Source organism: Camellia sinensis, chromosome 4 (genome assembly GCF_055761805.1).
Source record: "Camellia sinensis isolate YWXY chromosome 4, ASM5576180v1, whole genome shotgun sequence".
Lineage (NCBI taxonomy): Eukaryota > Viridiplantae > Streptophyta > Magnoliopsida > Ericales > Theaceae > Camellia > Camellia sinensis.
Window position 1 is genome coordinate 225,063,580 of NC_138964.1, and position 144,179 is coordinate 225,207,758.

General features: G+C 39.4%; 2 protein-coding genes across 27 annotated transcripts; one reads left to right on the forward strand and one right to left on the reverse strand.

Moving 5' to 3' along the window:
* Positions 1-19,261: 19,261 nt before the first annotated feature.
* LOC114315996 (ARM repeat superfamily protein) lies at positions 19,262-92,460 on the reverse strand. Of its 26 annotated transcripts, none has more exons than XR_014328522.1 (26): positions 92,031-92,460; positions 87,299-87,397; positions 86,824-87,045; positions 86,548-86,667; positions 86,192-86,275; positions 86,048-86,107; positions 77,923-78,051; positions 75,543-75,604; positions 75,062-75,118; positions 74,397-74,520; positions 70,974-71,030; positions 68,328-68,427; positions 64,214-64,365; positions 45,424-45,504; positions 43,492-43,605; positions 43,241-43,320; positions 42,850-42,985; positions 41,355-41,504; positions 38,711-38,796; positions 38,127-38,314; positions 37,922-38,014; positions 34,189-34,376; positions 33,886-33,997; positions 31,484-31,582; positions 21,303-21,419; positions 19,262-19,810 (listed from the first exon to the last, which is right to left on the reverse strand). XR_014328522.1 is itself a non-coding variant. In XM_082867750.1 (26 exons), exons 1-26 carry the CDS (start codon positions 92,280-92,282, stop codon positions 19,586-19,588), a joined length of 3,240 nt encoding a protein of 1,079 aa, XP_082723876.1. In that variant the 5' UTR covers positions 92,283-92,460; the 3' UTR covers positions 19,262-19,585. The 26 variants fall into 26 exon arrangements, 21 of the variants coding, with proteins under 21 accessions (XP_082723876.1, XP_082723875.1, XP_082723877.1 ...); XM_082867750.1 differs by having other exon boundaries at positions 19,262-19,804; positions 31,425-31,582; XM_082867749.1 differs by having other exon boundaries at positions 31,425-31,582.
* A 12,290-nt stretch (positions 92,461-104,750) lies between these two features.
* Positions 104,751-106,366, forward strand: LOC145823572 (manganese-dependent ADP-ribose/CDP-alcohol diphosphatase-like). Its single transcript, XM_082923052.1, has one exon. The coding sequence runs from the start codon at positions 105,241-105,243 to the stop codon at positions 106,099-106,101; it is 861 nt and encodes a 286-aa protein (XP_082779178.1). The 5' UTR covers positions 104,751-105,240; the 3' UTR covers positions 106,102-106,366.
* Positions 106,367-144,179: the final 37,813 nt, after the last annotated feature.

Below are 144,179 nucleotides of genomic sequence, written 5' to 3' on the forward strand. Positions count from 1 at the left end.
GGTAAAGTAACCTTGGGTTGATTGTCGTCTAAATGGAAGTTTTCTTCTTCTGTATGGAAAAAGGAAATAAATAAATAAATCATATTCTAAGAAGCTTCTTGAAATGCTTATTGTAGACCGCCCGAACTCGTTCAGCGCGCGAAGGCGCGAATTGTAGTTCTAGCTACTACAGTTCGGACTCCTGTCACGGCTCTGTATCTAGTCTCATAAAGAGCAATGTAAGACTGATAAATCACAAAAAAGTCCAAATCTGGCAAATTGTTTTTGAAAAATCGATTTTAATCAAGAAGTGCCAAACATAGGCTGCTTTGCCAGATTACAGAGTCGCTACTTGAATATTTTCTTTCTGAAAAATTTAGGAAACCCTGACTCGTGCCTAAGGCCACGTGTCCGCCATCACCAAAGTTGCCTCGGCTCGGGAACTTGGGTACGAGAGGGGAAGGTCCTGAAATGAGTACCCTTACTCGCCCGATCAAAGGATCGGCCTATACTAACATAATATGTTGTTTTTGAAAACACATGTGTTCTTATTCCGATTATTAATCTAATTTACTATGTGATGCGTGCAGCATACAAGTATGGACTCAATCGCTCAAGTTGGAACAAAACATCTCATGTTTGTTTGTTTGAAATGGTTTGAAAATGCTACTCGCAAGTAGGCTAAAACACGGATTTACCACCCTCAAGTGGGCTTAAAACAACATGATTTTGCCACCTCAAGTGGGCTTAAAACTCACAATCATCGAGTTATTCCAATTCAGGCAATCAAGCCTCCACCCACAGGCATTCATGCAGTTAATCACTTAAGCAGTTAGTCTCATGGCAAGTATGCTAAAGCATAAATACTCACAGTGTACTCCAAGCCAAAACAAAAGCTAGTTAGTAATCAATGCATGATCCTAGCTATGTCAACAATGCCTAATGCAACACATGCAAAATGCAACTAAGTAGGCTCGGCTATTCTAAGATGGCATATGAATGCTATAATTTGATACATGTATTCAAATAGGAATTGAAATACAATGCAGCTTGTATGATGCGCCGAGCCCGGTGCATGTAATACGAATGAATGATGCACGCATGCAAGCATAAAGATGCTAATTGAAATATGTCCTTGTAGGCACCCCATTTTTGACCGACTTTAAGACTCAGACGTCATCGATTGAGCACTCAATGATCGCGCATGTTTGTGCTCGTTTTGAGTTTTCGGAGTTTTCGGTTGAGTGCCTTGCCTCTGGGCTTCTGAACTCTTTGTGTTTTGGCTTGGTTTGTGGACCATGCCTTGTTGACCTTGCCTGGAGGGAGAGAGAGGCCTGTAGGCCGCTTTTCGTAGTCGTAGACTACTTTTCCCTCTTGTAGGCTAGTTTTCGGTTCCCGGAGCCTTCGGCCAAGTGTCTTGTCTCGGGACCTCTTAATGTTCTCCTCTTGTCCTGATTTTTGGACCATGCCTTATTGCCTTTGCCTAGAGGGAAACAGAGGTATGTAGACCACTTTTTGTAGTTGTAGACTACCTTTCCCTCTCGTGGGCTACTTTTTGCGCTCGTAGACTAGTTTTTGAGGCTTTCGGCTGAGTGTCTCGCCTTGCGGACTCTTGTCTTGCTTCCTTTTTGGTTTGGTTTTGAACCAAACCCTCTTATCCCTTGCATGGAGAGTGGAACAGGGGTGTAGACCAGTTTCTCTCCCCATAGACCACTTTTCTTCCCTGCCAGCCAGTTTTCTAGTCGGCCAGCTGGTCTTGGTGGTCGGTGGACCACCTAAAGTGGTCGGCAGCCATGCCACCACCTTCTTCTCTTTGTGCAGGCCATCTTTCCCCCCTTGCCGACCAGCTGTTCACCCTGCAGACCACATTTTCTGGTCGGTCGACTAGTGGGAGTGGTCAGCCGACCACCTCAACTGGTCGGCACATTTTCTGTATTTTTTTGCAGATATTTTGGTGCCAGCTGTGACAGCCGGTGAGCACAGAGAGCATCCTCCATACACGTGTATGAAGGGATTGCTTCAAGCCTCTAACTTGCTCAACAAGCTTGAGGCTTGGTTTTCTATAAGAGGGAGGCTCTTTCTCCCTTTCCTTGGTTGAGAAAATTGGCTGAGGCTATACATATATCTCTATCTCTATATTTCTCCCCCTCTCTATATGTTTGTTCCATTTTGTGCTTGAAAGTGTAGTTTCTTCACACTTTTGCACTAAAGCACCTACTCAAACACCACAATCTTGTTGTTGAGGTACCTGAGGGTCTTGCTTGGACTCAAGAGCTGGTTTTAGCTCAGAAAAGTTGCTGGAGTTGTTGCTTTGAAGTTGTTCTTCAAGGGTGAGTCTCTAGCCCTTTTTAAGCTTTGTTTTGCTTAAGCCTTTAGCCACCTTTGCATGCTTCTTTTGGCTTAACTTTAAACTATAAAAAGCTTCATTTTCAAGTGCTTTAAATGTTTGTTCAAGACCTTTTTGGTGTTGGGGGTGGTCTACCCCCTTTTGTGCCTTATTTGGCCTTGTTTTGAGCCATCTCTTTTAGGCATTTCGATCACTTTCTCTTGGCCTTTTAGCCACTTGTAGACACCTCATTTTTGACTGTCCTCAAGACTTTGTTGTGCTTGCAGGTACATCCAGCCACAAGTTCAATTGCTCGTCAAGTGCTCAACTTTCGCGGCGGAACGTCACAGGTTTGAGCTTTTCAAACCCTGTATCCTTTCTGCCCCATTTTTGGATCAGGTGTTGGTCCTTTTTGCTTTCTTCTCATAGGGCACTGCCGGCTATGCACTTTCCCCTGCCTGCTACTGATGATGCCTGTCGGCCATCAGTGAGGCACTGCCGGCCACCACTGATGGCCAGCAGAACACTTGTCTCAGCAGGTTTCACGCTAGATCTTTTGAGCCAGCTGGTTTTCACTAATCTCTCTTCCATACACGTGTATAGAGGGATGAAGCTCTTGCCAAGCTTCTTGAACAAGCTTTGCATTGCCCTCTTCTATATAAGGAGAGGCTCTTCCTCTCTACAAGAGGTTCAACACATTTTGAAGAGATATATCTCTCTCTCTCTATATTTTTTTACTCCCTCTCTATATTGTTGTTGGTTTTGTGCTCTAAAGTCCATTTTACTCTCACTTTTGCACTATAACACATAGTGATACACCACCACCTTTGAGCTAAGGTTCTTGGTAGTGTTATTTGAGCTCTGAAAGTTGGTTTTTGACCCCTGAGGTTACTGGTTTCGAAGTTGAACGTCAAGGGTGAGTATATTCCCCTTTTAAGCCTTTATTTGTATCTTATTTTGGCCATCCTTGCATATTGTTTTAAGCCTTGCTTTCAACTGAAAAAAGTTCTGTATTTAAGTGCTTTTGATGATTGTTTAAGGCCTCTTTGGTGTTTTGTATGCTTTGTTTGGCCTTGTTTTGTGCCTTGCTTTAAGGCTTTTGAGTTATTCTTTGTTTGGCCCTTTAGCCACTGAAATCCAGTGAATTTTTAGTGATAGGCATGTGGTTTTGAGGCCTAAAACCAGAGGGGGGCGACCCCCTATCTTTTTGTTTTGTTTGCTTGAGTTATTGGCCTATCAAAGGAGCATGTATCCCTTTACTTTTGAGGCATAGTTCAGGCACTTTTTTGTGACTTTTAGGGCATGTCATAACTCTGTCTAAAGCTGGTTTGGTTTTCTCTTGAGTGGCTCATGTACTTGTAGTGCAAATCTTCCTTACTAGCCTTGTATGCATGTTGTTTTGGCTCATCATTCTAGCATATTTTGGCTATGCTCCAGCATGATTTTATTCACATTTTGGGCTGTTCTAGGACTGTTTTGGGTTGCCATGGTCATACAACTCATGTTTAGTATAGCTATAGAGCAACTGTTTTGACTAGCCTTGAGTTTTAAGGGAGCTTGCATGCTTAACCTATGATGTTTGCATGCTTTGGCATTATTTGAAGTGTTATATCAGTGCATATTTCATGGTCATACACTTGCCTTTGTCATGCTTTCAATGTCTTAAAGAGTCGATGTTTTATGCCTCATGAATGGATCATTGTGCATGCCTTTATGCTTAGGTCTTTGGGATGCCATCTCAGTAGGTTTTTGGGCTTATTTTGACATAATGCAATTCTATTTTAGGTTGTCCAAGTCATGCCATGTTTGGTTTTAATAGGTGTAGTGTAATACCTCTTTTGTAGCCTTCCATCCTCCATGTTTTTAGCCTTTTGTTCTAGCTTGTAATGGCTAGGTTCAAGCATGTTTTTAGACTCACCTTGACCTGCCTTGGGACTGTTTTGATGCCCTTGCCCCTTTGAGGCTTGCTTTGCATGGCCATGGCTTAAGTCCTTTTACTAGTTTCGAGCTTTGAGCTCTCTTGTTTGCTATGTCTGTCTCGCTAGGGTGGTTTGGCACCATTTCATGCATGTTTTCAGAACTTATGGTGCTGTCACATATCCTTGCTTGTCACTCTTTAAGTGTGCTTAAGAGTCGCATCTTTGTGCTATGATCCTTGAGCCAATTGGCAAGCATGTTTGCCTTGCCTTTTCATGTTCTTCATACCATCTTTTTAGCACTAATGGCCACTGATTTGGGGCATGATTGAGGTCTACCCTTTTGGTTTAAGTCCATTGTGTATGCTATGTATATTGCATTGAGTATGCCATATTGTTCATTGCATGTAGTATGCCATCCTACATTGCGTTGTGCATGCCACGTAGTTATTTACATTGTGTATGCCAAGTTATTTTGCCTTGCATTGAGTATGTATGTCCCTAACATTGCTAATTTGTCCTTGTAGCATTGCATTGTGCATGCATGCATTAGCATTGTCCGCATATTGTTAGCTTTGTTAAGTTAACCATATCATATTGCATTGAGTATGCCATGTAGTTGCATGATTGTATGCTTAAGTCATATTGCATGTTTGCCATGCTTATGTTGCATTGTTGTTTGGATTAAGTATTAATCTAAGCACGAGAAAACGGGGGAGATTTCATACTTGAAGTGATGAAACGTGCTTCGATTCTCGGTCACTGACGCTCTTGATGATGCATGATAGAGTTCTAGGCATTTATGTGTTTTTTTGTGCATCCATTCTACATTGATTTGCACAAGTTGGATCTTTGGCCATTATGCATCAAGATGCGTGATTGTTGGTCTTGGATCCGATTATGCCTTTCCCTTGATGTTTTGAGGTGATATGGGGTGGCATAGTGCGTACATACCCTTGGGAGACCCTCCATTTCCTCTGTTTTGTGCTCTGTTGTAGCTTGGTGTCACAGCACACCAGTGGCCGGCAGTCTGTCATCCTTGGCCAGCGCCCCCCTCATCCTTGGCCGGCAGTGGGCATCCTTAGTCGGCAGTGGGGTCGGCAGTAGCTCCTCATGGCCGGTAGGCCACTGGTGCACTCTTCAGCATGTTTTTGGTAAGATCCAGCAGCTAGTTCTCAAGGACACCCTGCAGACAGAGCCTCTAAAGAGCATTTGGAGAGCTTTTCGGGATGGGAATCGAGAGCATGCATCCTTCCTTGTTCAAGGCAGAGCTGAGACAGCTTGATTTAGTGCTTTACTTGTTAATTAGCATTCGGTGTTGTAACTTAATTATTTTGTTAATTAGTTAAAGTGTTGTAATAATTAATTAGCTTAGAATAGTTAATTAATGGTTTTGTAATAATTAGCTTAGCTTAGAGTAGCTTAGCTTTCATTCGGCCCCTCCGTCGAGAGGGCAAATTTTGTAATAAGTGTGCGTGTGTGTGATGCATGTCTTCCAACCCCCATTTCTTTCTTCCTTTTACTTAACCGCTTTCGATGGTTAGTTTTAGGGCATTTTCAATTAGCATACCTTATGCTTTGCATGCGTGCATCCATTCATCTGTTTTGCAGGCACCGGGCTCGGCGTATCATACTAAGTGCATTGTATTTCAATATCGATTTGAATACGTGTTATCAAGTTGCATTTCATATGCCATCTCAGAATAGCCAAGCCTATTTCTAGTTGCATTTTGCATGCGTTACATTAGCCATCTTAACATAAACTAGGATCATGCATTGATTACTAACTAGTTGTTGTTTTGGCTCGAAGTACACTGTGAGTGTTTATGCTTTAGCATACTGCATGTGTGTTAATGTTGCCATGAAAGCATGCTTGCCATGAGGCTAATTGCTTATTTGATTAACTGCCTGAATGCCTGTGGGTGAAGGTTGGATTGCTTGAATTGGAATAATTCATTGAAATCCTCGATTTAGCCTACCTGCGAGTAGCAAACTTCAAATTATGTTCAAACAAACGGATATGCAATGTTTTGTTCCAACTTAGGCGATCTAGTCTATACTTGTTTGCTGTGCGCATCACATAGTAATTCTAGGCTTAATAACTGGAATAAGAGCACATGTGTTTTCAAAAACAAGATATCATGCTTAGAACAGGCCGATCCTTTGATCGGGCGAGCGGGGGTGCTCATTGCATGACCTTCCCCTCTCGTACCCAAGTTCTCGAGCCGAGGCAACTTTGGTGATGACGGACATGTGGCCTTGGGCACGAGTCAGGATTTTCTAAATTTCCCCCAAAATAAAATATTTAGGTAGTGACTCTGTATCTGGAAAAACAGTCCATGTTTGGCACTTCTTTATAAAAATCAGTTTTTCAAAACGATTTGCTGGATTTGGACTCTTTGGTGATTTATCAGTCTTGCATTGTACTTTGCAAGATTAGATTTAGAACCGTGACATTGAGTCTGAACTGTAGTAAGCCCAAATGAACAAAACGGGATTTTTCCGGAACGTTCGGGCGCGTCTATACCACTGAAATCTAGTGGATTTTCAGTGGTAGAAAGTGTGTTTTGAGGTTCAAAATGGGAGGGGGTCATCCCCTCTCCTTGTGTCTTGGTTGCTTGCCTTGTTGGCCTCATGTTTGAGCTTGTTATTTTAGCATGTGTTGGCTTAGTCTCAGCCCATTTTTGGCCCTATTTCAACATGGCATACCATTGTTTTGGGTTGGTTTGATCACTTGTTGCATGCTCCTTTCACTTGTAGTGCAATTCCACTAACTAGCCTTGTGTGCATCATGCTTTGGACCACCATTTTAGCATGATTTTGGTTCAATTCCAGCAAGCTTTTACTCATGTTTTGCCATGCTTAAGCTCTGTTTCATGTGTTTTTGGTCATGCATGTCTTGCTTTGTATAGCCATAGTTCAATCTTGCTCACTAGCTTTGTGTTTTGAGTCCACTAGCATGTATTGCTTGGGCTATTTGCATGATTTAGCATCATTTGATACATGATTTCAGAGCATGTTTCATTGCCATGCCCTCATATCTTTCACTCTTTCAATGCTTTTGGAAGGTTGTGCTCTATGTCTTAAATATGAGCCAATATGTATGCCATCTTGTCTAAGCATTTGGGCTACCATATCAGTGTAATTTTGGTGTTATTTTGCCATGATATAACTCTGTTTTTGGTTGGTTTGGCCACTTGTGTTTTGCATCTTGTACTTGTAGAGCAAATCTCACTTACTAGCCTTGCATGCTTGTTGTTTTAGCTCATTATCCTAACATGTGTTGGCTCTACTACAACATGTTTTTGGCCTTGATTTGACATGCTCTAGGACTGTTTTGGGTTGTCTTGGCCATATAGTTCATGTATCGCACAGCTGTAGTGCAATGGGCTTGACTGGCCTTGTGTTTTGATGCCTCATAGCATGCTTCATTTGTGACATGTGCATGATTTGACATCGTTTAACATGATATTTTAGAGCATATAGCATTGTCATGTTCTCATTTCTTTCACTCTTTGAGTGCTTTTAAGGGTTATGCCTTTGTGCCTCGTTTATGGCCTAACTTGTATGCATGCATGCCTAGGCTTTTGAGCTCCCATCTCAGTATGTTTTGGTCTTTGTTTTGACCTAATTGAGCTCTGTCCATGGCGGGTTCAATCATTTGTGCCATGTATTGCATGCTTCTTGTGTAATCCCCTTTAGTAGCCTTGTGCCTTGGGCTCTCTTGCATGCTATACTTGTGTTGTTTGAGTGGTTTGGCATCATTTCATACATGATTTCAGTGCATATAGTGTAGCTACACTCTCACATTGGTCACTTCTTCATCATTTTTGAGAGTTGTGCTCTTATGCCTAGTTGATGAGCCATCACATGAGCATGTGTTCCTGGCCCTTTTGTGCTTAAGTTTTGGTGTGTTGGCCACTGTTTCGACATGATTTAGGTCTGCCTATATTCGGTTTAAGTCCATTGAGCATTGTATTGCATGCCTCTTGTATGATGCTCTTTACTTGCTTTGGTACTTTAGCCTTCGAACATGGCATGCATGCATTGTTCATATGTTAGAATCTTGTGCATGCCATTCTAGCATTCATAGAAGAGCATGTTGTTTGCATGTTGTTACATTGCATTGTTGTTTGCATGTTGTTGCATTGCATTGTTGTTTGCATGTTGTTGCATTGCATTGTTGTTTGCACGTTGTTGCATTGCATTGTGTTTGGCATGCTTGAGTTGCATTGCATGTGTTTGGATTGGATGTCAATCCAAACACGAGAAACAAGGGGCGTTTCATACTTGAAGTGATGAAACGTGCCTCATTTCTCGGTCGCCGACCCTCTTGATCAAGCATGATAGAGGTGAAGCCTCTTATGTGTTATTTGTGCATTCATTGACATTAAATTGTGCAAACTTGGCTTCTCGGCCATCGTGTATTGCGATGCTCGGTTGGTGGCCCGAGAGTCGAGAACCGCACTCCCTTGAGCTTAAGAAATGATAGGGAGGGTGGTTGTGCACACATACCTTGCAAATACACTGCTGTGCCCCTTCTTGTTCTCTGTTGCAACAAATTGGAGCTTGGTAGGAATTTCTGGTCGGCAGACCAGAAAAAGTAGTTGGCTGACCACTTTTTCTGGTCTGCAGCATACTTAGGTGGTCTACAGGTGGTCTACACCACCCTTTTCTGGTCGGCAACCCTCCTGGAGGTTCCCATGTTGGAGTAGAAGCGATCTGGAGGTTTGTGCAGTGTTCTGAGATCAAATGCAAATAGAGGCAAGTTGGGGCATAGTAATGGATTTCCGAACGAGGCGACCGAGCATGCATGCACCCCTCGCCCTGAGGACCTCTTTTTACTGCTTTACTTAGCTGCTTTGCTTAGCTAGCTAATGCTTTGGTTTTGTACTTAATTAGTTAATGTGTTTAACTAATTAATTTGTGTTGTAATAACTAATTAGTAAACTAGGATTAGTTAATTAGTTTTGGTTTGTAATAATTAGTTTAATTAGCTTACATTAGCTAGTTAACTTATTATTCGGACCCTCCGTTGAGAGGGCGTATTATTGTAATAAGCGTGCGTGTGTGTGATGTATGTCTTCCAACCCCCACTTCTTTCTCCCTTTTACTTACCTGCTTTCCATGGTTAGTTTAGGGCATATTTCAATTAGCATCCTTATGCTTGCATGCGTGCATTCATTCATTTGTTTTGCATGCACCAGGCTCGGCGCATCATACAAACCGTATTATATTTCAATACTAATTTGAATACATGTTTTCAAGTTGCATTCACATGACATCTTAGAATAGCCGAGCCTATTTTAGTTTCATTTTTGCATGTGTTGCATTAGGCATCGTTGACATAGCTAGGATCATGCATTGATTACTAACTAGCTTCTGTTTTGGTTTGGAGTACACTGTGAGTGTTTACGCTTTAGCATCCTTGCATGCGTGTAAGTGACTGCCATGTTTAGCATGCTTGCCATGAGGCTATTTGCTTAACTGCTATTAACTGCATGAATGCCTGTGGATGAAGGCTTTATTGCTTGAATTGGAATAATTCATTGAAATGCGAGTTTTAAGCCCACTTGAAGTAGCAAATCATGTTTTCTAAGCCCACTTGAGGGTGGCAAATCCGCGCTTTAGCGTACTTGCGAGTAGCACTTTCAAACCACTTTAAAAAACAAACATGAGTTGTTTTGTTCCAAATCAGGCGATTTAGTCTATACTTATATGCTGTGCGCATCACATAGTAAGTTAGCTTATAAACCAGAATAAGAACGCATGTGTTTTCAAAAACAACATATCATGTTAGTAGATGCCGGTCTTTTGATCGGGCGAGTGGGGGTGCTCATTTCAGGACCTTCCCCTCTCGTACCCAAGTTTTCGAGCCGAGGCAACTTTGGTGATGAAGGACACGTAACTTTAAGCACGAGTCAGGGTTTTCTAAATTTTCCAAAACAAAATATTTAGGTGGCGATTCTGAAATCTGGCAAAACAGTTCATGTTTGGCACTTCTTGATTAAAATTAGTTTTCCAAAACGATTTGCCGGATTTGGACTCTTTGGTGATTTATCAGTCTTACATTGCACTTTGTGAGATTAGATTCAAAATCGTGACAGGAGTCTGAACTGTAGTAGCTAAGAACAACAATTCGCGCCCTCGCGCGCGAAGCGGAGTTTCGGGCGATCTACAGTCCTAATCTAACCACTAAAAGCGGATAAGTAAAAGGGAGAAAGACGTGGGGTTGGAAGACATTCGCACACACACGCACACTTATTACAATATTGTGCCCTCTCGACGAAGGGTCCGAATAATTAAGCCAAGCTACACTAAGCTACTTATTACAAACCAACTAATTTACTATGCTAAGCTAATTAATTACAAACCGAATTGAAACTAGCTATTCTAAGCTAATTATTTACAAACCGAATTAATTAATTAAACACTTAACTAATTAATTACAGAACAATTAAGCTACTGAACTAAGCAACTAAACAATTCAGATGAACGGCCTCGGGAAGCGAGGGGGGGATATGCATGCTCGGTTGGCTTCGCCTCGAAAATCCATTACCTTGCCTCTAAATGCCTCTGTTTGCACTCTTTTGACTTCTGAAAATTGTGCCAATTTCTAGATTGCTTCTGTTTAATCCCAAGAACATGATGATGAACTGATCGGCTAGAAGTGATGGCCATCGGCCAGTATTGGTGGCCAGTCGGCTGGCTTAGGTAGCCAGTCGGCTAGGGAATTTGGTCGGTCGGCCACTGATTCCTGAAATTTCTCCTTTTTGCTACAACAGAGCACAAACAGAGGCATGACAGTGTATTTGTAAGGAAATGTGTGTACTACTGCACTCCTTATCATGTCTCAAGCTCAAAGGAGTGTAGCACTTGGCTCTCAAGCCACCAACCAAGCACTTTCAATGCATGGTAGCCAAAGAACCAAGCTTGTATAAGCTTGATGAATGCACACATAAGACTTAAACAGCCTCCACCCTATCATGCATGATCAAGGGTGTCGGCGACTAAGAAATGAGGCACGTCTCATCACTTTGAGTATGAAACGTCCATCGTTTCTCGTGTTTGAATCAACATCCGATCCAAACACAATGCAATGCAACACACATGCAAATAACATGCTATCTACCAATGCTAGAGTGGCACTCATGAGGTTCCATCATATAAGCAATGCATGTATGGCATGTTTGGAGACTAAAGCATCAAAGCAAGTAAAGAGAATCATACAAGGGGCATGCAATACAATGCTCAATGGACTTAAACCAATCCCAAACAGACCTCATGCATGCCCAAACAATGGCCAAAATGATCTGAAATGATAGCATAAAAGGCAAGATAAAGATGCTCATGCATTGGCTCATCAACAAGGCATAAGGGCACAACTTTTAAACACGATTAAAGAGTGATAAACATGAGAGTATGACAGAAGTTTATACTCTGAAATCACATGAGAAATGATGCCATGCCATGCAAACATCACAAGTATAGCATGGTAGGAGGCCTAAAGCACAAGGCTAATAAAGGGCACTACACAAGAGGCATGCAATACATAGCACAAATGTCCAAACCAGCTCTGGACAGAGCTCAATTAAGCCAAAACAAAGACTAAAACATGCTGAAATGGTAGCCTAAAAGCCTAGACAAGCATGCATACGTATTGGCTCATAAACGAGGCATAAGGCACAACTTCTCAAAAGCATTGAAAGAGTGATAAATGTAAGAATATGACAGAGGTATATGGTCTGAAATAACATGCCAAATGATGCCATGCCATGCACAAAGCTCAAATATGACAGGGTAGAGGTCCCAAAGCTTAAGGCTAACAAGGCCAATTACACTAGAGCTATACAAAGCAAGGCACACATGACCAAACCACTCAAATCAGACCTAAAGCATGTTAAATCAAAGCCAAAAATGTACTGGAGTAGAGCATACACATGCTAGATCAATAGGTCAAAACACCAAACAAGCTAGGCTAGTGAACAAGTTTGCACTACAAGTGCATAAACCATGCAAGAGATGACTTTGTCGACCAAAATCAAAGCTAAGGCATGCCAAAATATGAGTAAAAGCCTACTGGAGTGAAGCCAAAAACATGCTAAAATGGTGGTCCAAAGCATAGAGCATGTTAGGCTAACTAAGAGAATTGCACTACAAGTATATGAAGCATGTAAGAAACAACCAAACCAACCCAAAATAGAGTTATATCATGGCAAATAATGGCTAAAAACATGCTTGAACTAAGCAAATTCAAGGCACAAAGACATGCTACTTTGCAAGGCTACAAGTAGGATTACACTACAGGTACTAGAAGCATGTAAGAGGTGACCAAGACAGCCAAAAACAGAGTCATGGCAGGTCTAAAAAGTCACAAAAAAGTGCTGAAACAAAGCCTTAAGAAGATAGAAATACATGTTCTTTTGATGGACTATCAACACAAGCAAACAAGAGAAGAGGAGGGGGGACAATCCCCTCCTATTTTGGACCTCAAAACCACATTTCTACTACTGAAAATCCACTGAATTTCAGTGGTTAAAAGGCCAAACAAAGATGGTTTCAAAAGCTTAGAGAGTTGGCTCAAAATGCTTTACAAGCCAAAGAGCAAAGGGAGAGACAACCCCCTAACACAAAAGGGGCTTAAACTACCTTTTTTCAGATTGAAAAACAGAGTTTTGTTCAGTTTAACACCACCCCAAAAATAGCCCCAAAGTAGTGTGAAAAGATGGCCAAACAAGCATGCAAAATAAGCTAAAAGGGAGAGAGTTCTTACCCTTGATGCACAGCTGCAAAACAGGCACAAATCTGAGCTCAAATCACCTTTTGGAGCTCAAACGAAGTCCCAAAGAATCTCAGCTCAATGGTGGTCAAGTTTGGTTAAGGGTGCTTAGGCAAAGGAGAGGTGTGTCTGAGCTTTCATGCACAAAAGAGCAAAAGGAAGTGAACTTCTAGAGAGAGGAGCAGAGATTTAGCTCTGAAAATTTTCTAGAGAGAGAGGCTCCCAAAATTGCTTCAATGTTCTTCTCTTTGAATATATGAGATATAGCTTCATATATAGCAAAAAAAGAGCATTTGGTCGAAAATATCTGAGCTAGGACAGGTGGCACAACCTGGAAACAGCTGGAGGACAAAATATCTTCAAAAATTCTGAGTTTGGATCACTCTTGGCCGGACGACCATCTTTGGGGCTGACTTGCTACTTGTGATGGCCGATCGGCCACTTTTGTGGCCGACTGCAAATTCTGCTCTGCAGGTCCAACTTCAAATGGGTATAACTCCTTCACATGAACTCCTTTTCAGGTCATTCTTATGTCTAAAATGAAGCCCCGAAAGTAATATTTCCAATGGTGGCAGCCTCACCTCAAAATTCCAAGTGTTCTAAGAGATATCCCTCTTTTAGTGAAGACTGCTCATTTCCGGCTCAATCGGATTGCTGCCTAACTTCAACCAACCATATCTCCCCCATTCGGACTCGGCTTTAGGAGATTCTTGAGTGTAAAATGAAGCCCCAGAAGTCTTCTTTCCAATGGTGGTGGACTCATGGCTTAAATCCAAGCATACAAAAGGATAGGCCTGATTTGGCGAGGGCTGCTCGACTCTCTCTTAACAGTTCATGCCCAACTTCTTCCTCAACTAGGTTTCTTCCCTCTCCTCTTCTTTTCTTCAACTCCAAACCCCTAAACAAGGTGTTTTGAAAGTTTTTTCAAAGATTTCATCTCTCTTTCATTCATTTTCATTTTGTCCTTACTCGGTTTATCGAAAAGCGCAACATTTAACAAAATGCGAGCGTCGGAACATCGTAGGACTTTTTCAAAAGTGTTTTGAAAGAGAGGATTTTAATATCTAAAATATTTTGGTCCAAAAAGGGGTGTGAGGTTGGGATTTGACTCTCTTTTTGCTGAAGAAATCGAACCTCTACATTGCACAACTTTCATCACCAAGTAAGCAATTAGTGACGCCCAAGTCTTAAGAGTGGTAAAAAATGGGGTGTCTACACTTATTTAGGAGTTAAACTTCTATTTGTCCATAATTCCAAAAAAAGTATCTCTTGTTTTTCATCCCCATTTCCATAAGAATGAATACTATGATTTGCATTTCGAACAGGCATGAATACAACATCTATGGGATAACTTTCGTCTTGAAAGTTATATGGACTTTTTATACGATATCTGTGATTCCTCTCAATTTGTAATCTTCTACACAAATCAATTGGTTCCATCATGCTAGCTATATGTTGTGTATTATCAACAATTTCCACATAAGGTGGTGAGTGTAGACACCCCATTTTTGATGGCCCTTAAGACTTGGGCGCCACTAATTGATCACTCAATGATGAATGTGTGCGCTTGTCAAATGCTCGATTACCTCAGCAGGAAACCTTAGTTTACAAACCTTGTGCCTTGTTTTGGACCAAAACAGTGGTTTTTCAGGCCTGGGCATCCAGGGACCTTCCGACCCACTAGTGTGGCCTGCCACCCACTATTAGTGGCCTGCCGGCCACTAATGCAAAACCCAGATATTTTTTGCTAGCTGTCTCCATAGGTGCATGCACCATTCCAGCTGTGTTTGTATAGATATTTCCGAGGGTCTCTCATATTTTTCTATATATAGATGACCCTCTCTTATGTTTTAGATGTTAGAAAAAATTTTGAGTTTAGAAAATTTTGGAGAGCAAAAGTTTGAAAAATTTCTCTCTCTACAATTCTCTTTCTCTCTTGCAACTTCCATAACCTTGGCCTAGACACTCTAAACCAAACCTAGAGAGTTCTTTGCTGAGGTGATTTGAACTTGCATTTTAACTCTTGAGGCTCTTGAGGCTCTTGTGGTTTGTGATTCAAAGGATCATTCCTCTTCAAGAGGTATACATTCTAGCTCTTTTGTACCACTTCTTTTCCATCTTTTCTTGCTATTTTTGAGTTGTTTTTTCACCTGTATTTTTGAGCTGAAACTTGTGGTTTAAGGCCATTAAAGGTAGAGGGGTTGACAACCCTTCTTTGAACCTTACTTCTAAGGCCTTTGTCCTTATGTTTCCCATCTTCTCATCAATTGTTTTTGAGATTTTTTACCCCTAAATTTCAGAGTTTTTCAGAGGCTAAAATCATGTTTTGAAGTCCCAAAAATGGAGGGGTTAGCCTCCCCTCCTTGTGCTTATGTACTAGTTTTAATCCCTCAATATTTTAGCTTGTTGTTGTCGTTGTTTTTGTCTTAGTTCCAGCACTCTTTTGGACTTCTTTAGGACTGTTTTTATGTATTAGTTTCATTTATGCTTTATATAGCATGCTTGTAGTGTAATGGTCCTTATAGGCTTGGTGGTTTAGGCCTTAGCCATCAACCTATTTGAGTTAATGGTATTTATTTCTTACTTTCCATACTTGTGTTCACCTCTTGCATCTCTGCAATCTCCCTACTTTCTTGGCTTTTTCTCTTTGTTTAGATAGTTGCTCCAAAAGGAGTGTTGTTTAAGCTTGAAGCGTGACGTTGTGCTTAATGGTTTAATCTCTTTGGGGGTTCATTACCAACGACACGATCTCGCTCTCATGCCTAAAACAACATTTGGTTTGGTACTTCCCTCTTTTAGTGGACTTAAAACTCATTATTGAACTTAATTGACTAATGAATGGAAGGTAATTTAAAAGGGGGTAATCAGTGGTTTAAAAATGGAACAAGAAAATAAGATGGTTTGGGTTCAATCAGACGTTAATTGAACCCATTGAGTCTTGAGTCGTTTCATGGTTAGTGATGAAAACGATTCAAGAATCAATGTCAACCATTTCCCTTGATCAATCCATGATAGGGAGGAGGTTTTGAGAGTCTTTTATTGTGCATTTATTGAAATTGTATCCCTTGGTTCATAAGTCATCACGTAATGAAATTGCACCAACTGATGGCTTGTGAATCGAGCCTACCTCTCATTTGAGTTGTTTGATGATAAGGAGAGGCATGGTGGACAAACATCCCTTGAGAATGCTCTATTTGTGCTCTGTTTGTTCTTTGTTGCAGTAGGAAAGAACCAACACTAGTGGCCAGCTGGCCACTACTTTTGGGTTGCCGGCCACTTTTTCTAGCCAAGCAATGTCCCTTTTCCAGCAGAGCAGAGCAGAGGTTGAAGTGGAAAAACAGTGCAATTTTCTAACTGTACAACAGAGGCATTCTGGTAGCAAAACGGAGAGCATTATCGGGTAGAAATCCACATCCATGCATGAGCCATCTCTCGATTCTCGGGATCTGTTAAAATATGTTGTAATAGTAGTATGTTGTACTTAGAGTAGCGGACTTGTAACTAATTAGTTACATTAGTTAGAATAATTAGTTAGTTGTGTTGTCCTTAATTAATTAGCTAAAGTAGTTAGTTAAATTTTGTGATGTAATAATTAGCTAGTATAAGTTAATTCATTTCATTTGGGTTGTAATAGTTAGTTAATTCGTAGTAATTAACTAGGATATTTATTCGGACCCTCTTGCGCGAGGGCAAATTGTAATAATGTGTATGTCTTCTAATCTCACGTCTTTCTCCCTTTTATTTACTTGCTTATAATGGGTAGTTTAGAACATCATGTTTCTTTTAGCATTTCCCATGTTTGCATCCACTTGTCTTGCATGCATCGAGGCTTGGTTCATCATTCTAACAAAGTATTGTCGTTTATTACTTCGTGGAATATGTGTTTAAAACGCATGCTTTCAAATTGATTCAGATGTCATAACTAGTAGCCGAGCCTATTAATTATATCTTGCATATGTTGCATTAGTCATCATATTGCATTAATTAGGGACATGCATGTTTTTTTAATTATTTTGTTTCTTTTGGCTTGCATTGGAGTATGAGGTGAGCATTTTTGTGCTTTAGTATATCGTATGCGTGTGATTATTACCATATCTAGCATGCTTGCCATGAGGTTAAGTGCTTAATTGATATACTTGCTTGAATGCCTGTGGATGAAGGCTAATTGCTTGAATTGTGATGATTTGATGAATGTATATATGAGCTCACTTTTTCAAGTGGTACATATTCAAAACAATTTTCAAACAAACATGAAATCAAAGTGTTCCAATTTTTACAAATTAGTCTATACTTGTGTGCAACACATAGTAATGCTAGCTTAATAATCAGAACAAGAGCATATAATGTAAATAAAAATCACATCATGGTTAGTAGAGGCTGATCTTTGATCGGGCGAGTGGGGTACTCAATTCATGACCTTTCTCTCTCGTACCTAAGTTCCCGAGTCAAGACAACTTTGGTGATGACGGATAAGTGGCTTTTGGCATAAGTCCCGGGTTTCCTAAATTTCCCAAAATAAAATATTTAGGTAGTGACTCTATATTTGGATTTTTTGCATTTTGATTCAAAATCGATTTTCCAAAAGAATTGCCGGATTTGGACTCATTTGTGTTTTTCTATTTCACATTGCACTTGTGGAATCAGATTTAGAACCATGGGAGTCCGAGCTGTAGGGCTAGTCGTATCCGAAAGGAGCACGAAAAGTCGAGTTACAGCGAGATAATATCTTGAGCAGTTACATATCTAGGACCCTTGACACAAATAGATGCGTCACAAGTTCCATATAGATTACTTCTCAATATAATTTTTTTCAAATTCATTAAAATTTCATGTACTGATTCTTGAATCCCCACTATAGTAGGATATTCGTGTGGCATTTTCTTAGATTTTGGGTGTGTAATACATGTTCCTTCTGTTTCTCCAAGCAAAGCTCTTTGCATTACAATGCCTATGGTGTCGGTCTGGCCTTTCAAAAGTGGAGACAAAATAAAACGTTTATAATAAAGACGCTTACTGTCTGTCCTTAAGTCAACACACTTTCATTGGAGTGTCCGAGTAGATACTGTTACTTTCTCTCGAACCATAGTAATATTATTTGATCCGATCATTGAATCGTTTATTTCTCTTGAAATTTCTTCAATGTTTAATTTTTACCTAATTTTTTTTTTCTTTCCTTTGCTTTACTTTACTTTTTTTTTTTTAATATAATTTTTTCTGTTTTTCTACTAAGATTTGTTTTTTATATAAGTAAGGGTTTGTGAAATGAGACTATTAACCACAGAGATGGAAATGTAATTTCTAGAACATCAAAGGGTGTGATGTAATTGGACCAAAATTTAGAGGGTGTCAGTATAATTTACCTATAAAAATATACATAATGTTTCATTTTGTCTGAGTTGGACTAAAATATAAAATTAACTTTATTAATAATTTTTACTAGAAGTTAATATTATTTATATTTTTTATTTATTTATTTATTTTTAACCATACCATCAAACCTCAAGAATTGAACTCTCCTTCCCTAGAGACCCAATTCTCCCTTGCCCCTCTTTCTTCATTTTCTTTTGTTTTGGCGGCCTCTATGTCCTGCGCCCACCACTCATTCTCGCTAAATCACCATCAGCCTACCTCACATTATCCAAATCGCTCTCTCTACATGGAACATCACCTGAAATTCCATTAAATTGCTCCTATGAATGTCCTGCGTCCACCACTCATTTTCACTGAACCTCACTAAACCCAAGTCTCTCTCTCTACATGAAAGAAACAATCACCTAAAGTTCTATTAAATTGCTCTCATGAGCTTAACACGAAGACACACCATGAATTTCTAACTCCTCCAAAAGACCCACCATGAATTTCAAACTTCACAAATATGATTGGAATTGTTATTGCGACTTTTAACATTCTCAAAAAAGAAATCATTCTCCTTTCTATTTTTATTTGCAGATAAATATATTTGTATATATGTGCGTGTGAAGATAAGAAAGGTATTTGCGTCATTGGCTCCTTCGAGATTATTGATTAAGAAAGTTGAGGGATGTGTATTCTTATGGTTTTAGTAGGGGTGGCATTTGGCTGTTGGAGGAAGTGAGGTTATGGCTTTAAAATAATCGACACGTAGAAGTCTATAAGACAAATGGATCAATCATCAAAGTGGCGCATGTGGTAAGTCCATGAGCTCCAACTGGATAATATGTATGTTGCATATATAAAGGACACGAACCCACACTATCAACTTAAAGAGACTGTACTAGAGAATGGAGAAATCATTGATTTATTTCATTTGTTATTATATTCTTGTCTCTAACTGCTCTTACACATGGCACAAAATATGAGCCCAAAAACAAAAACAAAAAAAAAAAAGACTCACAATTTTGGAGGTTTGACAAAATTGGGGATACTGTACAAAAGATCAAATACGTTACAGAAGAATGCTTATATATTTGAGTTGGGGGAGCTTTGAACTGGTCGACCCCAGCATTGGCCAGACTTGAAACGAGACATCAATTTACAACAATTTTTTTTCTTTTTTTCTTTTTATGGGGTGCTCTAAGTCATGCCTATAAGCAGTCATAATGACCATCAAGTCAGATTTGGAATAGTGCGGTGACTATCTGCAAATTCTCGAACTAAACGCTTCAAAATTCTTCCCCCTTTCCCCTGCATATGCCCATGATTGTTCTTTCCTCCATCACAACGTCTGCTCTCAAGATAATCTGTAGCTGCGCCAGCAAGGGCTTTCACCCAAACTGGTACTAAAGATTCAACCTCTCCCTGTTTTAGGTACTCAATTGGTAGAGTCTGTACCTGATTATGATTCAAGTAGTCAAGTCATGTGAAACTGAAAATGATGAAGGAACACAAAAAAAACAAAATGGACATGGTCTCAAATTATTGTCTAAATAGCAGTGAGCACGTAATGAGACAAATCAACTGAAAAGGTGGATCTGACCTAAAAATTATAATAATTACAATTATTAAAATAAAAAAAAATTTCTGAAAAAATAGCAAACGATCTGTATAAACCAATGATGGATGCATGAGACACAGGCGGCAAATGTGTTTGCTTCAACTTATGCCTCAAAATAGTCCCCAAAAAAGAACTTTCACCCTCAACTAGGACTGCAAATGAACCGAGCCAAGCCGAGCTTTGCTGAGCTCGAGCTCTGCTCGTTTACTTATCAAGCTCGTTTATTGAACTCGAACTCGGCTCGTTAACATTAATGAAACTCGAGCTCGGCTTGGCTCGCTAATTTTTTTTAATATTATTTATATTATTTAAATAAAAATATTATTTATATAATTTAATATATAAATAATATGTTATATATTATTTAATATATAAATAATATATTTATTATATAATTTAAATAAAGATAAATGAGCCGAGCTTGCCAAGCTTGCCGAGCCGAGCTTATGCGAGCTCGAGCTCGGCTCGTTTACTAAATGGACCGAGCCGAGCCTGTTCGTGAACAACTTAGTTCATTTGCAGCCCTAGCCTTAACAAACTGATGCCAGAAGAAAGAAACTCTTAAAAATAAAAATAAAAATAAAAGCTCCATGATTCTAACAGATTCCCACAATTTTGTTAGTAGTGTTAGTTCCATGAGGGTAACCAAGAAACTAAGCAAGCTTACCCTTTATCTTGCTATAGAGTCGATGCAGTCCACTAAAATGATAAGAGAGTTTAGAGACCTAGATTAAGTCAAATATTGACTTAAACACCCATGTCTCAATCCCAAAACAAAGTGAGGGAGAAAGCTGCTATAGCAGTTTATAATCTCATAACGATGGACCAAAAGTTGGATGCAAGCTAGAACAATCCCTTGAAAACTCTAGGGTTTGCCCTAACAAAAATAAGATCTCAACTCTTTATTTAAATATAATCTATCTGCTCCTAAGCCATCACATGACTCACTTTAAAATCACTTCGACCTTTTTAAACAAAAGTACAATGACCAAAATACCGCTAACAAGTACTTGAAAAACTGATTACAAAGCATAAACTAATTGTCTATAATAGTTGAACTCACTGTATTAAAAAATTCATCAAACATTGATGAGGTATTTTGATGAACAAATGAAGACTTGCTATCAACACTTAAACAATCACTCACAGGACTTTGTCATCAGGATACTCAGATGTAAATTGGTGGCCAGTCTAAACAGATTTGTGCATCTCGTTTAAAGGATCATCAATTTCTATTTCAACCTTACTATTTCAATGCATTTCTCTCTCTCTCTCTCTCACACACACACACACACATATATTTATATATATATAGAGAGAGAGACTGACCGCAGAGTGTAGCCATCCATGCAAAGACTCCCAACAAAGAATAGCCTTCCACGTTGTTCTCTCAGTTAAACTGCATATTGCAGCCAATTGTTGCAAAATCGTTGCAGACTTATGAACCTATAATATAAGGAAAATAACAACAATAGTTTCTTGGCTGTATTTTGGTAACAATGTAAAACTATGATGTGAGGGGAAAAAACACATAACTAATACAGTGTTAGGACTAGACATGGACATTGAATTGGTTCATTGTGTTTACAAACAATTTGTTTTTAACCCATTAAGCTTAAGACAGTACATCAATCAATCCAATTCTTTTTCTTTATATTGTTGCATGGAAAAAGATGGCATTACAAACATAGAACATTTTATTGGACAATAGAGGGAAAAAAAAATCAAATACGGCCTAAAGGACATGCAGGGGCATGACGAATTCATATCTTAAATTTTACAAAATAAAAGAAAAATTACGACCGAACTAGAATTAATTATCTCTCATGGGTCTAGCTCACATGAAACTCAATACTAATGATATGGTACAGAAAAAAAAAGAAGGGCCTATTAGCTATCTTCTTCCACAATGGTGCATTATGTATAAGAGGGATAAGGAGAGTATTGATTCTCTCTTTTTTGCATCGTCACGTGGCTTTTGCCTTAAGGTAAAGATTATTTCATTTGGCAGAGGCTGATTGGGTCGTCCCTCCTTGTGTTCATTTCTAAATCATTGATTTTTGGGATTTTGGTCTAATTAGCAAGGCTCATGTTCCCTGGAGATCTTTTTGGAGATGTAGTTTGCCGTGTTTCTTGTTCTTTGGTTAGAATGCGATAATTTTTTTTTTTGGGATAAATAATCAAATATTATTAAAAAGCATCAAGAAGATGTAACAAATACAAGATTGCCACCCCAATTAGGGACAAACAAGCAAGCACTAGCCAATTACATCATTTAAAAAATCTAAATAGACAAATAAGTCCGAATCAACTTTCCACTCCACCCAACTATACAAAACTACAAGACGACGATTCTCTAACCAAGAGACACCATGTGACACCTTGGAAAAGGTGCGCCTATTCCGCTCCAACCAAACAAGCCACATTAAACAAAATGGCACCAACAACCACACTTGCCGGCGTCGACGCCCAAGCCGAACACCCCGCCAAACCCAAAGCAACTCCAACACTCCCTTTGGTTGAACCCAAGCAGTCCCAAAAAATGAGCAAACAAAATACTACAATTATGATGCCACCGAACAATGAAGAAACAAATGGTTCACCGACTCCACATCCGTACAACACATACAACACCGATTTACCAAAACATGGGCCCGCCGCATCAAATTATCCAAAGTGAGATTTCTTCCTAAACCTGCTGTCCACATGAAGAACGCAACCTTAGATGGAACCCCCGGAACCCAAACACTCTTCCAAGGAAATACCCCTCCACAATCCCCCACCAATCCCCAATAGAATGACGCAACTGTAAAACACCCCTTAGCGCCCCCCCAACCAAAACTCCACACCAAACCATCTTGTCCCTCCCCAGTGATTCCTAAACCATATAAAAAACCCCACAACTCCACGAACTGAGCAACCTCCCAATCCTGCACCTTCCACCATAACTGAATATCCCAAACCACCGTACCTCTACCTCCCAAATAAGAAGCCACTGTAGCCTCCCGATCAAATGCAATATGAAAAACCAACGGGAAATGAGTCTCTAGCAAAACCCCACCACACCACCTATCCTTCCAGAGCCTAACCCTCACCTCAATTCCCACCGTGAACCCAACCCACTTCCAAAACTCCACCCTCCCCAGCCAAATCCTTTTCCATAACCCACAACCATGAGTACAAGCCACATCCCTCGAGATCTAATCCCCTCTGCCCACCCTATATTTAGACGCCACAACGTTCTACCAAAAATGATCATACTCCAACGCAAAGCGCCACAACCACTTCCCTAAAAGAGCTTTGTTAAAAGTCACCAACCGCCTCACCCCCAAACCCCCTGCTTGCTTAGGTAGACAGATCTGGCCCCAATCTACCAAATGATACCGAAACTCATCTCCACCACTACCCCATAAAAAATCCCTCTGTAGCTTCTCCAACCGTTGCGCCACTGACATTGGGATAACATGGACCGACATGAAATAGGTCGGAATACTGCTCAACACACTCTTAATCAATGTTAACTGCCCTCCTTTCGAAAGATACTGGTGCTTCCAGCCAGCCAAATGACGCTGAACAAGTTCTACTACGCCCTCCCACACCCCTTTGGCCTTGAAAGACGCCCCTAACGGCAAACCCAAATAAGTCACTGTCAACACCGAGACTTTACAGCCCAACACTGCCGGCAAAGTACGCAACCTCTCAACCTCCCTAACTGGAATAAGCTCCGACTTTTGCAAGTTGACCCGGAGGCCCGACACCGCCTTAAAGCAAAGCAAAACACATCTTAGATGTCCAACTTGCTCCACTTCCGCCCCACAAAAAATCAAAGCATCATCAGCATATAACAAATGCGATACACCAATAGGAACCCCAGCCAATCTTCCCATCGCAAAACCTTCCAAAAGCCCTTCTTGCATAGCTCTATCCAACAATCTACTCAACGCCTCCATAACTAGAATATATAACAATGGTGACAAAGGATCCCCCTGGCAAAGACCTGGGAAAGTCGGAAAGAAACCCGCTGGAGTCCCATTAATCAACACAGACATCTGCACAGTCGATATACAAAACTTAATCCACTGACACCAAGTCTCCCCAAAACCCATACGAGCTAACACATACAAGAGGAACTCCTAATTGATATTGTCATATGCCTTTTAGATATCCAATTTACAAATCAAACCACGGCGGGCCTACAAGACCCGAGAATTCACACACTCATTGGCAACCAACATTGCACCAAGGATCTGTCTCCCTCCCACAAACGCATTCTGAGACTCAGAAACCACAGTCGGCAAAACTCCTCTAAGTCGATTGTTCAGTACTTTAGCCAATAACTTATACACACTCCCTAACAAACTAATAAGTCTAAAATCCCGAACGTCTATAGCCCCCCCCCCCCTCTCTTAGGAATCAAAGCCAAAAAAGTCGTATTAAAACTTTTCTCAAACTGCCAAACACAAAAAAATCCTCCAGCGTAGCCATCACATCGCCCTTAACCACACTCCAACAATGCTAGAAGAAAGCCATGGTAAAACCATCCGGACCCAGAGCTTTATCACCACTCATAGCCCGTAAAGCCCCTAACACCTCCTTCTCCGAAAAAGCTTGCTCCAACTGGGCCCAATCCTCTCCTGAAATCACATCAAACGGCACACTTGCCAAACTTGGCCTCTATGTACGATCATGGTTACGAAATAAATACTGATAGAAGCCCACAACCCCGTTCCTAATCTCCCCATCCGTGTGAAGCTCACGACCATCCACTTGCATCCTACTAATCTGATTAACTCTCCGATGGACATTCGCTATCCGATGGAAGAATTTCGTATTCCGATCCCCATCCTTCAACCATAAACACCTAGATTTTTCTCGAAAACACATCTCCTCCATCCGAGAAATACGAACAAAGTCCTGGCTAGTTGTTTCCTTCCTCACCACATCCTCACTAGACAACCCCCCTTGTAACTCTAGCTCATCCAAGGACTGCAGTAAAGACACCACTCCGCCTTTTGGCCCTCTAAACGCCCAAACACTTCCTTATTCCACCGCTTCAAGTCTCCTTTAAGAATTTTTAGTTTATAAGCCAACACACAACTAGGAACCCCAGAAAACACATATCCATTCCACCAAGCTCGAACCATATCCAAAAAGCCGTCTGATTGCAACCATATATTCTCAAAGCGAAAAGGTGTAGGACCCCGCCGAATCCCCCCACTGCCAAGCACAATAGGCCAATGGTCGGACACTGGCCGAGGTAAGCGATGCTAAACAACCTCCAAGAAGTGCTCCTCCTAACCTCCAGTGACCAAAAACCGGTCAATACGAGACATCCTTTGCCTATTTAACCACATAAATTGTCCCCCCTGCATAAGTAAATCAAGTAATTGCAAAGTATCTATGAAAGAACAAAAGGCTCTCATTGCACCCGAACTTCGAGTATTTCCCGCCTTCTCCGATGGCCATCGAACAACATTAAAATCCCCCCCCCCCACACACACACCAAGGTTCATCCCATCGAAACGCAATAGTCTCCAACTTTGCCAGAAACACACCCTGTTTTGAATTCTGCACCGGCCCATACACCCCAGTAGAACCCCACTAAAACTGGTCCTCCACACAACGGAACAAACAAGAAACGGAAAAACTTCTAACCTCCTCCTCTGCCTTCACCACCACTCGCCTATCCCAACAAAGAAGAATCCCACCCGCCATACCTACCGACGGCAAATAAGTCCATTCCACGGCGGGCCTACAAGACCCGAGAATTCACACACTCATTGGCAACCAACATTGCATCAAGGATCTGTCTCCCTCCCACAAACGCATTCTGAGACTCAGAAACCACAGTCGGCAAAACTCCTCTAAGTCGATTGTTCAGTACTTTAGCCAATAACTTATACACACTCCCTAACAAACTAATAAGTCTAAAATCCCGAACGTCTACAGCCCCCCCCCTCTCTTAGGAATCAAAGCCAAAAAAGTCGTATTAAAACTTTTCTCAAACTGCCAAACACAAAAAAATCCTCCAGCGTAGCCATCACATCGCCCTTAACCACACTCCAACAATGCTAGAAGAAAGCCATGGTAAAACCATCCGGACCCAGAGCTTTATCACCACTCATAGCCCGTAAAGCCCCTAACACCTCCTTCTCCGAAAAAGCTTGCTCCAACTGGGCCCAATCCTCTCCTGAAATCACATCAAACGGCACACTTGCCAAACTTGGCCTCTATGTACGATCATGGTTACGAAATAAATACTGATAGAAGCCCACAACCCCGTTCCTAATCTCCCCATCCGTGTGAAGCTCACGACCATCCACTTGCATCCTACTAATCTGATTAACTCTCCGATGGACATTCGCTATCCGATGGAAGAATTTCGTATTCCGATCCCCATCCTTCAACCATAAACACCTAGATTTTTCTCGAAAACACATCTCCTCCATCCGAGAAATACGAACAAAGTCCTGGCTAGTTGTTTCCTTCCTCACCACATCCTCACTAGACAACCCCCCTTGTAACTCTAGCTCATCCAAGGACTGCAGTAAAGACACCACTCCGCCTTTTGGCCCTCTAAACGCCCAAACACTTCCTTATTCCACCGCTTCAAGTCTCCTTTAAGAATTTTTAGTTTATAAGCCAACACACAACTAGGAACCCCAGAAAACACATATCCATTCCACCAAGCTCGAACCATATCCAAAAAGCCGTCTGATTGCAACCATATATTCTCAAAGCGAAAAGGTGTAGGACCCCGCCGAATCCCCCCACTGCCAAGCACAATAGGCCAATGGTCGGACACTGGCCGAGGTAAGCGATGCTAAACAACCTCCAAGAAGTGCTCCTCCTAACCTCCAGTGACCAAAAACCGGTCAATACGAGACATCCTTTGCCTATTTAACCACATAAATTGTCCCCCCTGCATAAGTAAATCAAGTAATTGCAAAGTATCTATGAAAGAACAAAAGGCTCTCATTGCACCCGAACTTCGAGTATTTCCCGCCTTCTCCGATGGCCATCGAACAACATTAAAATCCCCCCCCCCCCCACACACACACCAAGGTTCATCCCATCGAAACGCAATAGTCTCCAACTTTGCCAGAAACACACCCTGTTTTGAATTCTGCACCGGCCCATACACCCCAGTAGAACCCCACTAAAACTGGTCCTCCACACAACGGAACAAACAAGAAACGGAAAAACTTCTAACCTCCTCCTCTGCCTTCACCACCACTCGCCTATCCCAACAAAGAAGAATCCCACCCGCCATACCTACCGACGGCAAATAAGTCCATTCCACGGCGGGCCTACAAGACCCGAGAATTCACACACTCATTGGCAACCAACATTGCATCAAGGATCTGTCTCCCTCCCACAAACGCATTCTGAGACTCAGAAACCACAGTCGGCAAAACTCCTCTAAGTCGATTGTTCAGTACTTTAGCCAATAACTTATACACACTCCCTAACAAACTAATAAGTCTAAAATCCCGAACGTCTACAGCCCCCCCCCTCTCTTAGGAATCAAAGCCAAAAAAGTCGTATTAAAACTTTTCTCAAACTGCCAAACACAAAAAAATCCTCCAGCGTAGCCATCACATCGCCCTTAACCACACTCCAACAATGCTAGAAGAAAGCCATGGTAAAACCATCCGGACCCAGAGCTTTATCACCACTCATAGCCCGTAAAGCCCCTAACACCTCCTCCGAAAAAGCTTGCTCCAACTGGGCCCAATCCTCTCCTGAAATCACATCAAACGGCACACTTGCCAAACTTGGCCTCTATGTACGATCATGGTTACGAAATAAATACTGATAGAAGCCCACAACCCCGTTCCTAATCTCCCCATCCGTGTGAAGCTCACGACCATCCACTTGCATCCTACTAATCTGATTAACTCTCCGATGGACATTCGCTATCCGATGGAAGAATTTCGTATTCCGATCCCCATCCTTCAACCATAAACACCTAGATTTTTCTCGAAAACACATCTCCTCCATCCGAGAAATACGAACAAAGTCCTGGCTAGTTGTTTCCTTCCTCACCACATCCTCACTAGACAACCCCCCTTGTAACTCTAGCTCATCCAAGGACTGCAGTAAAGACACCACTCCGCCTTTTGGCCCTCTAAACGCCCAAACACTTCCTTATTCCACCGCTTCAAGTCTCCTTTAAGAATTTTTAGTTTATAAGCCAACACACAACTAGGAACCCCAGAAAACACATATCCATTCCACCAAGCTCGAACCATATCCAAAAAGCCGTCTGATTGCAACCATATATTCTCAAAGCGAAAAGGTGTAGGACCCCGCCGAATCCCCCCACTGCCAAGCACAATAGGCCAATGGTCGGACACTGGCCGAGGTAAGCGATGCTAAACAACCTCCAAGAAGTGCTCCTCCTAACCTCCAGTGACCAAAAACCGGTCAATACGAGACATCCTTTGCCTATTTAACCACATAAATTGTCCCCCCTGCATAAGTAAATCAAGTAATTGCAAAGTATCTATGAAAGAACAAAAGGCTCTCATTGCACCCGAACTTCGAGTATTTCCCGCCTTCTCCGATGGCCATCGAACAACATTAAAATCCCCCCCCCCCACACACACACCAAGGTTCATCCCATCGAAACGCAATAGTCTCCAACTTTGCCAGAAACACACCCTGTTTTGAATTCTGCACCGGCCCATACACCCCAGTAGAACCCCACTAAAACTGGTCCTCCACACAACGGAACAAACAAGAAACGGAAAAACTTCTAACCTCCTCCTCTGCCTTCACCACCACTCGCCTATCCCAACAAAGAAGAATCCCACCCGCCATACCTACCGACGGCAAATAAGTCCATTCCACGGCGGGCCTACAAGACCCGAGAATTCACACACTCATTGGCAACCAACATTGCATCAAGGATCTGTCTCCCTCCCACAAACGCATTCTGAGACTCAGAAACCACAGTCGGCAAAACTCCTCTAAGTCGATTGTTCAGTACTTTAGCCAATAACTTATACACACTCCCTAACAAACTAATAAGTCTAAAATCCCGAACGTCTACAGCCCCCCCCCCTCTCTTAGGAATCAAAGCCAAAAAAGTCGTATTAAAACTTTTCTCAAACTGCCAAACACAAAAAAATCCTCCAGCGTAGCCATCACATCGCCCTTAACCACACTCCAACAATGCTAGAAGAAAGCCATGGTAAAACCATCCGGACCCAGAGCTTTATCACCACTCATAGCCCGTAAAGCCCCTAACACCTCCTTCTCCGAAAAAGCTTGCTCCAACTGGGCCCAATCCTCTCCTGAAATCACATCAAACGGCACACTTGCCAAACTTGGCCTCTATGTACGATCTTGGTTACGAAATAAATACTGATAGAAGCCCACAACCGCGTTCCTAATCTCCCCATCCGTGTGAAGCTCACGACCATCCACTTGCATCCTACTAATCTGATTAACTCTCCGATGGACATTCGCTATCCGATGGAAGAATTTCGTATTCCGATCCCCATCCTTTAACCATAAACACCTAGATTTTTCTCGAAAACACATCTCCTCCATTCGAGAAATACGAACAAAGTCCTGGCTAGTCGTTTCCTTCCTCACCACATCCTCACTAGACAACCCCCCTTGTAACTCTAGCTCATCCAAGGACTGCAGTAAAGACACCACTCCGCCTTTTGGCCCTCTAAACGCCCAAACACTTCCTTATTCCACCGCTTCAAGTCTCCTTTAAGAATTTTTAGTTTATAAGCCAACACACAACTAGGAACCCCAGAAAACACATATCCATTCCACCAAGCTCGAACCATATCCAAAAAGCCGTCTGATTGCAACCATATATTCTCAAAGCGAAAAGGTGTAGGACCCCGCCGAATCCCCCCACTGCCAAGCACAATAGGCCAATGGTCGGACACTGGCCGAGGTAAGCGATGCTAAACAACCTCCAAGAAGTGCTCCTCCTAACCTCCAGTGACCAAAAACCGGTCAATACGAGACATCCTTTGCCCATTTAACCACATAAATTGTCCCCCCTGCATAAGTAAATCAAGTAATTGCAAAGTATCTATGAAAGAACAAAAGGCTCTCATTGCACCCGAACTTCGAGTATTTCCCGCCTTCTCCGATGGCCATCGAACAACATTAAAATCCCCCCCCCCCCCCACACACACACCAAGGTTCATCCCATCGAAACGCAATAGTCTCCAACTTTGCCAGAAACACACCCTGTTTTGAATTCTGCACCGGCCCATACACCCCAGTAGAACCCCACTAAAACTGGTCCTCCACACAACGGAACAAACAAGAAACGGAAAAACTTCTAACCTCCTCCTCTGCCTTCACCACCACTCGCCTATCCCAACAAAGAAGAATCCCACCCGCCATACCTACCGACGGCAAATAAGTCCATTCCACAAATCCTCCCCCCCCCCCCCCCCCCACACACACACACACACTTACTTCACGAATCAACTCCACTCCCAACACCTCCACCTTAGTTTCTTGTAAGCACACAACATTAGCATGCACGCCACAGCACTGCTAATTTTTTAGAACAAACTTGAAGATGGGGGTTTTATGGGATAAAATTTGTTATATAACATCCTTTTGGGTTGCAGAGTCTAATCCTTTTAAGAGGATTCCATTGATTTTGATTCCTAGAGATTGGAGAGTTGTGTGTGATTGGCAATTTTCTTTTTGTTTATTTACTTGGTAGACCTCTTGTCTCTTTTGTCCTCTTTGTACTACTTTTTTATTTATCAAAAAAAAGAATCATCTGTCATAGGGATGAAAAATAGAACAACAAAGAGAACTCTTTAATAATATATAACCCTTGGCTTGACGTAGAGGAGTGGTGGGATGGATTAGAAGTATCAAAACTGTTAAAATGCCAAATACTGTCTTTATTAATTTTCAATCCTTTCATTCATGTTCTTATGTGTAACTCTTAATTTGTATTGTTCCTGATTGATGTAGGTTGATTACGGCCAATAAACTTGGAAAGTCGAAAACTCCAGATAATTATGCAGCCACTTAACTTCTGAAGTAGCTGTGCTAGACATGACATGGAAAACCTTCTATCTAAACATCATGTCTGGTCAGCCATGTTGCATCATAGAAACCCAACTTCATTCAGCCTTCAGGGTATAAAAGAAGAAATTAAATCAACTTCAATCATTTAGTTGTGTTCCTATTCTAATATTTAGAGGTTATACAGATCTAATGCACAAGAAATGCACCCATACTCGACACATGTCCATGTAAGGTAGCATCCCATGCTTGTACTCATGTCACAGGAGTTGGCTACTTCAGATGCAAACTGAGTACAACATCCACAAATCTCTAAATAAATTGTGAATATTTTTAAAGAAAAATATGGCCAGTTATTTTTATTGTTCTTATTCTTTTTATATTATTTGACAATTTAAATTTAAAGGATCTTGTATTTACCCTTGACATTGCTGAAACGCCAAGTAAAGCGTATACCACATTAGATACAAGTCCCTCACCACTATGAGATATGACCTGAATTGCCATGGCATCAAATAATCCCTCAGAGGCACAAGTCAAGGATTCCAACAGAGATGTGAGGCCAACCTCCAAGAAACCTAGCAGGTAAATTGACATGTGAAATCAAGCACAGAAATACCAAAACAAGAAAAAATATCAAAACAAATGCAAAAGAAGTAACAAACATCAAGACAAATGCAGAAGGTGAGGTAAGCAAGATGCCTACACAATCAGGTTAATTTCATAACATAATCTAATAGATAAGTAATGATATGTCAATGCCCACAGAAAGCAAGGTAACACCTTTGAGACCCATACAAAGTCAACATTGAGTAAATTTCTTGAGTAGAAACAATGTTGCTATAACATTTTAGGGATTGTTGTCAAATCCCAAATCGAATCATGAATCGTATCGAATCATGAATTGTAAGATTCATTTTGTTTAATATAATATACAAATCTATATATTTATACACATATAAAAATACATACAATATTTAAAATAAAGTAAATTATCAACATCACTAAATTATATATATGTATATACAAATAAAACACGTATATCTATTCTATTATATAAAGAGAAGGCCTGCGATGGTGTTGACACTTTTGTGTCACACATTTTGAGTTTTCCCAAAATACCCCTGTAGTTGATATTTATGTACAAAAGAAGAGGGCAAGACTTGAAATCCAGATCATGAGTTTGCAAAGCAAGCCTTTACCACTTGAGCAACAAATACTATATTTGCATTTTTGTATATTATTATTCTTATACTATTACAATTTTTTTTTGAATTGCACACACATTGCATGAGCGGTCGCTAGTCAATATAACTAATTAATCTCTTCTATATATCTTCATAGTTTAGCAAAAAATGACGTCGTTTCATGTATTATGTAAATAAAAATAAAAATAGTACTAAATCGTAGAGAATCGCAGTGAATCGTACATGGAATCGTACGATTCACTAAATTTCCGGTTCAATAGCACGATTAGAATCGTTTTTGTTGAAACTCATATGAATCGAATCATGAATAGTACGATTCTAACAACCATGATTTCAGGAATAACACGTGTAATTGGGCCATTTTTTGTACTTCCATATATTTTGGTGGTCTTATATTAATTTAAGTCAGCTCTTTTAAGACTGACCCGTACACTTTCCTACTCCTCTTTTCTCTTCACTTTTTAACAGCTATCGTGTCTTTGAAGGTGTATAGATAGTAGAAGCTGCCTCAAATTATGGAAATCGTAATGGTCACACTCATAAGAAGAGAATATTGCCCACCATCAACCCCTTTTTGTTTCCCCGTCATACATCATCAACCTAACAACCCTCACCGAACAATCATCTCCATCAACCACCATAACCTTACCAAAATTGCATCTAGAACAAGCATTGCAATTATCTTTGGCCACCTCACTACATCACAATCATAGACCATCATTACAAGCTATTGCTAGTACATTGCCAGTCAGCAGAATCCATCATCATCATCATTGGCCTTGAAATCACCATCCTCCTCAACCCTATTATCCACCAATACAACTGGTAAGTCTAAATTCCCTCTTCACCAGTTTATAATTCGCCAAATCTCCCGCAAATAATCTTGAATTCTTAATGACATGCCCAACTATAATCGGCTCAACATCAAAACTCCATGAAAATTTTTTAACCTCATTAATCCTTCACCCTACCCCCCCAAGGCAGAGAGTATTTCTCATCCTTTATTACTACCCAATTGGAGCTACTTGAGTTCTCCATCTGTGAGGCAGCTTGTTGTAACAAAATTTCAGATCAGCCCTTGAAATGTACATCAACTGAGACAGCCATGTTATTGCAGAGACCCACTATCATCCTCAACAGAAAAATAAATAAAATAAAATCTTGCATATTACTTGTTGAAGAGTGCCTTTGAAGGCACACAAACTCATATAAGTTTTAATTAACCATCAGTAAACGTGTCACACGTAATTTATATTACAAGAAAACATGACAAAGCTGAAGACAACCTCTATAGCAAGTGATGCGAAAATTATTTCACTTTTAGGCCTCGTTTGGCATGCAAGTGTTTTAGTCTAAAAGCCAAAAAGTTATTAAAAAAACCAAAAAACTTATAACCTATACCAAAAAGTCAAATATTCCCTTTTCTCTTTACTTTTTGCATATCTTTTCGTAAAAAATCAAAAATTCACTCCAAACGTACTAGTTTTTTTTACATCATATTTTAGCCAAAAAGTTATTAAAATAGCATGTTTCCAAACAAGGCCTTAGCTGAGGATTTGGTGCTAAATATGGTTGTCTGGACGATTAAGTTTTCTGGGCCAAAATGAAAGTTTGATAGACTATCTCTGATGTGACAATTAGCATGAAATCGAAAGTATTATCGATGTACGTACAGGACAAATATGACATTGCTGCCAGTGCTGCTCCACGATGCATTGCCGTACAGCATATAGCTGCCTTTTGAAAGGATACTTCAAGAAGGGAACCAGAGGCAGCTAGTGCTTCCTGAGACATCACAATGCGGGTTAAGGGACTCAACTTGTCTCTCAGTATCACATAATTCACAAGAAAAAAAGAAAGAGTGCTAGTATAAAAATTTGTTGCTCGAGTGTCTTATGCATGTGTGTGTGGGGGTGAGAAAGAGAGAGAGAGAGAGAGAGCTTAGCCACGAAAACTAAATGAAAGGTATATTGAACCTTAGGACAGCCACGAACAAAGGTAGATGCAAAATTAGTGTAAGCCTCCACTAGATCAGGTTCTTGGTCACATATATATGAAGAATTAAGAGCCATTATGGACGTTGCATACGTAAATCTTTCAAAAGTACTGATGAATAGAGGTCCATATTCCTCCTTACCACTGAATTCTTCAATGACAACAGAAGCTGAAAAGGATTGATGACATGGCCAAGAAAACAAATTGAAATTAGTAGAAATATGATTTATTGCATCAGCGAAAGAAGGTAAACACAAGACAATAACAGGAATGTTATTTGCACAAAATATAACCCAATAATTGGGCCAATCATACAGTATGCTTCAAACTGTATTCCTCCAAAGCCCAACCATCTATGTGACAACAGGGCGTAATATCACTTGAATGCAAACAAAAAAAAAATAGCATGAATGCTTGGACAAGATGTTTTAGATTGTGCCTTTAACATCAACAGCTCATTTTTAGATTGAAATATAACATTCTGAACCATGTTACGGTGCATGTCTTCAGGAATAAGACAATTCAAAGATCATGTACCCTTTAATCGGGAGGTGAGAAAAGAAATGAAAAAATAAAGAGGTAAAGAGAAAAGTAAAAAACCCAATAAAATGAGCTAGAAAAAAAAAATTACAAAGAAGAGTTACTCAACCATACAACCTTAATATTGGGTTCCAGCTGGGATGTTTGGAAAAAGTATTTGGGAGGCACAGGTACATGCCAAAGCATAGGTCTCTAGGTTTGGTATCTTAATAATGGTGTGGGCTACCGTCGGAACCCAAGCTTACGGAAGACTGAATTTTCATTTTTTTTAAAAATGGTCTCGGCCTTGGGCATCTTTTCTTTGGTTGAATGCACCAAATATATGTCATTAGGCATGGTTTATAATATGGCTAGATTTATTTTAGTAGAAGGGAAAGCGTGTGTCTCCTTGGCATAGACCTCTCAAGCATTAATCAACTGGAGCTAGTCTAGTTGGCCAAAACCTTTGCACCTCACTAAGAAGTCAAGGGCTCAAGCCTTACCATAAGCAAGACTCCCCCTTCCCCAGGCTAACCAAAAAAGAAAAAAACCTTCCAAGAATTGATTTTCTCGTTTTGATTAAATTTGTATTAGAAAATGTGCTGAGGGCACAACCCTTATACAATAAAATAAAATGAAAAAAGAAAATAAGAAATATTACAAAAGACAGACCCAACGCCTGTTCCCAACTATTGAAAACTTTAATATTGTGCTTTCTTGACAAACGGTGCTCACTCATCATCTAACATCAATTTCCATTTTTTCTTTGGCTTCACCTGCCTTCGAACACCTAGCATTAACACTGACCCTTAATACTAGTACCTCATCTTCAATACTTAACTCCTACGAACACCAATGCTACACCACCATTAACTCCAACCAGGGCTTTCCTTGAAGTCTCTTCTTCCCCTCTCATTTCTACCTCCTCAATTCCCCTATTGGTGCTCTTCTTAACCATTTCATCCATTTGCACCAACACATACCCAATATCCTCACCCTCCTTCAAAACTTCTACATCCCCTACCGTCTTCACCCAAATAGAAGAAGAAGAATGATTAGAAGAAAAAAGACAAGACTCACTGGAAATCATAGAAGCTCCTTGACTAGCCAGATCAATGCCCTCCAAAGTGTTCCCCACCCCTAGCCCATTGCCGTTGGGTCTTTGAGTCCTCATTGATGACCAGACAAAGTTAAATGAATTCCAGCTTTCGGACACCTCTACAAATTGGGCTTAAACCTTAATTGGGTTTGCACAAAACTCTCTTCTCTTCTTTTTTTTATCAGCAACAAAATAAACTTTTATTAATTAAAAAAAAAGAAAAAGAGGACAAGGTTTCCTTTTCAAGAAATGACAGCCATTACATAAAAAAAAAAAAAATCCATACATCTCAAACCGCTTTCCAATCCATACATATGAGGGAAGACGGAACCCCTTTAAAATGAGAGAAGATGCCCAATGATACACTTTGTCCCACAATACATTAACCCCCTCAAAACTCTTGACCAATGGGCTCCCCTCATGCCCTAGTCTGAATCAACTCTAGCTAGGCCTCTAAGTCCTAAATGACAGCCCAATAGAGTAAAGCAACATTCGACTATTGAACAGCTCCACAAATTGAGGTTTAACCTTAACTCGGCTTGCATAAAACTATGGACCGCTAGGCTCCTCTCTTGACGTAGGTTGAATCAGCTTTAAAGCTTTAACTAGTTTTTTCTTTGATTCTTTTTGTTCACCACGTCGGGCCACTTCCCTTTCTTAGCCAAATGACACTTCCTAAAACTTCAATCCATCTTGATTGTCTTTTAGCGTAGTAAATAACCAAAACCCAACCTCTTTAAGAGGCTGTAATGGCCCATTACTCTCACACACAAATAATGGGCCCACTCTAATTTGTGGCCGAACCCTTTCATCCGAAGCCAAAAATCCTTTACCAACCCTACTCCAACCTATCTAACCCATGTCTAAATCATTAACCCGAGAACAGGAAAAACCCGCCTTTAGGAATCTTTGGTTCTCGTGAGACAAAATCCATCACTTCCCCTTCTTGTAAATTCATTTGATTGCCCCTCATGCTTGACGAAGTCACGTGTCCATTCATTCTTTGACTAGCCCAAGCTACCCCCACACGCTGCCTCCTTCACCATCTCTAGCAACTGTAAATAACCATCTCTCATACCTCTTCCACTACAAAACACCCTCCAACCCAATTCTACACCAATAGTCACCACCATAGAACTCACAAAAAATCAAGTGAGGAACCACTAATTTCTAAAAACATTCTTCAATGTAAAGAAACCAATCATAGTCCCCTCCAATCTCCCAATGACGATAATGTTAATAAGGGTGGTGGGAGGGGTGGGTGGTTTAGGGTTAAGGTTTTCTTAGGTAGAAGATGAAGAAAGGGCAGAATTGTCTTTTCCCATTAAAACTGACTTTTTTTTCTTCCCAACTCTCAAAATAGGTGCGTGAGCCTCACATTCTATCAGTTTGGACAGAAAATGTAATGGTAGCATTTTAGTCCAAAACCACATGGGGTAATTGGCTACTTTTAAACGACAGCAAATAACGTGCTCAGAAACCATACCACATAGGAGTAAATTGGATTTTTCGTTATTTTCTTTTTTTATAAGCAATGAAATATCATATATATCAGCCGGCTGGAGCTTATCCGCCTTATATGTCAAATAGAATTTTCCTATTGCTGTCTGTTTGCATGCAAGAGGCTTCAAAGTTAATTAAGCTGTGTTATAAAGGAGCTTGAGTTTGAAAAAAAAAAAAAAAAAAAGTTCAAGGGGAACTTTTATATAGTATGAAGATAAAAATAAAAGCAACAATTTGGAAAAGTTTCAATTGGAATTCTATAATCATCCTTTAAGTATTAATGTTGTTCCAAATCAATGGATGCACCTAATAAAATGACCTCTGGGCATTTGTTAGATTCAGAAAGGTCCTATATTTATCATCTCATGTACTTAGATAAGTGTTATGTATTGAGCTTTGCGAAATGAACACATAAAGAACAGCAATGAACAGCTCAAACAGATTTATGCATAACCATAAAATCACTATGCCATCAGTTCATGCAATGAAAATTGCAGTTCCCATGAAAGAAACTACTTGAATAAAACTAAAGATACCACTACCACCGATTCCCATCACATGGTCCTCTGTTTGATTTGATGTAAACAGCTCACCTGTTCTAATGTAGCAATCATGACTTTGGAATGACACAAAATTTGTGGAGAGGCAATCTAATACTTTGGGCAATAGTGTTACAAAGTGTTGGCCTGCAAATAAGACATTCAAATTGCATGAAAAGGAAGTGCTCAACACGTTACAGGTTTAGCAAGAAATCAACCTTAATATTAAAAAGAAATTAGAAAATAGAAGCACCAATACCCGAGGAATGAATTGCTTGTGAAAGAGCCCTGCAAGCTGCCATTGATAAACTTCCATTCATCATGTGTTCTGACGTAAAAAGTTTTTCAAGCATTGGCCAGAAAACCCCCAGCAGTGCATAGATGGGATCATCTGCTGTAGGACCAGTTGACAAAGGTGTTGCAAGATGACTGAATATAGTTCCCATCCTGAAACCAGGTAACCAAAAAATGGAGTTCAATTTGTAAGTATATATTTTTTGCAAGGAGACAATTATTTACTTAAAGCGAAATAGGGCTCTTTTAAGTCGAGATGAAATCATAGAAAGGAAAAACAAATTACGTCAAAAGGCACAGTCTTATACATGCCTGGGTTGCAAAATCCAATACTTTGACTGGAAAGTAGAAGTGAAAGCAAATATCAAGAGTAGTAAAATTGACAGCAAGTTTTCCACACAGCAATAACTTGTCATGCTCTTAGGAAGCAGTCCAAGTTGGGGCTACGCATATTTTAATAAGGAAATACTGGCCTTTGGGCCAGACACATTCTTGGCCATATTTTAAATCACACATGAGCGATTCAACATAGTCAAGTTGAGAACAAACCTGTACCAACCTCTTGCTGCAGAGTTGACTACTTGTGTATAAGTAGCGGGATTCTGCCTCAAAGAATGCTCGTGATCATCTTCAATCTAAAAGAAAGGATACTCAAAATTTTAGCTGGGATGGATTTAAAAAATAATGAATAATTTGCAACTGTTTACTAATGGAATTACCACTTTGTCTAGAATTGTGAAAATTCAAATCAACAGATTGACTCTAAGTTTGATATTGTGCTAGTTTAAGCCAAAACTCAATGAGTTGTTGCTGTCAAAACCTCCACTCACTATTTCTTTTTCAAGATACAAACCACGTTAAAAATAGAAGAAGGGAAGCTCAAAGAGTTGGGGAAAACCTATATATTGATCATGACTTCAACTTGTAAGCATTGACAATTTATTACTTAATTTATAAAATATTTTGTCTGCAGAATTCAGAGTTTGTAAACATGGGAAATCTGCTCTGAAGTAGATGTTCCAAATGAAATTTTGATTAATGGAATATGTTTTTTTTTTTTTTTTTTTTTTTTTGGATAGTATAAACCAAAAGGCTTCTGACAAGTTGGGTGAAATCCAAGTTTTTTTTCTTCCTTCTCATTTCATTACTTTATACTGATCCCTGGTTAGATTTTGTAGAGACCTAGAACCAGGTGCAACTTCAGACAAAATTGTGGACCAAAATTACTTGCCCACATCCTAAAAGGCTTCTTTTTTCTTTTTCTTTTTTTTTAATAAGTTAAAAGGAAAACTATACATTTAAGGGATGTGAAAACAGCATACCACCTGATCTATTGCTAGTAGTGTACTCAGGTGTTGAGAAATGTCAGGGCAATAGGGGAGGGATAAGAAGCAAAATGACTTCACTAAGTTAGAGGTCCACTAACTTAGAAGGTCACATTTAAGACTAGACGAACATAAGAACAACACTTTCTTTTCAACAACAAATTCCAATCAGCATTGTTAGCAACCACTAACTACATAATCTAGCACCTACATATTAGAGTTTCAAAAACAAGACTGCATTGGAAGGTTTAGTACTGAAAACCATTAAACAAATACTAATTCCCAATCGATTCACTGGTTTTGAGATAAAATTGATTTATATAAAAATCCACCAATTAACTTTGACCGTCAAGATCCTCTTTGATCTCATTATTTGTTTTATTTGTTGACAATAAAATATTCCTAAACCAATTTTGAGAATCCATGCCAAGAATCTGAAGATGCTGAACTGGGGCCACACTGTCAAAACAATTTGGTGTTAAAAAAAAAAATACTGTGTACTGTCATCTTTAGTACAGCTTTTCCACCCACTATCTTCTTCTTCTTCACCTAAAAAGTAGCTTTTGATTCACTTCATCTGGTTAGTTCCTAAAAAACCATTAACTTGAATACCCACTAGAATACACTATTTAAAATACTTTTCTAGGCTTCTAGATAATAATTTAAAATGTTAGATAAAAGGTGTTTAGTGTATGGATTCCCCCCCCTCCCCCCCCCCCACCCAACCCCTCCTTTTCTTTTCCCGAAAAACACATTGAATGCAATTTTTTTTTCTTTTTTTCCTTTTCATCGAAAAGACAACGAAACTGGGCCCCCATTTGGCAAATGCTTTTTCTTTTTTTTTTTCCTCCCAATTTTTTTTTTTTTTAGTGAACTTTTCATCAATTTATTTATTTTACTAACCTTGAGGTTGTAGGTTCAAAATTGTGGGTAGCCACTTTGTGTAAATTATGCCAAAGGTTATGCATGTATCCAATCTACCCCTCCCAGACCACCATCAAATGGGAACTAATTTGGGTGCAATTTATTTATTTATTTTTATTTTTAGGCACTTTTTGAAGAAACTGTCCTAAAAAGTTTATTAAAATATTATATCTATTTTAGAGAGAAAAAAAAAATATAACTTTTTTACTTGAGTGAACCTTCGTCAAATTTGGTCCAATTTCTTTTAATTTTGAGGGCCATTTAGTTTAGAAGCACCTAAAGAGTAGAAACTTGTGACAAAATTAAAGACAAAAAATGTGTTTGAAAAAGACACACAAAAAAAAAACATTTGCCAAACGGTTTGTAACGCCCCACTACTTGCTGGCCGAAATAACTTGTGGGTCGACCAACAATACCCAAAAGCTTAACTCCAAGTTATTTAGTAGAGTAGTGGTGCATTATATGCCCAAGATCACCCATGCAAACTTTCGATGTGGGACAGGGTGTTACAAACTCCCCCACTTATAAATCCTTGCGTCCTCGCGAGGGTCTATAATCAATCAGAATACCACAACAAGCTCGTGACCAGTCCAGAATAAGTGGCCCACATGGTTGTATGCATGGGTCGGCTCTAATACCATTTGTAACGCCCCACTACTTGCTGGCCCAAATAACTTGTGAGTCGACCAACAATACCCAAAAGCTTAAGTCCAAGTTATTTAGTAGTAAGGTAGTGGTGCTTTATATGCCCAAGATCACCCATGCAAACTTCCGATGTAGGACAGGGTGTTACAAAGTACAAAACACTAATAGAATGACAAACCAAAATGAAACAAAAACAGAAACTTAATACACAATGCCATTCAATGGATGGCTGCAACCAAAAATAGGTATCATCACTATCTGGTAAATAAAGAAACTACGAAAGACCAAGGAAAGCTTACAAGTTTCCCTATAGCTTCATAACTAGGAGAGAGAGTTCTAGCCAACAAGTTGTTCCTTATCTCCTTGTTCTGAACAAAGCCAAGTACTAGAGTAATTGCACCAACAACTTCCTCCTCATCTTCCAAAGGTAAGTGCCTTTTCTCCAATCCCTAAGAAAATGTACTTTTTTTATAATAAAAAAAGAAAAAAAAGGACCACAACATATTATGCTTGAAAAAAAAGAGGAGAATTAAAATTTCCAAATGCACCAATATTCCAACGGCAAAAACAAGTTCTGAGACTGTCGAAGAATAAGAAGCAAATATACTAAGATTGTATGCTACAATAAAGTTAGTTGAATAACAAGGCAATAAGGTTGAATATGGAGAGATAATAGAGACAAAAAAACTGAAAAGAAAAGAAAGAACTCAAAGGTTTAACGTGGTTCGGCCAATATTGGCCTACATCCATACACACAAAGCCCTAGGGGGCTACATCTTTTATTCACTCAATTTCATACTCTTGTTTACATGATACACCATATGTATTGAATAAGAGATACAATCAAATCCCTTCAGTTAAGGAATTGAAATAAATCAAAGATACAAAAAATTCATAATATGTACAAATCATGGAATCTTCATATATTATGATGGGTGTGTTTGGTTTGTGTTTTGAGATAAATTTTCAAAAAAAAAAAATTTGGAGAGAGTTTAGAAATTTTTTTAGTTTGTTTGGTTGTATATTTTGAAAATAGTTTTGGAGTTTTAGAGTTTGGGATGATTTGATATTTTGTTGTAATTGAGTAGATGTGTGTGAGAGAAAAAGTGATTGAGAAGAAGAGAGGAGAGACAAAAAAATGATTGATTGATGTGTAATAAAGAGAGAAGTAATTTTAGAATTTTTTTGAGAAAATTTGTAACCAAACATGTTTTTGGAAATTTTCTTCCAAAAACATGTTTCAAAACACAAACCAAACACACCCGATATCTTTGACAATATAATCATATTTCCAACGAAGCCCTAGTTATGCATGGTCAACTAAAACAGTTTTCTTGAAGCTTTAAAAAAGAATATCTCAAGAACAACAAATTTCTCAAACAAAAATACATAAGATTCTGCTAAGCCAAAAAAAGACACCAAAAGGAAAACAATACTCCCACCAAACCATTTTGTGTCTTGTGCACCAGGTATGACTTTCTACTTCAAACAATCTCATTTTATGTCATACTTTAAAAAGTTAAAATAATCATTTCCCACATCATCCTTTTCTAGAATTTTATAAATAAAAAAAAAGGTTACTCAAATAGAAGAAAGGCTATTTTATCCTTTTAGTCAAAGATCCTTTTCTACAAAATGGTACATGGTCAACCATGCAACACAAAATGGGATGGAGGGAGTAATATTCTAATGTCAAGATAGGTTCACGTTCAACATATTATTCTAAACATAGAGATATTAAAAAGTATAAAATGAAGTATTAAGTGAATTCTTTTACCATGAAAAGCAACTTACCTCCCCAATCCAGATTAAAATTTCCAAATTTGAGGGTTCACACATTAATGCAGAAGCATCTTCACAAAATTTACGCAAAGCAGACGCACAAGCATTTGAAGACAGAGGTTCCGAAATCCCAGCAGCAAGAAATAATCTGAAAGTAGCAAATCAGTTGAATGCCAGACACAAAAAAGTGCAGGATTGGTGAAAAAAAGAAGAAGAAAATCTACTCAAAAAATAAAAGAACTAAAAAATGACATCAAATATTTAGGCATTGATACACGAATTAATTTAAAATGAAGTTCACGAAAGTGCATATGACAATATAACACACAAACACATGCACAAGTGCATATTATATGCGGGTCTATATTATGTTATTTACAATATAGAAGGAAGGTTTTCTTACAATAAGGATCTAGCATTAGTTTGGAAAGCAGATATCCACTTGGAATAGGAACCAATAACATCTGCAACTGATCTGTATACCTAGAATCGAAATAAGGTAGCAATAGTAAATTATATAAGAGAATGAATGGCCAGCTCATAACAGATCCTTCTGGGCTTAAATGCATAGGCAAGTCAAAATGTTGTGCATAGCAATGCAAAATAACACATGAGAAGAAATAATAGGAATTTAAAGGGGCGTGTATGACGTACAATGCACATGAAGCCTTTCAGTTCATCAGAAGACCTATTGGACAAGATTGTCACCAAGTGCATGACCATTGAAAAATCAAAGGTTTGGCCTTCCGGTAGTACTACTTCAGCAACCTGTAACATAAGACTTGTTAATATTGTAAGGAAGGGTCAAGCTGCTAATAGTATACATGAATCATTAGCTAAATATCCAATCTGTCATCTTAACAAAGTTCAAGTGTTGGAGTGGATTCAAAATGCTGCCAACGGTATCATAAGCAATTCAACAAGGACATAAATGCAGTTTGATAGAGAGATGTAGCATCCTAAACTTTATAATAGAAAACTATGGATAATCAAGTTCAAAAAAGACTAGAAAAGAAGAAAAAGAATACATGTCCAATATCATAAAAACAAGTTTCATAAACAGTTTGATTGATGTAGGACAAAAAGGTTTTGAGATTTGGCTTGATTTTGAAAAGGGCAGGTCACTAGATTTGCAGAGAGGATCATGTTGGAAGGTTTAGACAGCGGTTAATTTAGGAGTTCAGGGTTTTTTAATGGTTAAATTGAAGGATAATATGTATGGGAAGGTTTAAGGTTGGTTTAGGTTAGATATAGTTGGGGCTGAAATTGCTAACGTTTGGGGCTGTGAATAGTACATGACAATAGTGACTCTAGGAATTACCCCCATAATATAAGGCTACATAATGCATCGCACAAAGTTGCAAAAACTTCACACAAATACTCAAAATCCAACTCCATTGGAATTACACACATACAAATAGGCTACTAAGCTTCTCCTAATGCCACATAATTTATCAATGAAGTCTTTTGTTGTTGATCAACAAATAGGAGAATAAGAGACTTCAACCACTAGAACATTCTAGACCAAAACATAACCACATGCAATAATGACCCCCCAAAAAACATTACTTCACTCATAAGAAGATCCATGGGTAACCCTACAACTCATTTTCAACAAATTGCAATATCAACAAAATACCCCTAACTTATAAACCTACCAAAACATAGAATAAAATAATATAGTAGCCAAATACTTATAAAAACATAAAGTACGACTCAAATTAACCTTAACCATGACAAAGTTAAAAGTCCAGTTCTTTTGCCTGAAAGGATTGAAGTTTTTTGGTTTCACAGGGCCATGGCATGGAAAAGAAGGAGCAAATTCGTAAGTTAGCAGTTTCAGTCAAAACAACTTAATCTCTGCAGAGAAAAATCAAAAACCAAATGACCCAGAAGCAAAAAAGATACTAGGAAATCTCATACTTGCTGAGAAATAGCAGAACGGTAGACAAAAATAGTAAAAATGAAAATAAAGAGGCCGAAGAAAGAGAACTAGGAGACCTACAAGAGGACTGGTGTCAAACATTTGGGTTTGACTTAAGATTTAACCAAAGCTTTGAAGACTAGGGCCATCAGGTCCACCAATGTTATACAGGTCATAGCCTCATGAGAACAAGGGGCAAAAAGGAAAATTAGGAATTTCAAATCACAGTTGTATGATATTCTCAACCATTGACACTTCAACTGTCTGGCTTTGAAACCATAATCTAAGTAGAATTTGAGTTAGTCTACCAGGCCAATATATATCTAAGTGAACTTCCAACTTAAATTGAATTTTATGGATTTGACAGCAGTTTCTAAAACTTTTATATCTTCATTCATGTTTTCTTATGTTTTAAAAGTCAATGGGGGTTCTAGATCCTCTCTGACCTTTGTTTTTTCTTTTGCTAGTCCTTGACCTCCATTTAAAAACTGGCGGTATGTAGTTTAAGGATCTTAACGCCTCAAATCCTCAAACTACATGCTGCCAGTTTTCCTAGCAATGTATTTTGAGGATAGATATTTTGAGCGCACGTATTTTGAGTACAACTATTTCATTTGGCCTGAAAAAAAACTAGCATTATTAAACTTGGCAAATGCACTCACCACATTAAGAGCAAACATTTTAGTTTCCACCTCCTTCCAAGGAATTTGTACACTTGAAGACATCCAACTACCAAAGAATATCTGAAATAAAATTTTAAAAGCAAAAAGTGTAAGAAAATCTATAAGAACTGAAGCACAAAGGTAGGAAAGAGTGTGAATTGGCACAAATGCTATATAAAACTTTCTTTCAAATAATATATTGATGTTAGTTAGAATTATTATGGCTGTTATGTTTTAGTTCCATTAGAGTTAGTTGGGCTTTTACCCTATAACTAGGTGGTTAGGCCCCTCTAGTATTCAGTATATGATATTTTGATATTAAGGCTAAGTTTGGGAAGTCCCAAATAAGCCAAAAAGTCAAAAAGTTACTCAAAAAGTTAAAAAGTTAACACTATTCACCAAAAGTCAACAATTACGGCTGCACAACTCCCAATTCAAATTTTCCTCTGCAAACCAATTTTTACAATTTTTTATTACACATTTTTCCATAAAAAGTCAAAAAGTTAACCCAAACATCCATATTTTCAATCTCAATTTTTTAGTCCAAAAAGACAAAAAGTGCACTTATTTAGTCTTCCCAAACTTGGCCTAAATATTTCAGAGCTTGAGAGCTCATGTACCCATTTTGGGATTTTCTCTCTCTAATGAAATCCATTTCTTGATTTGGCTCCATCATTTTAGTATCAAAGCATAAGAATCTGACCAGGTTCTTGGCCCACTGATCATTGATTCCAACTGGTTGTAAAAGGATTGGTGTTTATCTCTGGTTCGCAGCACTTGGGTTCATATTGAGACCCTAGATCGACCTCTATTTGCAGTTTTGTTAGAGAGTTCTTAGCTTTGTTCGAAGTTGAACCCAGATCTGTGAAGTCGACTTCCATTTTCAGAAACAAAAATCACATCGTGATTTGAAATCTGCTGGAAATTTGTGTTAATGCATATAATATGATAGTGGTGTTAGTGGTAGATAGTGGCATGTATAGAATATGATAGTGGTGTTGGTGGTAGATAGTGGCATGTATATAATATGATAGTGGCATGTATATAATATGATAGTGGTAATATATAATATGTAAGTGGCATATAATGGGTTATAATGATGTTTGTAATATCTCCTATATAAGGAGTGTCATTTGGTCTTGTAAAATAAGAAGTTTTGAATATAACAGTGTTAAAATTTATCACCTACTTCACCCACTTAAACCTACTCCACTAAACCTAACCCACTACACCCACTTAAACCTACTCCACTAAACCTAACCCACTACACCACTACCACCTCACCTACTCCACTAAACCTAACCCACTACACCTCTATACATCCTCCACTTCACCTACTCCTTACCTACTACACACTCACCCTCTTCTATATATAGGAATCATGAATCATTGTAATAGATCAATATATCAATCAATAATAATACATACAATTTATTCTCTCTCTTTCTCTATACATTATTTCTTACATGGTATCAGAGCTGGTTTAAAACCTAGTATTTTCGCTTCCCCGGCGGGCGGCAACCTCACCTTAGCCGCCCGCCGGACCTCAACCTATTCCGCTGATAAAATCAACAAAGATTTGTGCAACTGTAGTCATGTGTGAGGCTGATGGAGAAGAATTCTTCACCTCATATGACGAGACAGTCTGGAACTGGAAACACTGCAACATTCTGCTCTGGAATTCTGCAGCAGCTAGATTATAGCTTGGTTGAGTGCCAAGCTTTGGTTCTTCCACCCACTCTTGAACTTGCCCAGCAAAGTGTGAAGGTTCATGCTTGTGTTGGAGGGACTAGTGTGCGCGAAGATCAGCGCATTCTCTCCAGTGGGGTTCATGTTGTTGTTGGTACTCCTGGTCGTGTGTTTGACATGTTGCGGAGATAATCACTTCGCCCTGTTTACATCAAAATGTTTGTTTTGGATGAAGCTGATGCAATGCTGTCACGAGGTTTTTTAAAAATCAGATCTATGATATTTTCCAGTTGCTGCCACCCAAAATCCAGGTTGGGGTGTTCTCAGTTGCTGCCACCCAAAATCCAGGTTGGGGTGTTCTCTGCCACAATGCCACCAGAGGCTCTTGAAATCACCAGGAAATTCATGAATAAGCCTGGAAAGAGAAAAAGCTCATGCTAGGATTTGCGAAGTGATTCGCTGCAGGAATTTTGGCTTTGGATGAAACCCTTACCATACTCCACTCATTCTCTCCAACTGTTCTAACTTTTTATTTTTATTATTATTATTATTATATCAAATAATCAATGCACTCATGTTCCCCACTAACAGTGTCCACTTTTGACCCAAACCATTTTCAATCCATCATTTCTCCTTCACCTTTTGCACCCCACTCACCGACTCTCTCTCCACTTTATCACATGGGTTTGTCCCTCTCTCTCCTCCATTTGATTTCAAAAATCACTTATTTTTATTTATTTTTTCCAAGTCACTTTTCCTCTTTTTTAAATACCCCACTTTATTTTGAAACAATCGCACTGATGTTTTTCATATAATCCATCTAAAAATATTTTTTATCTATTTTCTTTCTCCCTTGTTTTCTTTCATTTTATTTTTATTTTTTCAACAAAACACTCCCAAAACAAAAACAAAAACAAAAACAAAAACAAAAACAAAAAAAAAAAACAACATTTTACAAACTTGTCATTTCTTCATGCCGGGGATCAACCCCGATCAGCATTTTACACCATAAAAAAAAAAATAAAAATAAAAATAAAAATAAAAAAACACAAAACAAAACAAAACACAACCAACACAAATCGAAACAGTGGGATTTTTCTTCTCGCCTATTCCGCCGGTCTTTTCTTCTTGCCACCGTCTTGGGCGGCCCTTGCCGGTGTTGCCTCCGTGTTTCCCACTCCACTGGGCATGATCACTACTCCCTGCTCCTCCACTGCAGCATATGGCGGCCCTCCAAATCGGAACATAAAACTGGCCTTCCGTTTCAGCTCCTTGTTTTCCGCCTTTAGCACACTTATCTCTGCTCGCGCATCCTTATACATGCGTTGGAGCAGAGCCAGTTGGGCGTTTAACTGCTGCACCTCATTTGTCCTACTCTGCAGCCGGTTCGACAAATTTGTAACCGCAGTCATGGTTTCCACACATGACTTCAAGGTATACTGATTGGCCTCCACATCCGACTGCACCGCCATTTTTTGCTCCACCGACCGCATCGGAAAGTTCAACGGAGCAAAACCAGAGGTGTTTGGTTGAGGTTCACTGGCCACCGCACCAGTTATTTCTCTTGTGGACTCGTTCAGTTCTGGAAAGAGCGTGAGCAGACCACGGGAAGAGGAGGCCATGTTCTGGGTAGCTGGACGGGAAGAAGAGGCCATGTTGCTGAGTGTTTCAGAGACGGGTTGGTTACAGAGTATTACAGAGTTTCTTTCTCAGCAAAGGAAGAGTTGTTTTCAGAGGATTTTCAGAAGTTTTTTTGTCTGCCTCAGCCTCAGCATCAACCTTGGTTAAATAGCGAGGCAGCCACGCGTATCGCGCGCCACTTGACGCCAGACGACAAACGGGCGCGCCAGTCAAGGCACTCACGTGCCTCGCCATCATGTCCGGCACATCTTTTTATGACTTGGGCTCGCCTTTTGATGGCACGTCTTTTTATGGATTGGGCACGCCTTTTGATGGCACGCCTTTTTCTGGATTGGGCACGCCTTTTGATGGCACGCCTTTTGAAAGATTGGGCACACCTTTTGAGGGTGCGACTTTTTAGGGGTCCGACAAGACTCTGTAAACTGTCCCGACATTTGATTCCGGTTAGCTTTTCCAAGGGTCCGACAAGACTCTGTAAACTGTCCCGACATTGATTCCGGTTAGCTCCTTTATGGGTCCGACAAGACTCTGTAAACTGTCCCGACATTGATTCCGGTTAGCTCCTTCATGGGTCCGACAAGACTCTGTAAACTGTCCCGACATTGATTCCGGTTAGCTCCTTCAAGGGTCCGACAAGACTCTGTAAACTGTCCCGACATTGATTCCGGTTAGCTCCTTCATGGGTCCGACAAGACTCTGTAAACTGTCCCGACATTGATTTCGGTTAGTTTCTACAAGGGTCCAGCAAGACCCCGTAAACTGTCCTGCTACAACGGTCCGACATGACCCCATAAACTGTCTTCTACAAGCGGTCTGACACCGCCATCCAGTGTCCTCTACACCATTATGACACCACCATACAGTGTCACCTATCCTCTTTTATTTTTATGTATTTTCTTGTTTTGTAACTCTCTCCAAACTCAAGTTGGCTAGTTCCTATCCCCCTTGAGTTTGCGGGGGGCTGTTAAAATTTATCACCTACTTCACCCACTTAAACCTACTCCACTAAACCTAACCCACTACACCCACTTAAACCTACTCCACTAAACCTAACCCACTACACCACTACCACCTCACCTACTCCACTAAACCTAACCCACTACACCTCTATACATCCTCCACTTCACCTACTCCTTACCTACTACACACTCACCCTCTTCTATATATAGGAATCATGAATCATTGTAATAGATCAATATATCAATCAATAATAATACATACAATTTATTCTCTCTCTTTCTCTATACATTATTTCTTACAAACAGAAATATATTCCTTCTTCCTCATATTTTCGGAGTTCTTCTTCCTCATATTTTCTAAGTTGGTATCAGAGCAACAAAAAACGCAGCAGCCCTAAAACCGTCATAGCCATGTCGGAAGTCACGTCCGAAACCACTTCAACCCCTGCCGCTGCCATTCCGGTGAAAACGTCCAACTCTCACTCTGTCCAAATCACCACCATCCGCCTAAATGGTGATAATTTTCTCCGCTGGTCACAATCTGTCCGGATGTATATCCGTGGGCAAGGAAAGATCGGTTACATCACTGGTGACAAGAAGGCTCCTGCTGTTAATGATCCGCTGTTCGACAGTTGGGACGCTGAAAACTCCATGGTTATGACATGGTTGGTCAATTCTATGGAGGAGGATATAAGCTCTAATTACATGTGCTATCCTACTGCACAAGAATTGTGGGATAATGTTAGTCAGATGTATTCTGACCTAGGAAATCAATCTCAAGTTTTCGAATTAACTTTGAAGTTGGGAGAGATTCGTCAAGGAGATGATTCCGTCACCAAATATTTCAATTCGTTGAAAAGGTTGTGGCAGGATCTTGACATCTTCAACACATACGAATGGAAATCGGTTGACGACTGTAACCACCACAAGAAAACTGTGGAAGACAGCCGTATTTACAAGTTTCTTGCCGGCCTCAACATTGAGTTCGATGAAGTGCGAGGAAGAATTATTGGCAGACCTCCTCTCCCATCCATTGGCGAAGTATTTGCCGAAGTCAGAAGGGAAGAGAGCCGAAGGAGCGTCATGCTTAAGAAAAAAGGTACTGGTGAATCAATTGAAATTTCTGCTTTAATTAGCGATGCTGCGGCCAACAAGGCTGCAAATTACCAGCGCAGGTTTGATGATAAGCCACGGGTCTGGTGTGATTTTTGCAACAAGCCTCGCCATACACGCGAAACGTGTTGGAAGATCCATGGCAAACCTATCAACTGGAAAAGCAGCAAACAAGGAGAGAAGAATCGTGGCTTTCCTACCGCTAATGAAGCCGATTCAGGTCCCTTCAACAAAGAGCAGATTGATCAACTCTTAAAGCTGATAAAATCCAACTCCTCATCCGGTACTCCTAGTGTTTTGTTGGCACAAACAGGTAGAAATCCTAAAGCCTTCTCTTGCCTAAACTTCTCTCCGTGGATCATAGATTCCGGTGCCTCCGATCACATGACTAGTTTTTCCCATTTATTTAGTACCTATTTCCCTTGTTCTGGTCATGACAAAATCAGGATAGCCGATGGTAGTTTTTCACCTATTGCAGGAAAAGGATTTATTAAACTAACTGAGAAAATTAATCTCAATGCTGTTCTTCACGTCCCCAACTTAGCCTGTAACCTTTTGTCTGTCAGTAAACTATCTAAGGATTCTAATTGTCGTGTTACATTTTTTGAATCCCATTGTGAATTTCAGGACCAGAACTCGGGGATGATGATTGGGCGTGCTAGGATGCTTGAAGGTCTTTACTACTTTGATGAAGTACCTGTTAGTAATAAAAAAAGCTCAGAGTTTTAATAGTACTAGTTCAATCTCTGTTCGAGAAAAAATAATGCTATGGCACTATAGGCTAGGACATCCTAGTTTTCTTTATCTGAAACATTTATTTCCATAATTATTTAAAGGGATTGATTGTTCTTCTTTTCATTGTGAAAGTTGCATTTTTGCAAAATTTCATCGCTCTACTTATTTGCCAAAACCTTACCAGACTTCCAAACCTTTTTATTTGATTTATAGTGATGTTTGGGGCCCTTCTAAAATCACTACTCTTTCTGGTAAAAGATGGTTTGTTACATTTATTGATGACCATACCCGCTTATGTTGGATTTATTTGATGAATAAAAAATCTGACGTGAAAAATTTATTCACAAATTTTTACAATATGATTGAAAACCAATTTCAAACCAAAATTGGTATTTTACATTCTGATAATGGAACAGAATATTTCAATGAGCAGTTGGGTGAGTTTTTGAAAAAAAAAAGGGATTTTTCATCAATCTACATGTCGGGATACCCCTCAACAAAATGGCATTGTAGAACGAAAAAATAAACATCTACTTGAAGTAGCACGTGCTATAATGTTTTACATGCATGTTCCTAAATATTTATGGGGTGAAGCAATTTTAACAGCCTCTTATTTGATAAACAGGATGCCTACAAAGGTGTTAACATACAAAACACCTTTCGATTGTCTCAAAGCTTTTTTTCCTGACACGAGGTTGTTTTCTGATTTACCCGCCAAAGTTTTTGGATGTACTGCCTATGTTCATGTTCCTAGTCAATTTCGTTCAAAACTTGACCCCCGTGCTATAAAATGTGTTTTTTTGGGTTATTCCTCAAACAAAAAGGGGTATAAGTGTTTCGATCCTCAAACCAAGAAATTTCATGTGAGTATGGATGTGTCATTTGTGGAAACAAAATCCTATTTCCCCAACACTTCTCTTCAGGGGGAGACAAGTGGAGTAGAAGACCGTTTTTGGGATATTTCTATCCCGCTCCCCAATGTCATTTATCCTACACAAAAACCACATCTGTCTGATAATGATCACTTAGGAGAACCAAGTTCTATGGTGCCTAGTCAAGAAGATTCTTGTTTAGGGGGAGAAGTACTACAAAATGATCTAAATCCTGAGCTTCAGGTTTATACTAGGAAGCGATTTCATCTGAAGAATAATGACCTGAATGTCCATCCTAATGACCCGAATGTCCACCCGAGTTCTGGCATCGAAATTTTAGGTAATCCTATTCCTTTTATTTCCGACCTTGATGTTCCTATAGCAATTAGGAAAGGTGTCCGAAATTGTATTAAACATCCTATTGCAAATTACCTCTCCTATCAAAGACTGTCTAAAAACCATAGAGCTTTCACATCTAGGATTTCACACTTGTTTGTTCCAAGAAATATACAGGAAGCATTGGATGATCTGAATTGGAAATTAGCAGTCATGGAGGAGATGAATGCTTTAAGGAGAAGTGGTACTTGGGAGATAGTTGATCTACCCAAAGACAAGAAAACAGTTGGGTGTAAATGGGTGTTTACGATAAAATGTAACGCAGATGGAAGCGTTGAGAGATACAAGGCGAGACTGGTGGCTAAAGGCTTCACTCAAACTTATGGGATCGACTATCAGGAGACGTTTGCTCCTGTTGCTAAAATAAATTCCATCAGAGTACTGTTATCTCTTGCAGTAAATTCAGATTGGCCTCTACATCAACTTGACATTAAGAATGCATTTCTCAATGGTGATCTTGAAGAGGAGGTGTTCATGAGCCTACCGCCGGGATTTGAGCAGAGACTTGGAAGCGACAGAGTATGCAGATTGAACAAGTCATTATACGGACTCAAACAATCACCAAGAGCGTGGTTTGAACGCTTTGGGAAGGCAGTTATCAGTTGTGGCTTCTCGCAGAGTCAAGCAGATCACACAATATTTTATAAACATTCAAAAAACAGTAAAATTGCAATTTTGATTGTTTATGTTGATGACATCATTTTAACTGGTAATGATGAAGCAAAGTTAGCAGCCCTCAAAGAGAAACTCGCAAAAGAATTTCACATTAAGGATCTGGGAGCTCTCAAGTATTTCCTCGGAATGGAATTTGCAAGATCCAAGGAAGGTATATTCGTTAATCAGAGAAAATATGTTCTTGATCTCCTTGGAGAAACAGGTATGCTTGGTTGTAAGATGGTGGATACTCCGATCGAGCCTAACTTGAAGTTACAAGCTGCTAAGGCTGAAGAAGTCAAAGAGAGGGAACAATATCAACGACTTGTCGGGAAATTGATTTACTTGTCTCATACGCAGCCTGATATTGCCTTTGCAGTCAGCATGGTAAGTCAGTTCATGCACTCACCAGGGGCAGAGCACTTTGAGGCCGTTTATAAGATCTTAAGATATTTGAAAGGAACTCAAGGGAGAGGCTTACTGTTCAAGAAACATGAACATCTTCAAGTTGAAGTATACACAGATGCAGACTGGGCAGGAAGTGTTACAGACAGGAGATCAACATCCGGATACTTCTCCTTTGTAGGTGGGAACCTAGTTACATGGCGGAGTAAAAAACAGAATGTGGTAGCTAGAAGTAGTGCAGAAGCAGAGTTCAGAGCTGTTGCCCATGGAATCTGTGAAGTAATGTGGATTAAAAGAATTCTTGAAGAATTAAAGCTTTCTCACCCGACACCTATGAAGGTCTATTGTGACAACAAAGCAGCTATATCTATAGCTCATAATCCAGTTCTACATGATCGCACAAAACATATAGAAGTGGATAAACATTTCATCAAGGAGAAAATCAATGCTGGCATAATCTGTATGACCTACCTTCCAACAGGTGAACAATTAGCTGATGTGCTAACGAAGGGACTACACAAGAAGCAATTTGATAAGCTGACTAGCAAGCTGGCTATGGAAGATATCTTCAAACCAGCTTGAGGGGGAGTGCTGGAAATTTGTGTTAATGCATATAATATGATAGTGGTGTTGGTGGTAGATAGTGGCATGTATAGAATATGATAGTGGTGTTGGTGGTAGATAGTGGCATGTATATAATATGATAGTGGTAGATAGTGGTAATATATAATATGTAAGTGGCATATAATGGGTTATAATGATGTTTGTAATATCTCCTATATAAGGAGTGTCATTTGGTCTTGTAAAATAAGAAATTTTGAATATAACAGAAATATATTCCTTCTTCCTCATATTTTCGGAGTTCTTCTTCCTCATATTTTCTAAGTAAATCAAAGTCGCCTCTAGATTTCAAAATACGATATTCCTTCTTCACAATTCCTAAGTTCCTGGGTTCGACTCTGCTTGTTTCAAATCAAGCTATCAAGGTCGTGACCTAGGTTCTGACATCAAGAGCTGGACCTAGAATTGGTAGTTGCGACTTGCAATTCTTCTAGCAACTCTAAATCCAACTTCGATCGAGTTGTGTGACTCTTCCAAGCAAAACAGATTCGATGTGCGATCTCCTCCTACGAAGCCTTGAATTGATTCGCAAAATGGAGTGGGTCATCTTGAATTGCTTATTGCTCTCAGCTTGATTAGGGTAAATTGATTCAACTTTTGTATGCTCATTGGGACTGTTCTAAATTGATGTTGTGATACACAATCATTAATCTTGATTCTTAGTTCTTGACATTATGTTGCAATCTTGGTTATTGAATCTTGATTACTTGATTCTTGTTGCTAGGAGTTAATTCTTGATTTGGGAATTGGGTTGCATGTGGGTTGGACTTTGTTGATCTTTTGTGCCTTTGCATATTGAATTGCTTGTGTATGGTTCAACGAGGTCAAGGAGGTGGCCATGGCAGGGTTTATGCTCTAAATTTGGGTGAAGAAATCAAAATGAATTCCTCAATTGAAATTGAAAGGAACAATGGCAATCAAAATCAGAGGGTGCGTTTGATTAAAATTTTGAATCAATTTTTCAAAACCCAAAACTCAAAACCTATTTGGTTTAGGGTTTTTAAAAACTCATTCCAAAACCCAAAACCTATTTGGTTTAGTGTTTTTGAAAACTCATTCCAAAACCCAAAACCTGTTTGGCTTAGGGTTTTCACAAAATTTATTTTGTTTGGTTTTCAAGTATTGGTCAAATAATTTTTTATATTTTAGATGTATATGATTTAGATAGACTTAAATAGTAAACAAAATGTGAAGAACTCAAAAACAAATTTAATAAATACATAAAACATTATAGTTGTATTAATTTTTAAACTGGGTCAATTTTTATTTTTATTTTTGTATATTTCTCAATATTTAGTAATTTTATAAAAAGTTACATTTAAATGTGAAACATTTTAAATGTATGTAGATTGAATGGATGTAAAACCAGAAAAGAAGTGTTAAAATTTTTAAAACGTTCATAAAAAATAAAAAATATGGAGTGAAACTTTGCCCTATAGATTAGATTAGATGCATCTAAAAAGTAAATTTAGATTAGGTATATGAAAGAAGTAAACAAATTTAACTATAACATTGCAAAAAATTTTGACTACAAGACCCAAAAAAACTCAAAAAATAGTTTTGAAAACTCGTAACCAAACAAGTTTTGAATTTTCAAATTTCTAAAAACTATTTTCAAAATATACAACTCAAAATTAGTTTGAAAACTCATAACCAAACAAGTTTTGAATTTTGAAAATTCTTTTCACAAAATTATCTTTCAGAACTAAACCAAACACTTCCAAAGGAATGGGATTGAAGAGTTGAGTTCACAAGTGGCTACCTTGGTTGGAAAAGCACAACACTTGCAACCTCTTTCCAAAGGTAGTAATGGTTTCAAGGATCATCAACTCGATGATAGAGCATATTCACACGGATTTGATTCTAAGTGGAATGGCACTGTCAAGAATTTAAAGTTTCCCGAATTCCATGGAAGCTACAATCCAGATATGTTTGAGGAATGATTGAATACAAATGAGAGTCATTTGGAGTGTTATGATGTGCCGGAAGCAAGAAATTGAAATTGATCTATCAAAGCCTCAAAGGCCATGCCTCCAATTGGTGGAAACAATTACAAGTTGGTAGGCAAAGAAAAGGCCAATAAAAGGTTAGAGAGTGGAGGAAGATGAGAAAGAAGCTCAAGGAGCACTTCTTGCCTTCTAATCACGTGTCACCTTTGTTGGTTGAGAAGCAACAAAAGAAGGGCATTTCAAGTTCTAGACATCAATACAAAAGTGGCTTGGCAATCAGAAAACCATCCTATAACTATGTCCAAGTTGGTGTGTAACGACCCCAAAATGCGTATCAGAAATTATCTTTATGTAATTATGGATTAATGTGCTTTAATTTAATTATATCTGTTTGAATTGAGGAATTATCTGTTGAGTTACAATCTTGAAACTGAAATTGCCGACTTTTAAGGGTTCAGAAATCGAAATTGAGTACATGGATATGCTAATGGGAATTTTTAGAGCCATTTGAGAAAGTTAGTTGAAAATTTATTTCGTCTGATTCGTTAAGGTGTGTTTGGATAGTTAACTTTGCACTGCAAATTGAAAACCTTAGAGGCTTCAGAAACTAGAACGAAGTACATAGTTATGATCAGCATGATTTTTGGAGCCTAGTATGAAGTTCTGTAAAAATCTGATTCAGAATGAATTAAATTGGTTTTCATTAAATATTATATTATATCTGTATATGTGTATATGTATATAAGCCTTGCTTGGCTCAACAAATAAGAGGAGATATTTTGAGAGAAAGAAAGAGAGTTCTGGAGACTCAAGAGAGAAAGGAAGAAGATCAACTATAGAAGCTTGGGAGAATTGAAGAGGTTCAAGGGAAAAACAAGGATTTGGGTTAAGGTATGTGGCCTTAATTATTATTTTTGTAGATAACTCATCTACCACATGAAATCAAGGATTAAATTGGAGATTTAGTATGTACATGAACTAGGGTTTTGGGTTATAAATGAAATGAGCTCTCTTCATGAAATTGAACCTTGATTCCTTAGATTTGTTTGATTGAAGAGTTAATTTCATTATACTTGCTTATCTTGAAGTTGATTATGAGAAGTTGAGCCCTAATTTGGAGGTTTGTATGGTTAATTATATATGAATGAGGATCTATGTGAAGTTTTAGAAAAGTTTGAAAAGGAACTAAATAAGGAGATTGATCTTCCTTACTTGAAGATTCATTGCATTTTTGATGTTTTGATTTAGAAAACAATTATAATTGTAACAATTTACGTATTATTGATTGATTGATATCTTACAAGATTGATAAATTACAATTCCTATAACAATTCCTATACAATCTATATATAGAAGAAAATGTGGTAGTAGGTGTAGTGGAGGTGATAGTGGGTTAGGTGAAGTGGAGTGTGTGGTGAAGTGGAGGTAGGTGAAGTGGAGTGTGTAGTGGAGTAGGTGAAGGTAAAGATGGGAAATTCTAACAGCCCCCGCAAACTCAAGGAGGAGAGAAACTAACCAACTTGAGTTTGGAGAGAGTAACAAAACAAGAAAATACATAAAAATAAAAAAAGGATAGGAGACACTGTATGGTCGTGTCAGACCGTTGGTGAAGACACTGTATGGGGTGTCATAACGTTGTAGAGGACACTGTATGGTGGTGTCAGACCGATGTAGAAGACAGTTTATGGGGTCATGTCGGACCGTTGTAGAAGACAGTTTATGGGGTCATGTCGGACCGTTGTAGAAGACAGTTTATGAGGTCATGTCGGACCGTTGTAGCAGACAATTGTGTGACAGTTGTTGTGACAGTTTACAGAGTCTTGCTGGACCCTTGTAGAAACTAACCGGAATCAATGTCGGGACAGTTTACAGAGTCTTGTCGGACCCATAAAGGAGCTAACCGGAATCAATGTCGGGACAGTTTACAGAGTCTTGTCGGACCCTTGTAGAAACTAACCGGAATCAATGTCGGGACAGTTTACAGAGTCTTGTCGGACCCATAAAGGAGCTAACCGGAATCAATGTCGGGACAGTTTACAGAGTCTTGTCGGACCCTTGTAGAGTCGCACCCTCAAAAGGTGTGCCCAATTTTGTCAAAAGGCGTGCCATCAAAAGGCGTGCCCACTTTATCAAAAGATGTGCCATGAAAAGGCGTGCCAGTTTGTCGGGCGTCAAGAGGCGCGTCGCGTGGCTGCCTTGGCTATATAACCAAGACGAAGGCAGAGGCTGAGGCAGAGAAAAACTGAGAGAAACCTCTGAAAAATCCTTCGTGTTGCTGAGAAAGAGAGTTCCTTGTGCTGAGAGAGATTTCTGAGAGAGATTCTGTGTAACACTCTGTTGCCTAGAAAATGGCTTCATCGTCTTCCCGCGGGCTGCTCACCCTCTTTCCCGACCTCAACGAGTCAACGAGAGAGAGAACTGGTGCGGTGGCACTGGAACCTCAACCAAGCGCCCCGGAGTTTGCTCCGTTGAACTTTCCGATGCGGTCGGTGGAGCAAAGAATGGCAGGGCAGTCGGATGTGGAGGCCAATCAGTATACTTTGAAGGCATGTGTGGAAAGCATGACGGCGGTCACAAACCTGTCGAACCGGCTGCAGAGTAGGACAAATGAGGTGCAGCATTTAAACTCCCAGCTGGCTCTGCTCCAACGCATGTATAAGGATGCGCGAGCAGAGATAAGCGTGCTAAGGGCAGAAAACAAGGAGCTGAAGCGGAAGGCCACCGTGATGTTCCGATTTGGAGGGCCGCCATATGCGGCAGTGGAGGAGTATGGGGGAGTGAACGTGCTCGGTGGACAAGGAAACACGGAGACCGGACTGGCACGGGACACCCAAGATAAAAGTAAGAAGAAGAGACCTGCAGTAGAATAGAGAAGGGAAAAGAAAAATCCCACTGTGGGTGTGGTTGTTTTTTTTTTTTTTTTTTTTTTTTTTTTGTGTAAAATGGTGATCGGGGTGAGGCCCGATATGAATAAAATGAGTTTGCAGTTCGTCTTCTTCCTCTTTGTTCGTTTGGTTGGTTTTTTGTTTTTTTGTTTTTTTTTTTTTTTGTTTTTTTTTTTTTTTTTAATAAAATAAATAAATAAATAAATAAAATAAAATAAAAGAAAGAAAGTGGAACTACGTGGGTGAGGTGCAAAAGTGATGATAATGTTGTGTGAGTGGAGAATAAAGAAAAGAAAAGAAAGGGATTCTGTTGTGTGGGTTGTGTATGTGCTGGTGTATGTGTGTGATGATTAAAAAAATGTGGGCATTAGAAATCCCGTGGGTGTGTGTGTGAGTGTGGGTCACAAGAAAAAAAGGGATAGAGAGAGAGGTTAATAAAAAAATGCAAGATGAGTGAAACGGGATGGTATAGGAGGCTGACGAACACTATGATCAGCAGTACCACCTCTAATAATATCCGTTTCTTTCATTCAGGCGGCGGCTGAGCCTTGGGCTTCGGCGGACGGCCGCGGCCGCGTCGTGGCGGCGCGTTGGGGTCGGGTTTGTTCGTGATCATGACGAACTGACCGCTCTGCTTCATCTTGTTCAAATGGTGAGAGAGAAGCGTCGATCGCAGCCATAATCATCTCCGGGTACTGAGGAAGAGAGGGAGGAGCCGGAGGCTCTCCAGCTGCCATGTCAGATATTTTGTGAGAGAGAGTGAGACTGTAGAGATGACAGAAGGAGGAGAAGTCGAAGAGCTCTGTCCATGGGCGGCCCGTGGCCAGTAGGGATTGAGTCTGAGCTGTGGCGCGAGAGATGAAGGTTGACGGTGGTGGCGGCGGCGAGGTATCCGCTCTGCTTGTGGTGGAAGCGAGGAGAGGAGGTGACTTCGACGGCGTGGAAGGCCGCGAAGGAGGTGTCGACGCCATGGAGGGAAGCCGAACACGGCCTCGGCTCGAGGTGCTTGCTCGGCGTCTCTGCTCGCGTCGTTGTCTGGTGCACCATCGGGGTCTTCGGGAAGGAGAGAAGATGATCAGCGCGAAGCTTGAAATGAATTGAAATTTGGGTGATTGTTGTGGATATATGTGTATGTCGTTCGGCGGATTTGAAGGCGATAACGGCCGATCCGGCGACGGAAGAAGCAGCCATGGAAGCTCCAAAGTCAGCCCACTGGTTTAACAAACAATCTTTTTTTTTTTCTTTTTTTTTTTTTTTTTTTTTTTTTTTTTGAGCCCCGACCTCCTCTGGAATTTAAACCACCTCCTGAAAAGAGAAAATGCCCACAGTATACAAGGTTGAGGTCCGGCGGGCGGCCAAGGCGAGGTTGCCGCCCGCCGGTGAAGCGAAAAATACTAATTTCTTAACCTTGCTCTGATACCATGTAACAATTTACGTATTATTGATTGATTGATATCTTACAAGATTGATAAATTACAATTCCTATAACAATTCCTATACAATCTATATATAGAAGAAAATGTGGTAGTAGGTGTAGTGGAGGTGATAGTGGGTTAGGTGAAGTGGAGTGTGTGGTGAAGTGGAGGTAGGTGAAGTGGAGTGTGTAGTGGAGTAGGTGAAGGTAAAGATGGGAAATTCTAACAATAATCTCACGTTTTTCCATTAGTTTTACATGATTTTGAGTGATTTGAGTTGAAACCTAGCTTAGAAAATGGAATAACAAGTGTTAGAGCCAGCAGAGATTTTCGGACAGCAGATTTTGCCCAGAGCCGCATGTGCGGCGGGGCTTCCCGCACGTGCAACAGTCCACTTCCAGCACCTAAATTGATTCTGAAATAAAAGCACCTTGTCCCGCATGTGTAGCTCAATTCCCACACGTGCGGCCCTATTTCCCTCAGGTGCGGGGCACCCCTGTTTTAGCCCACTTTCAAATAAGCATATCTCCCTCATCTGGACTCCGTTTTAAGTGATTCTTGAGCCTAAATTCAAGCCCCGGAAGTTTAGTTTCCAATGGTGGTAGTCTCACACCCAAATTCTAAGTACACAAATAGATATGCTCAAATTAGTGAAGGTTGTTCACTTTCTGTCTATCGGTTTTATACCATTTCTTCTTCTAACCCATTTTCCTTTCGTTTCCTCCTATTTTCCTTGACACGGATTATGACCTATTGAGGACTAATGACAACATAACTAATTGATTAAGGAGCAAAGAAAGGGATCGGTTATATTCATATGTTGTGTTATGTAATTGTGATTGTAGGTCAAGACAAGGACATCGTCCAACTGCTACCAGAAGCCCATCACAGTGAGTAATAATATAGTAAAGATATGTTTTTCATTATCTATCTTGATTTATGTATGACATGATTCTCTAAATGTTAAATTTTATCAAAATGCACAAGTTTTCAAGAAATGTGAAATAAGTTATGAACAAAAAATGTGAATTACTTATATGATATGGTGGGCCTAAGGCCGTTCCGTTTATTCGTTTCGTTTATGTTATAGCATGATATAAATTGTTTGGTCTTTAAGAACTATTGACTTTTGGCATGGAACAAAGTACTATACGGAACTACGTGCTACAGTGGGAGTCACTTCTAGAATCCGTACGAGTCATCTCTTGGGTCCATATATATATGAATTGGGCCCAAGGAGAGGTGGAGACATGTCGATCTTCCATCTACTCCATGATCAGATGCAGTGATATGATATGATACGTTTGGACCTAAGGTCGTTTTGATATATGATTGGGCCCAAGGCCATTTTGATATATGTGGACCCGAGATCGTTTAGAACATATGATATGAATACAAAGGTTTTGACATCGCTATATGACTCATGTTATGATGCGTTATTTGATAGGCATAAATGGATGTCCTATTTTAAAATGTGCTTCTAACCTTCTGTATAAGTGGGCGTACCACGTACCATGTAAAATGTTTTATAATAGTTCAATTATGTATTCCATTCGAAAAGGCATGGATTATGATAAGATAAATGTTTGTTTTGAAAAGATTTAAGATACGTTTCTAAATTGTGAAATATGTTTTCCTAATATTAAGAACATCATTCATTAACCTCTTTACTTTAATATTACTCACTGGGCGTTAGCTCACCCTTTTATTTTATATATGTAGGCGAGCCATCGGGGATCAATACTAGAGTTGTATCGAGGTCCACCTTTCTGTCAAGCCGCCCGAGTTACGCCTCCGTGTCGAGGCTTTAACTTTGTATTGGAGAATTATGTATTTTATTGAGTCTTATGTATTTGTGTGCGAGATCTATATAAGTTCTGTGATTATATGTATATATGGAAAGTGTATTTAAATGCTTAAATTAATCTAAGTCTTCATGTATGAACAAGCTTAATGGGCATTATCTTTATGTTGGTATTTGCTTCCGCTTAAGACCCCGTATTTGAATAAATATTCGTGAAATTTTGTTTTGAGGCCAATGTACAGGCCGGTCATGGACCAAACTTTTAGGGACGGGTTTGGGTCATGACATGGTGACTCAACTAGTGTTGGAATGAAAGAAACTTTTGATGATGGATGTCATCATAATATACTCTTTAGTGACAAGGTGGTTGAACCAAGATATGATGAGGAAAAAACTTCTATCTTTGGTGAAAAAGGCATGGAGGAAAATTGTGGCCAAAAATAAGATTGTGGTCAAGCTCTTTCCATTTGTGACGAAGATATTCCCATCTTTGATTAAGATGTGGAACAAGACTATGATCAAGATGTTGCCATCCTAGACGACGACAATGAGGCGTTGGCTTATGAAGATGAAGTTGATGTTTGTGAATATGGAGGAGTTCCAATGAAGATGACTTTCTTGTAGAGCGTGAAGGTGTCGTTGAAAATGAAGAAAGTTTTATAGATGAAGCAAGTTTTGCTCTTACATTGCTTCCCATGAAGAAAGTGGCTGCAATCCCACCTTCTATCCCTTTTCTAGATTCCAAGAAAATTACGGTGGAGAGTCATGACGTTGAAATTTCATGGGTGTTGAATGATCTTTGCTTCTGAGAAATGGCTCTTATGCTATCTTCAAAGCCATTTGTTCCACTTTGTGTTGATTTGGTACCTGGCCCGACTTCGTGGAGGAAGGATGAACATATTTTGGGACCATGCAAGAAGCGTTATTTTGGGTGGCCTATTCACAACTCAACATGGCTTCAATAGATGTGCATAAACGAGAACTCATTTTGATGGAAGGATATTTGCTAGGATAATCTTGAATAAGGACTTGTAACTGTTTAGTCTTATTCACTGGTGCATATCCATTATACTTCCATGAGTCATTGTTTTGAGTCATTTTGTTGTAGTCCCAACTTGAGGACAAGTTTTCTTTAATGTAGTTAGAATTAATATGGTTGCTATTAAGTCCTAGAAGAGTTACTTAGAGTTAGTTGGGTCTTTTATCCTAAAAATAGGTGGTTAGGCCACTCTAGTATTCAGTTTATGATATTTTAATATTCAATATTTTAGAGCTTGAGAGCTCTTGTACCCATTTTGGGATTTTCTCTCTCCAATGAAATCCATTTCTTGATTTGACTACATCATATATGGCCTCTTTGGTTATGTTTTCTTTTTTAGTTTTTTGTTTTCTTTTTGGAAAATACATAAAACTTGTTTAGCAAACTGTTTCCGAAATTTCAAAATTTTCTAAAACCAACCCACGCTTTTGGAAACGGAAATTTTTTAGAAAACTATTTTCACACAAAAATGAAAAAACTTGTAGGGTTTAACCTACTAAACTTTTAGGTTAACCAAGTTAGTAAAAAATAATACAAAACCAAATTAATGTTTGTAGGCATGTAAAGCATTTATTACCAGTCCATGGATTAAAAAAATGTCTAAGATAAGCACCTTTTGTATAAATGTAGCAGATCCTAAAAGTTGACAAATATCCACCAAAAGTTCCACCAAGTTCATCCTAAAATGCACAAGGCCATCAGGCAAGTTAAGTGCAACGGCCTCATCATTAAATGTAGACTCATCCACCTGAAAAATAAAAGCACCTGCAAGATTACAAAATTGAAAAGGCAGCTCCTTTTTGGAATAGAAACCTCACATATAATATAATTTCATAATGATGCGTTGGTTTAATCATTAATACAACTAAAAGAATGAAAGAGTTCACCACAAGTCTTGAAGGAACAAAAATAATTAAATAATCTGGGAGTATGGTTCCATGATTCCTACAAATTTGCCAGAATGTCAAACTAATCTATAGTTTCTCAATGAAAGCCCACAATTCCAATGATTACTAAGAATACTGCTATTTCTCAAAGCTAAGAATATACTAACCAATGATTCACCATCAATCATGCCATAACCCGAAGTACCATGTCTAAGCAGTTGTATGACAATTCCAATGCTTGGATCACGAGTGTGTAAAATACTACGTTACACATACTTGGGTACGAACATCGGGTGCGGGTGCATATCTAAGGGTCGGACATCTTAAAATTGAAAATGAAAGATACGGGGATATGGATCCAAATTTGGATACGGGTACGGGGATACGGTAAATAGTTATTTTTAAAAAATATTTATTAAGTTATCATGTTAAAAACTTATCTAAATAAATTGTTAAATAATATTTAATTGATTAAATATAGTATAAAAATATTTTTAAATAATATTTAATTAATTAAATATAATATATATATAATTATTATCTTTGTAAAGTTATTATTTTAAAAGTAATGAGGTGAGAGAGAAGTCTTTATTGTCTTTAAATAATAGTAGGGAGAGAGAGAGTCATTATATTTAAATAAAAAAGGAGGAGTAGTGGTGAGATATTATTTAAATAGAAGTAGAGGAGTCAGTAGCTTGCTGACTTGAGAGAAGAATTATTATCTTTAAATACTATTGGGGTGAGAGAGAGATTGAGAACGATATGGGAGAGAAGACAGATCGAGAGAGAGGGAGAGAGAGAAGAGGAGATCATAAGACGAAAGAACAGGAGAGATCGAGAGAGGGAAGAACACGAGATCAAGATCGCAATTGGAGAGAGAAGAACAAGAGATTGAGATCGCAACTGGAGAGAGAAGAACAAGAGATCGATACAAGTACATGTAAGGAAGACGAGATCGACTTCGCACTTCGACTTCGTCTTGTTGAACTTTGCGTCAACATTTCAGGTTTCTTTTCCTTTCCATTCAAATCAAGTTGTGAAATTCTGGATTTCCTTGGTTTGTTTCTTCTCATCTTACCCTCTTCCTGTTCAAACCAAGAACAAAAAAGAAATTTTGTAACAAAAATATTATTAAACAACAATTAGCAGTATCCATTTTTATTTCGCTGTATCTCAGTCGTATCCCGTACCCGTACCCGTGTCGTGTTGTGTCGTGTCGACACGGGTACCTCCCAAAAATGAACGAGTCCGTGTAACGTAGGTAAAATATGATTGAATGAAGAACAAGGCATGAAAGATCACTGTGGAAAAATCAATTTTATTATGATGAATGAAGCTATTATTTTCCTACGATAATTGGTTAAAAGTTTCAAAGAAAAGTTATAAAAATAAAATTAAAAAAAAAAAAAGAAACTACCATCTAGCAGGATGGAGATCCTCTCCATTACATGGTAGTAAAGTAGGATCTCCATTACTGTAAGTTTTTTGAATAAATCTGTATATTCAATTGTGTATAATACAAGGAGTACAATCGATATTTATAGCAATCCTAGACCTAATCGAAAATAGGAAATAAGAATAAACCTAATATTCACACAATCAATCTAATATATTTACGCAAGTAACATAATATTCTTACACCCCCGCTTAAACTCAAGGTGTTTTAGCAAAAAACACTGAGAGTTTGCCAAGAAGAAATTGAAATCAAGTAGTGATGTGAGTCTTGGTAAAGAAATCAACAAGTTGCAATGTCAAAGAGACGAAAGGAAGCGAGATAGAGCCAGATTGCAGATGCTAACGAACAAAATGACAATCAATCTCAATGTGTTTCATCCGTTCATGGAAGAAAGTGTTATGGGCAATCTGAATAACATTGCGGTTGTCACAATAAAGAGAGGTCGGAGAAGACTAAAGGACACCAAAATCAGTCGAGACAACGAAGCCAAACAATCTCAGCAGTGGAATGAACCATAGTACGGTACTCAGTCTCAGCAATGGAGCACGTAACAACAGTCTGTTTCTTTTTCTTCCAAGAAATTAAGGAATCACCAAGAAACATGTAGAAGCCAATAGTGAACTCGCGATCAGTGACATCACTAGCCCAGTTAGAATCAACAAAAGCCACCAAGCCCAAAGAGGAAGTAGAAGACATCAGTAAGTCTTAAAATATAGTACCCCGCAGATGGCGAAGAATCCAAACCAAAACAGCCCAATATCCAGAACGAGGAGCAGAAATGAACTGAGTAACCACATGAACAACATAGGCAAGATCAGGGAGAGTAGGGCTGCAAACGAACCGAGCTATTCATGAACAAACTTGAGTTCGGCTCGCTAAGGTTCGTTCGAACTTGGCTTGATTAATAAACGAGCCGAACGAGCCGAGCTCGAGCTTAAATTCCAAGCTTAATTAATAAACAAGCCAAGCTCGAGCTCAATATTGCTCGACTCTAATAAGCTCGCGAGCTAAAAAATATAAATATTAATTTTTAATTTATATATATATATATATGTATATTTTATTATAATATACACATATATATTATATTATATTGTTATTATATTTGTTAAAATATTTTAACTTGACCATCAATAATAATCATGATTATTTTAATATAAAAATTAATCTATGAAAGCTTTGCCTTTGCTTTCCTTTCTTTGCCTTTGCTTTCCTTTTTATAAGCATCAGGGACTTGGTGCGTTCCTCTCTTCAGCGATGTGGGACTGAAAGAATGTAATAAAATGGAAATGCACCAAAAGTCCCACATTGCCCAAGGAAGAAGAATGGTAAACTCTCATTGCTTATAAAATGGAACAAGCACAAGCACAAGCACAAGCTATCAAATAATTTTGAGTCCCACATCGTTTACACAATGTATTTCAAAGATAGAGAGATCTCTATTTAAGTGTAGTAGGTTCTAGCCTTATGTGGGTTTCACTTGGCTAACAGCCATAACGAGCTGAGCTTGAGTTGGACAAATTTTAGGCGAGCCAAGCTCAAGCTCATATATTTGGGCTCGCTTCGAGCTCGAACTGAGCTCGAACACCTTCAAAATAAATTGAGCCAAGCTTGAACATAGTGAAACTCGACTCAGCTCGGCTCGGCTCGATTGCAGCCCTAAGGGCGAGTAATCGTCAGATAGACTAAGCAACCCACGAGCTCTCGACTACGAAGCACGGGTGTAGGTACTGGTACAGTATGGGTATGCCGATATGAAAAATTCTTTAAAATATAAGGTACGGGTACGGGTACGACTAGAGTACGCCAATTATTTTTTTATTTTTACTTATTTATTTATTATAATTTAAAGTTAAATATCCAACATACAAATCAAAACTTAATATCATAATTAAAAAGAGAAATTACAAAACCAAAATAATTTGTGAATTCTTTCACTTCATTCGAGTATATAATTTTTCAAATATTCAAATAATAATTTAAAACCATCAATATTATGAAAGTAATTACAATGAAATAAATATATCAGAATCAGTTTATGAACCCTAAATTTAAATGTTCCTTTCTTTTGTCTTCTTAGATTTTAAATTTTTCTATCTTTTATTTTATATAATCCTAATTGTGTCTACTACAGAATTATATCAGGAAAAAAAAAAAAAAACAGATGTTGGGAAGATCAGAAAAAACGATAATCAAAGAAGAGTAGATTGGCTACAAGAGGAGGTAAGAAAACTCACCAGAAACAAGAAAAATTAGATATTGGACAGATCTGCTTGTTTGCTATGAAAAAAGAAAGAAAAGAATCTGGAAAAAAAATTCAAAGAAAAAGGAAGAAGAATCGAAGAAGAGGAAGAATCGAAGCAGAGGAACTAAGAGAAACTCACCAGAATATCGTGTGTTGCTGTCGACCAGCACTGTCGCCTTCGAAGAAGAGTTCAATCGCCAACTGTGTTCTTTCTTCAAACTCGTCAACTGTGCTCTTCGCTAGACAGAATTGAATCAAAACAATAAACCTAATTTCAATTTGTGTTATGTTTCTATTTTTACAAAAGAAACCCAAAGTAATTTAATTTTTAAAATTAACAAGAAAAAATTGCTCCGGTACCCTTATAATTGTTGGAAATCTTGTTTTTTACCCTGCGTACCCAAAAACATACCCATAGCGTACCAGGCATCTACAAATCATATAAAACAAACCCGGTGCATTTTTGCCGTACCCGATACGCATGCAGCCGTACCAACATGCGTACCCGTACCCGGTAAGTACCCAATACTTGTATGGCAACATTTTTGGAGTACCCGTGCTTCATAGGCTCTCAATATGAAGTATGATCATCTAGAAGGGCACCGTCAGTAGTGTTAAACTTCACATTAAGCTCAATAGGGGTATTAGAAATCTTAGTGTCAGTAAGACCGGTATGGTAAATAACCTCATTAGCATACTTGGCCTGAGACATTAATTAACCCTTAGGAGAAGAAGTCACCTCAATACCAAGAAAATACCACAATTGGTATTGAGGTGCGGAAGAGATACTGCTTGACCTCAGAGATAGCAGAAGAGTCAGAGCCAGGGATGATCATATCATCCACATACAGTAATAAGGCAACAAAACCAACAGAGGTATAGAAGAGAAACAAAGCAGAGTCTTGGGCACAAGGATGAAATCTAAGCTTAGTAACAGCAATCTGAAAGTGATCATACCAAGCACGAGAAGATTGCTTCAAACCATACAAAGCACGCCGAAGACGTCAAACCTGTCTAATGGAATGGTAAAGGCTAGGGAGAGGACGTGTGTAAACCTCCTCAGTGAGTTGACCATTAAGAAAAATATTCTTAACATCCATCTGATAAAAAGGCCAATAACAAACAGCAATAACAGATATCAAAGTACAGACAGTAGTCATCTTGACAATGGGGGCAAAGATCTCCTCATAATCAATACCATACTCTGGTGAAAAACCTTTAGCAACCAGGTGAGCTTTGTATCGCTCAAGAGAACAATCATAATGAGTCTTGACTTTGTAGATCCATTTGCAACCAACCAAATTCTTACCAATAGGCAAAGGAACCAGGCCCAAGTACTAGTTTTTAGTAAAGCAGACAACTCATCCTCCATAGTTCAAACCCAATTAGGATCCTAATAGGACTTCTTATAAGACTGACGTTTTGAAAAGGAATGAATAACATGCAAGAATGTACTACAAGAAGCAAGAAAACATGTATTTGAGAAACCCAACCTGTTCAGAAAATGACGTTAACAATCAGGATATCGACGGGAAACAGGATCAGTGTCTTCAGAAACAGGAGCAGCAACAGTAGGGGTACAGACAACTGGTAGAGGGAGAGCCTTGCAACAAGAATAGACTAACAATGGAGGAGGAGAAGAGACAAGGAGGAGAAGGAGGTGGCGAGGATGGAACAGACTCGTAGGGGATACTGGCGAAGGACTCAGCAGGAGGGGTGGTAGAAGAACGGGAAACAAGCATATGGGAAACAGTATAAATGTACTCATTAGGAGGGACCTCAAAAGAAAATGGATCAATGTGAACCAAATCCTCTTTAGAAACCAAAGCAGTGATAGGGGGAAACTGTAAATAAGCTAGACATTCCAGGAAGGCAACATGGCGGGAGACATAAAGACGGCAGGAAATAGGATCGTAACAATGATAGCCCTTTTGAGTAAGACTATAATCTAAAAAGACACAGGACAGACTAGGTATTGAGTTTTGTCCTATCTTCCCGGAGAAGAAGGACAAAACACGCAGACCTAAAAACACAAAGGAGAGAGCAATTGAGAAGTTCAAAAAACAGAGCCTCATAAGGAGAACGACCAGAGAGTAAGGGGTAGGCATACAGTTGAGAAGAAAAATAGCTATAAGAATTGCTTGACCCCAAAAGGGAGCTAGAACAGAGGCAGAAAGAAACAGAGACCTAGCTGTCTCAAGGAGATGACAGTATTTATGCTCGCATTTTGGGCGGGTGTATTAGTCCAGGAAATTTGGTGAATGGTATTCAAATTGACCAAATACTCACAAAACTCAGTTTTAAAATATTCTTCACCTAAGTCAAACCGTAACAATTTAATGGTAGACCCAAATTGTATAGTGATCATAGACTGAAAGGTACGGTACATTTAGTAGAAATCAGATTTATGATTCATAAGATAAACCCAAGTATAGTGGGTGCCATCATTAACAAAAGACGCATAATATACAAAACCCCCTTTAGTAAGAATAAGAGAGAGTCCCTAGACATCAGGATGCATAAGAGAAAATGGAGAAATAGAAATAGAAATAGTTTTATTAAATAGTAAAGTTGACGTTTTGGCAAGTTTACACCCCCGACATTCACTAAATTGACTAGGAGAAACTTAACTCAACAATCCTGACTGAGTTAAAAACCATAAGCGGTCAACAGACAAATGACCTAGGCGAGAATGCCATAAATAAAACTGACTTGACTGAGAATCTAACTGAAACGAGGAAAGTGCAACTAGAGAGGTGGATATAGGGAGATGCAAGCTTTCTACCACATAGAGATCTCCAACTCTATGGCCAATCCCAATCTGCTTCTTTGACACCCGATCCTGCACACAACAGATAAAAGAGGAAAAGATAACATCAAAACCAGAAGCATCAAGTTGACTGATAGATGATAAACTGACAGATAGCTGAGGAACATAAAGAATAGAGGGAATAGTAACAGCAAACATGGCAGAGGGTAAAACAAACCCAATAGATAGAGCATACATACCAAACCCATTAGCAATATTAATAGTAATAAGAATAGGAGGGGAAATACAGTTTTGAAGTAAGGAAATGTGAGGAGTCATATGATAAGAGGCACCAGAATCAAAAAGCCAGATAGAAGAAGGGATACCTGAAGAGGACTTAAGCAAACCTGAATCAAGAAAGATAAGAGCAAAGGCAGATGGAGATGGCTAAGAGAAGGACAAGATATACTGAAATTGAGCAATTAGAGCACTTAAGAAAGCCAAGTCAAGATCTGGAGCTGGAGCTGGAGCTGGAGCAGATGCAATATAAGCGACAGGAGGAGGAAAAGTACTCGGAGCAAGACCGCGGAACTATGTTTGAGGCGGCTAAGAAGACAGAGCAGGCTAACGTCCCTTCTTAGGACAGTTGTACTTCCAATGACCCCTCTGGTAGCAGAAAACACACTCATCTGGACCTAATGACCCCTTCTTCAGCTTCACAGTGGCCTGAAGCTAATGAGGAGGTGTGGTCAATAACAAAGGAGGCTTAGCAAGAGCCAAGAAGACAGCGGGAGACAGAGTCTGACTGGCTGTCTTAAGACAGATTTCCTCGAAGAGGAGCTCACAAACAATAGCATCCACAGAGGGAAGAGGAAACTAACGAAGGATGCCACCACGGATAGCCTCATACTGAGGTGAGAGAGTCGTAAAGAACTACACTAAACAACCCTGCTCCCAAAACCTAACATAAGCGTCTAGTACTTGGAGGCTAAGTGGTTTCATGAGAGCCAACAGATCCCAGAGACATGCCATCTCAATATAGAAATCCCGAATAATCTGATCCAACTGACAAGTACTCTGAATAGTTGTTTCTAACTCATACTGCTTGGCAAAATTGGATTGCCAATAAATACCCAATAAATAATCCCACACCTCCTTGGCAATATTGTATTTGGAAAACATCATTCCATTACGGTCATCCACAGAATTATGAAACCAGGTCAGAACTCGAATATTATCATAATTCCAAGTATCACAGGAAGTCAGATATCCTTCCTCTTTCGGGTCCGATGGACAAGGAACAAAACTAGAAACATAGCCTAATTTTTTCTAACCACGAAGAAAATTCTTCAAAACACTAGCCCAATAGGCATAATTACTACCAGTGAGTTTCCATTTGATGACTTGGATTTTAATGTCCAACTTTGTAATAAAACAAAGTTTATAAAATTTTATGAGTCAAAGTATAATAAACAAAAAATTAGGGCTTTAAGTGTAAATACCCAGAACCAGAAACAGAAAGAGAATTCAAGAGGGAGGTCCAATCGAGTGAGAAGCCAGAGTCAGACAGAGGTAACGCGCGCGGGCGCGCGCAAAAAGGAGAGAAACTTTCGCGACAAAAAGAACCACCTCGTGAATCCAAATCGAGAGAGACTAAACTTGATAGAGTCGATCGATCGAGAGGGGCAAGGGCAAACTAGGATCATGAGTCTGGTACGAGGGGAGATCGACCACGATCAACTTGAACAAAGACCAGACGAACTAGATAGGTAAACCAAATCGACTCGCAAATCCAAATTGAGAGAGACCGAACTAGATGGAGTCGATCGATCGAGAGGGACAAGGGCAAACCAGGATCACGAGTCTGGTGAGAGGGGAGATCGACCACGATCAACTTGAACAAAGACCAGACGAACTAGATGGGTCGACTCGAACAGAGACTAGATGAACCACACCCAATCTCGAACCAGATAGGTCGCACGTATTCAGAAGGCTGAACCAGAGAACCCAACGAAACAGAAGAGCTTCGACAATGGCTGCTAGTGTTTCGAACCTAGCTCTGATACCAAGTAAGTTTTCTAAATAAATCCGTATATTCAATTGTGTATAATACAAGGAGTACAATCAATATATAAAGCAATCCTAGACCTAGTCTAAAATACGAAATAAGAATAAACCTAATATTCCCACAATCAATCTAATATATTTACATAAGTAACATAATATTCTCACACATTACATCATCCAATGGTTATAAAAATTCATTACAACAATTGGCGTGGTTTTTTAACCACCATTCGATGATGTAATGAAGATTCTCCATTACTGTTAGATGTTATTGTTTTATAGTCTAAAGGGTAATTGTATACTTAAGATGATTTTAATATAAATACATGGGTTTATGGGAGTGAACCTAACTAGTTGTGTTTCTCTCTCAAGAACCGCATTTTATTTTCTTCTCCAGTTCTTCTCTTTTTCTTTCTTCTATTATTTTAACTATTACAACGATGTAATGAAGAGGACCTGAATTCCATCTGTGCCATATTTTAACCCATAGAAACCTTACAAAAAATGAAAACAAAACAAAAACAAAAGAAGGGCACCATCTAACATATATTGACCCATAAGAACCTTATAGTGAGGTCCCTAGAAAGATAAGGAGGTGGTTTTGGGAAAGAAAGAACTACCAATCAATTATATTGATGAGCCTCTCTATTAGCTAAGCTTTTCAAACAGTTGTACATGGTATCAGAGTGGGTCAGGAAGCCAAATATTCACAGCTTGATAATTATAATAAATGCATGCGCTTGGTCCACTCATGGAAAGAATTTTGGCCATACGTGACTCATTGTGACCGTATAAATGCTTAGCTTAAATCTTAATTGGGAAGACTTAAAGTAGGGGCATGGTTTTCAGTGAGCAAAACGTCACAAGAGGACTCACATGAGTCGGTTGTAGTTTCATGCATGAGACATGCTGTGGTTAGCTCAAATTTGAAAGGAAAAGTATAAGGGAAAAAAAAAGGTATCTAAACACACAGATGTAGAGAGACCAAGACCCAGGTGGAGAGGGAGAGTCTGAACTCATAGAGATGATTGGATGATGAAGAAGAAGACTCTTCTGAGGATGAACACCACTCCAGCCAAAACTCTAGGTTTTAACCATTCTTTCCATCCCATCTTTTAATATTCAAATGTTTCACAACCAGAGACCTCGCCCCTGTTTAAGGTTAATGTACAAAATTATTGAATAATTCTCTAATCAAAGTAATAAGCTGAATTACTCAATTCAATTATGACAGCATATAGAACAGTTAGATAAAGTATGAACATTGGCCTCCAGCTTCAAGAATGTACAATCTTGCCCAGAACAACCCAGCAAAATGAAACAGATGTTTACTCAGAAAGGAGATGGACTATGTGTTCATACCGAAAACCAAGTGGAAGAATAATGAAATACCTGAGCACGCAATAGAAGAGCATCAAGTAATGCTGAGAATACAGAAAAAAACATATCTTCAGCAATTTTCTTGTTTTTGCCACTGTCCACATCGAGGCCAAGAATATAGCTTGCAAGACAACACCTGGGAAAGAAAGAAGACAAAACAACCTTACAGTTATAATGATTTGAATTTGAAACACAACTAAGAAAGTTTATAATCACAAATACCACGTACAAACCACATGAAGCATTGCCATCTTGCAAAGCAAGATTGATCATCTTCAATGGCACCATTGAAACCATCTTCAATGGGACATTGAAACCATAATTATCACTACAGCAATGCAAAAAGGATTTCTGTAAATAGTATTCTGATGTATAAAACTCGCACTAATCATGTGAAAAACTTGAAAAAATATGCCACGAATGCACATATGCACATATGCATGCCGTGCTCACATGCCTGCCCTTTAGGGTGGTTACTTGTAAGCCTTTAGTTCCAAAACCATCAATGTGATTGAGAAACGTGAATACCAATTCATTTGCCAGAAGCAACTCAAATATGATTCACTTAATGCCAAAGAATTCTAGTGCTACTAATCTTTATATTTCAAGGAACAACCAAAAAGACAATCAAGCGGCAAAGAAAATAGATAACAAGAATAAAGCATGGAAAGTGGTACCAGAACTGCAAAGTTGAGTCTGCTATTTCCCATTCCTCACTTGGATATGCTACGCAACTGCCAGCATAGTTGACATGTCAGATGGAGATTAGTACAAACATCTGATACAAAACTCACTGAAAAGAGGAGCTTATAATCTTGTTAGACTACAAATGCTAAAAAAGAGACATAAATGCAAAAGTATGAGCTAACTTATCACAGCATGCTCATGTGTGCTCCCCTTAGCATCCTTTGGTCTTTATCCATTGCTTGAGTTGATGTACACAATTTACATGCATCGTCTAAAATTTGATTTTCAAAGAACTTAATGTCCATCACTCCATGTAATACCTCATATACACTTCAACTCAAGAAGAGTGCTAAAGCACAATAGACGAACCATTAGGCACATATAGTCAAGCATGCTGAGTAACCATTTCTCACATACATATCCCACAATGTCCCTTCAAGTACAGTAAAAAAAGTTAAAACTGAATCTGACCTCAGAAGTGCATCTGCCAATGCAAGTGCTTCAGGACTTGCTTCTACAATCAGAGATGGTGCCTAACGAAAAGCGAATGGAAATAAGAGTCAGACAGATTTCAACCTCTCCCAAGTCCTAAAAGTTTTATCATCACCAATGGCACAATAAGTTTTCCCAAGACAGAAATATCAAAAAACATATAAGATGTAAGATGCACAGTTTTTGAGGGACCTGGTTGAATTGGGAGAAGATATAGGTATTATTGTTGGTCAATCAATTGGAGACCTGGTACTCAATCAACAATAAGAACTTTTTGGAGTATTCAAAGGGGGTACTGCAGGCTGCACAACATGTACGAGCACCATCTAAGTGGAAAAATAAATTTCAATGAAATTTAGTTCAACCGACATGTACACGTCATGGAGATCCTTCTTTTCTATGTTCCTATATATTTGTATGTAACAAATGAGAGAGCAAATTGCAGATGGTCATAAGTGTTGTGAGCCTATTGTAGGCCCCCTAGGAATCATGGTAGGCACAAAGATGGCACAAGACCCCCAAAGGTGGAAAGGGTGACAGCTGAGGCAGCCTTGGAGAGGGAGAGAGAATGTGGCAGTGGAGGATGAGCCTTTGGGCACGCCAGGGAGATGGAAGCTACTCTCTAGTGTGCAAGGTTGTTAAAATTGGGATCTTGGGTGGGATCGGTAGGAGAGACTCGTGGACCGGATTGTAGAATGAGATCGAGGATTGTAAGTGTTGGAAATAAGATTATATTATCAAAGATATCAGAAGATATAGAAGATATCAGAATATATGAGATCTCATGATTTGTGCATATTATGATTCTTTTGTATCTTTAATTTATTTTAATTCCTTAACTAAAGGGATTTGATTGCATCTCACTTTATATATATGGTGTATCATGTAAACAAGAATATCAAGTTAAGTGAATGAAAGATGTAACCCCTTAGGGCTTTGTGTGTGTGGATGTAGGCCAACATTGGCTGAACCGCGTTAAACCTTTGTGTTCTTTCTTTTCTCTTTTATGTCTCTATTATTTCTCCATTTTCAACCTTATTGCCTTATTACAAAATTCAACTGTAAGATTCTATTTTCAATGCAAGATAAAGTGAAAATTTATTGATAATGATAATGTATGTTAAATAATTTAAAAATCATTAATGCAAAATGATCAAATTGATATAATGCATCTTGTATATTAACAAAAATTAGAGGAGACATTTGGAGGAGTTTATATGCAAAAAATTTATACACATACATACATATATAAGAAATAAATAATAAGAAAAAAATTTGGTAGGATCGGGTTGTAGTGCGATTATATGCAATTTTAAGACTAAGATCGTAGGCACTTTAATATCCTACAAAATTTAAGATATTAGTGCGATCTAGATAATTTGGTTCAATTGGGTTCGTTCAAAGGTAACATCCTACGATCCGGACCGGGATTTTGATAACTATGCTAGTGTGTAGAAAGCTTTCCTTGAGGTGTGTCTTATATGGAGGTGAAGACTTTTTATAGAAGAGTTGGACCATAAAGGCCAACTCATCCTTGACTTGGTCAAAGAGACTTCTCTCTCATCTCTAAGACTAATCAAAATGAAATCACCTGGGTAGGGAATTGGGCAACTTTAACAATCCCCTAAGTCTAGCCATAAATAGACAAGTCCCTGGTGATCCCACGTGGGGTGATAGGTTGCTCAAGCATCCCATAATCGAGGCACCAACCTTGGGGTGTTCCTAGGCCCTACTCTTGACCTAGGCAAATTGTGTAGCATCAGGGTATGAGTCTTGAGTCCAGTAGAGCGAGTATAGTTGTGGGCTCCATCCCTTTAGTGGTGCTGATGTGGCAAGTCGTAGAACCCATGTACCTACACATATATTGTACATAACTTGAATATTCCATCTAAAAATTTCTTTGAATATTCCGTCAAAAAAATTTCTTTCAAGTCACAATGATCAATATGTAGAATCTGAACACGTGCTTGTTGGTATTTGTGCAGGAACATCTACTTTTAATTTTGAATAATCCTATATGCACCAATTAGTGTACTAACTAGTGTACCAATTGATGATATGGCATAATTTAAGAGATTTTTGGTATTTGTAATGTGATTAATGAGTGAGGTCAATAATAATGTCGTAACTAGTGTTGATACACTAATTGGTGCATATAGCACCACCGTTTAATTTTAGAGAGTTCGAAAACATATTTATTGTGACCCTTCCCAAGCCTACAATGGTAGATTCCCAAGCCCTACAATAGTGGGAGCCTCATACATTGGGTTGTCCTTTTAGTTCAAAAACATATTTATTCTAACTCAAAAGGGATAAATACAGTGAAAGCTCATACTCAAATTAGAATTTAAATACTTACCGCCTGACCAATTTCTGACATCAAGCATGCAAGACCACCAATCACCTTCTCATCTCCATTAGTAAGAGCTGGTAAAAGAAGTACTTCTTTAAGAAATCCTACTCTGCATAACAAAACCTGTGGTAGCCCCTAAAGAAGCAATGACATCTTAGTAAGTAAAGTGAACTAGAAAATGCACAGTTACGTTTGTCTTTGCAGCTTAGTAAGTTATATTTCCAAAGAATATTTTAATTGTGAACCTATGTCCCTTTTTTGCATCATACAATTCTTTTTCTTCCAAAGAGAGGGACAGATAAGCATTTTATTGGACCCTATTCATAACACAACCCAGTTTCATGAGAGATTCTTGCGAAAATATCAACCTGACCAATAATTCAGGGACATTTCAAGTGATCTGCCATGGGTGTAACCAAACTTTTATGTTGATAAATACATACTTATATACAGAAAATACCCTCAAACCAACTATTAAATGCATAAATCAGGCCTCCTTATATGTTCATTAAAAGCCTCATTTGAGGTGCTTTCATTAAGGTGAAATTTTTTTTTCTACTTCCCTTGAAATACCTCCAATTATAGCCAGATCACCCCCTTGTGGTGGCGGCTCATTGCATTGCTAAAGCGTATGTCTTCAATACACATTATTAGGTTACCGGAAAAAACGAAATCAGCTTGTTTGATTAATTTTAACCATGTGGTTAAAAAAAAATCTCTAGTTACATACATGTCAAGACTTAGACATTCTTTACATGCCATGTTTGATAAAATTTGAATAAACTAAATATTGGAATAATAAACATAAGCCAATTAGTATAATGTTATTTATCAGCTAAATGGGTCCATGGATTTGAAAATCTATTGAAGGGCCCATGTGAGCTGATTTGCATTCAGTTGATCCTTTTATGCATGTAAAGATAGCATGCTATTACAACTCAAAGGGCTAGACTGCACACAAGACTAACCAAACTCCTAACAGGATTCTGAGTTGTTTTAACTCTTTCCCAAAGATTAAAAACTTGATCGCTTCTGACACCACCCATATAAGGCCATGTTGCTTCAAAAAGAGGAATAAGCGATGCCATGCAGAGCATATTAAACCTATCAAATAACTAAATGCAATCCCCCACTTTATGATTTAAACCCTTTGATTGCAACTGCGTTGATTTACGATCCCCCTCCCCCCTCCTAACTATTTTCTTCCACATTGAGTAGGATAATGAGAACAACCTGAAGCATGCTTGGTTAAAGCATACAAATACTAAGTCACACTCTTAACAGCTCAAAAAGAGATGGCTGCAACATAGGATAAGAGCAAGCAAAGATCTTGTGTTCAATTTTCATTGCATACTTGACCATTATAATACATGCACGTGTTTGATCTGCTTATTGTGGAGTTCGGACAGATGTGAGGAGGCATTTTGAGGATACAAATACTTAAGTTACACTCACTGTAATAGCTTAGAAATCCAAATCCTTCAATACTCACTCTTCAATCACCTTATTCAAAAAAGGTTCTTTTGCAAAAGGAATAGAGGAAGAAGAAAAGGTTAGACTAAAGAATCTCAAGATAAATCATTACAAAATACAAGAATGAATTCAAAAATCAGATATTGATGCATGCTCGCTTTTCATAATGATAATCAGAGCAATTAGGAACTAAAGAAATTATTTGCAATGTTCAGTTTTCAAGATTAACTTGAAAATATGGGCTTGTTCAGTAGGTGAGAATTCAAGCAAAGAATTAATTATTTTTTTTTTAAAAAAAAAGTCTGGTCATCTAATTAATAAAATTTCCAAGAATCATGCAGGTCAAAAAAAACCCCCAAGAATCACATTCCTACAAACATCCCAATTCCAATGAAATAAACAAGATTTAACTCCAACCCTAATCAGTAGAAATAACCTCTAGCCCATATTGGTTACATGAACATAAATTAGGACTTTCAGTTAAAAAGTTGTATCACCTACTTCACTAGGAAACCTAGTTCGGGAGCTAAGGCATAAAGTAAGAAGGGAAAAAGGCATCCCCTATTGACCAACTGTGGTTAGCCTTTACTCATTACTCTTTCATTCATCATTTAAACGCAAAAAATTAACACACAAGAACAATATAAAGCCAAAAAAAATCAAGTTGTTAATTTAAATTATACAAATAAAAAATAAATAACATCTAAATAGGAGCATCTTCAAATTAGTCAACTTCCCCAAAATTGTACTTTCAGAGAATAAAGTTTCCAAAAAATGGGTTCTCTACAAAAGGGAAACTTTCCCAAAAATAAGTTTTCAAACAAAAGATTCATGCAAGGAAATTTGTATGCAACAAGGAAAGTTCCCTAACTAAAAAATTTTTTAAACCGTGATGATTCCTAATCATATTTATACCGTCTCAAACTATGAATCTTCAATTAGTGCCCCTTCCAAAATTTCATGAATGCATGCATTTATTATTCTAAATTTCCTTATAACACCACTCATCAATCTCAACATTCTCATTTAAACTAAACCCATTTTTTGAACTTGTTTCTTCACCTCCCCACATTTGCAAAATACAACAAAACTAGCCTTGCAGTAATCCTGTAGAAATTTTTCTTTAACTTAGCAGTAATTGTACAATTACATAATACTCCTGGTGTATTCTTCCATTTCATCCATTATGCTCCAAGTTTATTGGCCATATCCTCCTGATGTATTCTTCTGTTACATTCATCATGCTCTAAATTTTTTAAGGCAAATCCTTGTAAGTTATAAAGTCACTACATCAACAGAAACTTAAAAAATAATGTAACTGTTAGAATAAAATATTATGTTTTTGGGTTATTATTTTGTAATTATTTTATGCCTTAGGGCTCTCTTGTAATTATTAACTTCATTAATATAAATAGGGGATGATAGCCTAATCATTCCCTAATCTTGGTATTCTCTAAAAATAACATGGTATTAGAGCCTAACCCTAAAACCTAAATTTCTCTACCCATACAGTACCCACCGGAACCACCACAAAGCCACCACACAGTCGTCACACCCTTAGGACTATCATCACTCGCCATCGTCACTCGTCGACGAAGCTCAGGTCAGGAGACCTGACGGCAGTGGCCGACTGGGCTGGGAGAGCCCTAGGCAGCCCCGACTGGGTGTGTCTGCCTCTGTAGTCATCGTAGCCCCGACTGGGTGCGTCTGTCTTTGATTGTCTGTCGTCTGTTCTTGTCGCGTCTTCGTGATGATGCATCGATGAGTTCTCTTTGTGACTTGGACGTTCTGTTTGTCGTCTGTATTCACCTCACCTCGTTTTTTCCTTTACTTTAATTTAAAACCAAACACACACAAAAATAAAAATTAAAAATTAAAAATTAAAAAAAAAAAAAGGTCGAAGAGTTTTTTAAGTCCTTAATTTTCTTAGTGGTCATTGTGTTTGTATTCCTCCACCTTCCGGGTTTGTGATTGGCACTAGTTTTGTTAAGGGTTTGGTAGTACAATATCTATGGCAGATTCCACCAGTGTGTCCACTACTTCTTCGACACCTAAGAGTGAGAGTTTCCCTATACCTACTACTATGACTAAGAACCCCAACCCTACCTCCCTATTTAATGGTCAGAACTATCTCGCGTGGTCGCAAAGTTTGACTATGTTTTTGAAGAGCAGAGGAAAGATGTGATATGTGAATGGCAGGATACAGGCACCTAACACAACTGACCCGGGTTATGACCAATGGGAAATTACCAACTCTTTGATTATAGGTTGGCTTATTCATTTGATGGTACCAGACATTGGCGAGGGCTACTTATCTATGGAGATTGCCCAGGATATTTGGGATGCTATGGCTACCACCTATTCCTGCAAAGAGAATTTCTCACAGGCATTTGAGTTGCGCAACCCTACTGAGAGCTCTGTTCAGAGAGAGCAGATGGTTCTTCAGTACTTCACTTTCCTCACCAATGGCTGGAAACACCTTGATCACTTGCAGAATTATAAGCCTGTTTGCACTGCTCATTCAGTCGGGTACCGAAAGTTCATTGCACAGGAAAGGGTCTTCAAGTTTCTGACCAGTCTCAATGTGGAGTATGATTCGGTTCGGAGTCGGGTTCTGAATATGGATACTCTTCCTTCACTTCAGGAAGCATTTGCCTATGTACAGAATGAGAAGAGTCACCGGTCTGCTATGATGTCCGCTATCTCTACTGACCGCTCAGCATTACTGTCTACCTATAGAGATGGCCTCAGCCTGACTTCCATCCCTCCGTCTGCCGCTAAGGAGTTTGTATTCTGTGATTACTATAAGAAGCCACGACATACTTGTGAGACGTGTTGGAAGCTTCATGGGACTCCATCCAGGGGTCAAGGTGATCGGTCTAGTTCTAGAGGAGATCGGTCAAGCCAATTCTAGAGGACGTGGCTCCTATCCACGGGCTCATCAGTCTAGTGTTGTTGATACACTTGATTATCCTTCTGCTTCCGTTGGCCAGGCTTCTGATGGTCTCTCTGACATGATTACTTATGAGCTTGAGGATGTTCTGCGTCACTTGCTAGACCGCCAGTCTTTTACTGCACTTAGTACATCTTCCTCGTCGTTTGCCCACTCAGGTAACTTAGCCTCTTCTCCTTGTGTTTTCCTATCTTATAAGTCTTTGCCCTGAATTATTGATTCTGGTGCCTCAGATCATGTCAGGCTCCATTGACCTTTTCTCTGCCTATAAGCCCTCTTCAGGTCAGGACAAAGTTAGGATTGCAAATGGTACTGCTTCTTTTATTTCTGGGAAAGGTTTAGTCCATGTCACTCCTACTTTACCCCTCTTCTGTTCTTCATGTTCCCAATTTTTTTGTTAACCTGCTATCCTTGAATCGTATTACAAAGGATTTGAATTGTAGTGTGACATTTTTTCCTGATCATTGTCTTTTTCAGGACCTTGTCATGAAGAGGATGGTTGGCAGCGGTAGTGCAGAAAATGGTCTCTACTTCCTGGATCAACTGGACAAGCTTGCTCATTCTTCCACCAGTCTTGGGCATCCTTCTTTTTATTTACTTAAGCATTTCTTTCCATCTGTTTTTTCAAACAATAATGTGTCTAAATTTTTCTTTGTGAGTTTTGTCAGCTTGAAAAACAACACAGAGCTTCTTTTGTTCCAATTTTAATAAAAGCTTAGTTCCTTTCTCATTAATACATTCTGATGTCTGGGGTCCATCTTGTGTTGTGTCTGTGAAAGGTCATCGCGATTTGTTACATTTATTGATGATTTTTCTTGTACTACTTGGGTGTATCTCATGAAAGACAAGAGTGAAATTTTCTCTGTGTTTTGCAATTTTCATAAGATGATTTGTACTCAGTTTGGAGCCACTGTCAAAATATTCCGTTCTGATAATGGAGTGAATACATAGATTTTGGGTTATAGCAATGTTTTTCTACTCATGGCATTATCCATCAGACCTCTTGCACCAATACCCCTCAACAAAATGGGGTGGCGGAACGCAAGAATCGCCATCTTCTTGACATGGCTCGGTGCATGTGTTTTTCTATGGGTGTGCTTCGGTCCTACTGGGGCGACATTGTTCTCACCGCTGCCCGTCTTATTAATCGTCTTCTTACCTAGATCTTGCAAAAACAAGCTCCTCTTCAAGTTCTCTTAAGTTCCCAGTCCTTAATTTCTATTCCTCCCAAAATATTTGGATGTGTCTGTTTTGTCCATGATCACTCTCTTACTTGTGGTAAGTTGGACCCTCACTCCTTCAAATGTGTTTTCCTTGGTTACTATCCTACTCAAAAAAGGCATAAGTGTTACCACCCTCCTTCTCATAAGTGGTTTGTGTCCATGAATGTCACATTCTTTAAGTCCCAGTTGTCCTCTCCGGTGTCACAGTCCTTTTTTCAGGGGGGGCCTTAGTATGAAGTGATTCCTGTGATTCTTATTGTGGAACCTGCTGTTCTTGCACCACCACCTCCTACCGAGGACTACAAAACCCAATATCACCAAGGATAGGGAAGGGCAAGTGTATGTCAGGGACAAAGACAGACAGAAAGTTAACTGGATACAAAAGACTACTTCGGCTCCTTCACTGTCATCTCCTGCTTCTGATGAGAATCCAGGTAATTTTGAATCTCTTGAGTCCATTGATCTTAACGTTCCTATTGCTAAGAGAAAGGGTGTAACATTTTGTACTCAACATCCTATCTCCAATTTTGTGTCCTCTCATTTGTCGTCCTCATATAGAGCGTTTGTGTCAAATATTTCCTCTTTTAGCATTCCTAACCATTTTCAGGATGCGCTTGCTACCTCTGAGTGAAAACTTTCCACAATTGGAAAATGAAAGCACTTAGAAAGAATGACACTTGAGAATTGACTGAGTTACCTAAGGGCAAACGATCTGTGGGATGCAAATGGATGTATACTGTGAAACACAAAGCGGATGGTTCTATTGAGCGTTACAAGGCTAGACTTGTGACAAAAGGGTTCACTTAGACATATGGTGTTGACTATCAGGAGATCTTTGCACCCGTAGCTAAGATAAAGTCAATCAGAGTTCTTCTCTCTCTAGCAGCTAAACTAGATTGGCCACTTCATCAATTTGATGTAAAGAATGCCTTTCTCCATGATGACCTCGAAGAAGAGGTATATATGGACATTCCTCCTGGTTTTGAGGATCATCAGACAGAAGGCAAAGTGTGTGGGCTTCGGAAGTCATTATATGGTCTCAAACAGTCTCCAAGGGCTTGATTTGAGAGATTCACTCAAGTTATACTTAAATATGGCTTCAAACAGAGTCAGGTAGATCACACATTGTTTGTGAAACATTCCTCACTTGGTAAGACTATAGCACTCATTGTTATGTAGATGACATAGTTCTTACGGGCGATGATAGTGAGGAAATTCCTCTGTTGAAGAAATATTTAGCCAGTGAGTTTGAAATCAAAGACTTGGGGAATTAAAGTTGCTCGCTCCAAGGATGGGATATTTATCTCACAGAGGAAGTATGTGCTTAATCTGTTGAAGGAAACTATGATGCTTGGCTGTAAGTCCTGTGACACTCCACTGAAACCTAATCAGAAATTTTGGAATGATGAAGGAGAAGCAGCTGTTGATAGGGAGAGCTATCAGCGATTAGTGGGTAAGCTCATTTACCTATCTCAATCCCATCCTGATCTTGCTGTTACTGTCAGTGTGGTTAGCCAGTTTATGCATACTCGTCATCAGATTCACTTCGAAGTTGTCATGAGAATTTTGAGGTACTTAAAGTCTGCTTCTGGTAAGGGTCTTTATTATTTAAAGTATGATCATCTTTGTATGGAAGCCTATACAGATGCTGACTGGGCTGGATCAGTGACTGTTAGGAGATCGACTTCAAGGTATTGCACCTTTGTTGGAGGCAACCTAGTTACTTGGAGGAGTAAGAAACAGAATGTTGTTGTTAGGTCAAGTGCAGAAGTTGAGTTTAGAGCCATGGCATAAGGGGTGTGTGAGCTCTTATAGATCAAGTTATTGTTGAGTGATCTAGGTATTGATCAAACGGACTCCATGCGGTTATACTGTGATAATAAGGCCGCTATCAACATTGCTCACAATCCGGCTCAACATGACAGGACAAATCATGTTGAGATTGATCACCACTTCATTAAGAAGAAACTCACCAGTGGCACAATATGTACTTCCTTTATACAGTCTGGTGAACAACTTGCTGACATCCTCACCAAGGGAGTTGGGAGTAAGCCATTTCATGACATCTTGGACAAGCTAGGCATGAGAGATATCTTCGCATCAACTTGAGGGGGAGTGTTAGAATAATATATTGTGTTTTTGGGTTATTATTTTGTAATTATTTTATGCCTTGGGGCTTCCTTGTAATTATTAACTTCATTAATATAAATAGGGGATGATAGCCTAATCATTCCCTAATCTTGGTATTCTCTAAAAATAACGGTAACACCACTTATGCATACGTACTAACTATGGTTGTTTATTGTGAGTTCAATCACTCCAATCTAGAACAGAACCCCCTCTACTTTAGTCTGTAGTAGCCTTGTATTCTTCTAAATGAAACCAGACTAACTGAAACGAAACCAGATATGATAGCTCTTAGATTGCAACAAATCAGGCCAACAAGTATGTATATTGTAGCTATTATATGACATATTCATACCTCATGTCGACTCACAAGCTCAACAAGAACTTCAATGGCTAGATCAAATGACAATGAAACCTAATTCATCACAAAGAACTAAATTGCATGAGCGAATCAATCAAGATACTTCAATCAACCAATGATAATAGTTAGAAAGATTACCTGCAAAGAGTTGAACACAAAATTAAGAAGTGGATGTGTTGGCAATGAGCTGGGGGGAATCTCTGAGAAGCACCCAGCTCGAACCTGAATGTAGGATGGCACGATTAAATGAGCATGAGACATGGAGACCTAACATATGTCAAAACTACAGCATTTATCATGCCAAGTATAGGTGGGGGGGTTTTGTTAAACGGTGCCTGGATACTTCAAATCAAAACTATTGGAGCATGACCAAAATATAAAATTCAAAAAATAACACCCAAAAAAAAAAGGTTCACAGTTCCCAGTATTAAAATAAATCTTTGCAAGTTATTCATCAGGAAAGGGCAATTGCACATTCTTAACAATTTTCTTACCCAACTCAATAAACAACGCAATATCTTTTTGTTCCTCTCATGCAGTTGAATGCCAGCATCAAGCCTTTTCTCAGATTGCTGCAGTAGAAACTCAAGAACCATAGGCGTGCGCAAAAGAAGCTGCTTTTAACATATGATACATTAACAGTTAATGAAGGCCAAATTTGCAATTTCTTTAAATGTATATAGAAGAAGAAGAAGAAGAAGAAGAAGAAGAAGAAGAAGATAAGGATGAGAAGGTATATAAATGTTTCAAATAATCAAAATGCCCTAAACCTCTCGGCCGTACTCGCCTCGGCGAGCTGGACTTATAATAGAATCAGTACTTTGATCCTCGACAACTTCAGGCAGGACAGTGAGCATCTCCAAAACAGCAATATTGCCATCATCCTGGCTTTGCAGATTCTCAAGACTGTAAAAAAGTTGCTCAATAGGTTTACTATGCTCGACAGCATGAAGTATAAGAGCAGAGAGTGCAAGACAGATTTGTGTTAAAAGCTGTCACAAAGATAAACCAACTTTCAGTCAAACACTTCTTTAAGTAACCCAAAACAAATACATAAATAAACACTTCATTCAAATGATAGATACAACACCAAAATAAAACAAAACAAACAAATAAAATAAAAACAAGAAGCATCAGCAAAATCTAACATTCAATAGAGCTTTTTGACAGAATATCCCAAAAATTGCATCTGTTTCAAGCATCAGAGCACCTGCAGATCCAATCAGGATAAAGAAGAGAAAGCACCTGTGAGGGTCCTGAACTAAATCTTTTAGCAGCTACAAGAAGAGCATTTAGCAAAGCATCTTTAGCTCCCAACTGCAAATAATATCCTTCATTTTGGATCTGTAAAATGGCAGAAAAAAATTGCAAATTTATTAATGTACACCTGAATAAACATGTGTGTACATCTGTCTGCAACAGGATGCCAAAATGGGGCAAGATGAAACTATTTGGTCAGAGCATAAAATAATAATTCTAAATACTTTGTCATGTGTGTGTCCAGATGCATCCAAAAAGAGAAAACTGTATGAAAGCTTGTCAACAACTTCTGTATTAATTCTATAGACTATTTTGAATGAAGGGTGTTGAATTCATCGGCTAAAATTATAAGTATAAAGAAATATCATTAAAGAGGCACCAAGGAAGTGCAACCCATATACAAAAGAAAACTGTATATGATCTATCCATCAAAAAAAACTATTCCAACATGTCTACAGAATCCAAAAATTGATTCAAGGAAGGATTGACTGTCCCCGAAAACCAACTATAGAAAAAGGTTCCTCCTTTCCATCAAAGGTTCTTCTATTTGGTTCAATCCAAACCAACCACATAACCACCAAAGGAACCAAACTCCAAGTTTTCTCCTCCTCCCCACCCTAGCCCCACCACAAGAATAAAGAAGTTCCTCCACCTTCTGAGAAAGCACCCATTCCACTTTGAACAAAATGTAAAATTAAGGACCACAAGTCATGCACCACCTCACAGTGAATAAGAAGATGACTTATTGTTTCTTCATCACACTTACACATGCAAAGCCAAATAACATGCACTTGCTCCGAATCAAATTATCAACCATAAAGATCTTACTACACACCTAACAAAGAAAGTGACTTTAGATGGGTCATTAGCACCCCAAACCCCTTTCCAAGGGAATAAAGACTCCCAATGGCCTGAAAGGGTAGAATAGTATGACTTCAAGCTAAACTGTCCAAAGGAGGCCCTCATCCATCAAAGAAAATCTCCTCCATCCCCAGTCTGAGTGGAATACAGACACCCAAGGACAACAACGAATCCATAAATTTTGTTTTTTTTTTTTTTGGGGGGGGGGGGGGTTAGCGAAAAAAATTAATGTTAGTGATTTCTTAATACTTATCTCAGTTATTTCATATAATTTTCTAGCTATATGATTAGGATCTAAGTACGTAATTTATTAAAATATCATTTTAAAACATTTTATTTGTTGATATTGTATGAATGCTCATTAGGGATGGCAATGGATAACCTACCCTGTGAGTATCCATGAAGACCCAACCCAAAAACATGGGTTTTCCCATTTTTTTTCTTATCCATTGGGTAGGGTAAGTGATATTCTTTAAATATCCACAAGGGATGGGTTGGGAATGGGTACCCACTAATTTCCCCATATGTTTTTTTTTTTTTTTTTTAAAGGATTCACAACCAAAACTAAATATACATTCAATCTTTTTTCTTTTTTTTATTTATTTATTTTTTCAGGTTCATAACCAACTTCTTTTTTTTTTTTTTTTTTTTTTTTAAGATCCACAACCAAAGCTAAATATACATCCAATCTTTTTTTTTATTATTTTTATTTTTATTTTTAAGGTTCACAACAATTTTTTTTTAATTTTTAAGATTCACAACCAAAGCTAAATATACATTCAATATTTTTTCTTTTGGTTTTTTTTTTTTAATTTTTAAGGTTCACAACAAAAGTTAAATATCATTCAATCTTTTTTCTTTTGTTTTTTTTTTTAATTTTTAAGATTCACAACAAAACCTAAATATACATTCAATCTGTTTTCTTTTTAGAGGTTTTGCCTATTTGACTATTTTAGTAAACTATTTTAATTTTTGCATTTAAGAAGATGGGTTGGATTTTTTGTTAGATTGATGTATTGAAAAATGTGTTTGAAATAATGTAGAGATAATAAATGACCAAAATGTCCCTATGTGTATTATCGTTGTTGTTGTGAGTTTCTCAAAAATTAAAAAGGCAAAAGCGTCATTTTACCCTTTGTCCGTTACAGCTGTGTATCATGTGGGAAGTCAGCAACAACACTTTTTGAATTTTTTTCTTGAAGAGGCTAAAGTGATCTATAAATTTCATTTCCAAACATTGCCATAATTAAATGCATAAATCACTTTTATCTTCATCATTTTGTAATTATTTTTTACTTTTGATTTTTTTGATATTCTCCAAAAAAAAAAAAAGAAAGAAAGAAAAAAGTGAGGTCTTAAAATTGTTTCAGTCAATTTTTTTTTTCTTTTATCAATAATTTAGTTTTTAAATAAAAAATAAAAAATTAGAAAGAGAGAACATGAGTGGAATGAGGCCGGCAGAGGTGGAAGAATAGGAGAGAGAGAGAGAGACTACATAGGCGTCATGCGTATTTTGACCTTTTTTGATATTTGAATTTTAAAAAAAATAAACACATTAATAAATTATTTAGCTTTTGTTGTCAACCTTAAAACAAAATAAAAAAAAATAAAAAAATAAGTTGTTAACATTAAATATATTAAAAAAGAAAGAAAAAAGATTGAATGTATATTTAGCTAAAAAGAAAAAAAAAAGAAAAAAAAAAGTTGTTAACATTAAATATATTAAAAAAGAAAGAAAAAAGATTGAAGCTATATTTAGCTTTTGTCGTGAACCTTAAAAAAAAAAAAAAAAAATGGAAGTTGTTAACATTAAATATATTAAAAAAGAAAGAAAAAAGACTAAAGATATATTTAGCTTTTGTTGTGAACCTTAAAAAAAAAAAAAAAAAAAAAAAAAAAAAAAAAAAAAAGTGGTTGTTAACATTAAATATAAAAAATAAAAATAAAATAAAAATGGGGATTAAAGTGGGTTGGGAAAAATCCAAACCCATTAAGAAATTGGGAGAATGGCATCCATGGGGAATAGGGAATGGGGAATGAGGAAAATTTATTATAGGGGAATGGGGATGGGGAATTAATATCCACCCCATTAACCCCCATTGCCATCCCTAATGCTCATGGGTAGAAATACTCATAAATTAAAAGAGTAATCGAAGAATTTTGAAAAAACCTAAGGGGCGCTGCCCCCCTTGGCTCACCCTTGGCATCATCCCCTACCCAAGGAGATTCATCAACTCCTCCATCTCCCAATCATTAACTCCCTCCACAATGCAATGTTACTATCAATATTAAGAAGAGACAGATTAGGTGAATGAGAGGACTTAAAATTAGGCTTAGCAAACTATTTATATTAAACAAGTATGACATTACATTGACATTAATACCCTCAACACTGCCCCTCAAACGGATTCGTATATATCATATGTACCTTGCTTGTTACAAATATACCTCCCCCGGGAGCCAACAAAGGTTTGATGAATAAATCTACCAACCCACATTCTATGACAACTTCTCTCTAATAAAATGACAATCAACCACAATTGGTTTCATTCTTTCATGAAGCACTTGATTGGATACAATGTGAACTACTGCCTTGTTATCACATAACATATTCGTAGAATGATGATGCTTAGACCCAAATTCTTCGAACATATGTTTCAACCAGATCAACTCACAAGTAGTATATGCCATAACTCTATATTTAGACTCAACACTCGATCGAGCAACCACTGTTTGTTTCTTAATTTTTCATGACACCAAGTTAACTCCAACAAATACACAATTGGCAAAAGTTGATCTTCTATCTAATGCAGATCCAACCCATCTGCACCAGTATAACCCTCAATCTAAGTGTGACCATGATTCTGGTATAGTAAACCACAGCCAGGTGCACTTTTGAGATATCTCAAAATACACACAATAGCATCCCAATGACATGTTCAAGCAGCATCCAAAAACTAATGGACCACACCTACTGCAAAGAAATGTTTAGTCCTGTAACATTTAAATAATTCAGCTTGCCAACCAACAATCGATTGAGCCCTGGACTAGATAACAACTCACCCTGATCTGCCGTCAATTTGGTGTTTGGGTCCATAGGAGAGATCAGAGAATGTTTTGGCAGATTCATTTAAATAGTGATCTTTCTGCTGAATTAGGGATGTTTTGGTGGGTTCACTTAAATGGCCTATCATATGGCCCTCACTCTAATGTCATACTACAAACCAATTTCCCCAGTAGAATCCCTGCGTTAAAGCTTGCAGAGTTGTGGAAAAAATTGAGAGACCTAGACAATAACTTTTAAAATAACAATGAGAGATTGAACTAAATTAAATTTGGGAGACCTATACAATAACTTTTGGAATAACAACGAGAGATTAAGCTAAATATCAATCAACCAAATTTAAGGAAAATCAGTCAAGAAGAAGGCTGAAAGTGGAGCATGAGATATAAATAACTGATTCCAAGGACTTTTTCCCCAAATAATCAATAGCGCCAGTTTGTGCGTAAATTTTATGGGAGTGAGGCTGCTGCAGGTATCAATCAAGCAAGCTCTAGTGAACTAGGTGTGGGACCATCCAGGTAAGCACGATAGCAAATGAAATGAACAAAGCTTCCACACATGTATCATAACCACAACACACCACAGCACAGAGCTTGTTTTGGTTTCTTCTTTCACGTGTGTCTAATTACACACACATTGTCCAAAATAGGCTGCAGCTTAATTGCCAAGCAACAAAGAGCGGAGTAAAATTGCGGAATATGTACACCCACCTACCTACCTACGTACCTAGGGAGAGAGGAGAGGGAGGAAAAGAAGAGATGCAAGGAGGAAGAAGGAGAGGGAGAGACGGACCTTTCGTTTAAGAATCTGAGCGGCGAAGAACTCGACTTCAAAATCGTTTAGGAAAGGTTGATGGTGATGGTGATGGTGATGGTGATGGTGATGGTGATGGTGATCGGAGGTAAGGATGGAGGTGGCTACCTCCCAAGCGGCGTCAGTCTGCTGAAACTGAACCAGCCATTGATTGGCAGCAACGCGGTTGCACGATTGAGAGTCGTGATTCAGGACACGAACCGCCTGAGCCACCTTGATTTGCAGCTCCATCCGTCCGTCTCTACAATTCTGTTCTCTAAGAAAGCAACGGACAGCAGACAATCATGGAAACGAAAACCACCAGAGCACGACGCCTGTAGATGATTGATTGATTCTTTATCTTTACAGCATCCTCCCTTGATCCGACGGCTCTTATTAGGGTCACGAATGTGGGAAAGCCTTGCAAACACTGCCTCTCGGAACACCATAAATTCAAGGGTAAATTACACTTACCTCCTTCAGGTTTAATGAAATTACAGAAACTCTCCTAAAATTTTTGAAATAACTTGAACCTTTCTTGAGGTTCAGTTTTTAATTGAGGTTCAGTTTTTAATTGCAGTGGCGTGCCCTAATGTTTAATGAAATGTATAAATCTCATAAAGTTTTTGAAATGACAGAAAACTCTCTTGAGATTTAATTTTTAATTATATTGACCTCCCTTGAGGATTAATAGAAACGACCCCGCTATGTAGCTCGAAAATGGAAAGCTCGAATGGCTCGAATTTTTTTTTTTTCTCCTTCGTTCTTTCTCTTCTTCCTTCCCTTTGGATTTGTTGAAAAACCTTTCTCTCTCTGTCCTTCTTTCTCTTCTACGTAGCTTGAAAAAGCCTTCTGGGTTTGTTGAAAAGCCACACAGCTCTCTCTCTCTCTCTCCTCAAACCCAAAGAGGAAGAAGAAGAGATCAAAAACGTAATGGTTCAGCCGAAGATCAAAATCAGCACACACAAAAAAAAAAGCACAAAAAAAATCAAGTCTCAAAACAAAATCACAGTTTGCAAAATCACCAAAAAAATCAAAAAAAAAAAAAAATCAAAACAAAATCAAAACAACCAAGTCTCAAAACAGTTGAGCCGAAGACCCATAGCCGAAGATCAAGCTTCGGCCTCTCCGTCCATGGCGGATCAAACTTCGGCCTCTCGAAGATCAAGCTTCGGCTTCTCCTCTCTCTCGCCTCTCTCTTCCTCTCTCGCCTCTCTCTTCCTCCTCCTCTGTTTCTCTCACCTCTGTTTCTCTCTTGCCTCTCTCTCAAACCAGTTCAAGAAAGAAGGAAAAAGAAGAAAAAGGAAAAAAAAAATTGGAGTGTCAAAACGACGTCGTTTTGACACTCGGGGCATTCGAGCCGCTTAACTCTCGAGCTACCACGCATTTCTCTAATAGAAATTGCATAAACCTCTCCTAAGATTTCTAAAGCGACATAAACCTCCTTTGAGGTTTATTTTTTTGTTATATATATATATATTTTAACTGTTATTTTATCATAAAAAATAACAAAATATGCTAACATTATTAAATAATTTATTTACCCTTTAAAATTGTGTCTGATTACAAATAAATATAAAATATATACTTTTTTTCTCTCCTTATTATGCCTACAATTACTGTTAATTCTATATACTTCCTTCATCAAAAACTCCCTAACATCGTAAAAAAAATTGACATAAATTTTTTGTATCAGTAAATAATTTAATTACATTTCTAATTTTAACTTGTAAAATTGTGTCTAATTACAAAAAATACATATATGCGTTTTATATTTTTTCTCTTTGTCATGTTTGCAGTTATACTGTTGATTAGGTATCTCTTATTTATTCAAAACCCTAATAGGAATTATATAGATATTATTTATAATCTGGCATAGTTTAAAGGGTAAATTTAATTATTGAATAATGTTTGCATTTTTCTTCTTCCTTTTTTTTTTTTTTACAATAAAGTAGCAGAAAAAAATAATCTATAACAAAAAACTAAACTTCAATGGAGGTTTATATTGTTTCATAAACTTTATGGTATATTTACACATTTTATTAAACCTCATAAGAGGTCATGCAATTGAAAATTGAACTTCAATTTAAATTATTTCAAAAGCCTTAATGGAGGTTTATGCAATTTTATCAAACCTTAGGAGAGGCCAGTATCAATTGCCCTAAATTGAGAATTGCCCAAGGAGAATGAAAATTTGAACTTACCTTCCACGAGTTTTGATTTTACCAATGAAACCCCTACACTCCGTTTGGATTAAGAGGTTTGGTGAGAAAATAAAATAAATAGTAAGAATAAAAAGCCCCCTTTCACTTGTTCGGATGGTTAAGTAGGTGAGAAATTATGAGACATTGTGATTAAAAAATATATATCTCTTACCCAAGTTGTTTTTGTTTCTCACCAAAAGTGGTGAAATTTTGTGAGAAAATAAACAGGTTTATTGAAACTTTTCGAAAATGCAAAAAAAAATTCCCTATAGTGGAAGAAACTAGAAAAATAACTTATTAATATGAAAGATTATTTTGGTAAAATTAAATAAAACACTTTTTTTTTTCTTTTCTCTTATGGTGATTCTATTTGTAGCCCACCAATGTTCTCAGTACACATATAAAATAATTTTTAGGGTTTAAAAATATCTTATTTCATATCTTAGCTTTCCATTACTAACTCTATATTAACACACCACTAACTATTTGAATACACACCATTACACACACTAAAAACTCTTTATCTTCACCACTACACACAACAAAAAAACCCACAATCTTCATAATAGAGACCATTTTTGTCAATTTTGATCTCCATCATTGATAGAGGTTCATTCGGCCTCCATCGTCACTGGTGTTGATCTTCATAATTGGTGTTGAACTCTCGTCGTATCTCATATCTCGTCATCTTGTCGTTTCAAATCGCCGACGAAGTGTTTCATTCAACCTTCTGTTGTCCAAACATTTTTTAAATTAAATAAATAAATTTATGAAGAAAACAAATTATATACGAAGAACATATGCTGATAATTACAACTAAATTTCAACAGAAATACACAAAAAACAATAAAGGGTAAAGAGACAAAATCGAAGCCTACACGGAAGCAGTTTCCTTAAAACAGATTTCGCCTCTTCACGGGTCGAGTGCTTGAGGAAACCCGGCATCTGTCTCCCAGGATATGACGGTCAAAACCAGCTATGACAGAAGCACTATCTGTCTAGCTTAGCAAACAAAACAATGGCAGCACTCTCTCACAATAAGAACTATCAAGCAAACTGACTTGTAAAATGGAAGCAAAAATTTATATATTGAAACTTGACAGGAGGGTCTCAATTTATACATGTATAGGGGAGAAAGGAAAAGCCTCCAGCCTTTAAGGCTAGTCATTAAAATACCAAGCATCCATAGCCCATTTTCACAAAATGAAAAGCATGGATGCCCAAAGGATTCACACCCTTTAGTCAAGAAAAAAGATTTAAATACTCTTTAAAATCCTATTCATGAATCTAACATCATGAAGCAATTTCTTGGCAATTTCTTATTCAAAACCCAATGATTTTTGGCTCACTTGGACCCAACACAAAAAATAGTTAGGACCCACTTTAATATTTAATTAAAGTCACCACACTTTAATATTAAATTAAAGTCCCCAAAAATCATTTTTTCTAACAATCCCTCACATGAATAAAAATTGACCGAATGACTCAACAAATGGACATCGTTCAACAATAAAGACTCTGAGAGAGAGTACAACGGACTAACCCCGACAACAGAGAAGGTAGCTTTTGGCTTTGAACCTCTCCCAGTGAAAACCTATCGAGTTTACTGGCAGATCAGTGAATAAGACATCTTGAACTGCTCTACCGTTTATGTAAACTGAGACAATAGATCTCACACGGGAATTACTCCAACCACCATTATGTTCTCACTGGTGTGCCCTGTGTGGCCCTGGACACTAGCTTGGTTTAGCGAGTGGTTTCAAAGAATCTTGGCCTGCCCAATTCTTCTAGAAGCGGCCCCACTTCAAACTCACATAGGTGACTCTACTAAAGTATCCTGCAATACTTAGCTCAACAGCCTAACACATAAGAGTCATTAAAAGCTCAGCTTATCCTCTACACTTGCAGGTATCACTAATAGAAGGAATGGCTGGAGGTTTAACATCCTCAGTGACATACTACCGTTACACGCAATTAGGTTGTGCCATTGAACCTAAATCTTGGGATCTCCAGTCAACTAGGTTGGGTTTCCATTCCGGTAACTTCCAAAGGCCTTAACCCCATTCCTTTTGACGACGTTTCGACTAACACTCGTCTTAACCCTTTGGTTAGCGGATCTGCAATGTTGTCCTTAGAATTTATATAGTCTAAAGAGACAACTCCATTCAAGAGTAGTTGTCGTATGGAATTATGTCTATGACGGATATGTCTAGACTTTCCATTATACATATTACTCTGTGCCCTACCAATTGCAGATTAACAATCACAATGAATACAAATAGCTGGCACAGGTTTAGACCAACGTGGAATATCTTTAATGAAATGACGAAGCCATTCTGCTTCTTCCGTTGCTTTATCCAAAGCAATAAACTCTGATTCCATCGTTGATCTAGATATACACGTTTGCTTGGAAGATTTCCAAGACACGGCTGCCCCACCAAGAGTGAACACAAATCCACTAGTGGACTTTGAGTCCTTTATATCTGATATCCAATTCGCGTCACTATATCCTTCAAGCACTGCTGGATATCGAGTATAATGCAGCCCATAATCCCGAGTGTAGCGTAAATACATTAACACCCGCACAATGCCCTTCCAATGAGAAGCATCAGGATTACTTGTGTATCTACTAAGCCTGCTAACCGAGTAAGCTATATCTGGCCTAGTACAACTCATCAGATACATTAAACTTCCAATTACCCGAGAATATTCTAACTGAGAGACACTCTCTTTATTATTCTTAGTAAAGTGTAGACTTAAGTCTACAGGTGTCGATGACACACTCGTTACTTCTCAAGTATCTTATCAACATAATGAGACTGAGAAAGTACAATTCCAGAAGATTCTGGTAATCTTAATTCCCAAAATAACATCTGTAATGCCCATATCCTTCATGTCAAATTTGGAGTTTAACAACTTCTTGGTAGTTTTGATCATTTCATCGTTACTACCTATAATGAGCATATCATCAACATATAGACACAAAATGACATAACCTCTGTCAGTGTCTTTGACATAAATACACTTGTCACATTCGTTGATTCGAAACCCATTTGACAACATTACATTGTCAAACTTCTCATGCCATTGTTTAGGCGCTTGCTTCAAACCATACAAAGATTTGACAAGTTTACAGACTTTCTTGTTTTATCCTGGAGCTGAAAACCCTTCAGGTTGCTCCATGTAGATTTCTTCATTTAAATCCCCATTTAAGAAAGTTGTCTTTACATCCATCTGGTGTATCTCAAGATTGCGCAAAGTTGCTATCACAATCACTATGCGAATGGATGTTATCCTAGTTACAGGTGAGTACGTATCAAAGTAATCCAGGCCTTCTCGTTGCCTGTACCCTTTGATAACGAGCCTCGCCTTATACTTGTCAATAGACCCATCGACCTTCATCTTTCGTTTAAAAATCCATTTGCAGCCTAAAGGCTTACAACCTGGAGGTAAATCTACCAACTCCCAGGTGTGGTTCTATAAGATGGAGTCAATCTCACTTTTGATCGCTTCTTTCCATAAAGGACTCTCAGGAGAAGTCACAGCTTCGTGGAAAGTTTGAGGTTTGTTCTCAACCATATAAGTCAAGAAGTCTAGACCAAAAGATTTGGATGTTCTAGCCCTTTTACTCCATCTGGGCTCATCTAAAACCTCAATTTGATTATCACCTGGATCATCAACATGATCATCCTCACTAGCAAGCTCATCAAATTGCTCCAAAGACCTTGGAACCCCTGTATGGGTTCGGCAAGGAAAAATGTCTTCAAAGAAACATGCATTCCTTGACTCCATGATGGTATTCCTGTGTATGTCTGGAATTTCAGACTTATGAACAAGAAACCGATATGCACTACTATTATGTGCATAACCAATGAATATACAATCCATAGATTTCGGGCCTATCCAAACCCGTTAGGATGTAGGAATCGCCACTTTTGCAAGACACCCCCACATTCGTAAGAATTTATACGAAGGCTTAACGCCTTTCTATAACTCATACGGGATCTTGTCCACTTCGCTTCAACACAAGTTTCACACTTGTGTTTCGTCAAAACAACCTTGTCGGACTCAAAAAACCATGCGAAAAACATGTTTAGTGAGAAGAGACCTTGAGACAAGATTCTAACGAATGTCCGGAACAAACAGGACTTCGTTCAAGGTTAGCTCTTTTCCTGAGGTTAACATCAGGACCACCTTTCCCTCAACAAATGAGGTAGTAGAGTTTTCCATAAACAACTTCTCATCGTTTGTAACCGGTTCGAAAGTTGTAAACAGTTTCTGCTCGGAGCAGATGTGGCGTGTAGCCCCAGTATCAATCCACCATTCTCTTGGGTTTGAACCCACCAGATTCACCTCAGAGACAACGACAGACAAGTGCATATCATCCTCCTCATGGGAGTGCTCTTGTAAGTCTGCCATATGAGCACGAGGTTTGGTCTTGTATGGCTTCTTCTGCTTGCGACAGTCACTAGCCCGATGCCCCTCGTTACCACAGTTATAACACTTCCCAAAGAACCGATAACCAGGTTCCTGCGGCTTGTAAGCCGACTTCTTTGTAACACCACCCCTTGGCCCCAGCTTAGAGCTCTTGTTCACAGGGGGCTTCTTCCTTATCCCAGAAGATTTGCCATGCTCAACGACATTGGCCTTTACTGAGGAGGTACTCCCTCATTTCTTTCTATTATCCTCTTCAATCCGGAGTCGGACAACCAGCTCTTCAACAGACATTTCCTTGCGCTTGTGCTTCAAGTAATTCTTGAAATTCTTCCAACCATTGGAAAGTTTCTCAATGATCACAGCAACTTGGAATGACTCGTTCAAAGGCATTCCCTCAGCATGAATTTCATGCAAGATCACTTGGAACTCCTGGACTTGGCTTATCACAGTTTTAGAATCTACAATTTTAAAATCAAGGAAACGGCCAACCACAAATTTCTTTGCCCCGGCATCCTCAGTCCTGTACTTTTTGTCCAGAGATTCCCATAATTCTTTTGCTGAGCTCTTGGAACAAAACACACTATAGAGTGAGTCTGCCAAGCTGTTGAACACATAGTTCCAACAAAGATAGTCTGTCTGCTTCCATGTGTCAAGCGCCATGACTTTCTGCCTGTCAGGCTCATTCTCTGCCACGGCTGGAGGATCCTCACTCAAAACCTTGGCAAGGTTTAGCGTGGTCAAGTAAAACAGCATCTTTTGCTGCCATCTCTTAAAGTTTTCCCCAGCAAATTTTTCTGGACGCTCATGGTGACTAAGCGGTCCTCCCGGAACAGCCGGAGTAACACCAGGGTTGACCACAGAGGTCACAGCAGTAGGGGTTAGCAATCTAGTTGCCCCGGGGTTCAAATCCCCACTAACATTAGCAGTAGCAGCAGCATCAGTGATAGTTTCCATTTCTGAAAATTACACCAGAATATCACTTCTGTGTTTCCAGAAATTAAACTTAACCCTTAGAAAATTCCTTAGAAGAAAAATTAATTCAAAAATTAGTCTCACCACAAAACCTAGAATCGAACATGGTCAAGAAAGTTCTCAGGAAGACTGGAGGAGTCACATCGGTCCCACTTAAAACCCAGTTAACCTTTTGACAAAACTTTTAAGAGCATGTTGACTCCTAGTCCATGATAAACAAATTAAGAATTAAATTTTCTTAGGAATGAACTAGGTTAAAGCAAACCAGTGTCCAAAATTTTTACAAGCAATGTAAAACCATTGCTACAACAATATAAGCAAATAAAACTTGCTACAACAAATTGGTAAACAAATCAATTACATCTCAAGCAAACATGCTTCAAACATTTTTGTTTTTACATTCCAAATTCTATTCATTTGGTTTTATATTTGTTTTTTGCATTGGTATCCCTACAAAGAAAGTTAGTAGCAAACCATAACAAAATACAAACAAATAATCTAAAAAATTAAATTATAATAAATAATTGAAACCATCTAGCCAACTATTAATTATATAAGTAACCAACTAATATAAGGTACCAAAACAAAATACAATTTGTAACTTCAAAATTAAATTACAACTTTAGAATAAAGTTCAATACTCATGAGTCATGAATGAAATTAATTCATAATAAACATTTAAACTAATAACTTCAAATAGATAAGTCAAATTCAAAGTTAATGCACCTAATTAAATAATTCATATTAATGCACCCAAATAAATAATTTAGATTAATGCACCTAATTAAATAACTCAGATTAATGCACCCAATTAGATAATTTAGATTAATGCACCCAATTAAATAATTCATATTAATGCACACAATTAGATAATTTAGATTAATCATGTACACAATTCATAAAACTCTATAACTCCAAATACATTAAATTATATAATCTAGCCGAGAAAATAATAAGCATGTAACAAATTGAGACTAGAATAGAATTAGCATGTCAAAATTGCAACATCCATAAATTATATTTTATAACCTTAAAATTCATGCAAATCATGGTAGGAAAATGATGAACCATATGCATAAAACAAGATCATACTAATACAATTAAGTATGCAAATTATAATAGAGCATTCTAATTAAACTAAGCAATTAGAGAGTACCATTGCATAATTTACAACTATTGAAATAGTGAGCAATTCCGCAACAATTCCTAGTAACATTATACAAAGCTAACCTAATAGTCTATATAAATCTATTCGATCAATTTCATAGAAAAGATATATAAATTATGTTTTAAGCTTGTTGTTCAAACATTTTTTAAATTAAATAAATAGATTTATGAAAAAAATAAATTATATACCAAGAATATATGCTGATAATTACAACTAAATTTCAACAGAAATACACAAAAAACAATAAAGGGTAAAGAGACAAAACTGAAGTCTGCACGGAAGCAGTTTCCTTAAAACAGATTTCGCCGCCTCACGGGTCGAGTGCTTGAGGAAACCCGGCGTCTGTCTCCCAGGATACGACGGTCAAAACCAGCTACGGCAGAAGCACTATCTGTCTAGCTTAGCGAACAAAACAATGGCAGCATTCTCTCACAATAGAAACTATCAAGCAAACTGACTTGTAAAATGGAAGCAAAAATTTCTATATTGAAACTTGACAGGGGGGTCTCAATTTATACATGTATAGGGGAGAGAGGAAAAGCCTCCAGTCTTTAAGGCTAGTCATTAAAACACCAAGCATCCATAGCCCCTTTCCACAAAATGAAAAGTATGGATGCCCAAAGGATTCACACCCTTTAGCCAAGAAAAAAGATTTAAATACTCTTTAAAATCCTATTCATGAATCTAACATTATGAAGCAATTTCTTGGCAATTTCTTGGCAATTTCTTATTCAAAACCCAATGGTTTTTGGCTCACTTGGACCCAACACAAAAAATGGTTAGGACCCACTTTAATATTTAATTAAAGTCACCACACTTTAATATTAAATTAAAGTCCCCAAAAATCATTTTTTCCAACACCTTCATCTTCACCAGTATTGATTTTCATTGTCAGTGTAAAACTCTCGTCTCTCGTTATCGTTCCAAATTGTCATTTTCACCCTTGATTCACACCTTTCCATTCTCACAGTCTGTGAGAACCAGCATTTAATTATTCTTAAAAGAAAATAAATAAATAAATAAATTAATTAATTTTATCCATAGTCTATCTAAAATATATATTAGTGTATAAGTTAGTTTTAAATTAACTTGATAATTATCCTTACTAAATACCTTAGATAAAAACTTTAGTGTATCAATTTTAAGAAATCCATACAAATATAAAAAAACAAAAATCAAATTTCGACAGATTTTTCGGTGGGAGCATTGCTACTTTGTTGCATGCATGGCATTGTAGATTGTAGGCCAAAATGATATTCATTGGATTTAAAAAATTGGATTAGACTCCACAGAATGATTAGAAGAGCGAGAGAGAAGCCTATTAATATGGCTACTTACAGTGCATATTTCATACTCAAAACTAATTGAAGGGAAATTCTGGGAGCAACGAAGCTTAGTAGAAGGAGATGAGGAGATTAAGGAAGTTAAAATTTTTTATCATTTCATCATCGTATTTCAATCCTACTATTAAGTAAGAAAACCAGCTCAACCCATTCATTTTTTTTTAAAGTTAAAATTTCAGATTGTGTTCTTAGTAATAATTATAGATAGAATTTTATTTATAGTTGTATATAAATTTTGTGATTTGTGTACCAAATATTTGAAGATATTTGTAGTCTTAAAGTCATGGTATTATTTTGGAAATAGGCTTGCATGTATAGTTTATACCATTGAAGAGAGGATTGAAGATTTTATTTGACCCTTAAATCTGCTAAACAGTTGTATGAATTTTTAGACAATTTTATACTCAAAATGTTGAGATGATTTCTTCTACAGAGTTGTTGAGAATGATATCTAGTTCATCCATAATTTTTTTCAACAATTATTGAGTTTTGTATGAATTTATTCAAATTTTAACCAAATCTTGAACTATAGACAAATTTTACTATATGTTTGAAAAATTATTAAAAATTATATATTAAACCAAAACTGGTAATTTCTAAATAAAAAATAAAATTTGAGAAGTCTAGTTCCATAATAAATTTTTAGATTATGGAATTGATTTATAAATGTAAGTATGGAATTAATTTAAAAAAATGTGATAAATCTGTGTCATAAACCTTCTTGAAATTTTTTAGAATTATTTATAATTTATTTTTGAAAAATGCTTTCTAAAAAATAACCATAACATGTTTATTGAGTATTCTATAGATTTATATGAATTTTACAGTTGTATAAGTAATTTATTTATAATTTTAATTATGAGATATACATTCTGAAAATTTTTGGCAGATTGAGAAGGAACCAAAATTATCTCTTCAATTGTTTATTTGGACTAAAAGTTAATATTGTGCTAGTCTAATCTTATAAATTAAAAATACATACATGTGTGTGATTATTTTATTATTTATTTTTTTTATCTACATTATCATTTCATACCATGGTTTTAAATTAATTGTTTATTTAAATTTTGAACATTGATTTATTAATGTGTGGCGTGTGTAATATTTTATGTTGGGAATTTTAATAAAATACTATAACATTATTGGTGATTGAAATTTGAATTATTTGTGATTAATAATTGAAATGATTAATGGTTTAACGATCAAGGGTTAATACCAGTAGTTCAGGGTGAGCCTTGATTCATAATAATTTTTATGTAATTGTGTGGTGAAACCCTAAGATGGCACAAGACTTATTTGAACCCTTATGGGTAATTGGTTTTGGGATAAGGGTGGATGTACGGGTGACACACAAAGAGGTTACATACCCCTGACAAACCGTTCCTTTGGGCCAGACCACGAATGCCGCGGCTTGAGTATATAACTCTGAGCGTGGGCATCCTTGGTAGTTCTTGAATATTTGATCAAGGGGGGTTCCAAATTAACCATGGCCATGACATAGCGGTTGGTAAGAAAATCTCTTTAGTGAGATTTTGAGTGTCACCTAAACTAATAACATTGTTGAAATTATTTTAATTATTGTTATATTATCATGCTATTAATTCCGTCATTTTCTCTTAATTGTCATGATTATTATCTGATTATTTTCTCTTAAAAAGAATAGTAGGTTGGTTATGTTTTCTTACTGTGTTGCAAAACTCATGGCATATATTTTTTTGCCTTAGTATTTTATGCCAAATTATGATGAGGAGGGGACTAAAACCGAAATTGAGGCCCTGCTAATATAGAATCGTGGCTAACTTGAAGTCAATAATTTAGCAAAATAAAATTTTTATTATCTCTTTTATTAGTAATTAAGAATGTTATAAAGTTGTTTAATGTTGTATGTGGACTTGTAATTTTTTTTTCTTTGTTTTGTTAAACTTTTGACTATGTGAGAATTTAAATTTCCCTAAGCATATGTTAAAATTGTTTATTGAGCAAGTTATTTCGTTATTTAAATTTTATGATGTTCCAAAAATTTGGGGCGTCACACAATCAATTTCAATGTTGCTACATTGGGTAGGCATAGAGTTTTGTAAAAAATTTAACAAATTCTCAAATTGGTCATGTTAAAAAATACAGAGTTTAACAAATTTAATGTATTCAAAAATTTATATCTAAACAACGCATAAAGTTTAATTTATTTTAATCGAATTAACTTAAAATGCTCAATTTTTATATATGAATATTTAATATTGTGTTAATCTTAACAATTTGAACAAGATTATATTGTTCAAATATAAATAAGAAATATTCTGTAAAAGTTCAACTATGATTATCCGAACACGACAAACAAACTTATCTTCCCAAAATATGAATGAGACAAATAAAAAATCAAAACGTTAAGTCATAGACTAACATTTTCATGTTCAAATCAATATTTTCAATGTTTATATCAGAATCAAGCATCTTAGTGTCATCTATGGTGTGCAAATTTTCAAAACTAGTTGATTTCAATATTCTTAAATCCTAAATCTTCAAAGGCAATAATGGTTAGAGTTTGAAAAATAAGTATAATGGAGAAGATAATGAAGTGAGCTAATTGATAATGAATTGTTAGAATTTCCCATCTTTACCTTCACCTACTCCACTACACACTCCACTTCACCTACCTCCACTTCACCACACACTCCACTTCACCTAACCCACTATCACCTCCACTACACCTACTACCACATTTTCTTCTATATATAGATTGTATAGGAATTGTAATTTAATCAATCTTGTAAGATATCAATCAATCAATAATACATAATTTCTTACATGGTATCAGAGCGAGTTTAGAACCTAATATTTTTCGCTTCCCCGGCGGGCGGCAATCTCGCCTTGGCCGCCCGCCGGACAAACCCAAATTTCCCTAATTTCTTCTTCAATGGCAGTGACGAAGAGTTCGAAACCGATCTTTCTCAAATTTTCTCTCTCTCTCTCTCTCTCTCTCTCTACCTATATATACGTATATCGGTGTATATATATATGCAAAATAACACATTGACATTAGAGCTCGTTTCATCAGATTCGTGTCTGGATTCTTTTACTTGCTGACCATGGGTTCTGCAACTGGGATAGTGAGTGCACAAGGGAAGCAACCTCTTCTTTCTTTTGGGATTATATCGGATGTGCAGTATGCTGATATTCCCGACGGGCATTCATTCCTTGGTGTTCCTCGTTACTATCGACATAGCATTCTTGTCTTGCAAAGGGCAGTTCAGAAATGGAACAAAATGCAAAAGCTCAAATTTGCAATCAATTTTGGGGACATTGTTGATGGGTTTTGCCCCAAAGACCAATCTCTCAATGTTGTTGAGAAAATTGTCCATGAATTTGAGATTTTTCGCCATGGATCTGTCTATCACATGATTGGCAATCACTGTCTCTACAGTCTCCCTCGTGACAGGTTACTTCCATTATTGAGAATTCCCAGTGTTGATAGCCGTGCTTACTATGATCTTTCTCCAATTCCAGAATACAGATTTGTAGTCCTCGATGGCTATGATATTAGTGCCATTGGTTGGCCTCAAGATCATCCAAAAACTATAGAGGCCTTGAAATGTCTGGGAGAGAGAAACCCCAATTCAGACAAGAACAGTCCAACAGGGCTCGTGGGCCTGGAGAGAAGGTTCCTCATGTTCAATGGAGCGGTTGGAAAAGATCAATTAGAATGGTTGGATGGTGTGCTTCAAGACGCAATAAATTCAAACCAGAAAGTCGTTATATGTTGCCATCTACCCTTAGATCCTGGTGCATCTTCCCCAGCAGCACTTCTGTGGAATTACGACGAAGTAATGGATGTGATACACCGATATAATTGCGTGTTTGGTTTGCTTTTGCTTTTCTTTTTGGGATGTTTTTGCTTTCATCTGAAGCACCTCTGTTTATCTCCACTCAAGGCCACCCTCATAAAATAAAATAACAACATATCACCACACTGCAGCAGCCGAGGGACCAGGTTCACACACACCCACGTTCTTTCCCACTTATCTTTTCTTTTAATATATATATATATTTTTATTATAATATCTTTCCACCAATATATTTCCACCATCCTCTAAAATAATATTTCTTTCCATCCTCCCACTTTGACCCATTCTTTGTATTATTATTATTCTTATTATTATTATTATTATTATTATTATTATTATAATATATATATCTTAAAAAAAAAAAAAAAAAAAAAAACATTTTACACATTTGCACAACAGCCCATATTTTATTTCTCTCAGGGATCCACCCCGATCACAATTTTACATAAAAAAAAAAAAAAAAAAACCAAAACACAACACCGAAAGCTTTGTTTTTTTTTTTTTTTTCTGCAGACGGCCACCCACCGCCATCACTTCTTCGCCTATTCCGCCGGCCTTTTCTTCTTGCCTCCGTCCTGAGTGGCCCTTGACGGTGCTGCCTCCGTATTTTCCACGCCGCCGAGCACGTTCACTCCCCCATACTCCTCCACTGCAGCATATGGCGGCCCTCCAAATCGAAACATGACGGTGGCCTTCCGCTTCAGCTCCTTGTTTTCTGCCCTTAGCACGCTTATCTCTGCTCGCGCATCCTTATACATGCGTTGGAGCAGAGCCAGCTGGGAATTTAAATGGTGCACCTCATTTGTCCTACTCTGCAGCCGGTTCGACAAATTTGTGACCGCCGTCATGGTTTCCACGCATGACTTCAGAGTATACTGATTAGCCTCAATATCAGTTTGCATCGCCATTTTTTGCTCCACCGACCGCATCGGAAAGTTCAATGGAGCAAAACCAGAGGTGTTTGGTTGCGGTTCACTGGCCACCGCACCAGTTATTTCTCTTGTGGGCTCGTTCAGTTCTGGAAAGAGCGTGAGCAGGTTCTGGGTAACTGGACGGGAAGAAGAGGCCATGTTTTTGAGTTGCTAAGTGTTTCAGAGAAGGGTTGGTTTCCGGGTGTTTCAAGATTTGCAGAGACAAGCTCTCCGAGCGTTCAGAGGTTTCAGAATGGTATGCCTCAGCCTCAGCCTTCGTCTTGGTTAAATAGCCAAGGCAGCCACGCGTATCGCGCGCCCCTTGACGCCAGACGACAAACGGGCACGCCAACCAAGGCGCCCACGTGCCTCGCCATCATGTCCGGCACACCTTTTGATGGATTGGGCACGCCTTTTGATGGCACGCCTTTTGACAAAATTGGGCACACCTTTTGAGGGTGCCACTTTTCCAAGGGTCCGATAAGACTCTATAAACTATCCCGACATAGATTCCGGTTAGTTTCTACAAGGGTCCGACAAGACTCTGTAAACTGTCCCGACATAGATTCCGGTTAGTTTCTACAAGGGTCCGACAAGACTCTGTAAACTGTCCCGACATTGATTTCGGTTAGCTCCTTCATGGGTCCGACAAGACTCTGTAAACTGTCCCGACATTGATTCCGGTTAGTTTCTCCAAGGGTCCAGCAAGACTCCGTAAACTGTCACAACATTGTCTTCTACAACGGTCCGACATGACCCCATAAACTGTCTTCTATAACGGTCCGACATGACCCCATAAACTGTCTTCTACAAACGGTCCGACATGACCCCATAAACTGTTTTTCTACAACGGTCCGACATGACCCCATAAACTGTCTTCTACAACGGTCCGACATGACCCCATAAACTGTCTTCTACAGCGGTCTGACACCGCCATCCAGTGTCCTCTACACCATTATGACACCCCCATACAGTGTCCTCTACAACGTTATGACACCACCATTCAGTGTCTTCACCAACGGTCTGACACGACCATACAGTGTCTCCTATCCTTTTTTATTTTTATGTATTTTCTTGTTTTGTTACTCTCTCCAAACTCAAGTTGGTTAGTTTCTCTCCTCCTTGAGTTTGCGGGGGGCTGTTAGAATTTCCCATCTTTACCTTCACCTACTCCACTACACACTCCACTTCACCTACCTCCACTTCACCACACACTCCACTTCACCTAACCCACTATCACCTCCACTACACCTACTACCACATTTTCTTCTATATATAGATTGTATAGGAATTGTAATTTAATCAATCTTGTAAGATATCAATCAATCAATAATACATAATTTCTTACATGAATGATATCATGAGCGTATATTAATAGTGAATATGATGAAGAAATACAATGTTTATATATTAAAACCCTAAACCCTATAGAGATGATAGTATGTGAAAAGTATTTTGTATTTTTAAATATGAATTTTTGAATGGATAGAATACACCTCATGTTATCCTTATTGATCATTTCATTGAAGGATATTATTGAAATATAAATTTAATCTATTAATGGTGTGTACTAAGAGTATTAGTGGTATGTAAATAGAATCACCCTTTCTTTTATTTACTATATCCAAATAAGATAGGTGCGAAACCACATTATCTTCTATTCTCTTATATTCATCTAAACAAAATGGTGATAAACTATAATTATTTTCGTTCTTTTCTTACCTATGTAAGAAATTTTTTTTCTCACTTCACGAACCAAATGGTGTGTTAAGGTTCAAGAAATTTGTAAAAAACAACTCCTTTTTTTTTTGCCATATTTTGTAACTTGTTTAAATCAAATGACAACTTTAAATTTCATGGTTAAATTAGTGATATCTGGCTTGTAACAAGTTAATATTAGATACAAGGTTTTAAATAGCGGTAACGGTAGTATTGCCATGGTTGCAGAATTGTAATGGCCGTAGCATAATGGTGTTGGCAATTGAAAATGTCAGTCTTTAGTTATCCGCATAACTTTAGAAAAACATACAAATATTTTTATTTCATAATCACATTTAGTGAGATTCAAGATAATTTTTAGTACTTGTGGGGATGTATTTTCTGAATAGCAACACGTGGCATGGTGACGCCGACGTGTCAGCCGAGGTGCCACGTGTTCTGGTAGTTATGCCGAGGTTACTTAGGCAAGGCCGAGGTGATCTCCGAAGATATCGGAATCCGAGATAAGCGAATAAGGGACAAGAGTCCTAGAGTAAAGAGAAGACTTTGCTAAGATAAGGATAAAACTCTTAGGGAGTTTATCTTTATCTCTTGAGAAATCCAAAGTAAGCACTGAATTGGAGTCCATAGAAGTTAGGCTTCTAGTGGGACTTGGATTGAGTAAACTATAAAAGAGAGGCACCCCCGTGGGTCTAAGGTACACAGTTTTATACTCAAGCTTGTGAGTTTTAGCACTTGATTATCTTTGAGAGATATACTGACTTGATCGTCGAAGTGCCCCCGGGTGGAAGAACCACCGCCGGAGCCTTTTCTTTCTGTTACAGGTTTGCTGAAGCTATCTATTTTGCTGGTGCTCTCCAGCTGATTACTAGGCGGGCAGTGTGGTCAGATTTTCACCCACACAATTTGACGCCGTCTGTGGGAATCTTAGAAGAATAGATGGCCAGTAACGGACAAAGGGAAAACATTGGGGGCAACACTCCTGCTGGGAGTGGCAGACCAATTGACCTTGATACTGAAGGAGACAACCACAATGCAGAAATTCATGACCAAGGCCACATCGAGAAAGACGTCGGCCAGGAGGGCAACACTTCAAAGAAGACAGACCAAGGCCAGTACTATAACGAAGATAACCTTCAGGTATGGAGGGATAGGTACCTACGGAGGGATGAGGAAGTAAAAGACTTGGCAAACAAGTTGGTCGACCTACAGTCGGTCGTCAACTTCATGATGCAAAATAATGTCATGCAGCCACCATACCCGCTGCAGGACACACCGATGCCAGCAACCAATGCCCAAAAGGGAGGAAGAACAACAATCCCCGAAGTCCCTCAGCACACCAGGAGCGGAAGTCACTCTCACCGACCTTCCAGGAAAGGCGGACGAGAAGAGCCGAGACAAGAAGAGTCCCAAAGGATGTATCACACGAAGGATCCAGAGCCCAAAGAACATCGCCATGTTCGAAGGTAGGCACTTTGCTTTGACACAACACATGGAGAGAGATCAAAATGAGACCACCACGAGGCCGAAAGTAGTGTGCCGAAAAGATTGAAATCAAAAGACAGCCGAGCTCTAGGGAGGAGTAAAGAAGATTTAAGAGATTACCTCAAGAGGAGGCAACAGAATGTTGAAGCAGAGGTAACTTCCCCAATTAAGCCGAGGACACCATTCTCGGTGGAACTAGACAAATTTGAAGCACCAAAGAGATTCAGTATGCCAAGGTTCCAAATTTATGATGGTAAGTCAGATCCCAACTTTCATGTTGGACTATACCTGAACTCAATGGCATTATATAGTGGGAACGAGCCGTTGCTCTGCAAAGTATTTCCTTCATCCTTTGGGAAAATTGCATCTGATTGGTTCCATAAACTACCGAAGGGAAGCGTAAAGACATGGGAAGGCCTGGCCGAGATGTTTGTGGCCAGGTTTATAACGAATAAATTACAACCCTTGAGGGTCGACGCCCTGATGGCTTTAAAAATCACCAAGGAAGAAGGCCTTAGGGCCTACGCGAAAAGGTACTATGAGGTGTTCAATCGAATACCCGAATGCAACCAAGAAGTGGCGGTCGTGTCTTTCAAGAACGGCCTGAAAGATGACTGCCCACTACGAAAGTCTTTGGCAAAAACATTGCCAAAAAGCATGGAGGAACTCATGGCGAGAATCGAGAAGTACGCCAGAGCCGAGGAAGATACGTCGGGAAACAAAGAGATGAAGCAGGAGAAGGGAAACGGCTCGCCGAAGCAAGGTTGAGGTAACAACGGACCGACCAAACAAGAAACAGAATTGAAGGGTAAACAGGCAGTAACGACGGTGTTTCGAATCCCTATCCATAAGGTCTTGGATCAAATACGAAACCAACCCTATTTCAGAACTCCAACAAGAGCACCAAGGGAATTCATGGGAAGAAACGTTGGTAGGTGTTGTGCTTACCACAATGAAGAAGGGCACCCAACTCAAGGTTGTAGAGCCCTAAAAGCACACTTAGAAGACTTGGTAAGGCAAGGCCATCTAAGGGACCTTATTGATGAGGCCAGGACAAGAGAAGAATAGACAAGATTGCCTCAAGCACCAGCAGCACCGCCTCCCCCAGCACAGCAACCACAGGCAGGAGGACCACGGGTGGTTAATGTAATCCACTCAAAGGTGAACGAAAGCGACATTCGGGGAGAAACCCAAAGAGTAAAACACCTGCAGCATGTAAACCAGGTCGGATACAAAAGACCTCGGCCTGAAGAATGCCAAGGACCGATGATAACTTTCACTGAAACTGACCTGGAGTTGGTCCAACATCCGCATAATGATGCCTTGGTAGTATCCCTCCAGGTTGGGGAATGCCAAGTGAAACGCATCCTGATAGATCAAGGCAGCTCTTGTGACATCATGTACGTTAGATGTTACAAAGAGCTGGGCCTTCACCCTGACGACCTGGAACAATCCAGCAACCCTATGGTCGGCTTCAATAGAACGCCGACATGGCCACTGGGCGCAGCAAGTGTGGAAGTACAAGCTGGTACTAAAAAGATCAAGACAGAATTTATGGTGATTGACACACCCTCGCCATATAACATCATCTTGGGAAGACCATGGTTGCATGCAATGGGGGCAGTTCCCTCAACACTGCATCAACTACTACGATTCCCAACAGAGCATGGGATTAAAGAAGTCAGAGGAGATCAACTGCAGGCAAAAACTTGCTCCATGGCAGCAATGAAGACTACTTGCAGCATTCGAAAGCCAAAAGAGGCAGAGATTGAAGACGAGGACATGGAGGTCCTAGATGATGTTTGCAAGGAGCCAACCGAAAAGAGTGAAGAGACACTAAAGAAAATCCTTGTCCAGGAGGGCAACGAAGAATGCTTCTTTCTTCTCGGTTCAGGCTTAGCCGAAGAAGAGGAAAGAGAACTGGAAGATTTTTTGAGAGCCAACATTGAGGTGTTCGCCTGGACACCTTACGAGATGCCTGGCATTGACCCCGAGGTCACTTGCCACAGACTGAATGTTGACAGGTCGGCAAAACCTGTGATTCAACGAGCCCGAAGACCGACGTTGATGCACGTCGAAGCAGTAGAAGAAGAAGTAGATAGACTTCTGGAGGCCAGGGCCATCCGAGAAGCTTACTACCCAACTTGGCTTTCCAACACAGTAGTGGTGAAAAAGAAGAACGGCAAATGGAGGGTTTGTATAGACTTTACCAGCCTCAACAAAGCCTGCCCCAAAGACAGCTTTCCTCTGCCTAAGATTGACCAGCTCGTAGATGCTACTTCAGGGCATGAAAGGATGAGTTTTCTAGATGCATACAGGGGGTACCACCAGATTGCCATGTACTCTCCAGACGAGGAAAAAACCGCGTTCATCACCCCTAAAGGCTTGTACTGTTATAAGGTAATGCCTTTTGGGTTGAAAAACGCAGGAACAACTTACCAAAGGTTAGTAACAAAAATGTTCAAGCACCTGATTGGCAAAACGGTAGAAGTCTACATCGATGACATGGTCGTGAAGACCAAGGAATCTAAGGGACATCTTGCCGACCTAAAAGAGGTCTTTGATATACTCAAAACATACCGGCTCCGACTCAACGCATCAAAGTGCGCGTTTGGAGTTGGATCAGGTAAGTTTTTAGGGTATCTGGTAACGAGGAAGGGCATTGAGGCCAGCCCAAACCAAATCAAGGCCATCCTAGAGCTGCAGAGCCCGACGTCGGCAAAACAGGTTCAGATTCTTACTGGAAGGGCCGCAGCCCTAAACAGATTCATCAGCAGAAGCTCAGATAAATACAGACCCTTCTTCAACCTGGTGAAAAAAGCCATAGACTTTCTGTGGACAGAAGAATGCGAAGCCGCTTTAACCGACCTAAAAAAGTACTTGACCACAACTCCGGTTCTTTCCAACCCAGAACCAGGGGAAGAACTATTTTTGTACTTAGCAGTTTCAGAACACGCAGTAAGTGCAGTACTGATCTGAGAAGAAAAAGAGGAGCAAAAGGATGTTTATTATGTTAGTAAAACCTTGGCCGATGCAGAAACAAGGTATCTACCACTGGAGAAATTAATGCTAGCCTTGGTAATGGCTTCAAAGAAGTTGAACCATTACTTTCAGGCGCACAAGATTGTGGTCCTAACAGAGCACCCACTGAAGTCCTTGTTGTAACAAGGAGACTTAACAGGGAGGATAGCAAGATGGGCAGTAGCCCTAGGCCAGTATGACTTGGAGTTCAGACTAAGAACAGCAATTAAAGGCCAAGTTTTGGCCGACTTTGTGGCAGAATTCACACCCGAAACCATCGGACATCGGGCTTCGATGAGCCAGGATGAGCATTGTCCCAGCAAGCAAAAAGAATCCCAGCCTAGGGCAAAAGAACAAAGGAAGGAGAAACTCAGACCTTGCAGCATCTACATCGGTGATTCATTCAGACTGTTCGTCGATGGAAGTTCAAACCGACAAGGAGCGGGGGCAGGAGTACTGCTGATATCTCCAGATGGAGAAATAATAGAACAGTCCATCCGTTTGGGGTTCAAGGCCTCAAACAATGAAGCGGAATACGAAGAATTAATTGCAGGGCTAAAACTGGCTGCAGCAGCAGAAGCAGATGAGGTAATAGTTTTTTGTGATTCACAACTTATTGTTAACCAGTCCACAGGTGAATTTGCAGCCAGGGATGAAAGAATGTCGGCATATACAAAAGAGGTCATCAGATTGGCAGCCCTATTTCAGAACTGCCGACTACTCCAAGTTAGCCGAGATGACAACACCCACGCCGACGCGTTGGCTAACCTGGCAAGTTCAATGCAAACTGGAAAAACAAGGACAATTATGATTGACTCTATGTCGGGCCCGAGCATAGAACCAGAGAACACAGAGCAGCAAGCAATGTGTGTGGACATGGGGCCAAGCTGGATGGATGCAATTGTTGCATTCCTGAAAGAAAAAAAGCTGCCAGAAGATCGTAAGGAGGCACACAAAGTCAGACTGAAATCGGCAAGATTCTGTCTGACAGAAGATGGACACCTCTACAGAAGGTCCTTCACTGGACCACTTTTAAGGTGCGTACACCCTTTGCAGGTTGAAGATTTCCTTTATGAAATTCATGAAGGAATTTGTGGAAGCCATGCTGGGGGCAGATCGTTAGCCCACAGGGCCATTACCCAGGGGTATTGGTGGCCCTACATGCAAAAGGATGCTGAAGCCTACGTAAAGAAGTGTGAACAATGCCAAAGGTTTGCACCTTTGATACATCAGCCAGCTGCTGATCTGAACCCAGTGTCCAGCCCTTGGCCGTTTGCCCAATGGGGCATGGATCTGGTTGGAAAACTTCCCCAGGCAACTGGGCAGAGAAAATACTTGCTGGTGGCAACAGATTACTTTACAAAATGGATAGAGGCAGAACCTCTTGCCAAAATCCGAGATGTGGACGTCAAGAAATTTATATGGAGAAACATCATCACCAGATTTGGGATTCCAAGAGCAACAGTTGCCGACAACGGAACACAGTTTGACAGCAAACTCATCAAGAACTTCTGTGCAAAATTCAAGATCAAGAATTACTTTTCAACACCAAGTTTTCCCTAAAGCAATGGGCAAGCAGAAGCATCCAACAAAGTAATTTTGGATGGAATAAAGAAGAGGCTGCAGGCAGCAAAAGGAAAGTGGGTGGACGAGTTGCCCAACGTACTTTGGGCATATCGGACTACGCTGAGAAGATTAACAGGGGAATCCCCCTTTGCCATGGCTTATGGCACAGAAGCAATCATCCCATTGGAAATCGGCATTCTAGGGATCAGAACCCAGGGAGTGGAGAATGGCACCAACGACATACTCTTAGCCCGAGATCTGGATCTTTTGGAAGAACGAAGAGAGAAAGCTGCAATTCAGCTCGTAGTATACCAGCAACAGCTTGCTAGAGCTTACAACAAGAAGGTTAATCTAAGAGATTTTCAAGTCAGCGACCTAGTCTTGAGAAAAGTCGTCGGCAACAAGAAAGATCCCAAAGAGGGCAAGCTTGGCCCAAACTGGGAAGGACAGTACAAAATTACTTCATTATTAGGCAATGGAGCTTATTGGCTTAAAGATAACGAGGGCAAAGCACTGCCAAGACCTTGGAACACTTGTAATTTAAAATTCTTCTATCATTAGATGTGCAGTATTTTTGGCCGATGTCATCAATAAAATCTTTTCCCTTTTCTTTAAAACACATATGATGAATAAAGTTACATATTGGTGTTTTTTGGAGACATGAATAATGAGAACCCAAGTAGAACTCAGGTTCACATTGGGGGCAGAGAGAAGACAGAGACACTTAATTCACTTGTTGAAATTTGTAGCAATTTACAAGTTGGAATTAAGCTGATTCCTTATCTTCACTTGTTGAAATTTGTAGCAATTTACAAGTCGAAGTTAAGCCGAGATTATTCCTTAATTCACTTGTTGAAATTTGTAGCAATTTACAAGTTAGAATTAAGCTGATTCCTTATCTTCACTTGTTGAAATTTGTAGCAATTTACAAGTTGGAATTAAGCTGATTCCTTATCTTCACTTGTTGAAATTTGTAGCAATTTACAAGTCGAAGTTAAGCCGAGATTATTCCTTAATTCACTTGTTGAAATTTGTAGCAATTTACAAGTTAGAATTAAGCTGATTCCTTATCTTCACTTGTTGAAATTTGTAGCAATTTACAAGTCGAAGTTAAGCCGAGATTATTCCTTAATTCACTTGTTGAAATTTGTAGCAATTTACAAGTTGGAATTAAGCTGATTCCTTATCTTCACTTGTTGAAATTTGTAGCAATTTACAAGTCGAAGTTAAGCCGAAATTATTCCTTAATTCACTTGTTGAAATTTGTAGCAATTTACAAGTTAGAATTAAGTTGATTCCTTATCTTCACTTGTTGAAATTTGTAGCAATTTACAAGTCGAAGTTAAGCCGAGATTACTGGTTCTCTTCACTTGTTGAAATTTGTAGCAATTTACAAGTCGAAGTAAAACCGAGATTATAGTTTACACACTTATAGCAATCTACAGGTTGGTCCAAACAAAGAAGATGCTTAACACTTGTTGAAATTTGTAGCAATTTACAAGATAATATTAAGCCGACATGTGATCATCTGTTGAAATTTGCAGCAATTTACATGTTGAGATAAAAGCTAAGTATATTGTTTAAACACTTGTTGAAATTTGTAGCAATTTACAAGTAGATCATTGATATAACTTGAGAAAAAATTACAGTATATGTTAACACCTGTTGAAATTTGCAGCAATTTACAAGTAGGTTAGACCGAGATCACTGTTTAAATTCTTGTTGAAACTTGAAAAAAAGTTTACAAAATTGACATTGAGCAGTATATGTTTTACACTTATTGAAACTTATGAAAAGTTTGCAGGTCAGTATCTTGCCGAAGTAAAACTTGTAGTTATTGAACCTGAGACATGTGACCCCGAGAAGATTGCACAAAGTTGGCAAGATATGAAAGGCATGCAAGATATTCTAAGTATAGAACCACGCAGAAGCAATCAAAGAAAAGACAAAGATTCAAGTGTTAAGAAAAGGAAAGTTGAGTTAACATTTACAAAATTGGAAGGCACGTCGGCCACGCAAAAGCTTACATTGTTCAGAAAAAGATAAAGAAAAAAACATAATACAAGTAAACAAAAGAAGAACATAAAGCTAAGGGTCTTCTCCTCCAGATTGTTGGATTTGGAGATCAGATACAACCTCGGACTCCTTCTCTGCCGCTATTTCGGCGTCAATTTCCTGAAGAGTTTGTTCGACAGTCTTAACCTCGGAAGGGATATCGGCTGGAACAATGTCAGGAACAGCTTCAGGGATAACCTCGTCACCTTCTTCATCTTGAGTCAAGTCAAGGACTTGCTCATTCTGAGGAGGGGACTTAGCCCCATCAGCATACTTTGGTTTTCTGACCAAAGCCTCATCCTCTGCCTCATCGGCATCCTCAGACTCAGATTCAGATTCTCCTCCAGGTTGACTTGATGGAGGAGGAGGGGGGAACGACAGAGGAATAGCATCAGCATTGCGGAAGGGTGAGTCAGCAGGAAGATCAAGTTTCTTTATCAGGGACATCCAACCAAGGGAGAAGCCCCTATTGCATGCCTTCCTGACCTGAAGTTTATACTCCTCAGTAACGTCGGCCATACCCTGGGCATAGGCCTTTTCGTCGGCCGCCTTGATTTCGGCATCTTTAGTAGATAAAGCATCTTGAAGTTCCTTTTCCGCTTGGGCCTTTTTGTCCTCGGCCTCCTTCTTCTCAGCTTCGGCGACCTTCTTAATTGCCTCGGCAGATTTAGCTTTTTCCTCGGCTAGACTTTGGGCCTTGGTGGCGGCCTCAGCTTGGTCCTCCAGTTTTTTCATCTTTGATTCAAGAGATTTGTTTTCCTTTTTCAGGGCAGAAACCTCCCTCTTCATGTCGGCCAACCTCTTCCTTGTTTCAAAAGCTTGCATGGAAAGGGAGTGGGCATGCTGGATGGCCTGAAAGAAAACAGAAGTGTTAGAAAATATTTTAAGTATAAAACAGAAAGAAAGTAGAAAATTCCAAACAAGGCACTTACTTGGACAGAGTGTTGAAGCATAAAAGCGTAGTTCTCATACTCACTCATCTTGGCATTTCGCTCAAGATCGCCTGGGAGGAGTAGAGCAGTACTTAGGGCCATGCCAACGTTTATGTCATCAGCACTGTCGCTGGCTAGGACTGGCTTATCTTCCAGAGTAATCTCTGGTCTCCAAGGGACTTTTGGTATTCTGGAACCCGAGGTCGTCGCAGACGATGACCTCGGTTTCTTTGATTGGGTGGATTCTGATGGCTTGGCCTCAGCAGACCTTTTTGCAGAAGTAGAAGCAGTTTTTTTACTCTCAGCCAATTGTGAGATGGGCAGAGCATCCTCAGCCTCAATCTCAGCGGCTTTGGCCTTGGGCTGAGCCTTTTTAATTCTTTTCGGCTTTGGTGGGGGCATGGTTTGCGTCGGTTGAGCGTCAACATCCGTGGGAAGGTCGGCTAGGAGATCATGAGCAACAGCCTTCGGGCGACCCATCTCAGCAATTTTGACGAGTCGTCGCCGACGCTTTCTTTCTGATATTGGGATTAAGTATGGGCTGAAGTTGATGGTTGGTCGGCTGGATCAGAGGTTGACCCTTGGTCAGCCCGAGATGTTGATGCTGTTTGTAGAGTGGTAGCAGAGGGAGGAGAGAGGCTCTTCTTTCTTTTTGGGACGTCGGGCAGTGTGGATTTGTATGTCGGAATAAAGTTCAGAAGGAGAGGTGCTTTCCTTTTGTAGACAGACAAGTCCAAGAGCCTTTTCAGATCCTTGCTAAGAACGTAGGATTGGCGAAAATCTTTCGGTAACTTACGAACGTCTGCAAGAAGAAACAAACATTAGAAATAGATTAAATATTGAAGACTTGAAAAGAAACAACTAAGTGAATAACACTGGGCTCTTACCCTTGCCCTCTTTAACCGTTCGAGGAAGAGGGTATAGATGGACATCTTCGTCTGGGGCAAATTCCCAATTTCCAGAGACAATAAAGTAGTCATATCCAGCCCCTTTGTTGGAATCTGGGAGGTTGGCTACGATTTTGAATTCAGTGGACCTCGGCTTGAGGTAGTAGACGTAACCTTTTTCCTTCAGGCTAAGGGGGCACATGGTGTAACAATATTGTATGTCGGTTAGGGTGATTCTAATGTTTTCTTGTTTGGCTAAGGCGATGATACCAAAAATCACTCGATAAGAGTTTATGGCAAGTTGCATAGGGTTCAATTTATAATAATGCAGAATCTCGCGAAAAAGAATGTTAAGAGGAAGCCGAAGTCCACACTTAGTAACGGCTACAATAGGGAGAGGCATGGTGTTTTCGGTAGGCATGATGGAGTCATCATCCCCAGCCAGTTTCAGGTGGACGTCGGCAGGGATGGAGAACTCCTGCCTAAAGTACTCAAGTTTGGTCGGGGTATCAACCCTATGTCTCCACATACCCATAACGTCGGCCTAAAGTCAGAAGGCTAGGTTTCAGAAAGAAAGTGCTCTTAAGGGGTTATCGGGACCTCGGCAAAACCCTAGGTATGTACTGGTAAGGATTATTTCAGTTTTCCCTAAAAATTGAAGGTTCTATAAACAAAACCCAAAACCTAAATCTATGAAGGCAAGGATTAAAAGCAAAAATTAAAGGCAGAAATCTGGAAAACAAGAAACAAAGAACGACGTTTCAGAATCAAAGAACAGAGGTATGATTCTCAAAAGCGAAAGAAATACAGAAGTAAAAGGTCAAGAACAGTGGCAAGAAAAGTGTTGAAACAATGCAAGTGTTCAAAATATAAGTGAAATCATGGAATAGATGTGTCACGACCCCAAACCGCCCCTAGTAGTTTGGTGCCGTGATGGCCAGTAATCCGTAATTACCGAAGGCCAACTTTTCAAAACTTAACACAATCAGAGTACGAATATAGGGGGCTCACAAATGCGGAAGCGATAAATCAATTACAAACGGTCCATAAGAGCTGTGCGTAGATTAAAGCAGTGCCAAACATTTCCAATTAACTTCACAATTTAAATACAACAAGGTACAAAATACATGTTACATCTTGATCAAAAGGCTTCTCGAGCCGACATATACAAAATACAGCTAATACAAGTCAAGAAGCATGATTTTCAAGAATTCGCCGACATGCAAAACAGGGCATCGCCGACGTAAATACAAAGTAAGGCCGACAAATACACGAATCCAAAACAAGTGTCCCAACGAACTAGGCGTCGCCGCCGTCCTGCTCATCACCTACATATATATAGAGGGGTGAGTACAAAACTCAGTGAATGGTACTAAAAATAAAGGTTTTACATGAATAAAGCCGAGGTCCTTCAAAACGAAACACACCAAAACTTTAGCAAGGCAAGTGATGAACCGTATTCATCATCAAATATCGTAACATCGGCGAGACAAGGGATGAACCGTATTCATCATCAAATATCGTAACATCGGCGAGACAAGGGATGAACCGTATTCATCATCAAATATCGTAACATCGGCGAGACAAGGGATGAACCGTATTCATCATCAAATATCGTAACATCGGCGAGACAAGGGATGAACCGTATTCATCATCAAATATCGTAACATCGGCGAGACAAGGGATGAACCGTATTCATCATCAAATATCGTAACATCGGCGAGACAAGGGATGAACCGTATTCATCATCAAATAACAAAAGCTGTACGATCCGTAATCGTTTGGTCAAAAGTATTGCGAAAGTTTAGAGTCCTCCAATACAAGGGACTTGTGCACTTGGTACCGCGAAAGTTTAGAGTCCTCCAGTACAAGGGACTTGTGTTACTTAGGCCCGTAGCCCGATTTAACAAGGACCGTATCCTTTACACATAGTACTGCGAAAGTTTAGAGTCCTCCAGCACAAGGGACTTGTGTTACTTAGGCCCGTAGCCCGATTTAACAAGGACCGTATCCTTTCCAAAGATGGCATCAAAACAAGGAGTATACTTGACTCATCAAACAAGAGCTATTTATTCATGCTATCAAATACTTTCGTCAAAACAAGCAAGCAAGATTTATCAAACGAGTATAACATAGCTTTATCAATAATACCACTCACCTAGTTCTTCAGGTGCGAACTCAAAGCAATATCAAGGACCTACAATCACATAGCAAGTCACATTCTCAAAGCAAGCTCTATATATACATGTAAATGATCTCGGCATTCATGCCAGATCTAAGTCAAGGACAAAACAAAACAAGCTGGGAGCTTACACACTGCTCCCGTTCTTCGAAAACACACTGGGTACCGTCCAGGGCTAAGCCGAGGTCCCGTTATACAAAATCAGGAAAAACCTGGGTTTTCCTTTGAAGAACATGAAGAACATGACCATAAAAAAAATGGATGCAAGCTCACAACTTGTTACAAAAATCTGAGTTTTCATGCCAAGAGTTCAAAATAGGGACTTGGGTACCCGTTCAAGAAAGTCATGCAAGAATAAACACAAAACATGATTTTCGTTCCAACTTTCGGATCAAAACGAGATTTCCTTCAAGAACACATGAAAAACCATTTTCTCTTTCTAAAACCAACTTCAAAACGATGCATGACATGCAAAACAGATCCGATCATGCAATGCAGCTAGATATTCAGCAAGAACAACCAAAGGAGATCAAGATTCTAACCTCAAAACTCGGATCTAACGGTTCAAGCCACAAAGATCAAGTTTGGAAGACTACTCTCACTCAAGAACTCTTCTTCCTCCTCTCTAGAGCTTCTCTCTCTAAAACAAAGATTTGAGACAAGAAATGATTTGTTTCAAGGTCTGTCGGCTGTCTTAACAAACAGCTCGGACACGTGGCATTACCGGGTTGGTTCAGCTCCAAAAAGGTGATTGATGGACAAGACAAGCCTCTGACAAAGCTTATGCAGCAAGCTCGGGTAAGACACATCGGCAACAAGATGACATCGGCTCAAAACAAGGATCCAACAACGGGATGGAAAAACATCGGCTAGGGAGGACGACGCTTGACTAAGCTGTGCCACACCTTGGCCGGGGTGCGCCACATCTCGGCCTAGGCCATACCTGCCTGCGGACAAGGTTCAAGTGCAAAACATCTCGGCAATGAATGCCCGAGGTGAAGATGGGGTTGAACAAGATCTCAAGATGGTTCTAAGTACAAAGGGTCAAAGGCGGACTAAGCTCAGGATGATCTCGGCTACACACACACACTAAGCAAGGAACAAAATCATGCAAGCAACTTAAGCAAATCAAGCCAAGATAAAACCTTTAAATTAACATAAGCGGCAAGACCATGCAAGAATGTACGCAAATATGTCAAGAGCAAGGTGAGGGTTGTCACATCCTACCCCCCTTAAAGAAGTTTGGTCCCCAAACTTAGATTACCTTGTTCCCAGAACAACTCCGGGTAACGGACTCTCATGTCCTCTTCCTTTTCCCACGTGGCTTCTGTGCCATAATGTTCCTTCCATTCGACCTTTACCATCGGTATCGATCTGTTCCTCAATTGCTTCACTTGTCGGTCGATAATTCTCATTGGCCGTTCTTCGTAGCCCAGATTCTCATTAACTGCGATTTCAGAATGATCAATTACATGCAGTGGATCTCGGATGTACTTTCTCAACATCGAAACATGAAACACATTGTGGACTTGGCTCAAATCTGGCGGCAAAGCAAGTCTGTAGGCAACGGAATTAATTCTCTCAAGAATTTCAAATGGCCCAATATAGCGGGGTGCTAACTTACCTTTCTTTCCAAATCTGGAAACTCCTTTCATTGGTGAGACTTTCAGGAATACATGATTCCCAACTTCGAACTCTACCTCATTCCTTCTCTGATCGGCGTAGCTCTTTTGTCGGCTCTGGGCAGTTTTAATTCTCTGTTGGATAAGTTTAATCTTTTCTGTTGTCACTTGAATCAATTCGGGACCAAGCAAAGTTCTGTCCCCGACTTCGGTCCAACATATCGGCGACCTACATTTTCTTCCATACAAGGCTTCATACGGCGCCATGCCAATGCTAGCTTGGTAACTGTTATTGTAAGCGAATTCCACTAAAGGCAAATGTGTTCCCCAACTTTCTTGGAAATCCAATACACAAAGTCTCAGCATATCTTCGAGTGTCTGAATTGTCCTCTCTGTCTGCCCATCTGTCTGGGGATGAAAGGCTGTACTAAACCTCAGCTCGGCTCCGAAAGCTCTCTGAAGATTCTGCCAAAATCTAGAAACAAATTTAGGATCTCGGTCTGAAACAATTGATATCGGCACTCCATGAAGTCTGATAATCTCGTTCACATATAGCAAGGCAAGTTGATTGGCGTTGAAGGTAGCCTTAACGGGTAGAAAGTGTGCTGACTTAGTTAACCTATCCACAACAACCCAAATTGAATCCATACTCTTTGGTGTTCTCGGCAACCCAATCACAAAATCCATGGAGATGTGCTCCCATTTCCACTCAGGAATCGGCAAAGGTTGAAGAAGTCCTGCTGGTCTTTGATGTTCTGCCTTCACTTGCTGACAATGTAAACACTGGGACACAAATTCGGCTATTTCTCTCTTCATATTTGGCCACCAGAAGGTCCGTTTCATATCTTGATACATCTTGGTGTTCCCTGGGTGGACAGCAAACTTGGAACCATGAGCTTCCTGCAAAATCTTTTTCTTCAGCTCTGGAATGTCGGCCACACATAACCTTCCTTCAAACTTGAGTACTTGGTTTTCGATGGTATACCCTGGTCTCGGCTTCGTGTCAATCTCCTCGGAAATTTTCTTGAGGAAGTTATCCTCCATCTGTTTTGTCTTTACTTCATTAACGATAGTCGGTTCTGCTGACATCACGGTTAAACATGCCAAATTTCCATCTGACTTCCTGCTCAAAGCGTCGGCTACACTGTTGGCTTTACCGGGGTGATATTGAATTTGCATATCGTAGTCTTTTAACAACTCAAGCCACCTTCTCTGCCTCAAATTCAGTTCCTTCTGAGTGAATAGATATTTTAAGCTCTTATGATCTGTGAAAACCTGACAAGTAGCTCCATACAAATAGTGACGCCAAATCTTTAAAGCAAATACCACGGCCGCCAATTCTAAGTCATGGGTAGGATAGTTTTTCTCATGAGGCTTCAACTGACGAGATGCATAAGCTATAACTTTACCCTTCTGCATTAATACACAACCCAAACCCTTATGCGATGCATCACTATAGACATGAAACTCTTCGTTACCTGTTGGGAGTACGAGCACTGGCGCTGTAACTAACCTCGTCTTCAGTTCCTGGAAGGCTGACTCCCGATCTTTAGTCCAGTCATACAGTGTTCCCTTCTGAGTCAGTTGCGTCAATGGAATTGCAATCCTGGAGAAATCTTTCACAAACTTTCTGTAATAACCTGCCAAACCCAGAAAACTACGAATCTCGGACACATTAGTCGGTCTCGGCCAATTCACTACGGCTTCGATTTTGCTAGGATCAACTGAGATACCCTCTTCACTAATCACATGACCTAAGAATGAGATAGTAGGAAGCCAAGACTCACACTTGTTAAACTTAGCATACAATCTCCGTTCTCTCAAAATCTGCAAGGCAAGTCTCAAGTGATTTTCGTGTTCAGTCTTACTCTTGGAATAGATCAAGATATCGTCAATGAAGACAACTACAAACTCATCTAAATACGGCTTGAAGACTCTGTTCATCAAATCCATAAATGCAGCAGGGGCATTAGTCACTCCAAAAGGCATTACTAAAAACTCGTAGTGGCCATATCTTGTTCGAAAGGCAGTCTTCTCGACATCTTCGGCTTTAACCTTAAGCTGATGGTAACCAGACCTAAGGTCGATCTTAGAAAAGACTCACGCTCCTTGTAACTGGTCAAGCAGATCATCAATTCTAGGTAACGGGTACTTGTTCTTAATGGTGACCTTATTAAGTTCTCTATAGTCGATACACAAACGGAGTGTGTCATCCTTCTTTTTAACAAATAGAACAGGTGCTCCCCATGGTGAAGTGCTCGGCCTAATAAATCCCTTATCTAACAACTCTTGCAATTGCAGTTTCAATTCTCTAAGTTCAGCGGGGGCCATTCTATAAGGTGGTTTGGAGATCGGCTGCGTTCCCGATATAATATCGACCGTAAACTCTATTTCTCTATCGGTCAAGTGGCCAGGCAATTCATCCGGAAAGACGTCGGGGAAATCACTAACAATCGGGATGTCGGCTAAGTTAACATTTCCATTCTGATCACTCAGTATACTACACAAGTAACCTCGACACCCTTTCTGAATCAACTTACAGGCCTTAATGGACGAAATCAAGTATGGTGGGGGCACTACCCCTTTACCCTGGAAAGTAACCTCGGTTAGGTTTGGGGGTCTCAAGGTGACACCTTTCGAAACACAATTAATAGATGCATTGTTTGCAACTAACCAGTCCATTCCCAGTATAATATCAAAATGAGCTAGGTCTAGAGGCATCAGATCTACTAGCAATTCAACATTCTCAATCACAACAACACATGCTCTGTAAATGGATGCAACAAACATAGATCTCCCAGATGGAGTAGATACAGACAACACATAATCAAGGGGCTCTAGTTCTCTATTAATTTTCTCAGCAAACTTAGTAGATATAAACGAATGAGTAGAACCCGAATCAATTAACACATAAGCATCTTGGGAGCAAATTAGTAAAATACCTGACACCACTGCCTCAGCATTCTGAGTGTCTCCTGGTACTAATGCAAACACTCTGCCCTGTCTCATCTGTACTCTCCCAGCATTTCCTTTCTGAACGGAACCCGAGGTATTTTCTCCTTTCTTGTTGTTATCAGTCTTTGTTTTGGGGCAATCCCTCACATAATGGCCCATCTCGCCACATTCATAACAGGCTCCAGACGTTCGTCGGCAGATCCCGAAATGCTGTTTCCCACAATCCGAACACGTCGGTTTAACACTCCCTTCCTGCCTTAGGTTACCAGTACTGTCCATGTTCGTTCTCTTCTTGGTGTTCAGCTGTCCTCGGCGATTGTCATAGTTCTGTCTCTTTCGCTGGTTTTCTCCCGAGCTCTGGTATCGGTTCAAATTAGCTTCGGCGTGAATGGCTTTGTCCAATACTTCGGCATAAGTCGGCATATCGAGTAAACTCACCCTGTCTTGAATCGGTCCACGAAGCCCACACTCGAACTTCCTGGCCTTCATATATTCGTCGTTGGTCATGTGAGGTACAAACCTTACCAGTTCAGTAAAAGCGCGGTCATATTCCGCCACTGTTCTGTTGCCTTGCGTCAGAGTATGAAATTCGGTAGCCTTGCGGTTTCGAACACTTAGGGGAAAATGTTTCTTGTAAAACAATTCTAAGAATCGGATCCAGGTCAAATCTGGATTGCTCCCTCTAACCATCATCCACCATCTGCGAGCATCATCATCCAATGTGAATGCTGCCAACGTCACTTTCTGAGCGTCGGTGCTAGGGAAGATCTCGAACAACTTTTCTATCTCCAAAACCCATGCCTCAGCCTTCATCGGCTCTATACCCCCAGAGAATCTCGGTGGTCTCATTTTCTTGAACTCTCTGATCAAAGCTATCGTCCCATCCCCATACAAGGCTGGTTGCGGGGGAATCTGCGGCACGGGAGGAGGTGGAGGTGGAGCTACATTTCGGCCGTTGGTCTGCTCGGCCTGAGTCGACGTAGCACTAGCGAACTGCTGCCTGGTTTGCCTCAACTCGCGGGCCAAACCTTCAACCAATCTTTCTAATCTGTCCATTCTATCTTCGGGCTGATCTCGGCCAAGTGGTGGTCTACCTCTCCTCATGATGCTATGAGCGTGCAAAGTATGACTTTTAAACAAATAAGCAAATAACCACATAGGCAAGCAACAAATGAGCATATCAGGACAATGCACATTCCACTCAAACAACAATTACCATGATACAACCCTAACATCTTTCTAAGGGAAAACCTATGCTCTTCAGGACTCAAAGTGTGTGATTAACGTATTCCGAGGAACTTGTGCTCTGATACCACTCTGTCACGACCCCAAACCGCCCCTAGTAGTTTGGTGCCGTGATGGCCAGTAATCCGTAATTACCGAAGGCCAACTTTTCAAAACTTAACACAATCAGAGTACGAATATAGGGGGCTCACAAATGCGGAAGCGATAAATCAATTACAAACGGTCCATAAGAGCTGTGCGTAGATTAAAGCAGTGCCAAACATTTCCAATTAACTTCACAATTTAAATACAACAAGGTACAAAATACATGTTACATCTTGATCAAAAGGCTTCTCGAGCCGACATATACAAAATACAGCTAATACAAGTCAAGAAGCATGATTTTCAAGAATTCGCCGACATGCAAAACAGGGCATCGCCGACGTAAATACAAAGTAAGGCCGACAAATACACGAATCCAAAACAAGTGTCCCAACGAACTAGGCGTCGCCGCCGTCCTGCTCATCACCTACATATATATAGAGGGGTGAGTACAAAACTCAGTGAATGGTACTAAAAATAAAGGTTTTACATGAATAAAGCCGAGGTCCTTCAAAACGAAACACACCAAAACTTTAGCAAGGCAAGTGATGAACCGTATTCATCATCAAATATCGTAACATCGGCGAGACAAGGGATGAACCGTATTCATCATCAAATATCGTAACATCGGCGAGACAAGGGATGAACCGTATTCATCATCAAATATCGTAACATCGGCGAGACAAGGGATGAACCGTATTCATCATCAAATATCGTAACATCGGCGAGACAAGGGATGAACCGTATTCATCATCAAATATCGTAACATCGGCGAGACAAGGGATGAACCGTATTCATCATCAAATAACAAAAGCTGTACGATCCGTAATCGTTTGGTCAAAAGTATTGCGAAAGTTTAGAGTCCTCCAATACAAGGGACTTGTGCACTTGGTACCGCGAAAGTTTAGAGTCCTCCAGTACAAGGGACTTGTGTTACTTAGGCCCGTAGCCCGATTTAACAAGGACCGTATCCTTTACACATAGTACTGCGAAAGTTTAGAGTCCTCCAGCACAAGGGACTTGTGTTACTTAGGCCCGTAGCCCGATTTAACAAGGACCGTATCCTTTCCAAAGATGGCATCAAAACAAGGAGTATACTTGACTCATCAAACAAGAGCTATTTATTCATGCTATCAAATACTTTCGTCAAAACAAGCAAGCAAGATTTATCAAACGAGTATAACATAGCTTTATCAATAATACCACTCACCTAGTTCTTCAGGTGCGAACTCAAAGCAATATCAAGGACCTACAATCACATGGCAAGTCACATTCTCAAAGCAAGCTCTATATATACATGTAAATGATCTCGGCATTCATGCCAGATCTAAGTCAAGGACAAAACAAAACAAGCTGGGAGCTTACACACTGCTCCCGTTCTTCGAAAACACACTGGGTACCGTCCAGGGCTAAGCCGAGGTCCCGTTATACAAAATCAGGAAAAACCTGGGTTTTCCTTTGAAGAACATGAAGAACATGACCATAAAAAAAATGGATGCAAGCTCACAACTTGTTACAAAAATCTGAGTTTTCATGCCAAGAGTTCAAAATAGGGACTTGGGTACCCGTTCAAGAAAGTCATGCAAGAATAAACACAAAACATGATTTTCGTTCCAACTTTCGGATCAAAACGAGATTTCCTTCAAGAACACATGAAAAACCATTTTCTCTTTCTAAAACCAACTTCAAAACGATGCATGACATGCAAAACAGATCCGATCATGCAATGCAGCTAGATATTCAGCAAGAACAACCAAAGGAGATCAAGATTCTAACCTCAAAACTCGGATCTAACGGTTCAAGCCACAAAGATCAAGCTTGGAAGACTACTCTCACTCAAGAACTCTTCTTCCTCCTCTCTAGAGCTTCTCTCTCTAAAACAAAGATTTGAGACAAGAAATGATTTGTTTCAAGGTCTGTCGGCTGTCTTAACAAACAGCTCGGACACGTGGCATTACCGGGTTGGTTCAGCTCCAAAAAGGTGATTGATGGACAAGACAAGCCTCTGACAAAGCTTATGCAGCAAGCTCGGGTAAGACACATCGGCAACAAGATGACATCGGCTCAAAACAAGGATCCAACAACGGGATGGAAAAACATCGGCTAGGGAGGACGACGCTTGACTAAGCTGTGCCACACCTTGGCCGGGGTGCGCCACATCTCGGCCTAGGCCATACCTGCCTGCGGACAAGGTTCAAGTGCAAAACATCTCGGCAATGAATGCCCGAGGTGAAGATGGGGTTGAACAAGATCTCAAGATGGTTCTAAGTACAAAGGGTCAAAGGCGGACTAAGCTCAGGATGATCTCGGCTACACACACACACTAAGCAAGGAACAAAATCATGCAAGCAACTTAAGCAAATCAAGCCAAGATAAAACCTTTAAATTAACATAAGCGGCAAGACCATGCAAGAATGTACGCAAATATGTCAAGAGCAAGGTGAGGGTTGTCACAAGATGTATCCAGATAAATAGTTCAATAAATCAAAGGTTTGAACAGAGCAATAATGGCAGTAAGTAAACGGAAGCACATGGAAGAAATTGGGAATGAGAGGAACAGAGGCTTACCAGAACAAATGAAGCCGGGATGAAATTCGCCGAAGTAAGGCAACGGCTGTAGACACGACGAAACGGCGAAACCCTCGTTGGAATGGAAGAATGAAGACGGTTGGAGAACTTGGAGCTAGAGCAATGGCGGATTTGAGAAAGTTTAGAGAGAGAGAAAGCCAGAAAATCGAATGCAAAAGTAAAGAAATGAAAATGGAAAGAAAAGTTTTATCAAAAACTTGAAACGGCGGCAAAACAGGGCATTTAATGCGTCTGGAGGAACGTATGCGTCAAACGGCACAGACAGGAGAAAGATGGCTTACAAGCGCGTCATAGACACGGGCCAATGACGATAAGAACACGTAGGGGGAACAGTGGGGAAGAAATGCATGACATCTCATGCGCGTGAGGGAATTCGTTGGAGTTCTTGTTCTCTGATAAAGGCATGTCGGCCTAAAATGAATGATCTCGGCCGAAGAGTTTGCATGCCGAGGTACTGGAAGAAAATACAGATATAGGTTCCATCACCTCAGAATGCCGAGGTAATAGAACCTAGGGGGCAGTTGTGGGGATGTATTTTCTGAATACCAACACGTGGCATGGTGACGCCGACGTGTCAGCCGAGGTGCCACGTGTCCTGGTAGTTATGCCGAGGTTACTTAGGCAAGGCCGAGGTGATCTCCGAAGATATCGGAATCCGAGATAAGCGGATAAGGGACAAGAGTCCTAGAGTCAAGAGAAGACTTTGCTAAGATAAGGATAAAGCTCTTAGGGAGTTTATCTTTATCTCTTGAGAAATCCAAAGTAAGCACTGAATTGGAGTCCATAGAAGTTAGGCTGCTAGTGGGACTTGGATTGAGTAAACTATAAAAGAGAGGCACCCCCGTGGGTCTAAGGTACACAGTTTTATACTCAAGCTTGTGAGTTTTAGCACTTGATTATCTTTGAGAGATATACTGACATGATTGTCGAAGTGCCCCCGGGTGGAAGAACCACCGCCGGAGCATTTTCTTTCTGTTACAGGTTTGCTGAAGCTATCTATTTTACCGGTGCTCTCCAGCTGATTACTAGGCGGGCAGTGTGGTCAAATTTTCACCCACACAGTACTTTTATTTAGTTATAAAACATGATCCAATATACATACCAATTTTTATATTAGTTTTAAGGTGCTGCGAAGAATTTTCCCATTGTTGGATTTATTTTTCTTTGCTTTACTGATTAACTTATGGATAACTTTCAATTTATTAGGGAAAAAAATGAAGCATGTTTATATTTCAAAAAATAGTATCATAAACATAAGTTCAAAATACAATGTCAACATAATAATATAAACGTATATAACATTAACTCTAAATTTTGTTTAATAAATATATCATAAGAGAAATAGATATATGTTAATGTTTAAATATAATTAAGTGAAAAAATAGTGAAATCTTGTAAAACTTTAAGATTGGTCATTTAAAACACATATAGATAATATTTTTACTTAAGCTCTATGTAACTAGAAAATAAAAGGAGAAAATAACGTTGCATAAAAAATTTATTTTAAAATTTAGAAAATATAAATGTAAAGAATTTATTTTAAAATTTAGAAAAAGACATTTGGCGACTAAAACTTTAGTAGCCAAAAGAAAATCAAACATTTGGCGACTAAAATATTTCGTAGCTAAAAACAAAAAACTAAATTATAAACACACTTTTGCCGACTAAAATTTTAGTACACTACTAAAAAAAGTATTTTTTGCGACCGCTACAAGCCGTCGCAAATAATAAAAAACAGTCGCAAAAGACTTTTTGCGACGGCCTATGCGACGGCAAATGAGGGTCGCGAATGTGGGGGTGGCAAATACTTTTTGCGACCGCAAAACAACAGTCGCAAACTATTTGCGACCACCTAACCTACTTATAGCGACTAATATTTTGCCGTCGCAAAAGAGTTTAAAAAATGCCTACAATGTATTAGTGACCATCTTCTTACCGTCGCAAAAAAAAAAAAAAAAAAAACCTACAATCGTATATATATAGATATATTCAAATATTATATACAATAAACGTAAAGACATATTTGCAAAAATCTCAACATTCATGCATTATTTTTCATTTCTTCCTTTAATAAAATCTCAACATTCATGCATTAACACTTCTTCTACACTTTCCTCGAAACTATCACAAACCTCAAAATATACTTTCCATTAAACCAAAGAACTAAACAATCAAAAAGAATTGAAAGTGAATTAAATACACATCTATGCTTCTTAGGTCCACACAATATTCTTTTCTTTTTTTAACCTAAATGATGTGTAAAAAAAAAAAAAAAAACCATTCTACTCTTACTTGCGTGTCTTTTTCTTTTCCATGTTACGTATAACAGCGCTGCTCCTACTAGTTGAAGGGAATGAACTTTCAGGACACAATGGAGGCGGCTCTCCCATGAGAACCATTGGAGAAACACCAGTCTTGATGATCTGCAACACTACTCTCCACGCTAAGACCAGAAAATGAAATGCTGGAATGGGCATGCGTTGCAAAGCAAAGATTTGGATCAGTTTTAGAGCTTATCACGGAATCAGCAGATGCCAGATTGCTGATAGCCAGCTACATTCACTTAACTAGTCCAATTGATGACCCCTGGGGAAAACAAGCAACATTTGATGATAAGTGCATTTTAAATAAGATGTAAACTCACAAATAACAAGGGGTTTCAGTAGTACTTCAATGAGAGAAAGCATAAGTGCTTATTTAGAAACTCCAGCAGAAATATTTGATGACATACATGGAAGTGTGAAATGTTTGCTAGAACGTGATTGATAGGTGTTGAAAGGAGAGGAGAGGTGTTTATGTCAGTTTGGCAAGCAATAATCATGTCAGAAATTCAAGAAGCATGGCTATGATTGAAAACGTGTCATATAATATCCCAAGAAGAAAGGCCCAAAGCTCAAAGCCAATGAGTAAGGTTGAGAGGGCAAATAATGATGGTACTATTTGGCTGACTAGAATGATTAAGATTGCGAGGACCAAGAAAATATATGAAGAATGGAAGAGTAAAATCTTGACAACTATGCTGTAAAACAAAGGTGTTGCAAGAACTATCACTAGATCATATGCAAAAGTCTTACTATGAGAATTTAGACGAGAATGATAAACTAAGAGCAATGTATGCAACCATGGAACTATAAAAGCAATTTGGTTACACCAACAAGATGATCATATTTGTCTACTTATTGGGTAATTGACACAGGAGCTTAAGAGAAATCGGAAAAGCCCTTGCTTGACATGTATGCTGAATGAAATCACCAAATTAACATTTGATTGCCCATAATATAGGAACCCTTTTAGAAAGAGAGACAGTTTGGCTCAGGCCCGATAAACAAAACACATACAATTTGTCTATATATATACATGGCTTTGATGACTCTGTTAATATACTCAGAGAAACCGACATTATGCATTCCATCCTAAAAACTTCTTTTCATCCCAAATTTATCCTACAAGGAATTTAAATATATCTACCATATTTAAGTTACTAAATATATCTAGCATGTTTAAATACATCGATCAGTTTCAAAGATGAAACAAGATTTAAAACACAAAACATAAATGATGTCATGTACACCTACCCTATGAGCTCCAAGAACCTTTGTCGGATAAGATAGCAATGAACTAAGAATCCATAAAGTTAGTCCCTTAGAACTGAAAATATCTACACCAGGACACCTGTTATTTGACCCTCACTTCCAAAAGACAGAATTGCAATATCACTATAAATTTGTCAGAGGCTCACATACAGACTAACTGAAGGTGTAAATCCCAACAACAATTACACTACCCACTAAGAGAAGAGGCTTAATAAGGATTCTCCTCACAAGTTATACGTCCAAGGCATGTACCAATCTTCAGACAAGTAGAAAACAAACAGGTCAGAATTGACTACGAAGTAATATTAGAAAAATTGACCACTGAATTTTTACAAGTTCAACAAAGTGATAAAATAGGGGGTAAGGTCTAAAAAGATTAATGTTATCAAGGACACAACCAGATTTAAATATATCAGAAGAGAATTAAGCATGTTCAATTTAATAAAGGTAAGTTACAAAGAACAATACTAAGCTGAGAGTATTAAAGGGCCTGTGCATCCCAGCACATGAGAAAGAAATAAAAGATGACTACCATGCTTTGGTCACGCCCACATGAAATTTATGAAATATGAAAAATCAATTTTGTAACTGAACATAATCATGCCCTGAAACAAATGAGGCTTGGACTATGGAGTTACAATTGAAATAAAGAAAAACATTGATAAATTTTAAAATTTTTGTTCAGAATAAGAAGAGATGACAAGTACCAAAAAATAATTGATAATGTAATACCTCTATAGCACTTTTTCCTTTTAGTACTCGTTCTTTATCAATGCCCCAAGATAGGCATTCAGTATTTCTCCTTCCTTCACGGTCTGTAAAAAATATATCTGGATTCTCTTTCCTAATCTCCATTGATTGCCCTTTCCATAGATTAGTTGAGATAAAAAGCAAAAAGGTTAATGAGTCCACATCTAAAAGAGAGATTTTTCAGGGGATTATCATAGATTGCAGTGAAATCATGAAAAATTATAATGTAAAGCATCTTCAAGTTCGATGTACTCCAAATACGAGAAATTGCAGTAAAGTTACATAGTTGCAAGCTTTAGTCATAATAGTAGATTTTAAAATCCAAATTTGCATGTTAAAAAATTTGCAAGAATGGAATTCCTCGTACAATAATGAATTCAAACAATGAAGCAAAATCTTGAATGACCTGCAATTTCAGTTGGAACTCTTGGATCACGGTAAATAGTGACCAAATTGAACTGTAGCAGTAAATTTTACCTAGCAGAAGAAATTGATCCAAATAAAAAATCGCTCTACTAAGTGCGGAGGGAAGGACAGAGAAGAGTGCGCAAAGCCCTCACGGATGTATCAATTGAGATAAGAAAATACAAGCCAACATTGATCCAATTAAAAAATTGATGAACAAATTAATTTTTTTGTGTATTTCCTATGCATACTAATATTCAATACTCCATGCATTTAGCTATATGAATCGAATTCAAATTCAAGAGCGAGAAAGATATCAGTAGCAAGTAATTCATCTTTTAATTAAGATCTAAATTACTTCTGAGCTTCATCAAACTTAAATTGATATTGAAAACTATAGAGAGAGATTGAAAATGCATTACACCAGATTTGATACATATATACATGTACCAATTAGTTCGGTTTTAGGAGAATTTGATCAAAAATCTAAAATAAATAACAAATAATTGTAGTAGTTTTTTGCTAGCATGACCAATTCAAAAGTCCAAATCTTAGATTTAATTTAACATAGCAAAAAATATGATCAAATTTTCAGCACGTATTAATTCAACTAAACATTTCAAATACATAAATATATATGTACAAGTTTTCTTCCAATTGAGTATCAGTTGATCTACAAAATCATCAAACGTGTTTTGGCTACCTTAACCTCAATGCAAACGCCAAACTTAAAAACTTCACAAAATCGAAATTGAAAATCAATGTACCTTCTTCGTGTGCATCATCAAGCCATTGCAAGTGTAGATCCCAACATCTTGAAGCTTCTTCACATCTGCGGCATTGATTCCATGAGCAATCACTGCAAAATCACATGGATACAAACAAAAAGAAATTATAAATTAAACTTCGATTAAGTTAAAACAGAGCACATGCCAATCCAATTTCTATACATGTAGAACCACAAAAATCCATCACCGATCATGACTATTGAACTTACAGTAAAGATATATAGGTGAAAATTAAAAGCAGATCAGAAAAATATGTGAATCTCGGTATTGTAACAAGCCCGCGGGGGACCTCGCTACAGCTCGGACTCGACTTTGTAGTCACGGTTCCTAATCTGAACCAAAGAGTCCAAATCCGGCAAATCGTTTTTAGAAAACAGATTTTTTTGAAAGAAGTGCCAAACATGAACTGCTTTGCCAGATACAGAGTCGCCACCTAAATATTTTATTTTGGGAAATTTAGGAAACCCTGACTCGGTGCCAAAAGGCCACGTGTCTGTCATCACCAAAGTTGCCTCGGCTCGGGAACTTGGGTACGATTGGGGAAGGTCACTTCGTGAGCACCCCCGCTCGCCCGGTCATAGACCGACCTCTACTAACCATGATATCTATTTTTGAAAACATTGTGAGTTCTTATTCCGGTTATTAGCCTAGGTTACTATGTGATGCTCACAGCATACAAATATAGACCGGGTCGCCTGAATTGGAACGAAACATTTCATGTTTGTTTTTGAAAATGGTTTGCTACCCGCAGGTAGGCTTGAAACATTTGATGATTTATTCCAATTCAGATAATCCAACCTTCACCCACAGGCATTCAGGCAGGTATATCAGATAAGCACATAGCCTCATGGTAAGCATGTTATTCATGGCAGCATTCACACGCATGCAAGGATGCTAAAGCATAAAGCTTACCGAGTACTCCAAGCCAAAATAGAAACTCATTAGAAATCATGCATGATCCTAATTATACATAAATGCCTAATGCAACACATGCAAAATGCAACTATAGCAGGCTCGGCTATTCTAAAATGGCATATGGAATGCTACAGCTAACATGTATTCAATTTGGAATTGAAAGTACAATGCAGTTAGTATGATGCGCCGAGCCCGGTGCATGCAATACAGATGAATGATGCAAACATGCTGTCATACTGTATGCTAATTTAAATATGCCCTAATTTAACCATCATAAGCGGATAAATAAAAGGGAGAAAGACGTGAGGTTGGAAGACATACATCCCACTCACGCACACTTATTACAGTTGTGCCCCCGCGCAGAGGGTCCGAATAAGTATACAGTCCCAATATTACAGTCCCAAATAAAAGAATATTACAGTCCAAAATATTACAAAATTCTAATTAATTAAAGAATTAACTAAGAAAGCAAATAAAACTGGCGTGCAGGCCAGGGACTGCCTTGCTTCTGATGGATGATGCATGTCCGGATTGTCTTGCGCGGAAATCCACCGGAATGCCCCAATTAGCCTCTGTTTACATCTGTTCTTGAAATGCGTGCCAAGCCCCAAAAAGTTACTGATTCCTGGTTTTGCTGTAACAGAGAGCAGGAAAGGGGCATAGCAATGTATTTGCACAGATATATGCATGTCTCGATCCTCGTGCCACCAATCACGCATACCGAGGCATGATGGCCGAGGAGTCGAAATGCACAACTCAATATAGGATGAATGCACATGAAACTACAGCTAAAACCTAACTCCATCATGGATAATCCGGAGTGTCGGTGACTGGGGAATTGAGACACATTCCGTCACTCGGAGTACGAAATGTACCTCGTTTCCCGCGCCCAGGCTAACTCCTATCCCGGACACGATGCGATAATGCATGAAACGCATGAAATGCAACTAGGATACAATCCTAACATGTACAATGCTATGGAAAATGAGGTGACTCGAAATACGTACACGCGGGTACGCAAACCGAGGCAATGATATGTGTCTCGAAATGCATGCACGCGGGCACGCATATCGAGGCAATGATATGTGTCTCGAAATATGTGTACGCGGGCACGCAAACCGAGGCAATGATATGTGTCTCGAAATGCGTGCACGCAGGTACGCAAACCGAGGCAATGATGTGTGTCTCGAAATGCGTGCACGCGGGCACGCAAACCGAGGCAATGATGTGTGTCTCGAAATACGTGCACGCGGGCACGCAAACTGAGGCAATGATGTGTGTCTCGAAATGCGTACACGCGGGCACGCAAACCGAGGCAATGATGTGTGTCTCGAAATGCGTGCACGCGGGCACGCAAACTGAGGCAATGATATGTGTCTCGAAATGCGTGTACGCGGGCACGCAAACCGAGGCAATGATGTGTGTGTCGAAATGCGTGCACGCGAGCACGCAAACCGAGGCAATGATATGTGTCTCGAAATACGTGCACGCGGGCACGCAAACCGAGGCGATGCAAAAGCGATGCGAATGACATGGAAAATACAACATGGACTTATACTAACATGAGAGAGCCTCAGCCACACTCACATAAGATGCCGATGGCAGAAAATGAAGTGCCTCGAAATGCGTGCACACTGGCACGCAAACCGAGGCGATGCAAAAATGTGATAAAATATGGCAAAAATGATGTGCAAGCATACTAATGGAATTTCAGCACTAAAATATGGGGGAAAACAGTCCCGAAATGAAGCGAAATGACATGAAATGCAAGGAAATGTCCCGAAATGCAACATTAGGCACCCGAAATGGCCTATAGCTATGCCAAACATGCACAATATGGACATGCAATGCAAAGACAGAAGCTAGACAGTCCCAAAAGATGCACTTTCACAGTTATAAACATGGCCAAACAGCAAGTATAGGTAGGGGAAAAATAGCATGCAAGAATAGGGGCCAAAAGAGGGGTAATGAAGCAAGTGGTATAAGAAAAACCCAAACTGAAAAATTTCCTTCTACAACACTGAAGATGGACCAAAAATATGAACATTTACAGTATATGGAAGACCTCAAATCAGTATACAAATATGCCAAAAATGTGATGCAAGACAAGGCTCAAAAGGTGCTATAACATGAAGTATATAAAATAATCACCTAACAGAAAAAAAGTGTGAATGAAACATGAAGTATAGGCCAAAATAAGGCCACTTTTAGTTCGGACCAAGGGCCAAAAACAGAAGCAAAGGGGGCTGCCAATTTATGCAAAAATGGGGCCAAATAGGGGATATAACTACAAGTGACACATGGAAGCACCAAACAATGTTGAGCCCTTCTCCAATGTTGAAGAGGGGCTCAAAATAAGCCTTATATCAGTTTATAACATGCTCAAAAACAGATTTCTCATGGGCCAAAAATAGCATGCAAAATCATGACATACAAGATGATCAATGAAGCAAGTATATTATGGAGGGCTCAAACAGGATTGAGCCCTTAATGAGAAGTGAAGATGAGCTCAAAAGATGGCCCTTTTCAGTTAGGGCCGGAGCTTGAAACCAAAAAGAAGTGGGGCTTAGAAATAGATCAAGAAAAAGGTTCAAAAGGGTAAAAGTATTACTTACCCTTGAAGAATCAAACTTTTGTTGCTTCTTGGATGGATTTGCAGCTTCTTTAGCCTTCAAGAATCCTTCCTTGTTGCTGGAAATGAGATGGTGGTGGTAGAGCTTGGTGGTGTAGAAGGAATGATGGTTAGGGGCTTAGGGTTTTTTGAAGAATTGAGAAGGAAGAAGATGGAGTTGGCTATGGAAGCTTGAAGGAGAGTTTTTCTAACCCCAACAAAGGAGGCCACCAGCTGGTTATAAGGGTTCAAAAGGGGGTGTAAAGGTGGGGGAAAAGGAGAGGAAAACTCCCCCACAAAATATCCCCCGGATACAGATAATATCTGGGGGATATTGCCCCACAGCTGTAAAGTGCACAGTGCGAGGAACACGGCCGGCCTCTCACTTTTGTTGGAGGTGGCCGGCCGGCCACACCCCCTAGCCGGCCGGCTAGGGGTCAAAAGGTTCAATGAGATTTTCTGGCCGGCCAGCTACTGGGGAGGTACTCCCATGTGTGTACAACACAACCATGTGGTTAAAATTCCAAGAAAGTGGGTCTAAGGGGTTCAACATTGGCTCGGAAAGAGGGGGTCAAAAGGGTCAAGTTGAATTACTGGCCGGTCATGAACTTTTAGGGGCCTCTCATGTGTGTAGATCACAGATATGTGGTTCAAAGTTCAAGAAAAAGGGTCCAAGGGGTTCAACATTAGCCCGGAAGAAAGGGGTCAAAAGGGTCAGGTGACCTTAATGGCCGGCCACCAACTTTTAGTGGCCTCTCATGTGTGTAGATCACAGATATGTGGTTCAAAGTTGGCAACATTAACTCCAAGGTGTTCAACATTAGCCCGGAAGTTGGAAAAACGGGCGCCGGGAGGCTCCGGAGGAGAGATAATTGGCTGCTGCAATAATTACTAGCCTCCCGTCCTTCAGTGACCTTCCCTGTGATAAAACAGAGGTACCTGCCAAAAATGAACGAAAACCGTTGCAAAACGAATGTTCGGGGGCCAAAACACGCAGTTTGGGATCCCGAAAATGGGCTGTTAAGCACCGAAAGTGGCATTCGGCCACGAAGTGGGTTTCTCAGACCCCAGTGTCCCTCAAAAGGGATGAAATAGGAAGTATGCCAAAAATCAGAGCAATAAGAGATGGTTAAGCGGTCCCGAACCGAGGCACACGGCCAACGGTCCCGAAAATCGGGAACCGGACTCCGAAATGGGCAGAATGGCCTACGGCCACCAAATGTAGCCTACGGACATTGAGAGACGGTCTACGGCACCTCTCCCTTCCCTTAGGAAAAGAAACAGAGAAAACCGAGTCTGGTTCGCAAACCGAGACAAGGCACAGAAGAGGGTTCGGAAGTCTGGAGGCAGGGCTCACGGCCGCGACTTTGAGACTTCTGAACGAGCACGATATGCAGCATCACCAAGCGCTCAATCGGTGACGTCTGAGTCTTAAGGTCGGTCAAAAATGGGGTGTCTACAGTTGCCCCTCTTTGACAGAACTCGGAAGTCACAAGTGACGGGAGTGAATGTCAAAGCCCAGAGACGACCCATTTTTGACAAGGCCGAAGACTTAGACAAACATACAGGATAAACAGAGATGTGCCCGCAGGCATGCCCGCAGGCAGGGGGCAAAATGCAAATGAAAATGCAAGAAGCCGAAGGTAACCCAATGATCGTACAAATGCAGCAAGCTGTAATGGAGCAAGTATTCGCAAATAGATGTAACAGTTTTAAGCAAGAATGCAAAGCAACAACTACATTTCATGCAGTTAAGAATGCGGAGGATCATTCAATCCCCGCCACGTCTCACACGGAGAAGATACAATACCTGCGCGATTCGTCTGGTCGCACCAGTCTCAATTGAACCGTACATACGATATCGTGCCTGCAAAAGAGAGAAATTGCAACAAGCACAATATGCTAACAACATGTATTTAATGTGATTTCGAAAGTTCGACACACGCAGTGACGGTGAGTGAATGCATCGCAATGCAAAAGTAGAACATGCGTGACAACGCATGCTTAAACACAGAAGTATGATTAACATCAAGAAACGTGCATGACAAGGCAAGTATGCTCATAGAATGCAAGATAATGTGCATGAAAGTATGAAATAAGCATGAATTGAGGTGTTCATTTGTCGTGAAACAACGAGTACGGAAATACGTGTTTCGACGAAGGTAACTCAATCACGGCCTCCGATCCGCTTCCCTGAAAGGTTACAACTCACTCAAAAAGGATACACTTTGATTTCGATGAGTGATGATGAGACATGTGTCAGAACTTGAAGCCGAAGTCCCGGCGGATCATTTCGCGACCGGAAGTGTACTTTTCTTGAACTTTTTCAGGTCCCGGGAACTCCGATCTTCCTCAAAATTTGCAGAGAGCTAGGTGAGCATGTGAGGAACATGGCCGGCCATTTATCTTCCCAAGGGGGGGTGGCCAACCGGTTTCCATAAAAGCTAATGGCTGGCCGGCCATTTCTGCAAAAAGCAGATGGCTGGCCAGCTAGAAAAAGGGGCCGGCCGGCCATGGCCTTTTTCCGGGGGTATTTTGGTCTTTTTCCCTCCTTTTTGCATGCTTCTTCAATCAAGGCTTAAGGCCTATAAAAGGCAGCCGAGTCCCCCTTCTTTTCTTGCATTCTACAACACTTTTCTCTCCAGATCTGAGTTTCACGTGCGTTTTCCAACGCCCTGCGCAAATTATTTTCGCAAAAACACTCAGTTTTAAGTACTTGGAAGCTATTAAATTCTGGTTTCGGAACTTCTTTTTGCATTTTCGCCACTTGAGGTAAGTTTGTCTCAATATTTGGAATATTTTCCCGGGAGTTGACTTTTGTTGACTTTTTCCCGAGAGTTGACTTTTGTTGACTTTTTCCAATTTTGGCTCATTTTGCTCATTTTTGCTCCCCTTTGCAGATTCTTTGAAAATGGCGGGCAATTCTCCCCACGGCGGAGTTTTTCCAGGTGCCGACGATGATTTCGATCCTATGACTCTACCCCCGAGGACCCGGCCTTTCATTCCCGGGAGGTACCGTCCGCCAGCACACGTCCTTCCGCGCGCTGTCTTTCGTCATTTTACTAGCTTTGACGAGCGAGCACCCGTGGATCTGCTTCTCAGAGAGCCGGAGCAGCATCTCTCTCACGAGGCCCGAGAGGTATTTACCTCATCTTCTGTATTTTACATTTCGCACCCTTGCCATGCTTGGACACACAGTTTAGCTTATGACATAGCACTTTGCTTGCATCTTGAACATGTAGTTTCAACACTTGAATTTCTGAACACTTGGCTCATTAATTAATTGCGAACACACAGCCCACAATAGAACACACGGCTCAAACACTGATTTGTCGAACACACAGCCCGAATTTGAAAGTGAACACACAGCCCACACTTTAAATTTTCTGAACACGCAGCCCAGATTAGATAGTGAACACGCAACCCACAAGTTAACTGAAAGTTGAACACGCAGCCCAAATTTCGAATTTTCTGAACACGCAGCCCAGATTAATAGTGAACACGCAGCCCACAATTTAACTGAAAGTTGAACACGCAGCCCAAACTTCAAATTTTCTGAACACGTAGCCCAGGTAGATAGTGAACACGCAGCCCACAATTTAACTGAAAGTTGAACACGTAGCCCAAACTTCGAATTTTCTGAACACGCAGCCCAGATTAATAGTGAACACGTAACCCACAATTTAACTGAAAGTTGAACACGCAGCCCAAACTTCAAATTTTCTGAACACGCAGCCCAGGTAGATAGTGAACACGCAGCCCACAATTTAACTGAAAGTTGAACACGCAGCCCAAACTTCAAATTTTCTGAACACGCAGCCCAGATAGATAGTGAACACGCAGCCCACAATTTACTGAAAGTTGAAGACGCAGCCCAAACTTCAAATTTTCTGAACACGCAGCCCAGGTAGATAGAGTTTGCATGTAGCTTATTTCACTTCATCGGCACACAGCCCATTCATTTCATTGGCACACAGCCCATTTCATCTCATTGGCACACAGCCTATCCATTTCATTGGCACACAGCCCATTTCATCTCATTATTGACACATGTATTCATTCTGAATGCAGGTTTGCTCCCGCAGTGTGCGGGGGTATGGTTCCACTGCCGCGAGGGATTGGTACGCTGAGCTCCCGGAGGGTGTTCGAGACTTAGTCGACTTGGCAGGGTTCGGGCCCTTCTGCGTCGGATTGTCACGTTGTCCTGCCAGAAGGACATTGATGGCGGCCTTGGTAGAGAGATGGTGGGACACCACCAACTCCTTTCATTTCTCTGCTACCGGGGATATGACCATGACCCCTTTTGACTTCGCTGTATTGACCGGCCTTGACGTTGGAGGTTGGTCCATCCCCTATGATGAGGATATGGGCGAGTGGGAGGCCACTTGGACATATCTATTGGGGGCTCACCCACCTGTTGACAGGGTCTCTAGGAGAGTCTGATACACTTGGTTCTCTTCCCATTTTCGGCGGGCGGAGATGGTGCCCGAGACTCCCGAGGAGACGGAGCAGTATGCCCGTGCTTTCCTGATGTTCCTCTTCGGGACTACCCTGTTCGCCGACAGAGGGAACACCATTGGGCTATACCTGCTGAGCGCTCTGGTTGACCTATCACAGGTCAGTAGATATGATTGGGGTGGCGCCGGCCTGGCTACCCTTTACTTTTATATGAGCGCGACCTCCCGTGGGCGGGGCGATTTGCTTGGCGGCTATTGGAGAGCCTGGGAGGTACTTTCTGTCCCCTTGATTTACATTTCTGCTTCTCATTACTTGTACATTGCACACACAGCGCGCTTTTACAGTCTGTATTTTGCTCTCAGCATTTCGTACTTACATTCTGTATTGCTTTTCTCAGCTATGGGTCTATGTATACTTCCCATCATTAGCCCCAGAGCTGGAGGTGGTAGGGATTCCCGTGACCCCATATTCATTGATATTCGAGGGCCCGCACCGGCCGAGGCCTCGAGAGACCCTCTTTCGCCTGCGACAGTATTTCGACACTGTGCGACATTCAGAGGTACTTCAGAACTTTCAGTTCTTTTCATTTTCATCTTTGATTTGCTCTGTATATTCTCGATTTCTGATTGGTTTATGCATTCATCATCCGCAGATTACATGGCAGCCCTGGGCGTCTCTGGGTGATGGCCTCCGACTTCAGTATACCGGAGCATCGGACATCTCCCAGTATAGGGTCCTGCTCGAAAGGCCGGTTGGCAGGGTATGGTTCCTGGGTGAACGCTTTCTGCGCCAGGTATGGGGGTATCTTTCTCAGGATATTCCCGCAGTACCTCCAGCCAGTATGCGGACCGCTGACAGACTCTCTTACTCGGAGGTAGTCGGCGCCATGCTGGGTACTGATGCTTTGCTATATATTGAGGAGGGGGACTACGCCACTTACCATCACATATATTTGATGCCTCCATTGACTGAAGCTCGTATCCCGATGATGAGGCCTGCCGGTATGTCATCCTTGGACCAGGCTCGGGCTCGGGCTGCAGACGCCCCTTCTACTAGCAGGGCCGGTACATCTAGAGGTGGGAGTAGACCGGTTCCTCCGGCTCCGTCTATTCATCCTCATCCCGGATGGCCAGATATGCCTACTGAGTTGATGGCGTGGCAGTATGGGGCTAGCTCTCCGACTCTGATTCCACTAGAGCCTCCGATGCCCAGTGATCGATACGCCATTGATCCGGACTCACCGCCGGTATGCTCCACTTGTTTTCATTCATCATTCAGATGTTTAGACACTTTTCTGTTCGCTAATGATTATGAGCTCATTTTTGCAGCCATCGCGAGGGTACATGGAGGAGGTGGTTGGACTGGTGGCCACACTCGAGGGCATGGTCCTGCGGAGGGAGGCACAGTTGTCTG

Coding starts and splice junctions, on each gene's coding strand:
- LOC114315996 (XM_082867749.1), bottom strand. CDS start 92,282: ATGGAGCTGCAAATCAAGGTGGCTCAGGCGGTTCGTGTCCTGAATCAC. Junction 86,108..86,191: donor TTGTGTTCAACTCTTTGCAG/GTAATCTTTCTA, acceptor GTGATGAATTAG/GTTTCATTGTCATTTGATCT. Junction 41,505..42,849: donor TTTTAATCTGGATTGGGGAG/GTAAGTTGCTTT, acceptor ACATTTTCTTAG/GGATTGGAGAAAAGGCACTT.
- LOC145823572 (XM_082923052.1), top strand. CDS start 105,241: ATGGGTTCTGCAACTGGGATAGTGAGTGCACAAGGGAAGCAACCTCTT.